The 128279-nt window shown below is 42.8% G+C and overlaps 1 long non-coding RNA gene and 1 pseudogene across 4 annotated transcripts; both read right to left on the bottom strand.

The window, feature by feature from the left end:
* Positions 1–6877: 6877 nt before the first annotated feature.
* LOC102146193 (protein phosphatase 1 regulatory subunit 14B pseudogene) lies at positions 6878–14358 on the bottom strand (annotated as a pseudogene).
* A 989-nt stretch (positions 14359–15347) lies between these two features.
* On the bottom strand, positions 15348–62600 carry LOC123568355 (uncharacterized). 4 transcript variants are annotated; one of them, XR_010580400.1, is made up of 5 exons: positions 62329–62600; positions 51679–51792; positions 43382–43490; positions 31907–31946; positions 31136–31292 (listed from the first exon to the last, which is right to left on the bottom strand). It is a non-coding gene; the product is annotated as an uncharacterized lncRNA (long non-coding RNA). The 4 variants fall into 4 exon arrangements; XR_012421757.1 differs by lacking the exons at positions 31136–31292; positions 31907–31946 and adding an exon at positions 15348–17855; XR_012421756.1 differs by lacking the exons at positions 31136–31292; positions 31907–31946 and adding an exon at positions 24724–24825.
* Positions 62601–128279: the final 65679 nt, after the last annotated feature.

Here is a 128279-nt window from a genome sequence, read left to right as displayed (position 1 = left end):
ATAGGAACGCTTTTACACTCTTAGTGGGAGTGTAAATTAGTTCAACCATGTGGAAGACAGTGTGGGGATTCCTCAAGGATCTAGAAATAGAAATACCATTTGACCCAGCTATCCCATTACTGGGTATATACCCAAAGAATTATAAATCATGCTACTATAAAGACACATGCACACATATGTTTATTACGGCACTATTCACAATAGCAAAGACTTGGAACCAACCCAAATGTCCATCAGTGATAGACTGGATTAAGAAAATGTGGCACATATGCACCATGGAATGCTATGCGGCCATAAAACGGATGAGTTCATATCCTTTGCAGGGACATGGATGAAGCTGGAAACCATCATTCTGAGCAAACTATCACAAGGACAGAAAACCAAACACCGCATGTTCTCACTTATAAGTAGGAGTTGAACCTCGTTATGAGAACACATGGACACAGGGCGGAGAACATCACATACCGGGGCCTGTCGGGGGGTGGGAGGCTAGGAGAGGAATAGCATTAGGAGAAATACCTAATGTAAATGATGAGTTGATGGGTGCAGCAAACCAGCATGGCACATGTATACCTATACTGCATAGGCGTACATGTGCACATGTATCCTAGAACTTAAAGTATAATTAAAAAAAAAAAAAAGAAAAGAAAACTAAATAAGACAGTGTTGTTCCTTCCAAATTAAAACCTTCCCATCACTTCCCGTTACAATTAGAATAAAATCCAAATCCTCCGTTGTGATTTACAGAGCCTTACATGTTAGGACCTCTGTTCATCTATCTAAACTATTTTTACTTTCCCCTCACTCAGGGGCAACAACCCCACCAACCTTCATTCAGCTTTCTAGATACACCAAGCTTGTTCCCAACTAGGGGGAACTAGTTGTTTCCCCTGATCTTTGCAAGTCCTTCTGGTCAGTCAGGCTTTATCTGAAATGTTGCCTCCATAAAGAGGCCCACTCTGATTACTTTGTATAAAATAGCTCCCAGTTACTTCCTATCACATCCTCCTATTTTAATTCTCAGCATAGCATATCATTAATTGGTATTTTCTTGTTTGCTTGTTTATTTAAATTATTTTCCTTCTTGTTAGATTGCAAACTCCATGAAAGCCTGGATTATGGCTGTTTTGTTCACTGTTGTATCCCCAGTGCTTAGAACAGTGAACAGTGCCTGACACGTAGTAGATGCTCAATATTTATTGAGTGAATGAATATGGCCATTGCTGAGCTGACACACCAGGTAATGGAAAGAACGCAGGTCCTGCTGAGAGGCCAACACCATCCACTGGTCAGTATTCCTATAGGAGACCACTTAGCTCCCAGCTCCTGTGGTTCTGCAGTACCAAGTGGCAGCCCCTGGGATCCTCTGCTCATAGGCTCATGGTTTTCAAGGGACAGCTTTAGGGTGTCCTCCTAGACCTCAAACGACCTCTCCCTTTCTATGTTCTGAACTCCATCCTGTACCCTTCTTTGCTTTGGGCCCTAATTTGTGTCTGGTTGTCCACAGGTAGGGCCTCTCTGCTCTTTCTTCCAGAGTGAAAGAGTAAAGGTATCCCTGGAAGGCACAACACCACTTTGCAAGCATAAATTCCTTAATCATAGTTGCCTTTAATAATAATAACAATAATGCCCTAAAATATAATAATGTGCTAGATATGGTGTGGGCATTGAGCTAAACATTTTATACATCAAGCTCAATCTCAGAAAGACTAGTGTTGTTAGCCACATTGTCGGCCAGTGAAACTGAGGCTCGAAGGAGAAATAACTTGCTCAGGGTCATACAGTTAGTTTGTAGTTGAGTTGTGACTAAAACCCAGGTCTCTCAGATTCCAAAGCTTGTGCTCAGAACCCCTGCAGTTACAAAGTACCCAAATAGTGCCCATTAGGGATCAACTTCCAAGAACTGGGTCTTGCCTTCCTAGAGTGGAGCGGTGTTTCCTCCTTTACTCATTGTTCATTTCATATATGTAAAACAGAACATGATCATATTTCAATACGTAACTTCTGCACAACCCAAAATTAAAACACCACAGTAAAATAAATGAGAAAAACATGGTATTTCATTTGCAATACTTGAAAAAATGTTAACCTTCTTAATCATAAATGAGCTCTTAGAAATCAGTAACAAAGAGACTAACATTAAAAGGGAAATGAAAATAAAAGAAATAGAGGAAAATGAAATAATGCAAATGATTAATAAGATGATATGAAGATGATGTAGCTTAACATTAATAGATGAAAAAGCAATTTCTTTGTAATATTACATTATCAATGATCACAAATACAGAAATCTAACATTTGTATAGAATATTAGGAAATAAGGAACTATTAAACACTGGGAAAATTTACTCCAGTTTTGGGAAATTTACTCAAAATTTAGATCTTGTATGTACTTTGTCCTGGCAGTTCTAATCTGTAGGAATTATTCCAACAGAGTAGTTGGACAAATTGAAATTTATGTATAAGTATGTTTCTTACATAGAAAATCTATAGCTAATTTATCACCCCCAACTACTTGTGTATCAATTGATTTTAAAAAAATAGATTGGGGTGTTCATTAAATATTAATTTAGGTCTATTTAGGTTAGGTTCTGGGCTAGATTCTGGAGACACAAAAGTGAATAAGACATAGTCCCTGTCCCCTTAAAGCTCATAATTCAGGGGTAGGCAGATGAGTAAGCAGACAGCAACACACTTTGAAAGGCGCTATTGTTAAGGTGTGTTCCAAATCTGAGGAACCCAAAGATACCTCATTCTACTGACCTCTCTTCTTAGCTAGCAGCTTGAGAAACAGGTTTGAGATGATTAAAGCATTTGTACCACCTAACCAGACTCCCCTGAAGCTACTGAGACAGTCTAATGTAGTGTAGTCTAGTGAGACATATACATGCCTCATTTTGTCTTTTGTGTATATCAAATTTTACATAATAAAACACTTTAAAATAAGATTTTTTTCCATCTATGGAACCAGAAAAGACAAGAAAAAAAGGTTGGTGACCTTGTGTGCTCCCCAAATAAGGATTTGTGGAGAGTGGGTGCTCTATACTATTGTTGGAAATGAAATTATTACACACTCTATGGAGGGCATTCTGGCAATATCTATTGAAAACTTTAAAGTGTATATATCATTTGATCCAGTAATTACACTTTTAGATATTTATTTTAAGGAAATAGCAGTATAAGTGTGCAAAGACATACTTCTAAAGATTTTTATTTTATATTAATTATAAGCCTGAAATGTTGGGAAAAAATCAATTATTCAACAATAGAAATTTGGTTAAATTAGCTTCAGTATTGACATGAAAAAATGTCCACATTGTTAAGCAAAAAAAAAAAAAAAGAGGAAACAATAAGAAAGAGAAAAGTGGTCCCTGACAGATGGGAGTTGGCCTGGCACTCATAGCCTCGGTGTTTTCCTATTGAACATAAAGGATTTCATAGAACACCAACATCAGACAAGGACACTCAGTGCCGATGATAGATGAAGAAAAAAATGAGATCACTCTGTAATCACGTCTGAATGCAGGCAAAACAGGAACATTGTCCAGACCACAAAATGACTGAGCAGCCTCCTGTCCCGGCTAAGAGGAATGACTGCTGCTTCTTTACCAGTTCTTCACTGGCTTTAGCTTTGCAGCAGTCTTCCCTCCTTCCGGATGAGAGTTATTAAGATACCCACCCACAGAATTACCCTGCTTCCTTAAACCCTTCTGCAAACCCCCTAGCACAAGCCTGAGTCCCATAATAAGTTCTTTCTAGCACCCTCTTACTGAAACACCCCACAGTTCCCCATGCCATGCATTCTCCCCCACAGCAAAGAGTAATAACCCCAACTTGCTTGACTACAGGTGTGTTCCGAGTGATCTTTGGCTGGAGAGCAATGACAACCAGTACTATCTTATAATAGTTTGTAATAGATATGTATTTCCACTGTCATAAAATTGTGTGGCATAGCACACAACCAACTGTTAGCAATGGTCACCCTGATGAGGGGTTTTACTTTTGATTTACTATCTTATTTTTTATTTTATTTTTAACAATGTGCATGAATTGAGATGGACGGAGGAGGATGATGAAGAGGTGGGGAAGGAGAATAAGTGAAGGAAAAAAATGGAAGAATGAAGAGAAATGAAGATGGCAGTGGCAGCAGCTCTAAGACATGTTTGATAATGATGTTATTAGAGGATCTTTGTGTTCTTCTTTAAATATCTATAATATGCATTACACTTGAATATGAAACAGTTATTTTTAAATGAAAGAAGATTGTCATTTTTCCAGAGAAATACGGTATGACTATTTCTAATTTTTTATTTTTGCAGTAGTGAAGTAGGGATCTCATGCCCGACTAACGTTGAACACAAGTTTGAAGACTTTTGGTTTTCTGTGTCCATTGCAGTATAGTTAGATGCAATAGGTGTCGCTTTTTCCCCAAGAATAGCCTGTTGCTAACACTGCTGGAAGTCCGCTCTGAGCTGTGCCCAATTCTGTCAATTATCTGTCTTCAAGATTTGCCTAATCTCTAACCTTTGAGTAATGTGTACTTGTAGTTTTCCTTCCTTCTGTAATTTAGATGCATGATCCAATCCAGATAAGGGAAATTACCACACATTCTTTATTCTTTTCTGTAGAACTTTCACATAGCTACCCTATTAGATTTTCATGGTGATCTGAAGCGCTTCAGGCAGGTATTATTGGCTTCATTTTAGAGATGAGGAAGGCTAAGTTCATCAGAAAACTGAGGTCATTAACAATTAATTGGTCAAGGTTTCTTTCCCCTTCATTAGCTAATTCAAGAAACAAGGATATAGGCAGCAAATAAAGCACTATTTGTGCTTTAAATATATGAATATATATTTACTGTTGTAAGTATATCAACCTTAAAAATGCATTCCCATCAGTTTCTGAGAACTGCAGTACAAACTATGAGAACTGATTGTGCTGCTCGCGTACTGTGATTATGCAAAAGCTTCGGGGGATGCATTACGTGGGGAAGCCTTCTCAACTTCGGACAGGGTATGCAGTCTTCAGAGGTCTGGGAGTTGTTTGGAAACACCTAGGCATCCTCGGGGAGCATGCTGAAGGTGACTCATGTTTGCACATGTGTGACTTGGGGTTGCGTTATAAACATGAGGTTGTGTGCTGAGTGGTAATATCAGATGCAAAGGACTGTTTGCTCCCTCTTTTGGAGGTCTCATACTTTTCCAAACCTTGCATGTTATCAATTATCAGGCAATCATTTCCTGAGGCCTGCCACATAGCTGCTGCTTTCCCTTTTTTCTAGTTTGCTTTTCCTAAAATGTTTTGGAGTTAGAAATCAAATAACCAAGCTAGGTGGAAATGAGTATAACGTAAAGATTTCCCAGGTTCAAAGCAACTCTATTTGAAGGCATTTGTATCTGTGCATTAATTCCTGGTTCATAACTAAATTATGGAAAGGAGACACTTGCCATAATGGTTCTGGATAGATGAGGGATGACTATGCCTATATTTTTCAGAGTCCCAAGATGATCAAGGCCAGCTTTGATCTCAGTCTACTGAGTCATGCTGGACATATATATGGCTTGGTCACTCCATTGCTGCAGCCATGGGAATGCTCCTGTCTGGGGTGATGGTGTCCAGCCTTACGGAGTGAGTCTGACCACCCTACAATGGTGTGGTGGGCAGTGGGCCAGGAGGGAAGCTGGTGGGGTGTGGGGCAAGTACCAGGCAAGAGAAGTACCAGGCTCTGGGGGCAGGCTGCTGGATTATGACTCAAGTTGACACAGGAAGATAGCAAATCCAGTCCTCTCCCCAGAGGAATTGAGACCTGATGGGGGCCTTCTCACAACTTCAGGGTGCAGGGTGGAGAATAAATAAGGATCAGATACACCACACATACCAGCAGCTTGTGCCCGGCAATGTTCCTAAGATGAGATGGGGAAAGGCAGGCACAGGGTTCATGAAATGTGGCCAACAGAAACGAGGTAACAGAATGCACCCAACCAGCCGTCTGAAATACAAGGCAGGGACCCAAGGAAAGAAATACATATATGGGACATTTAAGGTCCCCAGATGAGGGGGATGAGGTGACAGGAACTGGTATGCTCTGCCTATGACCTTCAGCCCCATTGTGGGGCTGAGAAGCCTGGCATTTGGAGGCTTCAGACTGCCACAGGGATCTCCAAATTCACCCACTGGGGAGGCAAAGGCTTCTGTTGGATGTGTCACAAGGAGGAGCCCTCTTCACTCAGGCAAGGTAGGCAGGCTTCAGAGGGCTGGGGGTTCTTTGCAAACAGCTAGGATAGGGCTAGGACTAGGTATAGGTACTGAGGACAGGGGCCATGGTTACCTGGGGAATTGAGCCCAGAGTAAACTTTTTTGGAGTCCACAGATCTGAGGCTTCTGTTCAGAGGTGCAGGGACCAGGCAGAGCAGACCAGCTTGGTTTTTCACAAAGGTGGGAGTTGGAAAGTGGCCTTAGGTCACAAACACTAACCACTTTAAGAGAAATGCAGCTCATCCCACTGACCTTGAAATGAGTTTTGCATGTGCACACATGAGTGCGTGTGTTTGTGGGTGAAAGAAATTTACCTAAAAAATTACATACATATGCTCATAATAAAGCATTTAGGACATGCTGAAAAGTATATAAAAATAAGAATCACTTCAAAACCCATAGGCCAGAGATACAATCTCTAAATATATTTTGGTGGATTTCCTTTCAGACTTTTCTCTACCTATATATTCAACATGGGGATATAAATAGATACTTTAACTAAACATAGTATGATACTATTTTGTAAACTGCTTCTTCCATTTGATACTATATCTTGGATACTTTTCCACCATAAAATGTTATTCTATATCATCATCCTGCAGTAGGATTCTATTGCTTGATATTTCTTTTTTTTTTTTTTGCACCAAAGGCATCTCCTAGCTTTATTAACGTGACCGCGCTGCAGAGTCAATATAAAAACACAAAAAGTCCCATCAGTTTAATAACAATAAAAAAACCCCAAAAGTGGAAAACTGAGGGGGCAGGGGAAGAGACTCCTAGGCCAGGGGCACGAGGAGCCCTGCTCATGGCACCAGGCCTCGCTGCAGGGTCCCCCGGTATTGCTGTTGCTACGAGTTCGGGGGGCAGCGATTGTCCTGTGGGAGCCACCGTTCGCCTGGGTCGGGGACCCTCACTTCTTCTGGGGTGGGCTCAGCTTCTGCATGCCCCGGATCTTGCCCAGCAGGCCAGAGGTGAAGGCCTCTGTGGGTTTGTAACAGTCAACCAGCAGCCCGGGCATCATCACTCTCATTGTCCAGGAGCTCATCCACATCAATCTCCAGTTCTGGGATCTCCTCTTCCTGGCAGTCGTAGAGGCGTGTAAGCTGCTCCTGGATCCACTCCTCTAGGTTGAGGCGCTTCCGTCGTTCCTTGAGGTCATACTGGACGGTGACCTTCCCTTGGCGCCTCACTGGGCCCTCATCGTCCGTGCCGCCCGGGCCCTCTCCTGCGGCCCTGGGGGGGCTCTGAAAGTAGACGCGTGGTCCTGGGCCGCCACTGCCCGGCCCGGGGACCGGGGCCACCGACGCCGCGCCCCCCGCCGTGCTGCGCCGCCGCCTCCGGGACGCCCGTCGGCTGGCTCGGGTTAGTTCGCCGGCTCCGCTCCGCGCTGCTCCGCGGCGAGGGCGCCGGCGGGGGCGCCCGGGGGCAGCTGCAGCTTGCGGAGCCCCGGGCCTGGCCTGCCGCGCCCCGCCCTCTCCCCACCCATCCGCCCGCCCTTTGTCCCCCGCGGCCGCCCTGCTTGATATTTCTTATTTTAACTAACGTTCCATTGATTAACATCACATCATTTGAAAATAATACATTTGTTTTTTTCTCCTTTTTCTTATTTCAGCATGTTGGCTGGAACTTCCAGAACTGGCCCTGACAGAACTCATTCTTGACTTGAACCTGATTTTATAGCGCGCATTTAGTATTTCAGCATCGTTTCTCACACTTCCTCTTGGTTTCTAATAGGTTTGTAATACAGAGGGAGTCTTTGCATTACCTCTAAAACACTAATAGGGTTTTATATTTTTCTTTTAAGAGAATAGGATGGATGCTGAATTATGTCAAATATCTTCCTAAGCAGCCAGTAAGATGATGGTATAGTTTTTCTTCTTTAGCCCGTGAATGTCCTAGTGCTGAAGCCGCGTTGGTTCCTAAGGTCAGCCCTGTGTTGGTGGTTTTGCAGATCGGGAAGGGGAAGTTGCTACTGTTGAAAATATTGCAGAAAAGGTAGCATGTTTTATAACCTGTGCTCCACCTGCTCTTTTTAACCGTAAATCAAGGAAATTGTCCTCTATCAGTTCATGGGGTGTTTCCTCATATTTTTTTTTTTATAGCTACAGAATGTTCCTTTGTGTGGTTGTGTCCATAGTTTATTTATTCAACCAGTTCCCTAGTGATAGATATTTGAGGTGTTTCCAGTCTTCTGCTGCAGTAAGTAACCCTATAAATCCATTATTTTGTAGGTGTGTGGATATACTTTAAAATAAATTCCCAGAAATGGGACTGCTGTGTTAGAATGAACTGGAAAGCTTTCAGCCTTTTAGAGATAGATTACTTACAGATAAACTCTGATGGACTCAGATAAACAAGAGTTTAGACAACTTCGCTGTAATATATTCCTATGTTTGATAAAACATATGCAGCCAAGACAGTTGAGCCTGGAATTGTTGCACGTGTGTGTGGGTGTGTGTGAATGTGTGTGTGCGTGCTTCTTTCATACCTTTTATGCTTCCTTCTTGATATTCATGCTTTCTCATAGGGATTCACATCCTTCAGTCTCTCATTTTTTTTTAATGCACTTAGATTTTCCAGCACATGATGGAAGCAAGGAAGGTGATAATCATTGTTAGACACTGAGCAGCTTGGGGCCAGACACCTTGGCAGGTGCTCTGAGTATATTATTTCGAACTCTCATTTCAACCACACCAAGAGCTCTTTTGAACTCTTTTTACAAAATGAGGAACCCAGAGCTCAGTTTGCTCAAGGTCCCCAGCTAGAAAGTAGTAAATGCAGAGTTTGAAGCCAAGTCTATCTGCTCCACAGCCATATCCTCTTTATTAGCCACACCCATCCAGGATTTACCCCCAACGTTCCCATTCCCAGTCATTTCCAGCTAACAATGAGCTGGGAAAGACTGATGCGTGGCGACATGTCCTAATAGTTAAAAACAATACCATTCAGTTTCTGGCTTATTCTTTTAAATAACAGCTCTGTGTTGCTCTTTTTGATGCCAATCAGGTAAAATTAACAAAGACTTGTGGAACATCTGTCAGGTGGAAAGCATGGGGCTACTTTCTGTAGGGAATATGGAAGTGTAAGTCAAGACTCATGCTGGACAAGCTGAAGCCTAGTCTTGCCAAGCAATATGTACATTGACTGGTTAACCTATAAAGAACTGCTCCCATGGGATAATGCGACCAAACTGACTTCCCAGGGTAGGGACTTATACGTTGTGAAATAAATACAATCAATCAGTCAAGATTAGTTTACTCTTTCTGGGGGCCACACACCACACACCAAATTAAACTCCCTATCTGTAAGCTTATTAAACCTCTAAATCAAGTTGTGGAAAAACTAGCAAAGATTATAGTATTCATTTATATTGTGGAGGAATAACTTTGTAAGAACGAAGGCTACAGAAAAAAATGATAAAGAAAAAAATTGATAGCAATGAAAAATTTCAGAAAAGAACTTAAAAATACAGTGGATTAAATGAATCAATGTGATAGCATTACTTTAAAAATAAAGATAATGGTTATGATAGCTTAAGTCAGAGGTGTAAAAAGCTTATTAAAATACATTAAAAAATGAAATCTTGATCCCAAATGATGGCCAAGAAACAAAAAGATGCTCTGCCTAAATGTCCTAGTAAACTTCATGGCTGAAGATAGGATAAATTCAAGAAAGATATAAAGTAAGAAAGTAATGAAAACATCTGCCATGTTCATATACTTTAACCTAGTTATGCTTCCCTGGAGAATTCTTTTTTTTTTTTTTCTATTTTTTGAGACAGTGTCTTGCTCTGTTGCCCAGGCTGCAGTGCAGTGGCACAATCTTGGCTCACTGCAGCTTCTACCTCTCAGGCTCAAGCGATCCTCCCACCTTAGCCTCCCGAGTAGCTGGTACGACAGGTGCACACCATCATGCCCGGCTAATTTCTGTATTTTTTATAGAGATGAGGTTTTGCCATGTTGCCCAGGCTGGTGCCAAATTCCTGTCCTCAGCCTCCCAAAGTGCTGGGATTATAGATGTGAGCCACCTCGCCTAGTGCTGAGAATTCATTTTAAAGAAATTTTTTTGAGGATAGGAAAGCTAAATATATAAGAAACTTTAACATAATAGGGAAATGGTTAACTAAATACAGTGTATCTATGCAATGGAACATTATTCAGTCATTAAAATAATCATTGTGAAGGCTTTCAGGCCACAGGTTTATAAAGTAATATTAAATGAAGATATCAGAAATCTACCTACAGAATTGTTCTATTTCTGGAACAATAAGTTTTTATGATCAGGGCCTGGAAGTAAACACAGAGAAAAAAAAAAGAATTGTATTTGGGTGAGAGTAATTGGAATTAAAAAACAGACTTTATTTTGTAGAGTAGTTTCAGGTTCACAGTAAAATTGAGAGGAAGGTACAGAGATTTTCCATTAACCCTCTGCCCTCATATAGGAGGCAGTTGCATGGCCTTCCCCATTATCAACGTCCTTCACCAAAGTTGTATATTTGTTAAAATTGATGAACTTACATTGACACATCATTATCACCCAAAGTCCATTATCACCCAGAGTCCATAGTTTACATGAGGATTCACTCTTGGTGGTGTACATTCTATGGGTTCGGACAAACGTATAATGATATGTATCCACCATTATAATATCATACTAAGTAGTTTCATTGCCCTAAAAATCATCCATACTACACTTATTCATCCCTCCCTCCCCGCTAGTCCCTGACAAGAACTAATCTTTTTACTGTCTTTGCCTTTTCCAGAAGAATGTTTTATAGTTGGAATGGCTGGATGCGATGGCTCATGCCTGTAATCCCAGCACTCTGAGGGGCCGAGGTGGGAGAATCACTTGAGGCCAGGAGTTTGAGACCAGCCTGGCCAACATGGCAAAACCCTGTCTCTACTAAGAATACAAAAATTAGTGGGGTATGGTGGCTGAGGCACGAGAATCACTTGAACCCAGGAGGCCGAGGTTGTAATGAGCTAAGATCGCACCATTGTACTCCAGCCTGGATGACAGAGGGAAACTCTGTCAAAAAAAAAAAAAAGAACATTATATAGTTGGAATCATAGAGTATGTAGCCTATTAAGATTGGCTTCTTCCACTTAATAATGCATTTAAGGTGACTTTATGCCTTTTCAAGGCTCGATAGCCTGTTTCTTTTGAGTGCTGAATAATATTCTATTGTCTGGATGTGCCACAGTTTATTTATCCACTCGCCTCCCAAAAGACATCTTGGTTGCTTCCAGGTTTTGGCAATTATGAATGAAGCTGTTATAAACATACATGTGCAGGTGTTTGTGTGGATATGTTTTCAACTCCTTTCGGTAGATACTGAGGAGTGTGATAGCTGGGTTGAGAATTAATTTTTTAATATGAAATTTTGTTTTTGAACAAAAATGGTTTTCAAGGAATGAAAAGAGGAAAATTGTTGTGCTGGGATCTCTGGGTGTCTCAGCAGGTTATACTAACACTGTCCACACCAGCATCAGACACCCAGCCAGATGTGAGAGTCGAGTTGCCTCCCGAGTAGCTGGGAGCAGACTCAATTGCAGAGTTGGTGTCTTATACTCGTAGAGCTCCTCTATCCTCCTTGAGCCTTCAGCCTCTGTCTCCATGCTTCTCACTCAATGATCTCCTTTGCACAACCTCAGAGCACAACAATGCTTCTGTTCTGCATAGAGCACTCCCCTGTCTGGTTTTTTGTCATCCTTAGCCTTGCCCTTTTTTCCCCAAACGCAGCAGAGCAGTTGGCTGACCTCATCTTCCATATCCTCTACCCATGGATTTCTGTTATCCCTACTCCCTCATCCCTACAACCCTCAATAGAAGTAATTCCAAATCAGTGAATAAAACAACTGGACTTTGTCATATAGAGGGTAATTCCCCAATAAACAGGATGCTGTATTAAACTCTTTCAAAAGAGTAAATGAGTTACCTTTTATATGACCAAATTGCTTTCTAAAAGGACTAATCCAAGTTAAAGTGCAAATTTAAAAGCCTCTGAATAAAGCCTAAGAGAAAAGTACACGGCATGGACAATTGACAAATATAATCCAAGAGCAGGAAGTAACCAGATATGAATTGTGAGATGCTGGGAATTCTCCCGTAGTTGGTGCCAAACATGCTCAGTCAATTTGATACTGTCTGTACAAACGAAAGGGCACAGAAGGGAGCAGTAATATAACACAGGGTGCGATCCAGGAAAATATCTTATTTATAGAAGAGCAGGGCTGTAAGGGACTGAGAGCATACAGGGCCACCGTAGTCTTACAGATGAGCAAATTCAGGGAAGCCAGGGCCCCACCCAAGATCGAATCTGAACCTCTGCCACCTAGTTCAGCACTCTTTGCCCATTTAGAAGGCATTCTGAAGTGATTTTGAAAAAATCTTTATTAATTTCTTTTTTGCAAAGTTAAAATATTTATGTTTAAAAAAATATATATATATATATGTTTGTATACTGAAAAACCTCTCTCCTGCCTCTTTTTTTTTTCTTTTCTTTTCTTTTTAAATTGAGACAGAGTCTCACTCTTTCACTCAGGCTGGAGTACAGTGGTGTGATCTTGGCTTACTGCAACCTCCACCACCCAGGTTCAAGCGATCCTCGTGCCTTAGTCTCCTAAGTAGCTGGGACTACACGTGCATGCCACCACTTCCAGCCAATTTTTTTGCACTTTTAGTAGAGATGGCCATGTTGGCCAGGCTGGTCTCAAACTCTTGACCTCAGGTGATCCACCCACCTCGGCCTCCCAAAGTGCTGAGATTACAGCCATGAGCCACTGTGCCCGGCCTGCCTCGCTTACTAATTTCTTCTGTACACTTCTAGTGTTTCTTTGTGAAAATACAATCAAATATAAAAATGTGGGAAGGGGGTGAAGGATTAAAAAAAAACTACAAATTGGGTTCAGTGTATACTGCTCAGGTGATGGGTACACCAAAATCTCACAAATCACCACTAAAGAACTTACTCATGTAACCAAACACCATCTGTTCCCCAAAAACCAATGGAAATAAAAAATATTTTTAGAAAAGAAAGAAAAAATTAAAATGTTAAAATGCATTCTTATTTCCATTATTTTTTACATAAACAATATATCAAGGAGATCCTTCCACATCAATGCATAAAAAGTGTCCTTGTTCTGTTTTAAGGTATTGTGTTGTAAGGCTGCATCACAGTATATTTAACTAATCTCTATTTATGGAGCCTGGGGCTATTTCTAATCTTTTGCTGTTACAACCTGTGGTGTCATAACTAACTTTGTACATACGTCATCTCATAAGAATGTATATCTGTGGATTCCCAGAAATGGATTTGCAAGGTCAAAGAGTAATTGCGTGTGTACTTTTGATGAATATTACCAAGATACTTTCCCAAAGGCCTGTACCATTTTGCATTTTCATGAACAGAGTAGAAGTGTGCCTGTCTCCCCACAGCTAGAGTAAGCCCTTGTTGGAGATCTGTCTTCCCAAGTTATAGTCTGCTTGGACTAAGATTAAATTCTTTCATCTGTTGAGTACATACTGGGGGGCATTAGTCCTGAGGCGTGCTGGGTGACATGGAAAACCAGCATTGACTCAAGAACTTGGCACGGCTAGAGCTCAATGTATAGTCCAGAGTGTCAGTGTCTGTAACCCCAGATTAGCTCTTTCTTGCACTAGTCTTTGAGAGGTGGTTGCTTAGAATAGCCTTGAATGTTGGGCAATCAGGTGATCAATTCTAATTTTATCCTCAAAATAATCCTGGGGAAGTGAGGGGGCAGTTATGACTTCCACTTGATAGATGAAGAAGCTGGGGCAGAGAGGGAAGAGATAGCACCGTCTTACTGCCCTCTTCCTCTTCTGAGATGAGCCCCAGTTGTAAGATTGGGGTCTTGATGAACTGGAGAGCATTTTGAGAGGGCAACACTTTGAGGTGGGGTTGCCTGCTGCTGGGGAGGTGCAGGTCATTCAGAGGGAGTAGAGAGCAGCACGTTGAAGGCTGCTCCAGGCTCCGGGCTTTAGACAGAAGAAAGAAACAATCTTTAGTTCAACTTTGATCCCTGGTTTACTTGTGTTCTTGATGTTCCTTTGGGCCAGCGACTGGACCTCATTCATCTTCATACCTGGAACCTCTAGGATTAGCTGGGCCAGGGCAGGAGTACAAACAGAGGATCCCAGCCCCCGGTATTCCCCCTTCTCTTCCTGGCCCTGGCTCCATCCTGCATCTCAAAAAGCCCTGTGCACTGCCCTCAGCCACGCCTCAGGCCTGGGAGTTCACTCACAGGCAGCAAGGTCCCCTCTTCAGACCCAGAGAAGCTGCTTGTCCAGGCCCTGGAATCAGGATAAGGACTGTTTGGACAGGAAATTTCAGGGTCCCAGTTACCTGCAATATGACCCAGAAGGAAGTTTGGACTCCCGATGGGCACATCCCTTAGGGACCATAGATTTCCCCAAAGAAGAACCCTCTAAAACATAGGTCCTAGGTCTAAGGGTGATTCTATGGGAAAGAATCCAGTTAAATCATCAATCCAAAGGGACTAGGCAGAGCTGGAAAATCAAGATACAAAAAAGCTAGAAGCAAGTCAGAGAAATCTGTTCATAAGAAGGTTTTATTTTTTTTATTTTATTTTATTTTTTTTTTTGAGACGGAGTCTGGCTCCGTCGCCCAGGCTGGAGTGCAGTGGCTGGATCTCAGCTCACTGCAAGCTCCGCCTCCCGGGTTTGCGCCATTCTCCTGCCTCAGCCTCCCGAGTAGCTGGGACTACAGGCGCCCGCCACCTCGCCCGGCTATTTTTTTGTATTTTTTAGTAGAAACGGGGTTTCACTGTGTTAGCCAGGATGGTCTCGATCTCCTGACCTCGTGATCCGCCCGTCTCGGCCTCCCAAAGTGCTGGGATTACAGGCTTGAGCCACCGCGCCCGGCCATAAGAAGGTTTTAAATGGAGAGAAAGGAAGCAGAGGTTGTAGGAGCCTCATAGAAAGAAAATATAAGTATGATACATATTATGGGATGGGATGGCCCAGAGATGGGCAGGGATGGAGCTGTCATAGAGTTGGGGTACATTGTCATATAGATGTGCATGGAGCTGGCTGTCAGTGGGAGCTATCCTTTTCCAGACAGCAATGCTTGTCTTCTGTTTTCTACTTAGAAGGCAGAGGTATCTGTAGACTCAGTCACAAAAAGTCCTTCCCAGCCTGGTTGTCAGGCCATTTTACTCCACCCAGATTCAGGGGCCCTGCCTCAAAGGATATCTGGTTAGGTTTGTTGAAACAGAACCTTAGCACAAAGGCCCTACTGTAATATGAGTCATGCCAAATCCATATCCACTGAGGGGTTCCTTACAAATGTAACTAAGTACAAATACCTCCAAGAAAGTCATGCCATGGTGAGTTTTCCTTTGACTATCAGTCCTTCCCACTTGAGAGTGTATTCAATTTCTTCTCTTCTCTCAGGTATCCTAAAACATCCCTGTTGTTATTTCCACTTCAGAGGGTCAGAGCCCCTACCAGCAAACCAATGCCCAATTAATAAGCAGTAGTAGTACCAGGTTTCACTGCATTTGGTCAAATTTGCATAAGCTCCATTTTGCTTTCTCACAGAATCACAGACTCCTGAAGTTTGAGGGATTATTATTATTATTTTTTTGTAGAGATAGTGTCTCACCATGTTGCCCAGCCTAGTCCCTAACTCCTGGCCTCATGTGATCCTGTTGCCTTGGCCTCCCAAAGTATTGAGACTACAGGTGTGAGCCACTGTGCCCTGTCTCACTGAGGGAGTTTAAAGCCTGGTGCTTTAATGCTGTCAATAACTGAGGTAACTTACAAGGTAGCCAAGTTTACCTTTGAGCCACTCTGACTTCCAAAGGGTCTTCTTTAGGTTCAGCTGAAATCTGTCTTTTCCAATTTTCCAATCATCTGTCCTCATGTCACCCTTTGGGGTACACACAGAATATCTCCAGCTCCTTTCCCAGTTGACCCAGACTGTGGTTCACTTTACTACCATAACCCATCTGAGTCACCTCAGTGGATCAGATACCTCCTAGGTTTTCAATCATCCTCCACATGATATGGTTTCAGGAACTATCCCCTACACCCACATGCTGAGTTTGCAATGCCTCAGGGGGACCTCCAAGTGAAGATGCCACATAGGCTGTTGGATAAATCTGACGTTCAGAGGGAGGACTAAGATAATGGCTATAGATTTGAGAATCCTTAGCTCATGTTGGAGGTGGTTGAAGGTAGTTGAGGTCATCTATGGAAACTGTAAGATGAAGAGAGGGTGGAACCTGGGGGAAGATGGATTGTTCAAGGGTAGGTGGAGGAAGATAGAGAAGCACACAAGAGACATAGAGAAGGAGCGGTCAGAGAGGCAGGGGAATGACCAAGAGAATGTTACCATAGAAACTCACGGAGGAGAGTGTTCAAAATAGGGATAGCGGTGATGTCTAATATAGCGGAGGCCCAGGCATTTGTCAGCTTCTCAGGAGAAGTGAGAATGAGAACTCGAGAACATAGGGCTGAGGAGAGAATGGGAGGGGAGAAGTGGAGGCAGGGAGTGAAGACAACTTTTTGAGATGCTAGCTGGGAAGGTGGAGTCAAAGGAGTGCCATTTGTGATCAGGGTGGGAGAGACCTGATCTTGTTTCAATGCTAATGGAAGGGGCCAGGAGGAGGATGAGGTGGAAGATATGCAGAGAGTGTGGAAGATATGCGGAGAGTGGGAAGAACACCACAGCTAAGGTGGTCTTGAGGAAGAACATTGCGGGCATGAAAGGACAGTGGAGGGAATTATTCTTAAATAATCTTAAATAATCTTCAGAGAGAACAGATGGTTCACAGAGCGGGAGGAAAAGCATGTGGATGGGCTTCAGAGCAGACATCTCTGAACGAATGTAGGGGTAGGGTGGAGGGCAAGATGCCCAGTTTTGCCTTGATGTAGTAGATGAGGTCATCTGTTGCCAGTAAAGGGAGCAATGGTAGAGTAAGGGTCTGAGAATAAATACCACATTTTGGAATAGATTCCCCTGCTCCTCACTAAATGATATGTCTCCTGCCTGACCCTGAGTAGCACCATGGCTCCTGCTGCCCCCTACCCCATCCATGGCATTGGATCCAACCCTTGGCCTGAATGGGACCTCAGTTTATTATCTTCAGTCTTGCAGGCTAGATTGCTGATTAGTACTCTTGTTGTCCAAACTCTTCTCTTAGATAAGACAGAGCCTGGGGATGTGGGAGGGATTCTTCCAAGTACTTTAGAAGTATTAAATCATTTATTCCTCAAGCAATCATACAAAGTAGGCACTAGTGTTATCTCCATAAAAAAAACTGAGGCACAGAGAGGGTAAGTAACTTGCTCAGGGTCCTTCAGTTGGAAGAGCAGAGCTAGGATTCAAATCTCAGGCACTGGTTCCAGAGACCATGTTTTTAACTTTCTTTAGTAAGAGAAAGTGAAGGTAACATGCAGAACAAAGGACAGAAGAAAGGTGAAGAGATAGTTCTAATGGTGTTTCAGTTCCTGGTTCTTGTACTTGAGGTCTCTGGAGATTTCCTGGTTCCTGCTTTCTTGAGGCTTAATTCTTCAGTTATTCCTTTGATGCTGTGAGACACCCCAGTGTCATTCTAGTAAAACATGAAATTGGAGAGATTCAGCTAGAGGTTCTGAATCATTCCTGGGACACTCAGCCTTCAGTAGCTCCTGATATTTGGAGATCTCTGATGGGTGGGGTATGGCTTAGCCAGAGGGGAATGTGTAGCACCCCAGCTGCCTTGCTTGTGGGACAGGATGAGGCTGTTGAGTTTACTGAGCTGGACCGGGCACGGGGGTGTCAGCTGCACTGGTCTCCATTGTTCTGGCCTTGCCTTTACTGGATTCCCCCAGACTCCATCCTATTGAGGTGATTGCTGGTTCACCAGCAGCCTGTCTGAGATGGGACACTGTTTATCAGTTCCTTCTGGGTTTCCCTTCCTTCTTTACCCAGGCTGGGACCCACTGGCTATTTCACCTACATTCTCATCAGTGACTCCCACCTTGCTCTCCCTGCACACCTGTCAGACCATCTCCCAATCCTGAATCAGCCCTACCATTTATTTTCTCCAGTTGAACTCAGCTAGAAAAAATTCCACAGCCAGGTTGACTGGTTCCAGAACAAATTTATGATTTCCAACCTCAGCTGTGTTTGCAATGCTGCTAAAAACATCTTTTCATTCAGTCAGTACTTTCCAGATGCCCCATGTCAGTTGCTCTGAGCTCTCGCCGTGCTCTGTGAGTCCCTCCCCCAACCTCAGCACCTCTCATTGTTTGTAACCTCTATCTTCACAGCTGGGGGCAGGGGTGAGATGCATATTGACTGAGTAGTTGGTGAAGTTGTACATGCTGTGCCCAAAGTACGAAAAGAAATGAAATTGGAGGATCCTCATATCACACTATGAAATCTGTGTCACTTGTTTCAGTTCAGAGATATGCAAAGTCACTGAAAAGAAGCAAGTTGGATCCCAGGCCTGGAGTATGGCTTTAACCTATCTAAAAAGAATGTGTCCATTTACAAGTGCCTTGGGCAGCCTGGAAGCCCAGGAAAAAGGTAATCCCAGAGGTCAACCATTCCAGCCACTGAACAATTGCAATTGATCACACATACACTCATGGAGTTCCAGTGGGATCCCATGAGAAGCGCATTGTGGTAAACTTGAGCCTCATAATGCTGCAGCTGCAGCAATTTGGGGAACACTGAAATCTCTCCATGGCTTTTCCGAGCCTCTCAAAAACATTTAACACAATCATTAGGATTAGGGACCTGACAGCCAGGAGGTAAGTTTGGCAGCTCTGAGGCATTTGCTTTTAACAAGCTCTCATGATGATGTCAACTCCCCAATTTGTATCTCTAGCCCTCTTGCTTGAACTTCGGACTATTGAGAGCTGTTTATGGAACATCTGCTCTTGAGTGTTGAAGTGACATCTCAAATTCAAGATAACCAAAACTTAACTCCTTCCTGTGCCCTGAAACCTGTTCTATCTGTAGTTATCTCCATTCAGTTCATGTTTATGGTACAGCTAAAATTGTTCATCAGCATCTAATGAAGCAATAAAGAAACTTTGTCAATCAGAAACTGTTGTTTTAGTTTCTTTTTCTTCCATAAACTTAGTCTATGCTAGTTCTTTGGTTAGTAGTGGACCTTGAACTCTTCCTGGGCATCTCCAGACCTGGTCTCTCATCAGAAGGCTGGTCTCATCTAATTAGTGCCTGAGGACTGCAGGGGAAGGAAGATTAAGGGGAATCCTAGAAACCTGGATTCCGTTCAGGCAGGAAAGCAGATTGATGATCAATGGCCTGGGTTCACACCCTAGCTCTGCCACTTACTGCTTGTGAGACTAGGGAAGTTACTTACTTTCCAGAAGATTCATAGATCAACCTAGGGGAGGGGGTGTTGACTAAATGAGAATATGTATAGTCACTGATGCATAGTAAAAGCTCAGTTAACTACTGGTAGTAATGCTTTATCTTAGGATATTCTGAGCTAGAAATAAAGTAAAAAATGAAATTGATTTGGGAGCCTAAATAAATGCATAAAGAGAAACATGTAAAATACTCATTGAAAAGTTGAAATGGAAAAGGGTCATTTTCCCATAGATATTGGTGGTTCATTTCATAATTCTTTCTGAATTAATCCTTTGATTCAGCATGTATTTATTGAGCATTTACTATATGTTAGGCGTTACTCTAAATGCTGAAGAAAAACTGGTGAGCAAAACAGGCGAAAATCCCTACATTTCTGAAGCTAACCTTCTATTGGGGGGTCATATATTGAACAAAATAAATAATATTACAGGTTGGAGGAAAGGAGATGATTCATTTGGAGTTTTTAAGTAGAGTGATCTGGGACCATGACATCATCTTCTGAGCTGGGAGAAGATACAAAAAAATCTTAAAATATAGTCCCAGCCCTCCAGAAATGCACATTTTGGTTAAGGAAACGAGACAGCATTCACATGCCAATTTTGGTGGTAGAACAAACAAGGCATTATTATGTACATGGAGACAAGCAATGTTCTAGAAGGTCAGAGAAGCTGGGGAGCAGGAAGGGATGCAGCTCAAGGACTTGTTGGCAGGAGTGGTCTGGAAAAGTCTCCTGAAGGGAGTGGAACTTAGCCGAGAAATAGTGAAGCAAGTTTTCTTCCATCCTTCCCTCCCATTAGCTGCTGGGAAGCAGCTTCTGTTGCAATGGGTCAAAATGAAACGCTAATCTTGGCCTTTTCCAGGAAGAGGCTGTCATGGGGAGATGCTGTAACAGGCACAGAAAAATAATCGCAATAGCTTCAGTGGACCCCCACACGACCTGGTCAAATTGGCTGGAGAGGAAACAAGTCTTTCAGGTCAAGCTCAGGCTTTGGACTCAGTAGGAACCAACTCCTGCAGACTCAGTAACACCTTCTACTTCCAAATCTTTGTAGCATGAAAATCCAAGGGGGCCACAGATTGCCCTGTTAACCACCAGGAGCTGCCAATAGGAGGGTCCTCCTGCATCTCTTTCTTAAGGCTTTGAGTTTGTACCTGTACTCTAGAGATGCAGCCAAGCCCCACTTGTGGTCTGTGTTAGAGAAGCCCCAAAGAACACAGACATGAACCTTGGGGATGGTAGCCAGGTGCAAAGTAGGGCTTGAGAAGATTGAGTTCCTAGTACCCATTTTAGATTAGACTGCACAGGGGAGAAGGCAGGCAGGATGTGTGAATCAGGAAATAGATTGGTTCTTTGGGCCTAAATGAGTGTCAAATCTCCAAAGAGTCAAGTACATTAAATTCATTAAATTCATGAGGTAGGTGCTAAGTTTTTCTAACAAGTAGATGTTTGAATAATCGAGGCCTTATATGAGTCACTAGAGTGGACTGGGTGTGGAGAGGGGCAGAATTATTGATCTCCTTTTCCTCATTCCCCATGTAGAATTGCTACTAGAGTCTTACCTTTATTTTCTCATGGCTATTTGGCCTTCAACTTGAAATAGCATCTAGTATGACTCATAGGTTGGATAAAGATGTCAGCCCTGGTAAAATATTGCAGTTACTTTGAAAAAAAGTTGGAGTTCTCATCTAGGATCCCTTCTTACCAGCTATGTGGCCTTGAACAAATTGATGCACGTCTCTCAGGCTGTTTTCTTATCTGCACAATTGGCTAGTGTAAACTTCATGAGGTTATTATAAGGATCAAATTAGATAATGCATATAGAGTATAGCACCTGGCTCAATAATTGTTTATTGTTATTACTTTTATTATCTAACCAATTGGAAATGAGGAAAAGTAATTATTAGGGGACAAATATTGTATAACGAGCCAACACAAGAGTAAGTGGAAACTGTAACTTGCCTACCAATGCGGGCGGGATTCACACTTAGCCAGACGTCTCCAATAATGTTCCCAACACTAGCAGAGCCCCAGTTGCCTTCTGAATGATCACTGGATTTGTCCCTTCCTATCTTCTCTCCTTCTCCAAGCCCAGCCCCATAATCCTGACCTTCATTTCTGCTAGCCCTGGAGTCCTACGATTTGCCCTGCTCTTCTTCTGTTCCTCCTAACACTGCAGATATCTTTGTTCTCCTATGCGTTTGGTCCTCCTCCTGCCCCTCAATCCAAGGGTCCATCAGTTTCATGCAAATTAGGATCATATTCTCTTCATGACCACTCACCCTAGAAGGGCAAAGCTTGCAAATGTGCAAATGGGTTTGGCGTGAGGTCAGGAAGGACAGAGAAGTGCATTTATTCAGTCCAACATTTTCTATATACAAATTACATTTTTTTAAAAAGGAAATTAAAATAACAATTAGATACCATTTCCCCATGGCAAAGGCAAGAAAAGAATGACCGTATACCCTGAGTAGGTGAGGAATATAATTTGATAACATCTTTCTGGAGAGCAATTAGGCAATGTATTTCAAAAGTGTTAACATTTTCACATTTTCTTTATCCTAGCAATTCCACTCTTAGGAATTTAATTGAGAATAAGAACAAAGATTTACAAGCTTGTTCATCACAGTAACTGCTTGGAAATAGTGAAAAAATTGCAAATGATCTAAGTATTCAAAAATAGGGGATTGGTTGAGTAAGTAGAGACATCCCTGTACAGGTTTACTCTGTAGCCATAATGGATAATATTGAGAAATCTATTTATGGTCAGTGAAAGATGTTGTCATATATTATCATATAAAAAACAGATTATAAAGCACTATGTACAGTATTTTACAATGAGTATTTTAAAAAATTTTATTTTTGTAGAAACAGGGTCTTGTTCTATCACTCAGGCTAGAGTGCAGTGGCACAATAATAGCTCGCTGATGCCTCTGACTCATGGGCTCAGGCGATCCTCCTGCCTCATACATCCTGAGTAGCTAGGACTACAGATGTGTGTCACCATGCCCAGCTAATTTTTAATTTTTTTGTAGAGATGGGATCTTGCTATTGTTGTCCAGGCTGGTCTTGAACTCCTGGCCTCAGGCAATCCTCCTGCCTCAGCCTCCCAAAAGCACTGGGATTATAGGTGTGAGCCACTGGGCCTGGCCATATTTGCACATTTATAAAGTTTCAAAAGACATGTATCAATTTATACACTAGTATCTTGGTGTTTGGGGGTTACAAATGATTCTCTCTTTTCTTTTTGCTTTTGTATATTTTCTGATTCCATTATGGTTAATGTGAATTAGTCATGTAATTACAAGCCATTTTAATTTGCATTAAATTACTAGTAACACATTTTAGGCTTTGGGAATTCAGAAAATGAATAAGAGAAGGAGAAATTACAGTTATTGAATTTTTTTAACATTTTAGGCAATGAACTGAATCCTTTGCATAATTTAATTCATTTAATTTTTACCATAATTGCATAGGATATTATGTTTCCAGTTTACAGATAAGGGAACTGAGGCTCATAGGTTAGAAACTAGCCTAAGATTGTACATTCAGTGGGATTTGAAACTAGATCTGACTCCAAAGAACTTATCGTTATTCATACAGGTTTAAAATTTTTCCATGACTCCACAGGAGCTTGCAGTATTAGAGGGGCTCAGAACCCACAAACCCAAAGACTTCAGGTCCAGGCAGATCCAGATCAGTGGCTCATGAGTGAGACAAACATAGGGTCATGGAGATGCATAAAGGGGAGATCTGGCTGCGTAATCAGGGAGGGAGATCTGATGTGAACTTGATATCAGATTTCAGGAATCAGCAATTGAAGCTAGGGCTTTTCCCGAAAGCCAAAGAGTGTGGGTGCAGTGGCAAGGAGGAAGAGTAGGGACAGATGGGTTGTCTGGAGTAGAGGTGGGGAAGTTTCTGACACAGGCAGTACTGGACTAGGTTGCCTGTACGAGGTTTGCTGACTCATATTTCATGGTTAATCTCTTTGCATTTATTTATTTTATAGCATTACCACTTTTGTGTCATTGATTTTCACTTCTGAGTTTGCCTATTTGTTTGAAATCTCTTCATTTCATTTCTATTAGTTTTTATACTCCACTGAGCACTTCTCAGTGAGTGAGCGTTTTCACTTCACACTCATCAAGGAGCCAAATGATGAGAGGAGACACCCTAACTGCAGGGATTAGGTAGCAGGCTTCACAGGCAGTGACCAAGCAGGATCCCTGGTAGGCCACTCGCTCTCCTCTGCTACCTGGAAGCAGAACAAGGCTGGATCTCACCCCTCTGCTACCTATATTTAACTAATTAGAAAGTCATATGGGTTATATTTTAAAATATATGTATCTGACAAATAAATGCATTTCATGATGCTAGATTGGATTCTGGGTTGGAAAAAAATTACTATAAAGTACATTAGCAAACTTTGAATGTAGACTATATATTATATAATAGTTTGTTATCAATGCTAAATTTTCCAAATTTGTTAATTATACTGTAGTTATGTAAAAGGATCCTTGTTCTTAAAAAACAGATGCTGAAGTATTTGGGGTTAAGGAGCATGATGTCAGCAACCTACTCTTTTTTTTTTTTTTTGAGATGGAGTCTTGCTCTGTCGCCCAGGCTGGAGTGCAGTGGCGCTATCCCGGCTCACTGCAAGCTCCCCCTCCTGGGTTCACGCCATGCTCCTGCCTCAGCCTCCCAAATAGCTGGGACTACAGGTGCCTGCCACCATGCCCAGCTAATTTTTTGTATTTTTAGTAGAGACAGGGTTTCACCGTGTTAGCCAGGATGGTCTCAATCTTCTGACCTCGTGATCCACCCGCCTCGGCCTCCCAAAGTGCTGGGATTATAGGCGTGAGCCACCACAGCTGGCCAGCAACCTACTCTTAAATGGTTAGGCAAAACCAACAATAATGTGTGCATGTGTGCAGATTATCTATCTATCTATCTATCTATCTATCTATCTATCTATCTATCTATCCATCCATCCATCCAACTATCTAGAGAGAAATAAAACAAATGAGACAAAATATTAACAATTTGTAAATCTAGGTTAAATGGATGTAAAAGTTCATTGTACTATTCTTGCAGCTTTTATGAAAGTTTTATTTAAAAAAAAAAAAGTTAACAATTTCTCTAGAAGACTTCTGCTTCTGGCCAAGATGGAGTAAAAGGTTCAGATTTGCCCTCTTGCCTGAAACAATAAAAACAACACCAAACACAATAAAGATATATGAAAGAGTGGTTTTCAAGACATGGACATCAGGTAACAAACGACAGTGATTCCTGGGAGGTGAGGAGAGTTTTACAACTGCTCCAGCTTACAGCCCTGAAGAAGTTCCTAGGCCACAGTTCAGGAAGGTGGAACCCAGGTGGAGCCTGGAAAATGCTCTGAGTTGAGGAAACAGAGATAAGAGTCTGGAGAGACCAAAGCAACTAGAGTTTGCAGGATAGATGATGGAGAGGAGAGAAGTGCACAGAAAGAGCCCAGGAGATCCTCAGGGGTCTCCTCAAGATTGGTTCAACTAAGTATCAATCAGCACATGTGTGTGAAGAAACCACCTGTGAGGATTAGAAGCAACGCTGTTCAGTGCTCACAGAGGGCTGAGAATAGTGCCAGTTCCCACCTGCCGGACTGGAAAGTCCCATGATTCCTGGAGCACTCAGTAGTTTGTACAGAAGGGCGTTGCCTCAGAAGTGGGCAATAATAGCCCTAGACTGAGCACTTCTCAGCACCCTTGAAAAAAAAATCGTAAAATCAAAACCTGAGGATCCAACTGTTTCCAAGTAGTTTAACTTATCCCAGAGCAAAGTTCAAAAATATGTATAGGAATCCAAAAATATTTAACACCCAACAAAGTACATTTACAATGTCTAGCATCTAAGCAAAAATTACCAGGTATGTGAAGAAGTAAAAAAATATGACCCATATAAAAAAGGAGTCTAGGCTTTTCCCCTCACCCAGCTGTAATGAGGTACCCCACCCTTCCTTGCTGACATGATGTGCCCTGTAATGACCTTCTCAATGATTATGTCAGTGAAGTCCATGTGGGAACCTGGAATTCTCACCCTCACCAGCAGTAATGAGACACCCTACCCCAGTGGAATGTCCACGGAGGCCAAGTGAGGACTGTGGACTTACACAACCACCTGGCAATTATGAAGCAGCAACCCCCTTTCCTGACTGGCACAGTGTCAGACAGGGCCTGCTAAAACAGGAAATTTAAATGAGATCTAAAGTCTTACATAATTCCCCCAAAGCCCACGAATTAATAGAAAATCACTCATCATGTCAAGAACCAGGAAAATCTCAACTTGAATGAGAAAAGACAACAGATGCCAATGTTGAGATGACACAGATGTTGACAAAAATTTAAAAGAAACCATTATAAAAATGCTTCGATGAGCAGTTATAAACATGCTTAAAACAAATTTAAAAATAGAATGTCTCAGCAGGGAAACACAAGATATAAAGAGGAGTCAAATAGGCTGGGTGTGGTTGTTCACCCCATTAATACTAGCACTTTGGGGTGCCGAGGTAGGAGGATCGCTTGAGCTCAGGAGTTTGAGACCAGCCTGGGAAACATGACAAATTCCCGTCTCTACAAAAAATACAAAAAGCTGGTGTGGTGGTGCGTGCCTGTAGTCCCAGCTAACTCAGGAGGATGAGGTGGGAGGTTGGCTTGAGCCGGGTGGCAGAGGTTGTGGTGAGCTGTGATTGCATCATTTAAGAAGCTAATGAACCCCAAACAGAATAAACTGAAAAGAAATCCATGCCAAGGCACATCATAATCAAACTTCTGCAAAACTAAGACAAGAGACAGAATGAGAGAAATGACACCTTGCACAGAGAGGGAAAATAATTTGAATGACAGAAATTTCTCATCAGAAACTGTGGAGGCCAGAAGGAAGCATCACACATTTTTCAAGTCCTGAATGAAAAGAACTGTCAGCCCAGAATCCTATATTCAGTGAAAATGTCATTCAGGAATAAAGGGGAGATTGCTTAGCTGTATTAAAACATTATAATTTAACCTAATGTAATTTTCTAGGCAGTTTTAGTCAGGTTTTTACTACTGTCTGATGTTCAAGATAGAAAAAGTTATTTTACAAGCAAGCTGAATACAAAATAATGGAAATAGTTTGTAAAACCAGTATATATTTTATGCCTACATTGCACATGTTAAAGCACTCCATTATAATATTCAATTACAGTATGTAATCTACTGTTTTTGAACAGTTTTGTTCAGCATTTGGCTATTTAAAAAAAAATTTATAAAGAGATTTATTTCTTCCAGTTCTGGAGGCAGGAAAGTCCAAGGCTGAGGAGTTCACATCTGGTGAGGGCCTTCTTGCTGTGTCATCCCATGGCAGAAGGTGGAAAAGTAAGAGAGCATGTGTGTATATGTGTGAGGGGGTGGAAAAGAGCGAGAAGGAGAAAAAGGGAGAAGTAAGAAGACGAAAATCATCCTTTTATCAGGAACGCTGTTTTATTTGGGAAACATAACAGCATTAATCCGTTCATGAAGGCAGAGGCCTCATGACCGAACCACCTCTTAAAGGTCCTACCTCTCAACACGGTTGCATTGTGAATTAAGTTTCCAACAATATTTGGATCTTAAGTAGATTTTTGTTGTTGTTTCCGTTTAGAATTTCTTTTCTAGAGCTTGCTTTAATTTTCTTCATTCAAAACTTTGAACTTTCTTTCTTTTCCTATATTTATTTCCTTTTTAGGTTATGAAGCTTTTTGAGGCAGAACCAAGCATAATTCTTGGATCCAAATAAACATTTGATTTAAATTATCTTTGAGCTTTTAATAACTTAGTGAACATTCTGGCTATTCTATGGGAAATGCTTGAGTTTTTCATTTGCTTATATTTTCTGTATCAATTTTGTGTCTTTGGGTAAGTAAAGGACACAAAGTGTGGAATACTTTAATAAGACAGTGAATTAAATCTATTCCTCTGATTTAACCATGAAAAAAGTCAATAATAAGAAAACAATCTCCCCTTCCCCAAATAGTACAACTATTTGAACACCTATTCAACCAAAGACAATATATGGATTGGCGATAAGAGGATGCTCAACGTCATTCATTAGGGAAATACAAACTAAAGCCACAATGAAATATTACTGATTACCTATTAGAATGATTAAAATAAAAAATACTGACCATATCGGCCAGGCATGGTGGCTCATGCCTGTAATCCCAGCACCTTGGGAGGCCGCGATGGGCAGATCATGAGGTCAGGAGATTGAGACCATCCTGGCTAACACAGTGAAACCCTGTCTCTACTAAAAATACAAAAAAATTAGCTAGGTCTGTTGGCGGGCGCCTGTAGTCCCTGCTACTAGGGGGCCTGAGGCAGAAGAATGGTGAGAACCCGGGAGGCGGAGCTGGCAGTGAGCCGAGATCGCTCCACTGCACTCCAGCCTGGGCGACAGAGTGAGACTCCATCTCAAAAAAAAAAAAAAAAAAAATACCGACCATATCAAGTGTTGGCAAGGATATGGAGCAACTAGAACTTTCATATATTGCCAGTGTAAAATGGCACAGTCATTTTAGAAAACAGTTTGGCAGTTTCTTAAAAACTTAAACATATACCTACCATGTGATCCAGTCATCCCATGCCTAGATATTTACCTAAGAGAAATGAAAGCACATATCCATACAAAGAGTTTATATGAATGCTCATAGACACTTTATTTGTAATAGTAAAAACTGTAAATGGGCCGGGCGCCATCGCTCACACCTGTAATCCCAGCACTTTAGGAGGCCGAGGCGGGTGGATCACCAGTTCAGGAGATTGAGACCATCCTGGCTAACATGGTGAAACCCCATTTCTACTAAAAATACAAAAAAATTAGCCAGGCGTGGTGGCGGGCACCTGTAGTCCCAGCTACTCGGGAGGCTGAGGCGGGAGAATGGCGTGAACCCAGGAGGCGGAGCTTGCAGTGAACCAAGATCACGCCACTGCACTCCAGCCTGGGCGACAGAGCGAGACTCCCGTCTCAAAAAAAAAGAAAAAAAAAAAAAAAAACTGGAGACGACCCAAATGTCCATCAAAGGATGAATGAGTAAGTATCTATGCGGTGGAATACTACTTAGCAATGAAAAAGAATGAACTATTGACACATGCAGCAACATGGATGAATCTCAAAATGATTAAGGTGAGTAAAGAAGCCAGACAAAAAACAGTACATATTGTAAGCTTCCATTTATATAAAATTCTATAAAATCTAACATAATTTATAGTGATAGAAATCAGATCAGTGGTTGCCTAGGTGTGATGGGGTGTGGGTTGCAGGGGGAGGGATAATAGAAGGCCACGAGAAAACTTTTGGGGTGATGGATATGTTTATTATCTTGATTGTGGGGCTAGTTTATCAGGCATATTCATATGTGAAAACTTATCAAATCACACACTTTAAATGGGTGTATTTTATTGTATATCAACTATACCTCAATGATGTTGTTTTAAAAACTTTATCTTTAGGAAGAAGATGAGCTATAAGTCAGTCACACATTAATTAACGTTAATTAATTTTCTTTCTCTTTCTTTCTTTCTTTCTTCCTTCCTTTCTTCCCTTCTTTCCTTCTTTCCTTCTTTCCTTCTTTCCTTCTTTCCTTCCTTCCTTCCTTCCTTCCTTCCTTCCTTCCTTCCTTCCTTCCTTCCTTCCTTCCTTCCTTCCTTCCTTCCTTCCTTCCTTCTTCTTCTTCTTTCTTTCTTTCTTTCTTTCTTTCTTTCTTTCTTTCTTTCTTTCTTTCTTTCTTTCTTTCTTTCTTTCTTTCTTTCTTTCTCTTTCTTTCTCTCTTTCTCTCCTCTCTTTCTCTCTTTCTTTCTTTTTTTATGGAGTCTTGCTCTGTCGTCCAGGCTAGAGTGCAGTGGCGCGTCTCGGCTCACTGCAACCTCCGCCTCTTGGGGTCAAGCGATTCTCCTGCCTCAGCCTACCAAGTAGCTGGGACTACAGGTGCACACTGCCGTGCCTGGCTAATTTTTTGTGTTGTAGTAGAGATGGGGTTTCAACATGTTGCCCAGGCTAGTGTTGAACTCCTGAGCTCAGGCAATCCGCTTGCCTTGGCCTCCCAAAGTGATAGGATTACAGGCATGAGCCACTGCACCCGGCCCCAGAATCTGCATTTCAACAAGCTCTTCTGATGGTTCCTCTGCATCTGGGAGTTGAGTTCTTTCTCTATGGCCTCTGAAGTTGCTTTGAATCCCACTTCAGAATCTCAACCCACTCCTCCGCCTTTTCTAGTCATAGTTACTTTTCCTTAAGTGCCACATTGGCATAAAGGCATTCTGTGTTCCACTCTCTCTCCTGCAGGTGTTCAGCACATGATTGGTGGTTTCTAGGGTCTGCCATGGGGCTTACTAATTATTTGGAACTAAATGTAACAGAAAACGAGTTTGGAATTCTTAAAAAAATCCCTAAAAGCCTTTTAAAAAAATCTTGGACGCAGCAGCTGTGATGGTCTGGGCCTGCCTGTGCAAGTATTGCTGAAATTACTGGGGCTGTTGAGTATTTGGAAATCAAATCCCAGAAGTGAATTGGCTGTGCCAGTCAGTTGTAAAAGGATCTGGCCCTGGGAGGTTTGATGGGTAGGGGCAAATGGGGACATGGGAAGAGGGCGGGAGGCTTCAGGACTGCATAAACTGAGTGGAAAGATCTGGCCTTTGGGGACAGGAGCATGCAACAGGCAGTTGTTCGCTGTGGCCTGGGCATCTGGGACTTCCTGAGGGAGAGACGTGATCTTGGCCTAGCTGACCACCATTGAAACCACTCATCGGAGGCGTGGATGCAGTTTGCTGGGAAGATGAGTGCCAATCTGTCTGGTGGTCACATGGAGGGTTTTGCTGATCTCTGACACTGGATATTTCCCCTTGCCCTGGTGTCAGGGACTAGGGGAGAGATCACTCTGGGCTTGGGTCAGGGACAGGGATGCCAGACATAGCGAAAGAAGATGGCTGTGGTACAAACCCAGTCGATGAAGTGGAAAATAAATAAAAGAGAAGGAATCAAGCTGGTTCATATAGGAAGCATGCACACACTCATCCCATCCATTGTTCCACATCGGGCACCTCCCCTGAGCTAGCTGCCACTCCTGCTGCATTCTGCCACTCATTGGCAGGCAGCACAGGGCAGTGGTTAGAGCCTTCTCTCTCAGTGTTAGACAGGCCTGGGTTCAAGTCCAGATCTGCTACATTACTTACTAGCTGGGGGATGCTGATGAGCCCAAGCTCTCTCTTAGCCTGCTTCTTGATCAGTAGAATGAGAACGACTAGTGTACCTAGTATATGGAGTTACTGCAGGACTCGAATGTGCCAATACATCTAACATGCTTAGCATAGGGCCTGATCATGGTTGGCATTTGATAAGTGCTAGTTGTTATTATTATTAATATTACTAATCATCAAAGAAGGATCTTCACTTGGATATTTGGGCAAAATTATGAAATTTATCCCTAATCTCTTGATCTACAGATTGGTGTGGATCTGTTATTAAGTGTTTTTTTTTTTTTTTTTGTAAGTCATCTTGTTTCCTGACTCCTGAAGTGAAGAGTGTTTCTTCTCTGCATTTCTTAAAGAAAGAAAATTGAAAGAACTTTTAGAGAACTGACATGTTAGACACAGTCTTGAGCTTCATAGAGATCACAGTCTGTCAGGGAAGAAAGAGGATGAAAATAAGCAATTTCACTACAGGGGAGGAACATTTCAAAAGGAGGAACATTCCCTGCTAGGAAGGAGGGAGATGCATGAACTTAACACACTTGTCACTTCTGAGCCACTGGTACTTCCAGCAGCCCCTCCTGCTGCCCCCTCCACCCTTCCTTCTGAAAGCAACACCTAATAAGCCATTAATAAGTTATGAAGAAAAGGTTTGCCATGAAGAAAAGGCTCTAAGTATATTTCTTTTAGTTTCTTGAAATTTTCAAGTCTTATTTTAGGAAGTTGCCATAACTTGAAAAATTTCAAACACTGCATGGGCATCTAGCAAAGGCTTGTAAAATAAAATGGGTGCTCATCACATTTAGAGGAAGTATAAAGGCAGCTGTGATACAGGAAAAAGAGCCCCAGTCCTGGACAGTATGTGCCCTGGTTCCACGTGCTGTATGATGATATTAGGCATGGCACTAAACTATGATGAGCCTCAGCTTCTTCATCTGTGAACTGGGGATGAGGACACCTACCTCCCAGGATGGTAGAAGGATTACATATGATTGTACTAAATACAAAAGTAAAACAGTGAACAAACAGATGAAGATTGTTTACCTGGGAGTTTAAAACGCAGAATCTTCCAAACAACAGAATGCTGGAAAATAGTAAAGACTAGCTAAGGTTTAGAAGACTAGCATTTATTGAATCCTTACTGTGTTTAAGCATGGAAGACATTTTATCTCATTTAATTCTCATAAAATAACCTGTGAGACAGATACTCTCATCATCTGCATATTACAGGTGAGAAAACTGAGGCACAGAAAAGTGAAGTAATTTGTCCCATATTCCCAAACTAGCTAGTGTCAAAGCCTGACTTTTTGACACTGGATGTTTAGAGCTTAGAGCACCTTTTTTTTTCTTGGACATTTTAAGCTTAGAGCATATCCTCTTTTATGTTATATTCCTGTGCTTGTGTGTATCATCTCATTTAAAATGCACAGTCCTATGTGGCCTGTATATTATTCCCATCAGTATGTGAGGAAACAAAGTCACAGAGAGAAAAAGTAACTTTCTTAAGGTCACCAAGGCGCTTTAACCATAATGCTAATGGAATTATTCTAAAATGATTTTAAAAACAATCATTCATTTTCAAAATCATAGCATTGGAATGCCTGAAAAAAGACTTCCTATGGCACAGAGAACACTGTAATGGGTAACCCGCCAGGCTAAGAATGACCCGTATATGACCACTGGTTATGGCACACGGCCCTTTCTGAGCAATACAGGCAGGGCAGAGCCTCCCATGATGGAAATCACAGTAACATCATGGAGGTGGCGCTGGTAAAAAACCAGCTCTGCCCGATGTGCATCGATTACAAGCCTCGGTGGCGAACATCTGTTTTACGGCCCTAAATTGCATTCGTGCAAATATTTATCATTCATCCCCTGCCAAATCCGCATAATGGAAAAACAAACCAAAGGAAAACTTCCAGAGGATGTGGAGGCTAGATCAAGTCTCTTGCCAATTGTTGTGCTCTTTGGGCTTAATATATCTAAATCTTAGTAATTCCAGGATTTCCAGTAATCTGGAATATCCGCTACCCTGTCCGGAAAGCCCTCCTCCAGGCGTGGGTCGCCCAACTTGAGTTCGCTCAATTTCCCCTTTCACCTGCAGGTGGCAGCACGAGTGCCGATCGCCGTCGGGCGAGGGAGCTCAGGGGTGAGCCGAAGAGAGTAATTTAGGGATAGAGGTGAGAACGGGGTTAGACACAGAAGTAAGATCACATGAACTCCGACTTCGGATGGAACACGTCATCCATTTAAACCCTCGAGCCGAGCTCAACTGGAAACTCCACCTGAGTAAGCGTCGTGGGCCCTGAGCCCCGCGGCGCAGGGCGGGCCGGGGCGGGGCGGACGCAGCGCGGTTTGCCCGCCTGTGCGGAAGCCTCCGCAGTCCGCGGCGGGCAGGGCTTGGGGCGGTCTCCCGCGTGGGTGTCCGTCCCCCCGCGGCCGTACTGCCGGCGCCAGGGCCGGCTCTGCACGTTTCGTAAGGCCTTACATGGCTGCATCCCCAGCCACCGAGGACCCGAGCCCGCCGGCCGCCCTCCCGCGCTCTCCCGCCTGGGAACTGCGAGGCCAGCGCTGCACCTCCAAGGGGGGCGCCTGCGGACTCCACCAAGCTGGCTTCCCCCGTACTGCAGGCCCCTGCAGGAGCAGAGGAATCGGACCCGGGTCTGCAGGCGAGGGACCGAAGGCGTCTTTAGACCTGACAGGGTGCGGGTTATTTTGTCCCTCACCTTTCCTGCTCAGGGACCTGTCCTCATCCCTCTCGTTCCTTGCCTTCTCTCCTCCTGTTAAAGGATGCTAATCACATTCAAGCCAAAAGATTAGAGACTTTTCTGTGGCCTTCTTCAGGAATGCTTGCATTTGTAAAGAAGGGAACTGGATACAACTTCAGGAGATATAAGGGTGTATTTTCAGACACGCGCATTTCTTTCTAGGATTCTTTAAATTATACCTCAACTTACAATCGGCTCATGCCTTACAACAATCTGTGACTGAGAGGCAAGTCGGACTTCCTGCTAAACCCTCTTCTCTTAGGTGAAGCATAGAGCTGTGATCTTATTAACCTGAACAGCAATTGGGAGCTTCAAAATAGAAAAAGCAAAACTCAGAAACGTTTGTTTATTGTTCAGACAGAGTCCCAGGCCGGGTGCGGTGGCTCACGCCTGTAATCCCAGCACTTTGGGAGGCCGAGGCGGGCGGATCGCGAGGTCAGGAGATCGAGACCATCCTGGCTAACACAATGAAACCCCGTCTCCACTAAAAATACAAAAAAATTAGCCGGGCGTGGTGGCGGCGCCTGTAGTCCCAGCTACTCGGGAGGCTGAGGCAGGAGAATGGCGGGAACCCGGGAGGGGGAGCTTGCAGTGAGCCGAGATCGCGCCACTGCACTCCAGCCTGGGCGACAGAGCGAGACTCCGCCTCAAAAAAAAAAAAAAAAAAAAAAGAAAAAGAAAAAGACAGAGTCTTATTCCATCACCCAGTCTGGAGTGCAGTGGCACGATCTCGGCTCACTGCAACCTCCGCCTCCTGGGTTCAAGTGATTCTCATGCCTCAGCCTCCCGAGTATCTGGGATTACAGGAGCCCACCATCAGGCTTGGCTAGTTTTTTTTTTGTTTTTGTTTTTGTTTTTGTTTTGTATTTTTAGTAGAGACAGGGTTTCGCCATTTGGCCAGGCTGATCTCGAACTCCTGGCCTCAGGTGATCTGCCCGCCTCGGCCTCCCAAAGTGCTGGGATTACAGGCGGGAGCCACCATGCCTGGCCAGAAACATCGTTAATCAACATTGATTCTCCAGGAATAGCAGTTGTATAATAGAGAAAGCAGCACCTGAGTGGGGACTCAGAGTGTAGAAGGTGCTTTCAGTTACAGGCTTGGGAGACACCCATTACTCATCTGGTTTTCGATAGGTAAATATTAATCCCTGGTGTTTGTAGTCATGATAATTACCACTTGTGAACAATGTAGCTGGTGTCCATTGTCCTCCACCAGTACTCCAAGACAAAGAGTCATTAACTAAGTAGATGACACGCTCCTCTTAGTTTACACTCCTTCCCTCTTTCCCCCCACCTCCATGAAAGCAGGTATGATTATTCTCCTGTAAAATTATTTTTCCTCCTACTTTCCTGAACTGAATTCAACTGTCTGCTCCACCTTCTGGTGAAGATTTCTGCCTCCGCCCCTCCCCATCTCACCTTCTAATTCCTACAGACTCCTCCCTAGCTTGACCACCCGGGAATAACTGTCTGTCTAGATTATACATTATGCAATTTGATTATAGTTGATTAAACACATTGTTAAATATTGCCCTGACTTGTTTTCATTCTAGTTTCTGAAAGCATAATCTGAACTAGCTGTAAGCTTTGAGAGAGCAGGAACCATACTGATTAATCCTAGGCTTAATAAGATGTATTAAAAAGAGAATAAATATTTAACAGATGAGTATGAAGATGAAACTTTATTGATGAGAAACAGGAAATGTCGTCCACTCAATCTTTCCATTAAAGTTTCCTGAGTTTTGACTTTGTGCCAGATCCTGTGCTGGACAGTGTTGAGGAAATTAAACATGAGGAAGACATGGTCCTGCCCTGATTTGCAGGAGATAAAGCATTCACACAGCTCACCAGAAGGCAGTATAAATGCCTCAGAGTGCTGGAAGCAGAGCCCTACCATTCAGAGGAGCAAGAAGAGAGCTCCTGTGGCTGGTGGTCAAAGAAAAGTTCACAGAGAAAGCAGCACCTGAGTAGGGCCTTAGGTCTAGGAGGTGCTTTCAGAAGGCAAAGATGTTGTGTCAAAGTTAGGCAGAGGGAAGGGTAGGAGCAAAATTAGGAGGAGGGGAAATAAGTTGTAAAATTTATATGGGAAAACCTAGCAATTCAGTTTGACTGTAGTGATGTAATAAAAGTAGTAAGTGATATTTATCAAGAACCTACTGTATGCTGGATATTATATACTTTATATATATATTTTTCATCTTATCCTCATAATCACACATGAGGTAGATGCTGCTAATACTACCATTTTATGGATGGGGAAGCAGAGGCTCAGATGACTTAAATAATTTACCCAAGGCTATAGCACTACTAGGTTGGGATTCGACTCGGGAGCCATGCTATTCCCCCTCCAAGATATGTATGGGAAGAGGAGAGAAGTGAGATTAGGGAAATTGTTTGGCAAGTCCTATTAAATTGTACCTTAAATGTCAGAATTCAATTTGGTTAAGTAATAGGGAGCCACTGAAGATTACTGAACAGGTAAGTCACCTAACTAAAGTCAGACTTCAGGAAGATTGATGGGTAGGATGGATTGGAAAGAACAGAGACAGAGGAGGAGGAGGAAAGACCAAGTAGGAGGTGAATGCAAATGGGAGATGAAAATTGTTGACCCCGGCCGGGCGCGGTGGCTCAAGCCTGTAATCCCAGCACTTTGGGAGGCTGAGACGGGCGGATCACAAGGTCAGCAGATCGAGACCATCCTGGTTAACAAGGTGAAACCCCGTCTCTACTAAAAAATACAAAAAACTAGCCGGGCGAGGTGGCGGCGCCTGTAGTCCCAGCTACTCGGGAGGCTGAGTCAGGAGAATGGTGTAAACCCGGGAGGCGGAGCTTGCAGTGAGCTGAGATCTGGCCACTGCACTCCAGCCTGGGCGACACAGCTAGACTCCGTCTCAAAAAAAAAAAAAAAAAAGAAAAGAAAATTGTTGACCCCATTCACAGTCTGAATGGAGCAGTGAGAATCCAAAGTAAGAAACTGTCATGGGAGACATGTCAGAAGTAGATTCTTTAGGGCTTGGTGACTTGGTGAAATGGAGGGTGAAGCAAAGGGTTGGTAGTGACTCTAAGGCATTGAGCTGAATCCTGAGGACATGCAGCATTGTGGTCAGGTGGGAGGAGGCAGGCTGAGCTGCTTCTGGATAGCTCCTTTTGGTTGCTGAGTCATGTTGGTGGGACTGGACTATATTTTGGCGAACATGTACAATGGACAGGGGAGATGCAGGTGTGGAACACCGGGAAGGGGTTAGGGATGAAGTTGTAAGATCTGGGAATCCTTCACGGTGAAGCCAAGGGAGAAAGAACCCACCTAGGGAATGAGAGTAAAGAGAGGAAAAGAAAGAATCTAATGGAACCTTGGAGAGGGATTTTATTCAGGGAGCAGGAGGAAGACAGGTCACAGAAGGCAAGAGAATGACCAGTCAGAGAGGAGCGAGATTGAGAGGATATCCGGAAAGCCAATGAGAGAATATTTTAAGGCAGAGGGTGGTCACTAGTGTCAAAGTACTTTAGAAAGTCAAGGAGGATGAGGGCTGAATTGCTTTGGCAACTAAGGGGTCACTGGATCTAACATTAGGGGATGAGATAAATACGTTATGGCTCATATATGTGACAGAATATTCCACAGACATTAAAAACCAGGTTTTCAAAGAAACAGGGATTTGGCATAGTGTTTATAATATAATGTTAAAGAAAGAAAGAATGAGGAAAGAAAGAAAAAGAAAAAAAATTAAAGCATGAGAGAGGATACAATTATGTCTATAAAATATCATTCCAAGTTTATTTTGTCTGCCTACCTTTTAAACATAGAGTATTGACATATACTAGGGAGTTTTCCTTTGTTCTCTGCCAGGCTTTTGTGCTTTTATTGAGTGAGGCAAGGTTATGAGCAGAGCCATGGAATTAGAAGGTTATGAGCAGAGCCATGGAACTGGAATTTGAAAGACTGGATTGCTTCAAATTAGAAAGGGCCTGGAGCTACTTGCATGAAGGATCCAGGGAAGATCAGGAAGAGGGTAGCAAAGGGTAAGAGTAAAAGGGTCGCAAAGAAGGCAAAGAAGGCAGAACAGCCTGGGTAGGGCAGAGTTTGGGAGTGAGTCAGACAAGGGAAACATTAGCTGGGTTAGTGAGACCTGGAGGACTCAGGTGGATATAAAAGGTCTTTTGTGCTGGTGTTTGCCAGACTTAAACGATGTGATTTCTTTGTGCTATGTATTTGAAAAACTAAGGCAAAAAAGTCTAAATTTATTTTTAATGAAACTAAGGCAAAAAAGTCTAAATTTACTTTTAATGACTTTGAATGTTGAATAGATGATTCATTTTTTAAAAAAGCATTCATAATGGATAATTTGAAAACATACACAAAAGTAGAGAAAATGTTTTAATGAACCTAATTCACTCATCCTTTGACTTTAACAATTATTAGTGCATGGCAATCTGTTTCACCTCTACTCCACCTATTTCCCCCACCCCATTACTTTGAAGCAGTCATTCCATCTACAAATATTTCAGTAGCTGTATTTAAAATAAATGTTCCTTATATAAACATAGTAGTATTATCATGCTTTAAAAATAACAATAATTTCTTAGTATTACTAAATAAATATTCAGGATTTTCAGATTCCTGATTGTCTTATAATTTTTGTACAGTTTATTTAAATTGGAATCCACACAAAGTTCACCTTTTGCAATTGGTTGATCTAGCTTATGAACATCTTTTTAAGTTACAGATCCCCCTCTCATCTCTTTTATTTTTCCTTGAATTTTTTTTTTTCTGAAGAAATTCACCATCTGGAGCCAGGCATGGTGGCTCACGCCTATAATCCCAGCACTTTGGAAGGCTGAGGTGGGCAGATCACCTGAGATCAGGAGTTGGAGACCAGCCTGACCAACATGGAGAAACCCTGTCTCTACTAAAAATACAAAAATTAGCCGGGCATGGTGGCACATGCCTGTAATCCCAGCTACTCGGGAAGGCTGAGGCAGGAGAATCGCTTGAACCCCAGGAGGCAGAGGTTGCGATGAGCCAAGATTGTGCCATTGCACTCCAGCCTGGGCAACAAGGGCAAAACTCCGTTTCAAAAAAAAAAATAAATAAATAAATAATAAATCCACATCTGAATTTTGTTGATATTTCCATGGTGGTATTTAACATGTTCTGTCCCTGGTATGCCCTGTAGATTAGTAGCTTTATCTCTGGCCAGATTGTGGGTGGTTTTTATTTTCTTCTTTATATCTTTTCATATTTTCTAAGTTTTCCACTCATTATTCCTTAATTTTATATTCAGAATTTATGAAGTAAAACAAAGTTTAAAATGACTTTAGTAGAAAGCTTTTTTTAAAAGAATGGCTTTAGAAATTAACAGTAGGACAATTGGTGAAATTCTAATAAAGCCTGTAGTTTAATTAATAGTATTGTCTGAATGTTAATTTTGTGCTTTTGATAAATGTCTTATGGTTATATAATTTGTTAAAATTTGGGGAAGCTGGACAAAGGATATATGGGAAATCTCTTCACAGTTTTTTGCAACCTTTTTTTAAAAACTGAAATTTCAAAATAACAAAGTTAGAAAAAAGAAAGAAGAATTTTAGTGGAGTGATAGAGATTGAAACTAGATTGTAGAAAGTTAAGAACCAAAGAGGAGAAAGAAAAGGTAACCTGTTGGAAACAGTGGCCATTTAAAAATATGGAAAGAGATCAGGAAGTAGCTCAAAGAAGTGGTATGATTAAGATTATTTTTTATTTATTTTTTGTTTTGTTTTTAAGGCTGGAAAAGACTTGAGCTTGCAAGAAAAATAAACCAGAGAATTTTGAAGGTACGAAAAGTTAATAAAATTATGTGTATGCATTTAAAATGCTCTGTAAGAAAATTTTTTTTAAAATGAGATTATTGGTATAATAAGAAATGGGACCCAGAATAGAGATGGGTTTGTCTGGACAAGGAAATTAAAACACCACCTCTTCCTCTGAAATAGGAGGAATACAGAAAAGGAATGATGTTAACACAGAGAAACTCCAAAGTGGAGAGAAACAGAGTTGAGGTAGTAGATCCCTGAAGACTTTTCACTTCACCAGAAAATTGAAGTGACATCCTTCACCAGAAAATTGGCTGATGGTAAGAGGTATTGGGATGGAGCTGAAGACTCATGGAGCCTAGAGAATTCTTTGCAAGGGCTGGGAGGAAAGCAACAGGAAGCTAACTCCAGATGGATAACCATGGAAGCAGGAAGGGCCCGGATTGGGTTGTGGAGTGGGATACTTAGGGGGTCCTGTGGTACAGTAGTGACACTTTTTCTAGCAAAACTTGGCAATCCTGGAGTGAGCAGGTGGTGGGTGATCTAGAGTGAGAGTTGCCACTGAGGACACTGGCAGGTAAAAGGGCCAAGTGTCCCCAGGATGTTAGCAAGCACAGTGCAGAGTAGCTGGTGTGGGTCCAGACTGAGCAGGACAATGAGGGAGGCCGGGAATATGCTTGTGCTTGGTCCCATGTGGTTATATCAGCCACCATGACATTGACCTTCATATATTGGATTCTTGGAAATTCTTTGTTTAGCCAAGGAAGATAGTTATTTCAGCATAGGCCAAGCCACAAAATGATAGAATGAGGGTTTACGTTTTTTGTAGATTGTTCCTTGTCTTGCAGCTCTAACTTATCTGGATGAGCCACCAGTGGGACGGTAATGGCTCCAAAGAAATGAGTCTCCCTTCTCCTCTGGGGGTTTACCCACTGTCTGACATTCTTGGCACCAATTCCTTTCTCAGGTGGGGAGAATGTGAATTACTTCTCCTAGAGCTAACATCTTTTCTATTCAGCAAAGTCCAATCACAAGTCAGTTCTTTGATATCTCAGGTGGGTTCTGGGAGCAAACTGGCCAAGGACTCCAAAAAGCTACCCTACACTCACTCTTCCAGTACAAAGACATCCTATAATGTTAGAAACACATGCTTCACTCTGTAACCACTGCTTCTAGCCCTCTCAGGAGGGTGGCTTTGAGAAATCATTCCTCAAGAGAAAGTGAGGAAGAGGTAATTGAAGGCAGGAATGTGTTTCCAAAAAGATAGTGTATTAGTTTCCTATGGCTGCCATAACAAAGTACCACAAACTGAGTGATTAGAAGTTTATTGACTTACAGTTTTGGAGGCCAGAAGACAGAGATCAAGGTGTCAACAGGACCAGCTCCTCCTGTTAGCTTTGAGGGAAGGATCTGTTCCAGGCATCTCTGCTTGGCTTGTAGATAGATAACCATTTCTCCCTACTTTCCTTTTCATCATCTTCCCTCTATGCCTGTCCATGCTGGTGTGTCCAAAGCTCCCCCTTCTATTAGATTAGAGTCCATCCTATGACCTCATCCTAACCTAACCCTAATTACATCTGCAATGACTCTATTTCCCAATAAGGTTATATTCTGAGGTACTAAGGGTTAGGAATTCAACCTATGAATTTGGGGGATACATAATTCAATCCATGACAGATGGATTGGCATAGTGTCTTCTTTCTTTTCCCTGACCACTTACCTGCTATAGACTCTCATGACCATCTTTGTGAAGTATTGAAATTTCCTCCCTTGAATCCCTGTCTCATATCCTTCAACCTCCAGTCCACCTTGCATATGCCTGTCAAATTCATCTTTCTAGAATTTCCACTTCTATCATGCATCCTGATTACAAACCATCCACGGTTCTCCATTGCCTGAGGAAGTGGTTCCAAACTTGCCAGTTTACTGGACTCACATGGAAAGTTTAAAGGCATATAGGTTCCTGGGCTCTTCTCTGATATTCTGATTTAAAGTCTGGGGTAGGGTCTCTGGCATTGAAAACAAATCTCTAGATGACTTTGATCATGGAATCCACTGATATAAAAAAGAAATTCAAACTCTCCACACTCTGGTTGAAGTTTACACTTCCACTTCATTATTCTAGAACCCTTTGCCTACCTACCAGCGCCCAACATGCTGTGGTGATCCTGCCCCAGTGTCATCTTCGTACTGGACACCTGAGGAGGTGCTCCCTCCCCTATTCCTCCAACTGGCTCTTGTCCTGCTCTCATCCCACCTTTTCTTTCAAGTTTCCTGCCACTCTATCCCACTGTCACCTCACCCTTCTTCACCTCCTGTATCTTCCTGTCTATGTTACTGCCTAGGCAGAGCTCTCCACCTTCTGAAGGTTCATAGAGCATAGAATCCCAGGGCCAGGAGGGCCCTGGACATCCTACGTGCCTCAAAGATCTTCCAAGTTCAGAGGAGGAAATTGAGTTCCCTATGTAATACTTTAGGGCCGTAAGTGGTAGAGCTGGGAAATGGTTCAGGGTGTGACTATAAGCAACAGAATTGCATGAGATGCTTAGGCTTCTACATCTCCTTCCTCACTCTACACAGCCAGGTGATTGTCCGCTCTGCCAGGGCACTGGGGCGAATGTCTTCTCTGCAGAGGCTGACTGAAGAGGCCAGGGAATTGGGGACTCAGTATGGCAGAGGGCAGAGCAGAAGCACTGTATTTAAAGAGTGGTATTAAGTAAAAGTTCACAAGCCGAGCAGGCTCCCCTCCTTACAGTGCACCATCATCAGGAATACCTAAGACAAGAAACAGAGTCACTTCTAGCTGGAGAAACTGACAAGGCTAAAAGAAAATACTGACAGAAAGGACTGATCAACAAAATTGCTGGGTCCCCACCTAATCATCCTATAGCAAGGCAAGACCTGACAATCAACAAGCCCTGCCCACATGCACTGAACTGTCAGTCAGCCTTTTGGTTTCTCACTTTTGCATATGAGTGAATAGTCATGGATCACCAGAGACCACAACAAACAAAAACCACAGGAAAAAAAGGAAAGTCCTAAAGTCCCAGAGAAGCACAAAAAAGAAAAATAGGATACATAGAAAGGAGTGAGAGGCCGAATAACATACGACTTTTCAATAACAACTTGAGGAATTAAAAGACCATGGAACAATACCTTCGATATACCGAGGAGAGTAGTTTCAACTTAGATTTTTCTTACACAGACAAACCATCCATACAGTCTGAAAGTAGACAAATTCAGATACGCAAAATGCTTATCTCCTGTGCATTCATTCTCAGAAAAATATTGGAGAATGTGAGCCTCAAAAATGATTAAACCAGGAAAGAGGAAGATTGGGATCTAGGAAATATGGGATTCAACACAGGAGAGGACATTCAGAGTAATGTTGGGGAAGGGAAGTTCCAGAACAGCTGTGTAGGCCTCAAGAAGAAACAATCCAGTCTGCAGCAGGAGAGGTAGAGGGCTCCATGGGGAAGGAAAACAAAATAACAGATGGATCATCAGATACATTTGAATATGTGGAAAATTGTATCAAGAGGCTGTTAGAGAATACGGGAAGAAGTAATCTTAGAAACAAAGAAGCTAAACATGAAAATACAAGAGACAGAGGACTGCACTGAAGCATGTAGTCATGAAAAAAAAAAAAAGAGCTGATACTTTCCTGATATGATTGACTGTATTGAGAAGAGTTTTATGTGAGAATTTGGGGAATGAAATTGAGATGAAGAAAGATAGGCAATTATTAAATCCTGGAAAAACAGAAAGTTGTACAAGAAAGGAAATGTGATCATTGTACACCACATGACTCAGCTGCAAATAATACTCTATATTAAAAATAATGTAAAGAATAATATAAATTTAAACAAAAATGAAAATATAACTATGTTGGGAAGATTAGTGCAGGAAAATTGAGTGTGTGTGTTTCAGTTATTACACTGTTTCTCAGCCATCAGCTCACCTTTTTACACTCTGCTCTGTGATACTGGGGCTGGAACTCTGCAAACCACATTTCTTCCTTGCTGGCTGCATCCATGTTAGGCTCTGTCAGTATGGAAATTAGAGGGATGCTGCAGAGGTGGAGGAGAAAAGAACTTACATCTGCCTGTCTGCTTGCTTCTCTCTCAATGTTCATTCATTCATTTATTCAACAAATATTTATTTAAAGACTATTGTCTGGCCCGGCACTATTCTAGGTGTTTACCTTCCAGTAGGGAAAGATAAGTAATAAACAATATACATCATAAGTAAATAAATAAAATATATGGCGTTATGTGGGAAAAAAAGAACAAAGAGTTAGAGTAAGGGACATTGGGAGTGCATGGGTGAGGTATATTATAATTTTATCTTATTTTATTTTAATTTTTTGAGACGTAGTCTCACTCTGTTGCCCAGGCTGGAGTGCAGTGGCGAGATCTCGGCTCACTGTAACCTCTGCCTCCTGGGCTCAAATGATCCTCCCACCTCAACCTCCTGAGTAGTTGGGACCACAGGTGCCTGCCACCATGCCTGGCTAATTTTTATATTTTTAGCAGAGACAGAGTTTCACTATGTTGGCCAGGCTGGTCTCGAACTCCTGACCTCAGGTGATCTGCCCACCTGGGCCTCCCAAAGTGCTGGGATTATAGGCATGAGCCATTGCAACTGGTCTATAATTTTATTTTTATTTTTATCTTGCGATGGAGTCTTACTCTATCACCCAGGCTGGAGAGCAGTGGTATGATCTTGGCTCACTGCAAACTCTGCCTCCTGGGTTCAAGCGATTCTCCTGCCTCAGCCTACTGAGTAGCTAGGACTACAGGCACCTGCCACCACGCCCAACTAATTTTTGTATTTTTTAGTGGAGCTGGGGTTTCACCATATTCACCAGGTTGGTCTTGAACTCCTGACCTCGGACAATCCGGCCACCTCGGCCTCCCATAGTATTGGGATTACAGGTGTGAACCATTGTGCCTGGGCTATTTTTAATTTTAATTAATTATTATTATTATATTGAGACAAAGTCTTGCTCTGTCACCCAGGCTGGAGTGCAGTGGAGCGATCATAGCTTACTGAAGCCTCAACCTCCTGGACTCAAGTGATCTTCCTGCATCAGCCCCCCAAGTAGCTAGGACTACAGTAGGTGTGCACCCCCATGCCTGGCTGTTTATTTTTTTGTAGCAGTGCAGTCTTACTATGTTGCCTAAGCTGATCTTGAACCCCTGGCCTCAAGCAATCCTCTCACCTTAGCCTCCTAAAGTGTTGGAATTACAGATGTGAGCCACTGTGCTGAGCCTTATTATTTTTATTGACACAAAATATATCTACATATTTTCTGTGTACATGCAATAGTTTATCAAATTCATATAACTTGTAAAGACCAAATCAGTGTAATTGGGATATCCATCACCTTAAATATCTGTTCTTTATGCTTTTCTTTCTGATCACTTTGGTTAGTATGAACATTTTAACAATGTTTATGCTAGAAACAGTATTATCTTATCGCTATTTTGAAATAGACCATAGATTATTGTACACTATAGCCACTCTACTAATTTATCAAACACTGGGTCTTATTTCTTCTATCAAACTGCATATTTTTACCGATTAATCAACCTCTTTTTATCCCTCTCACCCCCTAGCCTTCCTGGCCTCTGGTAACAACCAATCTATTCTGTCTTCATTAGATCCACTTTTTCAGTTCCCACATATGAGTGAGAACATATGATGTTTGTCTTTCAGTGCCTGGCTTATTTCATTCAACATAATGACCTCCAATTCCATTCATTGGTACAAATGACAATATTTCATCTATTTTATGGCAGAATAATATACTCCATTGTGAATGTATACCACATTTCCTTTACCTGTTTATCCATTGATGGGCACTTAGGTTGATTTCATATTTTGGCAATTGTGAATAGTGCTGCAGTAAATGGGAGTGCAGCTATGTCTTCAATATATTGATTTCCTTTCTTTTGGATATATACCCAGTGGTATTTGTGGATCATATGTTAGTTCATTTTTAGTTTTTGGAGGAACCTCCATACAGTTCTTTATAGTGGTTGTACTAATTTACTTTCCTTGGATATATACCCAGTGGTATTGGTGGATCATATGGTAGTTCATTTTTAGTTTTTGGAGGAACCTCCATACAGTTCTCTATAGTGGTTGTACTAATTTACTTTCCCACCAATAGTGTACCAGGGCTCTCCTTTCTCCACAACCTCACTAGCATCCATTATTCCCTGTCTTTCTGATAAGAGCCATTTTAATTGGGGTGAGATAATCTCATTGTAGTTTTGATTTGCATTTCTCTGTTTATAGTGATATTGAACTTCTTTTGATATTCCTGTTGTCTATTTGTATGTATTTTTTTGAGAAATGTCTGTTCATATATTTTGCCCATTTAAAAATTGGCTTTTTTTTCCTATTGAGTTGTTTGAGCTCCTTATATATTCTGAATATTAATCCCATATCAGATGGATAGTTTGCAAATATTTTCTCCCATCAGGTAGGTTTTCTCCTCACTTTATTGATGGTTTCCTTTTCTGTGCAGAAGCTTTTTAGCTTGATGTAACAAATTTGTCTATTTTTGCTTTGCTTGCCTGTGCTTTTGGGGTCTTTGCTCAGAAAGCAAAAAAAATCTTTGCTCAGAAAAATGTCCTTGAGGATTTCCTCAATGTTTTCTTCTAGTAGTTTCATAGTTTCAGGTATTAGATTTAAATTTTTAATCTATTTTGAATTTATTTTTGTATGTGGTAAGAAATAAAGGTCTAGTTTCATTCTTCTGCATTTGGTTATCCTAGTTTACCAAGCACCATTTACTGATGGCACTTTCCTCTCCCCATTGTATGTTCTTGGCACCTTTGTTGAAAATGAGTTGGTTGCAAATGTGGGGATTTATATTTGGGTTCTCTATTCTGTTCTATTAGTCTATGCATCTGTTTTATGCCAGTACCATTGCTTTGCAGTATATTTTAAAGTCAGGTAGTGTGATGGCTTCAGGTTTGTTCTTTTTGTTCAGGATTGTTTTAGCTATTTGAAGTATTTTGTGGTTTCATACAAATTTTAGTATATATATTTTTAAATTTCTCTGAAGAATGTCATTGGTCTTTGGTAGAACTTGCACTAAATCTGTGGATTCCTTTGGGTAGCATGGACATTTTAACAATATTAATTCTCCCAATTCATGAACATGAGATATCTTCCCATTTATTAGTGTCCCCCTCGATTTTTTCATTAATGTTTTATAATTTTAGAGATCTTTCATATTCTTGGTTAAACTTATTGCTAGGTTTTTCTTGTAGCTATTGTAAATGGGATGGCTTTTTTGATTTCTTTTTCAGATAGCTCACAGTGGCACATGGAAACTCTGCTGATTTTTGTATGTTGATTTTATGTCCTGTAACTTTACTGAATCTGTTTTTAGTTCTAACGGTTTTTCTAAGATCATGTGGTCTGTGAATAAGGCTAGTTTGACTTTTCCCTTTCCATTTGGAATGTCCTTTTTTTCTTTCTTTTGCCTAATTACTCTAAATTCTCTGGCCAGGACTTCTAGTATTATGTCAAAAAAAAATGTTGAAAGTGGGAGTTCTTCTCTTATTCCAGACCTTAGAGGAAGGGTTTTCGATGTTTCCCTGTTCAGTTTGCTGTTAGTTGTGGGTTTGTCATATGTGGCCTTTGTTGTTTTGCAGTATGTTTCCTCTATATCCAATTTGTTGAGGGTTTTTATCATAAAAGTATGTTGAATTTTGTTGAATACTTTTTCAACATCTATTGAAATGATCATACAGTTTTTGTTCTTGGTTCTGTTAATGTGATGTATCACATTACTGATTTGCATATGTTGAACTATTCTTGCATCCTGGGAAGAATCACACTTGATCATGGTGAATCTTTTTAAATATGTTGTTGAATTTGGTTTGCTAGTATTTTGTTAAGGATTTTTGCATCTGTGTTCATCAGGGATATTGGCCTGCAATTTTCTTTTTTTGTGTGTGTCCTTTATTTCTCCTTCATATTGGAAGGATAGCTTTGAAGGTTACAAGTATTCTTGGTAAGCAGTTTTTGTTGTTGTTGTTTCTTTCAGCACTTTGAAAATATCATCTCACTCCCTGATGGCCGTATGGTTTCTGTTGAGAAGTCTGTTGCCAGAAGAATTGGAGCTCCTGTATATGTTATTTGATTCTTTCCTCTTGCTGCTTTTAGGGATCTCTCTTTGTCCTTGACCTTTGAGAGTTTGATTATTATGTCTTGAGGTCGTTTATTTGGGTCAAATCTGTTTGGTGTTCTCTGATCTTCCTGTATCTGGATATTTATCTTTTTCTCAAGTTTTGGAAAGTTTTCTATTATTATTTGTTTGAGTAAGTTTTCTAGTCCTTGCTCTTGCTCAATTCCCTCTTGAACACCAATACTCCTTAGATTTGGTTTTTTGAGGTAATTTTCTGTATTTTATAGGTGACCTGTATTCCTTTTCATTCTTTTTTTCCTCCTTGTTTCTCCTTTGTGTGTTTTCAAATAACCTGTCTTTGAGCTCACTGATTCTTACTTTTGCTTAATCCGTTCTGCTGTTGAGAGCCTCTAATGCATTTTTCAATTCAGTAAATGTATTTCTCAGTTTCAAGATTTGTGGTTTTTTTTTTTTTTTTTTTTTTTTTTTTTTTTTGAGACGGAGTCTGGCTCTGTCACCCAGGCTGGAGTGCAGTGGCCGGATCTCAGCTCACTGCAAGCTCCGCCTCCCGGGTTTACGCCATTCTCCTGCCTCAGCCTCCCAAGTAGCTGGGACTACAGGCGCCGCCACCTCGCCCAGCTAGTTTTTTGTATTTTTAGTAGAGACAGGGTTTCACCGTGTTAGCCAGGATGGTCTCGATCTCCTGACCTCGTGATCCGCCCATCTCGGCCTCCCAAAGTGCTGGGATTACAGGCTTGAGCCACCGCGCCAGGCCAAGATTTGTGGTTTTTTATACTTTATTTTATTATATTTTTAAATTTTGAGACAGGCTTTCACTCTGTTCATAGGCTGTAGTGCAGTGGTGCAATCTTGGCTCACTGCAGTCTCCACCTCCTGAGTTCAAGCGATTCTCATGTCTCAGCCTACTAAATAACTGGGATTACAGGTGTGTGTCACCATGCCCAGCTAATTTTCGTATTTTTAGTAGAGATGGGGTTTCACCATGTTGACCAGGTTGGTTTCAAACTCCTGGCCTCAAGTGATCCTTCTGCCTCAGCTTCCCAAAGCGCTGGGATTCCAGGTGTGAGCCACTGCACCCAGCCTCAAGATTTGTGTTTTAAAAAACTACTTCAATATCTTTGTTAAATTTCTCTGATAAATTTTGGAATTGCTTTTCTGTGTTATCTTGGAGATTACTGAGTTTCCTTAAAACTGCCATTTTGAATTCTTGATCAGAGAGTTTATATATCACCATCTTGTTAGGGTCAGTTACTCGTTCCTTGCTTTGTCCATTTGGGGCAGTCATAGCACTCTACTGGCTGCCGTTTCTTGTGGATGTATGTCTATGTTTTTGCATTGAAGGATTAGTTATTTATTCCAGTCTTCTTTGGCTTGTTTTGCTTTTTATTGGATATGTTTGCTTAGAGATTCTTTGTAATTTATCAGTTGATTTTCTCTCTTCTGTTTCCACTGCTAGGTTGCTGCCTCCTTTTTGGCACTAAATGGTGTCTTAAGCCTGGATTTGCCTTGGTTCTAGTAAACAACCAGAGTGCCACCAGTACTGAATGGGGCAGGTCTCAAGGGGGATATCCTGGTAGTATGGAAAGGCTGGTTAAGAGTTTTTTTTTTTGTTGTTTTGTTTTAATTTTTTTTTTAAATTTATTTATTATTATTATACTTTAAGTTGTAGGGTACATGTGCATAACGTGCAGGTTTGTTACATATGTATACCTGTGCCATGTTGCTGTGCTGCACCCATCAACTCATCATTTACATCAGGTATAACTCCCAATGCAATCCCTCCCCCCTCCCCCCTCCCCATCATAGGCCCCGGTGTGTGATGTTCCCCTACCTGAGTCCGAGTGATCTCATTGTTCAGTTCCCACCTATGAGTGAGAACATGTGGTGTTTGGTTTTCTGTTCTTGTGATAGTTTGCTAAGAATGATGGATTCCAGCTGCATCCAAGTCCCTACAAAGGACTCAAACTCATCCTTTTTTATGGCTGCATAGTATTCCATGGTGTATATGTGCCACATTTTCTTAATCCAATCTGTCACTGATGGACATTTGGGTTGATTCCAAGTCTTTGCTATTGTGAATAGTGCTGCAATAAACATACGTGTGCATGTGTCTTTATAGCAGCATAATTTATAATCCTTTGGGTATATACCCAGTAATGGGATGGCTGGGTCATATGGTACATCTAGTTCTAGATCCTTGAGGAATCGCCATACTGTTTTCCATAATGGTTGAACTAGTTTACAATCCCACCAACAGTGTATCAGTGTTCCTATTTCTCCACATCCTCTCCAGCACCTGTTGTTTCCTGACTTTTGAATGATCGCCATTCTAACTGGTGTGAGATGGTATCTCATTGTGGTTTTGATTTGCATTTCTCTGATGGCCAGTGATGATGAGCATTTTTTCATGTGTCTGTTGGCTGTATGAATGTCTTGTTTTGAGAAATGTCTGTTCATATCCTTTGCCCACTTTTTGATGGGGTTGTTTGTTTTTTTCTTGTAAATTTGTTTGAGTTCTTTGTAGGTTCTGGATATTAGCCCTTTGTCAGATGAGTAGATTGCAAAAATTTTCTCCCATTCTGTAGGTTGCCTGTTAATTCAAGATGGATTAGAGACTTAAATGTTAGACCTAATACCATAAAAATCCTAGAGGAAAACCTAGGTAGTACCATTCAGGACATAGGCATGGGCAAAGATTTCATGTCTAAAATACCAAAAGCAACGGCAGCAAAAGCCAAAATTGACAAATGGGATCTCATTAAACTAAAGAGCTTCTGCACAGCAAAAGACACTACCATCAGAGTGGTTAAGAGTTTATGCCCAAGAACATGTGGAACAAACCTACAGTGTGGTGCTGCTGAACAGCCACTCTAATTTGGTGTCTTCTTTGGCTGAGAGCAGTTTTCACAGCTGGAGATGGCAGTCCTGCCTCCTCAGTTTCCTTAGGGCGATTTCTCCTTTCAAGCACTCCCCATGCATCCTGTGGTTTGAGGCAGGGACAGGTCTCCTGACAGGGAACCAAGAGGGTAGGCAAGCTGGTTGTCCACCCCAACTCACTTTTTCCAGTACAGAAACCATGCGTCAGGGGAAATTTTCCATGCATTTTGTGCTAGGCAGATTGGGGAAAGGGGTGTCACAGATATGGAAGTCCAAGTCTCTTACCATCTGCTTGGAGTTTTTTTTAACTTCTCTGAGGCCAGGAGAACTTTCTCATCTTCATATTTGAGTCGTAATATATTGCTAGTGATAGTCTCAGCACTTGGTCTTGGTTTTCTCTGGGGGTGAGTGAAGCCAGCTTGTTTCTACACCAGCTTGTTTCTACACTTGTTTCTGGTTCTGCCATTTTAGAACCAGAAGTCTCCACAATTTTAAATAGAGTGGTCTGTCTGGGTAGACTTTATCGGGAAGAAGACATGACAAAGAGGAAAATCTGAGCAAAGATTTGGCCTTAAATGTAAATAGACTTGGCACATTTGAGGAATGTTTCAGAGACCAGTGTGGCTGGACTGAGGGAGAGAGGGTGAAGAAGCGAGAAAGCTGAAATTGTTTGCTGTTGGAAGGAGAAAATTAGAAGTAAGGAGGGTTTGGGCAGAAGACTGCTGTTCATAAGTCATGTATAATCATTTCCTTTTTCAATTGTGGACATGCTAACTTTTGTAAAAATAGAGCTTAAACTTAAAAATTATAAATCACAAAATGCAATGTGATATCCTGAATTGGAACAGAAAAGAATGTTAGTGGAAAAACTGGTGAAATCTGAATAAAGGCTAATCATAATGTAGCTTTTTTTTGGTTTGTTTTTTGTTTTTTTTTTTTTTAGCAAATGTACCATGTAACATAACATGTTAACATTAGGGGAAACTAGGTGAGGGGTATATGATAATTCTCTGTATTATCTTTGCAACTTTTCTGTAACTTATGTAAAATTATTCCAAAATAAGTTTATTTTAAAAAAGCGTTTAAAACAACCAAAAAATTGAATCAGCTGATAAAATGCTGCCTTTTCCCTTTCCCCAATTCCAAGCCTTGTACTCTTTCCTGGGTTTTAGCAGTTGGTCATTATCAGGTAGAAGGATGTGATTTACCTGTGGACCTAGGCTGATCTCCAGGTGGAAGGAAAAGGGCCAGCAGGGAAGGCTCTGTACATCGTATCTGTGGAGCATCCAGCTCGCAGCTTCTTGGTGGGTGACATTCAGAAGCTGAGAAGCAGAAACCAAAACAGAGGCATTTATGCAGGGGAAAACCAAAACCAAAACCAAAAACATTAATGTGTAATTCCCATAAGTTCTTTTGTTTGTTTGTCTGTTTGTTTTTTGAGACAGAGTCTCGCTCTATTGCTCTGGCTGGAGTGCAGTGGCCCAGTCTCGGCTCACTGCAGCTCCACCTCCCGGATTCAAGCAATTCTCCTGCCTCAGCCTCCCGAGTAGTTGGGATTACAGGCGCCCGCCACCAGACCCGGCTAATTTTTGTATTTTTAGTAGAGATGGGGTTTCGCCATGTTGATCAGGCTGGTCTCAAACTCATAACCTCGTGATCCACCCGCCTCGGCCTCCCAAAGTGCTGGGATTACAGGTGTGAGCCACCGCGCCCGGCTCCCATAAATTCTTAAGAAAGCAGAGTAGGGCCGGGCGCGGTGGCTCAAGCCTGTAATCCCAGCACTTTGGGAGGCCGAGACGGGCGGATCACGAGGTCAGGAGATCGAGACCATCCTGGCTAACACGGTGAAACCCCGTCTCTACTAAAAAAAATACAAAAAACTAGCCGGGCGAAGTGGCGGGCGCCTGTAGTCCCAGCTACTTGGGAGGCTGAGGCAGGAGAATGGCGTGAACCCGGTAGGCGGAGCTTGCAGTGAGCTGAGATCCGGCCACTGCACTCCAGCCTGGGCGACAGAGCATGACTCCGTCTCAAAAAAAAAAAAAAAAAAAAAAAAATTAGTAATTTCAAAGTAGAAATAACCCCAGATCCTTGATTGAATAGCTTTTTTCCTCTCTGCAGAGCTTCCTAAATCTTTTTGGTGGCTGTGCCTGTTCAGGTGCTTCTGCAGTTGATGCTAAAATATTTCCTTACGTTAATGCTTTCCATGTATAATTTTACATTCTTCAATGTATGAATTACTAGAAATGTGCTTTAAAAAGTTTTACATAATTATTTAGTGTGGAGCTAGCAAAAAAAAAAAAAAAAAAGGTGGTGAGAAGAAGAAAAAAGTAAAGAAAAATAATAAAGATAAAGCTTAATTTTTGGTGACTACTGCCTCCTACTCCTCTCTCTGGCAAGTCTTTTTTTGAGTTTTGAGGAAATCCTTTTCTGTTCATGCCTTTTCCACATATTCTACCTTCATCCTCAATTATTCTCTATTGTTTAGGCTCTTGGGATTAAAATCCAGGAGGGAAAGTATTTTGCATACTATTTTTATATTCTACCCCATGACATACCTCCTCTGAGATGGAGCAGACTACTTCTTAAAGTGGGGTGAAAGAAAAAGGGAAAAAGAAAATGAGAGAGAGAAAAAAAGATGGACATTTCAGCATATCATCCAGCCACATTTAGTCCACTTTTCTTGCATCTAGGAGTCTACCCAACGTATTTTCTGGGATTGTTAGCAGTTAAGTGATGAACAATGAGCACTCTGAGTTTGTTTTGATTTTATTTGTGTTCTTCATGCCTTTTAAAAAAATCACATAAGAAATATATTTATCATACATCCTGGCTAACATGGTGAAACCCTGTCTCTACCAAAAAAAAAAAAAAAAAAAAAAATGAGCCAGGCATGGTGGCGGGTGCCTGTAGTTCCCTGGAGGCTGAGGCAGGAGAATGGCGTGATCCCGGGAGGCAGAGGTTGCAGTGAGCCGAGATCATGCCACTGCACTCCAGCCTGGGTGACAGAGTGAGACTCCGTCTCAAAAAAATCAATCAATCAATCAATAAAAATAAATATATTTATTGTAGGAAACAAAAAAAAGTGATAGCAAAATTATTAAAATAAATTAAAAATCACCTGTAGTCTCAGAAATACAGAAACATTCATCTTCGTCCAACATACCACCAACCACTCAGTGCCAGAAACCAACACATGCAGAGAAATAGAAACAAGGGATGAAGCCCTGAGCGTGTGACCCTGAAGCTACGGAAGCTTCTGAGACCCAGCTGGCTATTCTTCTTTTGGCTTTGTGGTTTCACGTTTTCCCATCACATTAATTTTCTGTATTGAATGACACTCTTTTGGTTGTGACAAAAACCCAACTCGAATTTATTTACTAAAAAACAAATAGAAGGCTGGCGCGGTGGCTCATGCCTGTAATCCCAGCACTTTGGGAGGCCGAGGCGGGCGGATCACGAGGTCAGGAGATCGAGACCATCCTGGCTAACACGGTGAAACCCCGTCTCTACTAAAAATACAAAAAATTAGCCGGGCGTGGTGGCGGGCACCTGTACTCCCAGCTACTTGGGAGTACGGGAGAGTGGCATGAACCCAGGAGGCAGAGCTTGCAGTGAGCCGAGATTGTGCCACGGCACTCCAGCCTGGGTGATAGAGTGAGATTCTGTCTCAATAAATAAATAAATAAATAAATAAATAAATAAGTAAATAAATCGAAACAGGATGCCTGCTCAGATTGCATAAGTTTGAATACCACCTCCACGTGGTCTTTGGCATATTAACCTCTAAAACCCTCTGTTTCCTCATCTGGAAAATGGTACCTATGTTCTCTGGAGATTGTTATGGGAATTGAATAAGATCAGAAACGGGCCTAGCACATGTTAATCACTTAATACAAGGTGCTAGTCTCAGCAGTAATTGAGTAGTATCTGGTCCCCCAAGTGGAGGAAGTTGTGTTGTTAGCATGTTATTCCTAGAGGAAGTTGGAAGGCAGATAACAGAGGGAGTGAGGCAGGCCTTTTCTTTCTCACATGTGCACACCTGTGAACTCCACCATGACCTGCTGTAAGAATTGCTAGTGTAGACAGCCATGCTGCTAAAAACTTCCTCCACCATGATTCCCCCCAGGGAGCACAAGAGGCCCTGACTATTTCTTGACTAATGGTCAGGCCACTGTAGCCAGAGTCCAGGAGAACCTCAAACTTCATCAGTAATGAGGGGAGATTTTTCACCACAGGTTATCTGGGGGAGCCAAGAGCTCTGCAGTTTGAGATAGTGGTTTCAGATCTATGGAGACACAAAAAGTCATGTAAGATAAGTCTGAGAGTTCAGGTCTGTTCATTCTACTGAGGGTACAATTGCACATTGTATTTATGTCCTGTGCCCATCTTTTTGTCTTTTTTTTTTCCCAAATCAAATTCATTTTGAGGGGGGATATTTAGCATCTGGTTAAAAAAGGTTACGAAAAACCAGCCAAAGTCCGGTAAAAAAAAAACCTCTTTGGAAATGACAACCTTAATCTCTGGTTTGTAGATCTTCATTGCTCTTACTAAATGTTCAAAGGGTTTTCCGTTTTTGTTTGTTTGTTTGTTTAGAGATTAGTATGCACACATGAATTAGGGAGTATTCCTCAAATCAGGAAACAGGAGGAAAGCAGGATTGGGCAGAGGGAGAACTTGGCTCTGATGTTGTTACAAAGCCCTCAATGAATCCTGTAGAGAGTGATGAAGCTAGACGTGACTTTCAGAGTTGTGCAGAGCTGGGGTAAGAAGGCCAGGCCTCAACCCCTTCACATCCCAACCCCCACACTACCTAACTGGATGGACATTAGGTGTGATGTTCAAAGGATCTTAATGGAATAGTTGTTGAAACAGATCTGAGATGCAGTAAATTTTGGTGTGCAGAATCAAGTCAACATTGCCTCAATCAGAATTTGTTATGAACAAATAGATCTGGCTTGAGACAGCCTAGTTTGAAAATATACACAGGCTCAGAAGGGACTCGCTGTTTCTCACCAAGTCCTAGGTTAGGCAATGCCACTGTAAGGTGATTGCTCCTCCCAGGCACCAGGCCTGTAGCCCAGGTAAAGCTGCCACTTGTGTGAATAGCAAAGGCTGGCTTTTGGACTTATGATCCAAACAGACAGGTTTTTCCCAAGTATGGTTAATTGAGTAATAAACTATCACATCCTGTATAACCCACTGTGTTTTTTCTGACCAAAATAAAACTCTCCGTTAAAACTGAACAGCAATGAAAATATTTCTAATCTCTACCTTACACACAAGGCAGCCTGCAATTTAGAATAAGATTTAAAGAGATAGAAACATCTCCTAGTTTTTATTTATTTATTTATTTAATTTTATTTTCCCTCCCCCTGCCGCCATCGATCTGCTTCAGTAGTTGGAAATCTTTGTTTAATCTGACTCCAGGTCTTTCTTTATGTTTGAGAAAACATTCAGACTGCATCTTCTGTGGCTTCTGTATGTCCCAGTTGCAACTTCAAGAACCCTGATCAGTGCCGTCAAAGTTGTAATTTAAAGCTCTTGGGAGGCCCAGGCTTTCTCTGTATTAGACAGTTACCAGTCCTCATTATCAAACCACTCATCCCCTTTGTTGCTCTGTATAATAGAAAAAGCAGCTTCCTGCTCCTGGTGACTTGGCAAAACACTGAATAAGAGAGAGAGATTCTGGCCGTAGCAGGTGTGCACAGCAGGGTCCTTCCCAAACCTCCTCTCCTCTGAGCCTTCTCTAATCAGGAGTCATTGGTTTCCCTTTTCAAAGGAGCCGGTCTAGTTGGCCTCATCCCAGGCTCTACTTGGCCTCATCCCAGGGTCAAGAGTAGCTCAATTATTAAATTCAGTGACAGAATGTAGCAGCTCTTCCTGCTGGAACGTTTCCAGACTACTTCCACCACAGCCATTAATTTCTTGAAATTAATTTTTCCTTTTATCTAAGCAGTACACACATAGCTTTAAAAGTTAATGACAGAAATCTCCTATGAAAAAACAGCAGTCTCCTGCCTCATCCACTCCTTAACTCAATTTAAGTTTTTTTCTCTGCTGTTTATCTCTATTTTTATTCTATATGATATGTGCATACCATTGGTTTGAGGCATCAATTTTAAACTTTATCTTTTGGCTTTCTCATGAACTACAAGAGATATAACTTTCTTTCTGTTCCTCACCCCCATTTCCTGCCCCGCTTTCTGCCAATATAGCTATACTATATTGTTGCTTTGATTAAATCTGATTTCAGATTTGTATTTTGTATATATTATTTTATTTCATTATATTATTTTATATTATATTATTAAATGTTATGTTATTATGACTATGTAAATATTGTTTATTGCAGAGCAAAGGAGTATATTATAATGTTTTATTTTTATAAATTTTTGGATATTCCTAGGGTTAATCATTGCCTTTCCACCCATTTGCTTAAATTATTTGGTTCCTTTGGGTAGTATCTGAACATGATTATTCCCATTGTTAAATAACTTACCAGATAACATTCCTGACTCCATCCTCTCGCTTCAGGCTGACTTGTTGCTCTTGGGAACAGCTGTGCAGCATGGCTCTGGGCCTTCCCTTCATCAACCTGGAAATCCCTTTTGACTCTTACTTGTGTTTGAACTAATTTCCTGAATCCTAAGTCTTTCTCTTTTTTGATTCATTGACCCTCTCATTTTCATGGAACATGTTCTTAAATAACTATTCCTGAGAGAAAGTGCATGGAAGAAAAGTTTTCTGAGATCTTTCAAACCTATATTTTTCTTTGTCCTCATGCCTGATCGATAATTTGGCTGGGTATAGAATTTTAGACTGAAAATAAATTTTTCCTCTTAGAACCTGGAAAGCAGTGCCTTATGTTTTCTAGCTTTTTCTATTACAGTTAAGAAGTGGCCATTCTTATTCTTAGTTATTTGGATATAATATTTTCTTCCTTTAGAAACTTCTATTCCTCCCTGGTGTTCTGAAATATGATCATGACATAAGTTATATTCTTTTTCTGGTACCTGATAGGCCCTTTTAATCTTTTTGTTTGAAGCATTTTTTTACTATTATTTGTTTGATAAGTTTCTTCTCTCTCAAGTTTTTGTTTGCTCTTTCTAGAATTCTTGTTAATTGAATATTGGACTCCTTGAATTGATCCTCTAATTTTCTGGCTCATTTTCTTTCCCTATTGTTTACCACCTAGTTATTTTGTTTTGTTTTTGGGGAGACTCCCTTGAATTTACCTTCCACCCTTCCTATTGACTTTTTTTTTTGACGGTGGCTATCATATTTAATTTCCAACTTCTCTTATAGGTTTCCTGTTTCTCCTCCTCCTCCTTCTATAGCATCCTCTTCCTGCTATTATCTCTCCAAAGGATACGTACAGTTTTTCCCCTAAAGTTGTTTTTCTTCTTGTTCTTTTCTTCAAGTCCCTTTTCTCTGTTCTGGCCTTTGTTTTTCACCTTGGAGGTCTTTTTCAAATGTCTGTGGATCCTTAACCATTCATTAATATCTGAGTCAATCACTAAGAAGCTGATAGGGGCTCTATGGGCAGGGGTAGGGCCTGCTTCTGGTGGTCTCCTTTGTAGGACCGTGGTTCTCAGTAGGGGCAGCTCCTGGGCAGTTTGGAAAGTTGTGAGCATTTTTAGTTATCGCAGTTATTGGGGGGCCTACTAACATTTAATATGTGGGGGCCGAGAATGCTACTTGGATTGCAGGACAGTTCCACGCAACACAGATTGTCCTGTATCTAGGGCTACCACCTAAAATAAAGGACACTGTTAAAATTGAATTTTGGATAAACAACAAATAAATTTTTTTGTATTAGTATGTCTCAAATATTTTATGTTTATGGGCCAAATCTGGCAACCCTGTCTCTGTCCTATTCTGTGTCCTATTGCACAGTTATGTAGGTGAAAAGCTCTTTATAATGATTTGATTCTTGATATCGGCTCTGCTTTATATATAAATACGAATACGTTTTTCTTTTTTTTTTTTTTTTTTTTTTTTGAGACGGAGTCTCGCTCTGTCGCCCAAGCTGGAGTGCAGTGGCCGGATCTCAGCTCACTGCAAGCTCCGCCGCCCAAGTTTACACCATTCTCCTGCCTCAGCCTCCCGAGTAGCTGGGACTACAGGCGCCTGCCACCTCGCCCGGCTAGTTTTTTTTTTGTATTTTTTAGTAGAGACGGGGTTTCACCGTGTTAGCCAGGATGGTCTTGATCTCCTGACCTCGTGATCCGCCCGTCTCGGCCTCCCAAAGTGCTGGGATTACAGGCTTGAGCCACCGCGCCCGGCCACGAATACGTTTTTCACATGGATTTAACATACCCTGTGATTTTTTTAAATGCAGCTGCTATGTAAATTGAGAGGAGATTGGACTTTGTTTTGTTTAGAACTTAACCAAGGGTTGTCACCATTTAGAAAAACATGTCAATGGCAACAGCACTGCTCATGATCAAATATGCAGATAATTTTTGCAATTGCAAAAATGAGGTGTTCAATTGTCCCTCTTACCCAGAGGGGTTCCAATGCACTGACTTAGACCTTATTTCAAGATGGCAAATATAAGAAACATGACAAAATAAAATGAAAATGGTATCAACAATATTCAGTTGAATATGGTCTAACTTCTTTTAAGGTTGGACGTATTCATTGTAAAAGATGAAAGCATCTAACTGTTTCATTATGTCTCCCAGGTATGCTGCCCATGTGCCTACTTAGTAAACCATCTTGGGCCATGAACTACTTCCCTTTTTTTTTCTCCTTCATAAGGACATTATAATTTAAAGAAAATAATGTGTAGGTTGACTATTTTAACTATGAATTTAATTTCACATAGTAAAAGAGATATTTCAATATTTTTTGCTTTAAAAAGAAAGTTGAAGGTACCTGCAACATGGTCAGATCTCAAAATATAATTATGCTGAGTGAAAGAAACCAGACAAAAAGAGGACATATTGGCTGGGTGTGGTGGCTCATGCCTGTAATACCGGCACTTTGGGAGGCTGAGGCAGGTGGATTGCTTGAGGTCAGGAGTTCGAGACCAGCCTAGCCAACAGGGCAAAACTCCGTCTCTTCTAAAAAAATTAGCCAGGTGTGGTGGTGGGTGCCTGTAATCCCAGTTACTTGGAAGGCTGAGCCAGCAGAATTGCTTGAATGTGGGAGGCAAGGGCTGCAGTGGAGCAGAGATTATGCCACTGTACTGCAGCCTGGGTGACAGGGGGAGGCTCCACCTCAAAACAAACAAACAAACAAACAAACAAAAAGACATGTCGTATAATTCAATTTTTATAAAATTCTTGAAAATGTAAGCTAACCCTACAGTGACCAAAAGAAGATCAGCGATTGCCTGGGAATGGAGACTGGGACAGAAAATGGCAATGAATGGCACAAGGCAACTTCTGGGGAAAGGTTGTGTTTTTTAATCTTGATTTTGGTGATCATTTCATGAGTGCATGCATATGTCAAAAATTTCCAAATTGCACATCTTGATCATGAGTACTTTACTAAATATCAACTATACCTCAATAAAGCTGTTAAAAAACAACAACAAAAAAGAAGGTGTTGAGTCTGATAGGGTTGAGGCCAACTGCTACAGTACAATTGTGCAATGATAGGATTTTTGCACTGAGACGCTTCCAAATGTCAGTATCTGTAGGATCTGTAGGACTTTCTTCCAGTGTGATTCATTTTTCTCCTCTAGTCTCTTTCCTGGAGGATATGAACCTGATTGCCAGCATTCTTGGAAATAAGCGGGGGAAGGGTGAGGGGGTCTCGCCATTCAGTGTGCAGGCTTTTGCTTTCTTCTCTATTTTCAAGCCATCTCCTCACCCTCCCTTCCCCTCTTCCTGCTGTCCCCAGTCCAGTGCTTATCTCACTACTGTTAATATTTATAGGTTCCCTTCCCCTAGAATACAGGCTTTAGACGTGTTTGAATAGGACAATTATAAAAATAAAATATTTGTTTGCAATCATTTATCTAGATGAACTCTTGGATGACAGAATCATTTGGTTATTAAGTGAAACCAGGACAGACGCTTTTGGGGAAGGGGATGGCATTTTAACCTTTTGTGGAGCCGTTCCCCATCAGATAATCCTTTGCTGCCACTACCAGAGATAACACCAGGTAGGATGTGGCAATCCAGATCTTTCCATCTGGATGTCAGCAACCGCAGGGCAGGGGCCTGGACAGGATTCAAATCGCACAGTGTCTAGCTGGCTGATGGAGCTTTGAGGTCTTTATAGAGAAGCTCTTGCACTGAGATTATCATGAGGCCTGTGAGTGTTGGGGGTCAACCTGAAGGCAGCATTCTCTGAGTGCTTCCAGCAGGAACTGCCTGTCCTTCGTGAAGGCAGCCGTGCTTCTAACACTGGAGTAGCAGTTACTACTTGTGAGCACTTACTGCATGCCAGGCACTGTGACAGGCACTTCTCACAAATTATTTCAATGATTTCACAGCAACACTACTGTTTTTATCCCCGTTTCACAGATGAAGTGACTGAGACTCAAATAGATGCCCCAAGTCACTGAGCTAGGAAGTGTCAGACACGACCACATCCCTGTGGACAGACTCCAGAGCTGGAGATTCGGTCTGAATCCAAATACTGTTCTCCCCAGAACTCCAGCTGTGAGACTTTTAAGTAGAGCTTGGAGATTAAGGAACAACTCTTTTGGGGTCATTCTTGCTAGGGCTGTATGAAGACAGCAGGTGCACGCAGGCTACGGTGAAGTGCGGAACCACTTGGCTTGCAACCTGGAATATAGAGGGGCAATCTTCTCAACTGGTCATCAGGGCTACCACATTTTGGACTTGCTGCCAGGAGACCCAGGTTCAAGTCCCCACTCTGCTGCAATCTCACAGTGTGACCTTGAGTGGTCGCTAATCTCTCACTGGATACTGGGCCTCGGTAACCTCATCTGTTAAAGGGGATGACTCAACTTGGGTAAGTCTAAAGTTTTCTCAGCTTTAAAATGCAGGGATTCCATGTGTCACCTCTCCCAGGAGTATCTGTGTCTGTGGAATGAAAGACCTTTTGCTGCTGTCTCAGAGAATATTTATGCAGGTCAGGGGTCCTTTCCCAATGCGTTGGACTCATCCATCTGGAGGAGCTGTCTACCCAAGGGCACTACCTTCTCTACCAGGCTGTGGCAGCAGAGGGGTTAAACAGCATGCCTTGCCCTGCTCCAGGCAGAAGGGTTGTAGGACTTAATCACGTTTCAGCTTGGCTGCTGGGCCGTGAGTCACGGTTGCACTGCGATTATGTAAGCACTCAGGAATAGGCGGCATGACATATATGCTGCCAGCAGCCACAGGCCTCGCCCTTCCGAGTCACCACTACTTTTTAAGCCTTTTTTTGGATACAAGTTTCTTTGAGTTCATCTTTGGAATGGAAATGGAAGCATGATTGCAGAATAGGCAGAACAGGAATTATCCATCAATCAGAGAGAACCCAGCCCTTTAAGAGAAGCTGGAATTAGAATATGGAATCCCTGAACCTTGAGCTGGCATAGCCAAGCCCTGGCTTATGCTCTCCCTGCCTCCCTCCTTTTTTCCTTCCCACCTGTGTGCTCCACTTTCTCTCCTGAGACTCCCCCAAGGTAGCATCACTCCCACCAGGAGCCTCAGGCAGGAAAAATAAGGCCCAGAGAAGGGACTGTCCCTAGGGACGTGCACTGAGTGTGTGTGAGGGTGGGGGGCAGGAATAGGAGTGCCAGGAGTCTGCCTCTGGAGCAATGCCTCCCACAGTATTTCTGTAGGGAAAAGGATAGAAACTCGCTTCTCAAGTTCCTCCCATCACCACGCACGTGTCAGTCCCTCAGCTATCAATGCAGGGGAAACCCAGAACTTAGATTTGAGCTTTCTCACCATCTCCATGGTCGGATATCTCCACTGCCAAAGGGTTCATTCCACCTCGGGGTTTATCTCTTTCTTCATGCTTCTTCCTGATGGCATCCTGTTGAAGCTTACCTTCCCATCTGTGTTTGCATCCACTCCCTAAAAACTACAAGACAAAACAAGAAAAGAAACGCCTCCTCCCCTCAGTTAATCCACGGTTCTTTTTTCTTCCTGCTTACAAATTTCTTGAACTTGTGTGCTTGTCCTTCCTGGCTCTACTTCTTCATCTCCCATTTGTGTCTGATGCAATAGGGCAATGAAGTTTCCTTGTGGTCCCTGGTGACCTTCTCATCGCTCAATCCCAAGGCCTTTTTTTAGTCTTCATCCAATTTAACCTCTTGGCAACATGTGACATGCTGCCAGCCAGCTGCTCCCTCTTTCTAATGCTCTCTCCTCTTGGCTTCTGTGACCCATCTCTTTACTACTCTGTCTTTTTCTCCAATGCCCTCTTCTTGGTCTCTCTTGACATCTTCTCTTCCCTGATCTGCTTGACCCACACCGTATACATCCTCATGTATTTATAAGTAAGTAGGTATTTATTTCTCGTCTCCTTCCCAAGAGGATTTAAATAGGTGGCACAAATATACACTACACTAGGATGATAAAATAGGGAATCAGATGCAAGTGGTGGAGAATTAAGAGTAAACTGGCTGGGCGCGGTGGCTCACACCTTTAATCCCAGCACTTTGGGAGGCTGAGGTGGGAGGATCACTTGAGGTCAGGTTTGGCCAACATGGTGAAACCCCGTCTCTACTAAAAATACAAAAATTATCCGGGTGTAGTGGAGCATGCCTGTAGTTCTAGCTTCTCAGGAGGCTGAGGCAGGAGAATCACTTGAACCTGGGAGGCGGAGGTTGCAGTGAGCCAAGGTCGCGCTATTGTACTCCAGCCTGGAAGACACAGTGAGACCCCATCTCGAAAAAAAAAAAAAAAAAAAAAAGAGTAAATTGTAGCCATAATAAATGAAGAAGACAAAACATTATTCCAAAAGACACTATAAAATCATTAGTCCACCCAACAAATCTGATCCTGTGACTCTCCTACCAAAAAGATTCCAATGATGCATGATTGTCCAACTCCCTATATAGTCTTTCACAGTCTAATCCCAGTGGGCTTTTCCAGGTCATTTCCTGTTTTGGAGCCTTGCTACAAGCTGATCCCTCTTCTTAAAGTGCCCCCTGTCCACTTTCTTCTTCCTGGTGCTGACTACTTGACAAACAGCTACTTGGTTTTTAAGATGTCTTCAACATCACCACTTCTGTGAAGATTTTCCTTGTAAAATGTATCACTCCTTTGTGGTAGCAAATAACTAAACTTCTGTAAACCTCAGTTTCTGCATCTGGGCAATGGGAATAATAATAGAACCCTAATTCATTGGGAGGATTAAATTAGACACACATGCAAAGTGCTTAACATAGCACCTGGGATGTTGCAAGCATTTACTAGATGTCAACTAGTATTTTACCCCCTTATAAATGGAGTCCATAAGACTAAGATATGTTCCCAAGTTAATTAGGATCCAATGATACAGCTAGCCTAGGCCACAGGCTATTCTGTTCCTGCCATATATTCTCTCAAAAGTTCTTCTTCCTCAGTTTCTGGCTGTCCCCTTCTGGGAAGTCCTTTCAATTCCAACGTTGATGCCCTCAAGTTTAGACACTACTAGCTTGTGTAACTTTGTCAGCACACGTGAGCACAGGCGTGGTTCCTGACTGGCTTCAGCTCTAATCCTGTTGCCTCGGTCTTGCTGAGATCATTGTCTCTATAACTCACTACTAAAAGTCTGGTCTCAGCCTGCACCAAGATTGCCAAATAGATTCAGAAGTCAAGGAGAAGGCGTTCCATGCCAGTAGCCAGCTGGGTAGAGGGGCTGCCAGCCCCAGGCAAGGCATTTGCTGGCCCTTAGTGCCAGGAAGGCCTGGGTGACCTTAAATCTGGCACACAGGGGCAATGAACTGTGGTAGCTGCCAGGGGTGGGTTCCTGAGGGCCACCTACTCAGCAGCCTTCTGCCTGCCCCACCTGGCAGGGCATGGATGTGCGTGCAGGCTGTGTGTGTCTCTCCGTGTGCAACTCTCCTCTTTGGTGGATTCAGGGTGCTTGTGTCATTTTTCAAGGTGTCAGTCAAGAAGCATCCTTGGACTGGAGTCAGAGCCTCACATCACAGTTACTCAGCAACATATCTTCAATCAGTGGCTGGGGAAAGCTCATAGTAATTATATCAGTACTAAGGCATGGCTGGTATTATCTGAAGTGAGAAAAGAAGAGAGGAGGCTGAAGAGGCCAAATAGCTCCCACAAAGTCACACAGCTTGTCAATGGCGCAGACGACAGCCCAGCTCTCCTGACCCTGGGCACAGGTTCTTGCTTTCATGTCTCATGCTCCTGTCAGGAAAGAAAAATACATGAGGGTCCTTGGATGATCGTATATGGCATCCTACAAATGTAAGCTACTGTGTTATTATCTCGCGTTTGCAGGAAGTGCCTCATAAGAACATGCTTGGGATGACACATATGTGGATTTGCCTCAAGGAGGGAAATCTCAGACCCTGGAAAGCAGGCATTGCACGTGAAAATGAAGAATGGGCTGAGTGAGCACATGGCAACCCTGTGTTGGGTTCTAGCTCTGGGATCTCATGCAGGACTCTCTCAGCTTCTCCAGCTGTAACACAAGAGGTTGGCAGAGATCACATTGAAGTTCTTCCCCTTAATAAGGGGTTTTCATGTGGTATCAAATCATTCCTCTGAGAGAAGTATTTAAAAAAATTATAGTGAGCACATGGCATCTTGCCTGTGTATGGAGCTGACAAAACACTTCCCATTGTATGTTCACATGCCAAAGCATGTTTCATTTTATCTTATTTTATGTAGCACACTCTTTTTCATCCCCCATGGCAACTGAGCAATTGATTGTCTGTGGCATCTTCCCTCTGAAGTACTCCAGGTAGAACACCCATCACGTTCATGGCTGACATTTTACCACCTATGGACCTTGAGGAGAGGACCAAGTGGAGTGGTGTCCATCATGGGACAGATAAGGACAAACCTGGAGAGAAGCGTGTGAGGCCGCAGGCACTAAAAGCTCCCAGGGGTGGCCGTCAGAGAGGGCAGCTGGGAGACATGACACAAACTGGCTGCATGCAGCTGGGTCTGGTCTGGCCCACACAGTGTTTAGAAGAAATTTGAATTGCTAAAGTTGGAAATCAGGATATTTCACATTAAAATCAGGGTTTTAGGCTTCTGCTGAAAAATGGCCCCCTTTGGCCAGTTGCCTCTGTGCAGAGGGTACATACTGGCCAGTCCAGCCAGAGCCCATTCCACCTGCTCTCCTCAACCCAGTCAACTGCATTTGTGGCACCTCCTCTGAGTACCCAGTCTCGTGGGGGCTAAGTCGTGCTCAAGAAACTTATCAGGAATTAAATTTCCCAAATGTGATGCTGCAATCTGATCCAGTGTTATTTGTGCTACAAATGGACTGCCAAAAGATGTGAGGTTTTTCACACTTAGGTGGATCTTGTTTTCCAGATGAGGCTATGCAAGCAGAGCGTCTATGCTGGGATCACTTGTTTCATGCTAGGCACTGACTGTTCTAAGTGTTTTAACTGCCACAATCACCTCGTGCATGAGGTAGCTACTAATATCCCCATTTCATGCATAGAGAAACTGAAGTACAGAAAGGTAAAGCAACTTGCACCATGTCACACAGCCAAGAAATGGTCATACTGGGATGGGAACCCAGGCAGTCAGGCTCCAGGGAATTCCCATACATCCTGCTATACCAACCATCTGGCCACATAAGACCTAGTCTGTGTTCTCGTTTGTGAAGGGACTGCCAGGAATCCCTGCCTCACAGGGAGCAAGCGAGAGAATGCACGTGAAAACACTTGGTAAGTTGCAATGTGCGCCCTAAATGTTCACTGTTACTGATAATTATTATAACTTGTAGGTTAGGATTCTAGCTGGGGGCCTGTGGCGAAGGCTACCCAGCTTGTCATTCTCTCTCCAGCTATGGCTCTGGAGCTGCAAGAAGGGGAAAGGGTGTTATTAGCACCGATTCTTGAAATTCCAACGTTGTATGAACAAGGAATCAATTACAGGCTATACTGCAGGGTGGCCGCTGAGGTGTGGGGGCTGGTTTTCAACAGCACAAAGACAAGTTTATTCCAATACCACTTCCTCTACCACAGGGTTGAGCCCACCCACGGTCCCTGCTCCGTGCTGGGAGGTCTAGGCTTGCCCACTGCCGGGAAGAACAGGTGGGTTCACACGCCCTCTCCCTGAGCCGTTCCCAGGGCATCCACGGACAGGTGTGCATTTTATGGATGGCACACAGATGCTGACCAATTAAGCAAGTGGGCGCTGGAATCTAGTGCGGGCTCCGTTCTCCAGTTGTGTGCCCTGGTGTGGGCTGCTCCTGCAGGAGGAAGTGGTGCCTTTCTCTTTGAACAAAGGTGCGCCTATGTGCCTCTGGTGTGTGTGCTCAACTGGTCTGCCCAAAGGAGGCACCATTTTTAGTTCATGCAAAGGCTCCACCTGGGCTAGTGGAGGCCATGATTGTGCACCTGAACAAGGCAGACAACAGATTTCTTGCTGCTCAGGAACCCACTCTTATGCCCAGCTCCTGCTTCCTCATCGAGGCCTATGCTCTCCTCCTCTGCAGGCTCACAGTTCTGTCCAGTCCATATTCTGCCATCACTTTGTGTCATTCATGTCCCCCACCCCCCTACAACCTCCTCTGATCCATGACATCGTGGCCCAGGGTCAACTCCAAGATCCAAGGCTTGAACCCCATTTGCTGTCCCTTTGGCCTCTGTCCTGGGTTCCTTTCCTGGTAATCTCCTAATACTCCCACCTCACTGCCTGTATCTACTAGTTCCCCAGCCGCAGACCGGAGAATTCTCCTAAATCCTGGAGCAAAGCTGCAGATTCCTGGCTATAGATAACCTGCCTGACCAGACTTCCAAGTGCCACTATGATAATGGTGCCTGCCTGGTGCTGCACTCCACCCACCTGTGAGTCTAACCAGCCTGGCCCCCCACTGTTCACTATTTGCTTCCACCAGAGCTAGGGATTGCCTGTGACTGTGACATCAGCCTGTCCCGCCTGGCTGAGTGTCTGGGATCAGGTTGGGCCAGCAGGTCACTTTCCTCAGGACCATCATACCCTAAGGGTGAAATTGGGCTTGCTTCAGACCTTCCTGTCTTGTGACTTGCCTGTCTTGTGATTGAATAAACTGTCGTGCTCAGACAAGTCCAGAGGGATGACACAGTGGAATGTGGTTCGTTACCTGGGTCTTCCCAGTACTCCTAGAACACAGAAGGTGCTCAATACATAGATTCTGAACCTTGTTGGCTGTCACTACTACAGCCATTTTTACCTGAAAGGTGATTTAGAATTTCTGCAGGTGAGTGTGGTGGTTGCAGGGAGTTAAAAAATTCTCGCTCTTCCTACTGAGATGCACATATGCCCCCTTAGAGGCATACCCTCTTGGAATCACTGCAGAGTTTCTTTGTTGACATTCACTCAGAAGTGACAAGCACACATCTAGAGGAAGGGACAGGCTCCTCCATTTCTAACTTGCTTTCTGCACACTCTCTCATGATGTGCTTTTTCACTCCCATCAGCTTGGCTGCCGGCCTTTGCTCAGCAGATGGTTTTGGGGATGGAGGTAGTTGCACCCCAAGCTTGCTATAAGCCTAAATTGGCTCTGCAGTCCGTAAGATTGAGCTGACCGGGGCTGGACACCCAGCATCCCTTATCTCCCTCCCCTAAACCCAAGCTGGCTCGTGATTCGGAGGCCAATGCTACTCTGGAAACGGCCCCATTCCTCCCTGACAGAGGCCCAGGGAAGCCACCAGATCAGATTGGACCAGCAGCCCCCTGAGAGGCACTGATGCCACTCTCCAGCCCAGGAGAGGCAGATGCCAGTCCTGGAACATAAAGTCAAGCTTGGAGATGTCAGGGGCATTGGCTTGAACACCTCCTTGGCCCTCCCCTTAGCCACAGGGGCTGACAGGGACGGGACTCATTATTCCTGTTAATACATGATCTGGGAAGTGACAGGGCACATATGAGGACCACGCCAGAGGGGAAGCCAGAAATCCTACTGCCTGGCACCCCCCTCTCCAAGTCTTTGGAGGAGCCACTCTAGGGCTTCGTGGGCAGCTGGGCTTCTCTGGTGATCTCAGCGGTCCAGGCTTATGCAAGTCCCCCAGGCTCCCACCCACACCCATGCTCCCCCAGCCTGGTGGGGCCCTGACTCATTCCCTCCTGATTGGGCAACCAGTTTTTGGAGACTGACCTTGGAAATAGCAGCAGTGAGGCTAGCTGGAAGCTAACTGGGAACAGCATCCATAGGATTTGTGCTGGCCTCAGCGGGGCAGTGTTTGGTGAAGTAGGAGGCATTGGACTATACTGTCTTTCTTCCTCTCGGTCTCCTACCCTGCCCCTCCTCCCATCCTCTGGAATCCTCTGGCCCACACGCTGCTGCCTTTCACTCCCTAGTGGTGAGATCTTCCACTTGGGGGTCCCCATCCAGGGCAATGCTCGCTGCTGAAGACCATCTGTCCAGCTCTCCTCTCCTTGGCTTCCCCACTAGACCCCATTCCTCCGAGTGTCCCTACTCCCCACTGTGCACCCCTGGCCACATCTCCTAATGCCCCTACCCCTCCTTGGGCCCCCACCCTTTCACCACCTTTCTGTGTACATCCTCTTTTCTTCACCCCCATCCCTCTAGACACACACACCTTTTGTTGGCATCCTGATTTACCCTAACTGTAGGAAGAACTAAAAGAGGTCTACCATGGTAGGATTGCAGACATTAGGTGAATGGGAGAAATTTGCAGTTAGAAGAGTCTTCCTGTTAACTATCGAATCACGCTATGTACTGAAGGAATTACCCAAATTGCTCAAGAGTGGCTCTTTCTTCTCTTCCTTTGGTCTCCATCTCTCCAGGCTTCTAAAACCCTGAGCTGTGGCAATGCATGTTTTAAAATGAAATATAGGCCAATGTGTTTGAGATCTGGTAAAATTTTCAGAGTGTTTATAAAGACTCTGGTGTATCTTGGACTGTGCCTTTTTAATCCAGACGTTCTCTGTCTGATTTTTAAACAGATTGTGGGTAAAAAAGAAAAGAAGGGGGAAAGTAACAACTTTCTGTAAGCATAATAATGATATTTTAACTTGAAATTGATCAAGAAAGGGCTAGAAAACACTTTCTATGAATGCTTGTACAAATGTCCCAAAGAATCTGGATGAATTCTTATAAATGAATTTCATGATTACTCTGTGGTGAGCTGTGAAAGGAACACAGCTGCAGACAGAAAAACTCGGAATGTTGCTACGGACAGGGTGATATATGCTAATGATCTGGACACCTGTACCCAGCCACTTTGCCACAGAAAAGCTAAAGGATTACTGATATGTAATTTTTACAACTGTTCTGCTTCTATATTATTTGTGGGGAAAATGGGATTTTGCCAAAGGCTGACTTATACTGTGATATTCCTGAATGTGATGTGAATGTGTAATTACAACCGGAATGTCCTGCCTGAAGGCAGTAGGGGGCCTATCGCCTGTATGCAACAGTGCCCTGGAATCCCAGCCAGGATTTCAGCTCAGTCTGTGCAGCAGGCTGTCAGTTTAGGTTTTTGTCCACATCTGTGATCTGATGCTCAGAAAGTCAGAGAATACCATGAAAGACACACAGGGGCCTGGAAATTGCCCTGTTTAACTGTTGGGACTACAGTTGTCTCATTGCAGTGCCTGGTGTGTTTTCTGGGCCAGTTTTGATGTTTGGGTTGAGATGTTAGAGGTAGTTAGCATGGTAGCTATATAGCAAAAACACTCTTTACCCCCATATATTCTCAATACTTCATTTATGACACCAGATATGTGAGCTGTTCCGACACCAACCAATTCTCCAACACTCCAGGATACCAACTGGGTGTCCTACAATTTAACTCAATTCTAACACTGTTTATAATTAATGCAGACCCCACAGGTTAAGGGCTCAGTCCTACCAGACTGCTCCCCACTTCAGATGCCAATCGAAAGTAGTACATCCCCAGGTTACCCACTGTTCTGTCTGACTTGGCTACAAATCGGGAGTTCCCACAACCTCCTCCCCAGGTTTGATAATTTGCTCTGACAGCTCACAGAACTTGGAGAAAGACTTATGTTTATTGGCTTATTATAAAGAATCTGATAAGGCGTATAGATGAGCAGCCAGATGAAGAGGTACACAGGGTGAGGTCTGGAAGGGTCTGGTTGCAGGAGCTCCTGTCTTCAGTGAGTTGGGGCACACCACCTTCGTGGCACATAGATGTGTTCACCACCCCAGGTCTCTGAACCCTGTACTTCAGCGATTTTTATTAGGCTTAATCAAGAAGGCATGAACGGTTATTAATTCAACCTCTAGTCCCTCTTCTTTCCTGGAGGACAGGGGTGGGCTGGGGCTGAAAGTTCCAAGCTTCTAATCACGGCTTGGGCTTTTTGGTGACCAGCTTCCACCCTGAAGCTATCCAGGAGCCCATCAAGGGTTGCTTCACTAGAACAAAAGATGCTCCTATCATCCATGAAATTCCAAGAAATTAAAAAAAAAAAAAAAGACAAAAAGAAATTCCAATTCCAAGAGATTTAGTCCATGGCTTCCATCTCTAGGTTGCTCTTGGTCTACATAGCTGTTGAAATCTAGGAATAATAACATTTGTGTTCCAAGCAGGAAGTAGAAGGAGGTGAGGAAGAGCAAAAAGGAAGGTGCAATCTCCAGCTGCCTATGTCTCTTTAAAGAGTCTTTTTCTAGGCCAGATGTGGTGGCTCACACCTGTAATCCCAGCACTTTGGGAGGCCGAGGCAGGTGCATCATGAAGTCAGGGGTTCGAGACCAGCCTGGCCAACATAGTGAAACCACTTCTCTACTAAAAATACAAAAATTAGCCAGGCATGGTGGCGGGCGCCTGTAGTCCCAGCTACTCAGGAGACTGAGGCAGGAGAATCACTTGAACCAGGGAGGCAGAGGTTGCAGTGAGCCAAGCCACTGCATTCCAGCCTCAGCGACAGAGCGAGACTTGGTCTCAAAAAAAAAAAAAGTCTTTTTCTGTGCACTGTGCTCCCCCCAACAGCTTCTACTCATGTTTCCTTAGCTAAAATAATGTCACATGGCCACACAGTTTTAAAAGAGGCTGAAAAATGTGGTCACTCCTGATAAAGTTGGGGTTGTGTTACTCAGGAAGAACAGGAGCGTAGTGCTGGGTAGGCAAACAGTCAGTAATTGTTGTCTAATTCTATCTGACTCAAGAAGGTTGAGCTTTTGGGCAGCCTTGAATGGTTATTTTTCTATGCTGAGGATTTGGGAGATGCTAAGTGAGGTGAAAAGTATCTGTAGATACACAAAGCCCATCCACGGATGAAACTGTAATCAGGTTTAAAAATTTATATGGCCCTTCAATCCCTGGAAGAGTCCCTTGATCACTGATCCAATCTGTTTGGTCAGCTTTGAAAACAACGGCTGAGGGTACTTCTGGTTTAAAATGGCACCTGATTAACAATCTTTAATACAGCACCTCTCAACTTTTCCATAAAGTATCTAGGAAGCCATGGCAGGGAGTGGTGAGGGGAAAGCTCATAACCAGCCTCAAAATTAAATCTAATGGACAGTGCTGACCCAGAATTTCAGAGGAATCTTTAATGGAGATGAATGATGGTTAACTTCAATTCATATGGCTCACGAAACAGAGTTTACCTGAAAACTCAAGACCATTCAGACATCACCACTGTCTACTTCTTCACTCAAAGACCCAGCTGTCCTTCTGCTGTGGATCCTGTGAACCAATCCATATTGATTCTCCTCCTCCTTCTTTGTTATCTGTTTGCATCTATTTAAAGACAGCAGCAATTCCCCAGAAGTTAACTAGAGAGTAAATAGTGGAGTTGGGGAGGTGCATGTATGTGTACAGACATTAGGGTAAGGAACCACAGTAGTACCCTTATCCTGGGTCATATAATCCTTACAAGTAAAGAGCTGCTAGCATGGGTATGGAGAGAAAAAGCTCTGTTGGAACCCGTCAGAACTATAGCTTTTCAAGCATCACGTTGGCTGAAAATATGAGGTGCAGAATTTAAATGGATGAATACCCAGCAGAAGTCAGTACTGGACTGGATGTTATGTACTCCAACCTGCTCTTCAGCTGTGGGGCTGAGAATGGAGTTTGACCTTCACACAAATAGAAATGGAGCTAGGGAAAAATCCACACACATAATTTGTTGTTCAATACTGAGTTAAATAGCATTCGCCTTTTAAAAATGTCTTAAATATGACATTTTAGAGGCAGTCTAGCATTGATACTCTGGAGCCAGACTGTCTAGGTTCAAATCCTGACTCCACCACTTACAGCTCTGTGACCATGGGCAAGTTACCTAATGTTGATGTCCCAGCATTCGTATTTGTAAAATGAGGTTAATAATGCTTCTTACTTCATAGAGTTGTTGTGAGATTGCATGAGTCAATATATAGAAATACTTGGAACAGCATACAGTAAGCACTCAATAAATGCAAGCTATATTATCATGATGAAGATTATGATTTTTAAAATCATAAGATCATAATAGAATGAATCAATATAATATGAAGCATACAAATAAATTACAGAAACAAAGGAAAGGAAATAGCAGATTGAAGATTCAGAGACCAAATGTATTTTCAAAAATGATGTAAAATAATATAAATAATAATGTAAATGCAGGCGCCGAAAGAAAATTTCAGGAGGCTGCTTGATATCCTCCGTGAGGTAAAAGAAGATGGGGTCTTTATGAAACAGGACATAAACCCACAAAGAGATAGAAGAATAAGATGGCAAAATATTAAAATGTACCTTGAACCAATAAAGAACAGAATTGATAACATAGGAGAGGAAAGCAGAAATATGTGAAGAACAAGCTTGAAAAGTCCTCCAAGAATGCAGAAAGGGAAAAAAATCATGTGAGAGAATAAACACAAAAAACAGAAAATTGAGACATGACTCAGAACAGAAAAAATGGGATAGAAATAATTACTTAACTATGGTATAATATAAAAGAATATTTTCAGACTGCCAAAAAGAGCCTTATATGTTGATTAAAAGTGATTTCCTCCTTTCATAGCAAATCAATGGAAAGAGACTCACAGTTAGGCACATTCAGGCAAAATGAGTGAAGCATTCAGGCTGAGGAGGCAAGTTTAAAAATTAGACAGGCTGGCTGGGCGCAGTGGCTCGAGCCTGTAATCCCAGGACTTTGGGAGGCCGAGACGGGCGGATCACGAGGTCAGGAGATCGAGACCATCCTGGCTAACACGGTGAAACCCCGTCTCTACTAAAAAATACAAAAAACTAGCCGGGCGAGGTGGCGGGCGCCTGCAGTCCCAGCTACTCGGGAGGCTGAAGCAGGAGAATGGCGTGAACCCGGGAGGCGGAGCTTGCAGTGAGCTGAGATCTGGCCACTGCACTCCAGCCTGGGCCACAGAGTGAGAATCCATCTCAAAAAAAAAAAAAAAAAAAAAAAATTAGACAGGCTGGCCGGGTGTGGTGGCTCATGCCTGTAATCCCAGCACTTTCGGAGGCTGAGGAAGGTGGATCACAAGGTCAGGAGTTCAAGACCAGCCTGACCAACATGGTAAAACCCCGTCTTTGCTAAAAATACAAAAATTAGTCGGGTGTGGTGGTGTGCGCCTGTAATCCCAGCTACTCAGGAGGCTGAGGCAGGAGAATCGCTTGAACCCAAAAGGTGGAGGTTGAGCCAAGATTGCGCCACTGCACTCCAGCCTAGGCGACATCTCAAAAAAAAAAAAAAAAAAAAAAAGACTGGCTGTATACATCTCCTTTATAAAATTAAATACTAACAAGAGATAAAAGCAAAATTGTTTGCCAGTGATATTATTATTCACCTGCAATATGTAACAGAAGCAGCAGAAAAAATTTCCAGAATTAATAAGCAAGTTCATTATCATGATCAGTTTAAAACTAATATTTGAAAGCAGTAATTTTCTTATTTCCTAGCAGTAAAAGTATACTGGGGTGCTGGGAGACTGAATGACACCTTTGATAGACTCATGGAGCATGGACACAAGACGAAGGAAGCCTGATAAGCCCTCCTCTCTTTAGACTGAGACCCCAAAGGGATGTCTTCACCCTAGGAGTAACGTTGAACCGGAAGTAAACAGACCTTCAGAGGGGGTGCAACTCAGCTTTACTTATCCAGTCTCTGAAGCTGGATTAAAGTGATCCCAGGGTATGAGTGTTTCCAGGCACATGGCAGAAGTAACATAAATTTGCCATGGGAAAAAAATATAATAGAGGTTTAATTCACCAGGAAGATATAACAACACTAAATATGTATGTATCTAATAATATTATTGTTTGAGCTAAGTAATAGCAAAAATACTGTATATCAAAACTTGTGGGATACAGATAAAACTGTTCCTAGAGGAAAATATGTATAGAAATATTAATATATGTATAACATAACACATATATTGAGTAATATGTAAACATATATAAATTAACTTAATATATAAAAATACATAAATATATAAAATGTGTATATATAAACAAGTTTAGGATGGGAGAAATTAGCTAGTAGTATCAAGATTTATTACAAAACTATAGCAATTAAGATTTTGTCATATTGGTTCAAGGATGGGCAAATTTATCAATGAATTAAAATAGTAAAACAGATATGTGAACCCTTAATTATGCCAAAGGTGACACTATAGAGCACAGGTAAAAGGAATGTCTTATCAGTGAATGTGTGGGGATATTTAGATACCCATTTGGAAAAAAATAAAACTTGGCTTTTGCTTCACACATACACAAAAACAAAATGTAAATAACTGATTCTTTTAAAGAAAAGGCAAAACAATAAAAGTCTTAGATGATAATGTAAAAGAATATCATGATGATCTCAGCATAAGGCAAGACTCCTCAAATAGAACACGAAAAGCACTAACCATAAAGAAAAAGACGGACAGATACAACTGTCTTAGTCCATTTTGTGCTGCTATAACAGAATACCACAGACCAGGTCATTTATGAAAAACAGAAATTTATTCTCTCACAGTTTTGGAGGTTGGGAAGTCCAAGATCAAGTCACCAGCAGCTTGTGTGTTATTGCCTTCCTACTGTATCCTTACATGGCAGAAGGCAGAAAAGGCAAGAGGCAAGAGAGAGTGAGTCTGCTCCCACCAGCACTTTTTTTTTTTTCTTTTTGACACAGGGTCTCACTCTATCACCCAGGCCGGAGTGCAGTGGTGTGATCATGGTTCACTGCAACCTCTGACTCTCAAGTTCAAGCGATCCTCCTACCTCAGCTTCCTGAATAGCTGGGACTGCCAGTGCATGCCACCATGCCCAGCTTATTATTTTTGTATTTTTTATTTTTTTGTTGAGACAGGGTTTCACCATGTTGCCCAGGCTGGTCTCGAACTCCTGAGCTCAAGTGATCTGTCTGCCTTGGCCTCCCAAAGTGCTGGGATTACAGGCATCAGCCATTGCCCCGGGCCCCACAAGCATTTTTTAAAGTGGCATTAATCTATTCATGAGGACAGAGTCTTCATGACCTAAACACTTACCCAAAGATCCTACCTCCCAACACTGTTACATTGGGGATTAAGTTTCCAACATATGAACTTTGGTGAGGAGGAACAAAAACATTCAAACCATAGCAATGACTACGTTAAAATAAAAACTTCTGTTCATCAAAAATAACATTAAGAAGTAAAAGAGAAGTCTGGGCTCGGTGGCTCACGCCTGTAATCCCAGCACTTTGGGAAGCCAAGGCGGGCAGATCACTTGAGGGCAGGAGTTTGAGACCAGCCTGGCCAACATGGTGAAATCCCGTCTCTACTAAAAATACAAAAATTAGCCAGGCATGATGGTGTGCGCCTGTAATCCCAGCTACTTGAGAGGCTGAAACAGAATTGCTTGAACCCAGGAGGCAGAGGTTGCAGTGAGCTGAGATCACACCATTGCACTCCAGCCTGGGTGACAAGAGAGAAACTCCATCTCAAAAAAAAAAAAAAAAAAAAAAAAAGAAGTAAAAAGGAGAGCCATAGAGGAAGAAGGCACGCAAAACATTTGGCAAACAAATGGCTTGTGTCTACAATATGTAAAGGTCCAGAGCTCACAGGATCTTAAGGTATGTTTATATCTTACTTTGGTAGATAATGACAGTTTTCTGAAATGGTTGTGCCAACTTGTAACCTAAAATGCAATGGCTGGAGCCAAAGTTTCAGTGAATGCAGATACATCACAAAAGCTGAACTAAGTTAGCAATCTTGAGACAAGAGAAGAGCAGCTAGAGAAAACCTGGAAAACACTGAGGAGGAAATGGTAGTGGCAAAGCATAAGACAGAAATGAGGAAACTTACACAATAAAATGAAAATAAAGGTTAAAAAAGATTAAACAGAAAATGGTAGATGTAGAAAACAGTCAAACGAGATCCAGCATAGGCATAATTGGCTTCCCTGGAAAAAAAGAGAAAATCAAAACAATGCAAAATAAAAAATATTTAAAATATAATAGAAGACAGGTGATTTCTCATAAAGTTAGATGTGCACTTACCAAATGACCTAGTAATTCTACCCACTCCTAGGTATTCACCAAGATAAAACATATGTCCACACAAAGACTTATATATGGGCTGGGCGCAGTGGCTCATGCCTGTAATTCCAACACTTTGGGAGGCCAAGGTGGGCAGATCACAAGGTCAGGAGTTCGAGACCAGCCTGGTTAACATGGTGAAACCCCGTCTCTACTAAAAATACAAAAATTAGCTGGGAGTGGTGGCACATGCCTGTAATCCCAGCTACTTAGGAGGCTGAGACGGGAGAATTGCTTGAACCCAGAAGGCAGAGGTTGCAGTGCACTGAGATTGTGCCACTGCACCCCAGCCTAGGCGACAGAGCAAGACTCCAACTCACCAAAAAAAAAAAAAAAAAAAGACATATATGAACACTCATAAAAGTTTTAGGAATTTGACAAAAATGGTTCTATATCTCATTCAAAGGAATAGATTTTAAAATAATCAATAAGATTTAAAAAGTGATAATGAAAGAACTTTCACTACCAACATTTAGATAATATTTTACAATTAAAGTTTTAAAAAATAAAATGTTATACTATTATAGAAATAGGCAAGCGGATCAGTAGAACAGAATAGATAGGCTGTATATGTGTGTTTGTAGCTAATAAATGTGATGCTTAAATCAGTGGAAAAAAGTATTAACTACTTAATATAGAGAGCTAGTATAATTATTAGCGCTACGTGTCAGGAGCCAACAAAACTTCTGCAAAGGACCAGCTAGTAAATATTTCAGGCTTTGTGGGCCACACCGTCTCTGTTACAACCACTTAACTCTGCCACTGTAGCATGAAAGCATGTACAAATAACTATATTACATTCTAAGTAATTTTTAAACTTTCAAACCTCTGTTTTTAAACACTTGAAATTAATACACTGACAAATATGGTGGCTTGCTTTTATGTAACTGGCACCTGATAGAATTCAAACTGACCCAAAGAGGTCGCCAAAAATATATTTCCCCTGACTAATTAACATGGGTTAGGGTCAGGACGCAAGGCAAAGAAACAGAAGAGTGCTTTGGACAGTGAGAATTAAATCACCGATCTCTCATTCTATACAGCAATTCTCCTGTCTTACAAACGTGTCCTAGTGTCTCTCTCATCTTAAAAGCAAACAATAAAATCCTCTTTAGTCACTCTTTATCCCATTGGTATGTCCATTTCTACAAAGCATCATTGCTTGAAATGTTCTTATGTATTAATATACATTTGTTTATTTATTATTTGCCTTTCTACTCTAGGAACTGTGATCCATGGGGGAAGGATCTTTCTTTCTTTCTTTCTCTTTCTTTCTTTCTTTCTTTCTTTCTTTCTTTCTTTCTTTCTTTCTTTCTTTCTTTCTTTCTTTTTTCTTTCTTTTTTTTATACTTTAAGTTCTAAGGTACATGTGCACAACGTGCAGGTTTGTTACATATATATACATGTGCCATGTTGGTGTTCTGCACCTGTTAACTGGTCATTTACATTAGGTATATCTCCTAATGCTATCCCTCCCCACTTCCCCCATCTCACAACAGGCCCCAGTGTGTGATGTTCCCCACCCTGTGTCCAAGTGTTCTCATTGTTCAGTTTACACCTATGAGTGAGAACATGCGGTGTTTGGTTTTCTGTCCTTGCAATAATTTGCTCAGAATGATGGTTTCCAGTTTCATCCATGTCCCTACAAAGGACATGAACTCATCCCTTTTTATGGCTGCATAGTATTCCATGGTGTATATGTGGCACATTTTCTTAATCCAGTCTATCACTGATGGACATTTGGGTTGGTTCCAAGTCTTTGCTATTGTGAATAGTGCCACAATAAACATACATGTGCATGTGTCTTTATAGCAGCATGATTTATAAAGGATTTTTCTTTCTTCCTCACTGAATAAGGAGACATTTTCTTTTTTTTTTTTTTTTTTTTTTTTTTTTTTTTTTTTTTTGAGACAGAGTCTCGCTCTGTCGCCCAGGCTGGAGTGCAGTGGCCGGATCTCAGCTCACTGCAAGCTCCGCCTCCCGGGTTCACGCCATTCTCCTGCCTCAGCCTCCCGAGTAGCTGGGACTACAGGCGCCCGCCACCTCGCCCGGCTAGTTTTTTGTATTTTTTTAGTAGAGACGGGGTTTCACCGTGTTAGCCAGGATGGTCTCGATCTCCCGACCTCGTGATCCGCCCGTCTCGGCCTCCCAAAGTGCTGGGATTACAGGCTTGAGCCACCGCGCCCGGCCGAGACATTTTCAATTAATATTCTGACCCATAGAAAAATAGGAGGTTTCTAAATGAGCCTATTTTGTACCTGGATGCCTAAAGACCTCTTCCTACCTATTTCTCCATTGAAGAATCACAAACAAGGGCCTTGTGAGGAGGCACAGGTCTCAGGGATCCAGACCATAATCTCAGAGCTAGAATGTAAGGGTAAGAAAATATGAATGGGCCGGGCGCGGTGGCTCAAGCCTGTAATCCCAGCACTTTGGGAGGCCGAGACGGGCGGATCACAAGGTCAGGAGATCGAGACCATCCTGGCTAACACGGTGAAACCCCGTCTCTACTAAAAAATACAAAAAACTAGCCGGGCGAGGTGGCGGGCGCCTATAGTCCCAGCTACTCGGGAGGCTGAGGCAGGAGAATGGCGTGAACCCGGGAGGCAGAGCTTGCAGTGAGCTGAGATCCGGCCACTGCCCTCCAGTTTGGGCGACAGAGCAAGACTCCGTCTCAAAAAAAAAAAAAAAAAAGAAAAGAAAATATGAATGACCCCTTTGGGAGGGATTGCTCAAGAAGTAATAACATTCAATAGTTGGACATTTGATTGTTCTATCAATTGCAGTCTGTCAGCTTTATGTTGAAGGCATACTCACATCTCTAGAAGAGCCAGTGAATCTGCCTGTCAGACCTTGCCACACACACTTTGGAAGAGGAGAGAGAAGAGCAAAAAGAAAGAGAAGAGGATGAGAAAAAGAGGAGCTTTGAGAGAGTTCAAAGTCAGGGAGACAAGTGGGCTACAGTGGTAGAATCAGTAAAGGATTAAAATCCTTCCTGCGTTAGTTCCTTTTTCCTGTAGGTATTTCTTGACATTCTTTCTTTTGAGCCTTCCTGGCACTTGGTCCTCTTCCTCTAGGGCAGTTCGCTTAAAGGCTCCCTGGGACGGGTGCGGTGGCTCATGCTTGTAATCCCAGCACTTTGGGAGGCCAAGGCGGGCAGATCACGAGGTCAGGAGATCAAGACCACGGTAAAACCCCGTCTCTACTGAAAATACAAAAACTTAGCCAGGCGTGGTGGCGGCGCCTGTAGTCCCAGCTACTCCCAGAGGCTGAGGCAGGAGAATGGCGTGAACCCAGGAGGCGGAGCTTGCAGTCAGCCGAGATCGCACCACTGCACTCTAACCTGGGCGACAGAGCGAGACTCCGTCTCAAAAAAAAAAAAAAAAAAGGGCTCTCTGGCCTGGGGTAGGCCCTGACTGGCTGTGCTCTAGAATGTAGAAAAATACACACTATTAATTGAGCCAAGATTAAGTTTATCCCAGGATTAAGTTTTAGGCCTGGATTTATTCCAGGCTTTGGGCTAGGAGATCCAAAAGCTTCATTATGGTTCATATTTAGCCAACTGAGCTCACAGTGTTTAGCAAATCCATGTGAGGATTTGGGCCCAAATCCTGTAGTGACAAACACTTTACATTTGCTTATTTTTAAAAGAGCTTGTGGAAGAGATGAGTAGCCGACCATAACTTTGGGGGTTTGGTGTTATAGGAATTTCTCCCTCACTTGCTATGGGGAAAGATGAATACTATATGACCATAAGAGTTTGCTGAAAATTGTCTCTGCTATTCCTGCCAAAAACAGATGGAGAAGATTATTTGAGAGAAAAGAGTAAGAAAATGGATCCCCTTGAAGAAATATGAGAAAAGGGAGCTAATCCTTGGTGACAGCATAAGAGACACTCAGACTGACATTAAGAACACCCAAGTAGTCCAGAGAGTGGAAAAATAGCTAAACTTATATGAAGGTGCTTGATACAAGGGTGTCTCGTGTTCTGAGGCCTGACTTTTCCTGAGAAGTTGACAGGCGTGGCATTTATGATGGAAAAACAACCCTGGAGGCACAGAAAAACTGATGGCCACAGACTGCAAAGGGATCAATTAGAGAGAAGAAAACTGCTCTCTGGTACAGAAAGAGTGTTTAGAAGAGAAACGAGCCTCTTGGTGTTGCTGTAATTATCCTCTCTCTTTTCTGAATCACCAATTTCTCATTCTATGCAGCAATTCTGTTGTCTTACAAACATGTCATAGTGTCTCATCTTAAAAACAAACAAAATCCTTTTTAGTCACTCTTTATCCCATTGGTATGTCCATTTCTTCAAAACACTATTACCTCTTATGTATGTATTTGTTTGTTTATTGTTTGCCTTCCTGCTGTAGGAACTCTGATCCATGAAGGCAGGATCTTTTTTTTCTTCTTCACTGCTATTTTGTCCTAGAATAGTATTTGGCATATAGCTGGGGCTCAATAAATATTTCTCGATTGATTGCAAGAAGTTGAATAGCATGAAGATATGGGATATAGTCATCCAGGTAGAAACAGATTTCTTTCAAAGGTAATTGTAGATTCCAAGGACAGATACACTGGGCTGACCTCTGACCCCAGGAGTAATAGAAATAGCAATTCCATAATCCAGTTGGTTATAGACCAGGAATGACAAACACATGGCATGCATGTTGCCGCTTCCGCATTCTGCTTTCAGGACAGACATCATTAATCTATCACAGCACTTGCTCCTGAAGAGAGTGGTTACTGCCTCCCTTATTACTGAATCCATAGCACAAACGCAAAGATAAAATTTTGCGTGGAAAGATAGGTTTTGGAGACCTTATCAATATGAAAGGCCTAGGTTCTTCTATAAATAATGTTGCTTGACCATTAATTCCAGAGTGTGACTATGGAAAAGGAGGAATAGTTGCAAGGCTTTAGTTTTGTCTTTTCTAAACCAAATGACACCACAGTTCAGTCACCCCACATGTACCGATCAAGGGGACCAATTGGAGAGTTCAGCATTTAGCCAGGGACAGATGCCAAAATTCAGCCAAGAAAATCTGCCAAAAAAAAAAAAAAAATTAACATCCAAAAGCACAGGACAGAGACGTGCTCTATTGGCCATGACTGGCAGCTGTAACTCACCTTCTCAGAGAGCTGCTGTCTCCGGGAAAGTGCCTGGACAGGACACTGAGAATGATAGAAAAGCATGGGTGAGACCAAAACAGGGGCAACTCTTACCCTATTTCTGAATATTTTTTATGGGGAAGGAGGCAAAGAGAATGAGGGTAACAGGGCGATGTTGCCTTTTATTAAAGTGCGGGTGGAATGAATACTTGACTTGTAAAGTTGGGACTTACTACAACTAGCATAAAATCAATAAAAAAGGAGAGTCAACAAGTATTTACCAAGCCTTCAATGGCCTGCATGGGGATCAGTGCCAAGAAACAGTCTTTCCCATGGCTCTGCCTCCTCCTTGACCCAAAGTACCGCTCTTTATTATGCAACTGGCACACTAATCACCTCCAGAACATAAGAACACTACTCATGGCCAGTGTGGGGAACTCAGGCCAAAACACAGCCTTCTGCCCAAGGAAGTGGTCTGAAGTAACTTTGCAGAATTCTTGTCAAGATAGTTAACATTGTCAAGCAAACACACAAATAAAACCACTGAGTAGAAGCCAATTCTCTATGTGCTTAGACTCCCTGTTCTTGTCTCGTCCCTGCTCCTGACCTCACAATATGAGCAGAGGGCCCTGAGATGACCTCCAAGAGAGGCTAGGGAAAGGCCTTGGCTAGACGTTGGTGAGACTCTGCCCTCTCCCTCAAGGAGAGGAAGAATCATCTGAGACAGGCCCACATGAGACCAAAAGAATGGGTTTCTGTGTCTCCTCTGGGACTGGCACTGGATTCACAAAGGAGATGAAGGATAGAAGTAGGGGGAGGTATGAAGAGAGATGTTTCCTCAAGAGAATCTGTGTGGGAGCTGAGTCAGTCCTCAGATTGCAATAGGATAGGAATAACGCATTCCAGATCTTCTCATCCAGATCACTTCCCCATCATCCTCCATCTCACCTGTTGTCCTTCTTGCCTTCTCCCCTTCTCAATCTTCTCTGCCCTTCAGTGTCTCAGGTGTCTGTATTCTTCAAGAAGCCATGCCATGTCCCTAATTTCCCCTCCACCCATTACATCATCATTTCCCACACCCAAACTGCTTGGGCCACATTGTCTACAATGGCCACCTCCTCGTAACATACAGATTTCCAGACACTGTGCAAGGCAACTTATAGGTATTGCTGCCTTTAGTCCTCCTGACAATACACACAATATCTCAGTGAGTCAGCCATTATCTACCTTGTGTTAGGAAGCTCAGAGATGTTGAGTCCCTTTCTAGAGGTTAAAAATTTTAAGCGCTAGAGTTGAGATTCAAACCTAGCAGTGTCTGCTCTTAATCTCTATTCTAGAGGTATTCTAAAGTGTGAAACTTAGAAGACAAGAGTTCTGTGAGATTTAAAAATGAATAGTATAGAAGAATTTGAAAAAATTATACTTTACAGATAAACATTATGTACTTGGTCTTGTTATTCTAAAAAACCCTGACTCTAAAAATGGCGAGTCATATCTTGCACTACAAGTATTTCCTGACGGGGCTGCTGCTGGCCTTTTAGTTCAAGCCTGCACACTGTAGAGTGTTTAGTATCTGTGATCCTCTCAGCCAAAGGCCAGTGGGGTCCTCAATGTGCACCTAAAAGTGCCCCACATGTGTAAATGTCCCCTGAGATGTGAATGTTACTACCTTCAGTTGAAGGTAACTAATTCTAGACTGTAATGACCATAATGTCAGGGACTGTGTCTTTCTTACTCAGCATTGCAACCCCAACATATGGCTCATAGTAGGCCTTTAGTAGATATTAGAAAGTCACCTAATGCATGTGTAATGTGTAATTATTGATAATAGGAAGTATTTAACCATTACCTAGGATGTTATCGACTATGATCTCAATGACCATCTTGCCTATACAGTCTCAACATGTCTGCAATATTATTCAATGTTCATTATGTATTATATACATGAATCAAATTTTGGTCATTTCTTGCAGCAATTCAATTATCAGGTTACTTTAATTCAAGCATGAAGCTTTCTATCTCCTGAGCTCCTTGATGAAAACTTGACTTATAAAGCTGAAACTTCCTACAACTAGCACAAAATCAATAAGCAAGGAGAGTTAACAAGTATTTACAAAGCCTTCAGTGGCCTGCATGATCCCCATGTCTGTTGCTTTCCTGTCTGTATACCCTAAATTATAATAGTGCTTCATTTTTAAATGTTTGGGCTAAGATGCATTGTCCAATACTGCCTATGGACAGTTACCAGTCAACACAAAGCATCCGGCTCTCTCACCCTTTATTGCTTTTGATTCTCTCTCATGAACGGTTCTGAGACCTCCAATGTCCTCTTGTTATTTGTATTCCTAATGGTGGTATTTCTCCCACTTGCTTCCTCCAACTGTCCATCTTGTCATGTTTACTCCTTCCTTCAGGAATGTTCTTCTCAAATCTGAAGATACAATCTGAATAGAAAAGTAGATGTGGACCACTGGTGGCCACTCATGTGCCTACATTTCTGTAATCAATCATTTTCAATCCTAAGTGAAGACACAAAGTTTTATGTCAGCCAGCCCCTAGCTGGAGTTTCCTTTGTCTAGTTCTGCATCTGCCTCCCAAGAATCTATTCTTTTTGCTTTTTCACTCCCTCACTCTCTCCCTGGTATCAGTGTCTCTGATATAGACACAGGAATAGGCATTTATGGAAGATCAGGTGGGGAGAGTTCAGTTCTGGCCCCGGAGCAGGGAGGAACAGGCCTTGCGGGGGCTGACCTGACTTAGCCAGAGAGGCTATAACAGGACATCAGGCTGCCAGGAAAATGAGGGTTGCAGTCATCTGGGGACAAAGTTAAGGCAAGCTGAAAGTTAAGGGCTGAAAGGGAGCCCAGTGGGAGATGAGGCATAGTGAGGAGGGAGCTGGGATGAAGGGACTTGGAAATACAGGCACAAAGCCAGCCACAGAGGCTGTACGGGGTAGCAAGCCCTGTCTACACAACCAGAGTCATTGGAGAAGTCTTTCAGAAGAAGCTGGGACTGGATTTGCAGCTCGAAGAAAGGGTAGGATTTGTAGAGTTGAAGAGGAGTATAACGAGCCACTTCCTGTGAGGTGAAGCTACATATCACTCAGTGATTTACATCTAAACTGGGCATTTCTGTGTTATGATTGGCTGAAATCCCCTGTGGGCTAATTGGCCCAGCCATCAGGCTGAGATGCTGGCTCACAAAGTCAGCTGAGGGACTTTCCCCTGCAGGAAGTGACCCTGTGCCTGATTTACACTTTGCAAGGTACACAATTGTTTTCACTTATTCTAAACAAATTGACCAAATCCAATTCAGCAAGTGAGATGACTTCAAGCACAAGGTTTCTCTTTAAAAATGATTGAAAACATGTATGCATATAGTGTTTACAAAGTTGAAGCAAACTGTGCTTTGAATGAAGAGAGAATATGTCTCCATTTCTTTGCTGAGTGTGAAATGAGAAGAGGGGTTGTTAGCCCGACTCCAGCAGAGCTCTTGACCATAGGAAGCCTGAGATCAAGGGTCACAAACTCAAGTGTTTACTGTGAAAATAAGATAAATAATGAAACGAGACAACTGTGATGCAACAGGAAATTGTGGAAGCTCTGGCTAAGTCGAGAGGATACATCCTATTCGAAGACGGCTGTTATTCTCTCCCCTACTTTGCATCCATGCAAGAATGAGAGTCCACTATGACCAGGTTTTCTAATTTTTCAAGAGAAGCCAGAAATGCCAATTTTTTTGGTATGAAACTTTCTAAGCTAAGGAGAATTGTATGGGTGCCTTCTGCTGTGGGCCATCTGTTTCCAGTCTCTGTTCTAGAGGCTACCTCATTATGGAAGTCACCTGTAACTGTCCCTATTTGTTCTGGAAGGAAGAGTGGACGCTTGTAGGAAAAAACCCAGACTCCCTAGCCTGACATGGAAGACTTTTGCCTACTTCTCTAGACTTTCTTTTGTGCTCTGCTCACACCTTGTGCCCCAGCCCTGCTGAGCTAACTGTAGTTTGCCTAATGCGCATGGAACAGAGATTCCATCCCAATCTTCACCTAAACACTTACCTAAAGAAAATGGAAAAAGGAGTTTCAGTGTAAGGCTGAGCTGAGATTGTGTGGAAGTTTAAAAATATGTCCACATCTTTTTTACATTTTTTCCATTAGGAGGTGGGCTTGAAAGTGGATTGGGGCTGGGAGGGGAGATGGGGATGGTTAATGGGCACAAAAAATAACTAAAAAGAATGAATAAGACCTACTATTTGATAGCACAAGAGAGTGACTATCATCAGTAATAACTGGCTGGGAGTGGTGACTCACGCTTGTAATCCCTACACTTTGGGAAGCCAAGGCAGGTGGATTACCTGAGGTTAGGAGTTCGAGACCAGCCTGGCCAATATGATGAAACCCCATCTCTGCTAAAAATACAAAAAAATTTAACTGGGCATGATGGCAGGCACCTGTAATCCCAGCTACTTGGGAGGCCTGAGGCAGGTGAATTGCTTGAACCCAGGAGACGAGAGTGAGCCAAGATCCCGCACTGCACTCCAGCCTGAGCGACAAGAGCAAAACTCAGTCTAAAAAAAAAAACTATACATTTTTAAATAAAGAGTATAATTGGACTGTTTGTAACTCAAAGGATAAATGCTTGAGGGGATGGATACCCCATTCTCCATGATGTGCTTATTTCATATTGCATGCCTGTATCAAAACATCTCATGTACTCTATAAATATACATACCTACTATGTACCCACAAAAATTAAAAATAATAAAAAAAGGAAATAGATTGGGCTTTGTGACCAGGTCAACCAAGACAGTATGTGGAAATGATGCCAAATGACTTTTGAGGCTAGGTCAAAAAAGGCAATGCAACTTCTTTTTTTTTTTTTTTTTGAGACGGAGTCTCGCTCTGTCGCCCAGGCTGGAGTGCAGTGGCCAGATCTCAGCTCACTGCAAGCTCCGCCTCCCGGGTTCCCACCATTCTCCTGGCTCAGCCTCCCGAGTAGCTGGGACCACAGGCGCCGCCACCTCGCCTGGCTAATTTTTTTGTGTTTTTAGTAGAGACGGGGTTTCGCCGTGTTAGCCAGGATGGTCTCGATCTCCTGACCTTGTGATCCGCCCGTCTCGGCCTCCCAAAGTGCTGGGATTACAGGCTTGAGCCACCGTGCCCGGCCGGCAATGCAACTTCTGCCTTGCTTGCTACAGCTCTCAGCTGGAAGCCCTCAGCTGCCATGCAAGCAGGCTACCCTGAAGGCTCCATGCTGTGAGGAAGCCCAAACTAGCCCATCAGGAGAGACACCATGGAGAAGTTCTGAGGGGATGTAAAGAGAGGCAGAGATGCCCTACCAGTCCTCAGATGCTCCAGCTCCCTGCTCTTCTAGCTCCAGCCACCCATCTGACTGTAACTGCCTGAGAAACCCTGAGCCAGAACCACCCCGCTGAGCCCTTCCCAAATTCCTGACTCATGAAAATTGTGAGAGATAAAATTATTATTATTATAATAGGCCACTAGGTTTTGTGGTGATTTGTTATGCACAACAGCTTCAAAGGAGAACTCAAAGTTTAGGTAGGGGCAGAGGCAGATTTAGTGTTTAGTGCCTAGTCTAGTCTGCTGTCCTTAATTCTGTGCACTTGACTCTTCACATACCAGCCAGATTCCTGATATTCTTCCTGCAGAATTGCCAGAGGGAGCCAGGTTGGTTGGCTGATTTAGTTACTGTCGCTGATATTGAAAACCTCATTGGGTACCTCAGCCAGCCTGAGTCTTTGGGTTAGGTGCCCACTCATCCAATCAGTAGCCACTCTTGTAGAAGACCAACCTGTCCCAGTTCACCTGGTTAGGGGCCTGTGGCCATGGCCCTTTCTGTGTGAAGGGGAAGTTGGGGTGGCAGGTGTCTGGTGGGCCCATCTGGCACCTGTGCTTTGTTGTCGTGTCTTTCTATGCTTGTGCTCTATGCTTTAGAATCATCCCTACTCCCAACACCTACTCGTCTTTTGAGTCTCAATTATGCATTACCTTCTTCATGCAGCTGGGCCATTCCCCTTGGAGACCCCCTGTCTCTTTGCACACCCGCCCTACTAAAGAGAGCTCACTGGCTTCCCCATCTATCTTTCCCACAAAGCTGACCATCCTCGGCTTATTCATCTCAGTATTCCTAACGCTGGGCTTTGTGGCTGGCTCATAGCAGGAGCTGGATAAATCATTGATAAAACATGAATAGATGTGTTTAGTTAAAAGAGGATAAAAGGAATCATAACATCGGCTACTCTGGAGTGCGGAATGCTTTTGATGTCTGAGCTGGGAGGCTAGGTTCTGTTTCACTGCCTCTTGCAGTAGTTGATACCAGTTCATTGATTATGTCGTTCTGTTACCTGCAGTAGGAACAGATCGTGTCTTAAAAGTGTGTGGTCTGGAACTTGAAGCACATTTTCCCTCACAGAAACAGGTTAGTGGTTTTCAAATTAAAAATGAAACAAACCCAAAATATCATGAAAAAAAAATTATACAAGAAACTCAACTTGGAAAGTCAGCTTTGAAGTGGTTTGAAATTAACATTGGACTGGTGTCTAAGCTTTGGAGGGCTAGGGGAAGACAAAAGTGTTGGGACCCCAGAGCGGCCAAGCAGTTAAAGGGCACTCAGATGCTATTGTCCCAAATATATTAGCTGTAATATGGGGGATGGGGGATCCAGGAATATATTTAAGTTTTAAAAACTTCACTACTTTATGTTTAAATGGGTAATATACAATAATGATAGTACCGCTTTTATAATATTTTTATATTTTAGTAACAATGTTTTTACTTCACTTTTACCGTCTATGGGAAATGTTGGGAAAGAAAAGGCCACATAGTTTTCTCTATCCAGATTTCATGCACAGTAAGCTTTGCTTATCATTCCACACATTATTTTGAGTCTAGCTATTTCCTCCCCTCTCCACTCCCTTGACCTATTTTTAGGTCTAGAAGCTAAAAAAAAAAAAAGGTTGTCCAGTGAGGACCTAGTAACTGGCAGCCCTGAGGGTGGGTGTACCCTGGGGCCTCAGCTCTGGCCTTAACAGGCCTTGGGTGTCAAGGGATTGGGGATTCCAATCCACATTCTGTGAAAGGGACCCTCCCCTCCCTCTTTCTGGGTGAGGCCAAAGGCTGCCCAGTCAGCTGGCCTGGACTGAGAAGGCTAAGATAGTGCAGGCGCTGTTTCCCCATCTCCTCTGCTTCCCTCTCCCACACACTTACAGTTTGGTCCTATTCTTCCCACCCCAAGCTGCTCTGGGGCTGCCACCCTCATACCCTGACCCCAGATCCCAGCCCCAGGCAGATCATTAGGCTGCAGACCATCTTTGCCTTCCTCCCTACCAACTTCTGACCATGCTACAGAAAGCAGATAACTGAAAGCCACTCAATATACCTAGAAGGCAGGGCCATAGGATGAGCTTGGCCTTTGGAGTAGCAGACCATGGTTCAAATTGTAGTTGAAACCCCGGCTCTGGGACCTGTTTGCTATCTGACCAGGGGCAAATGACTTACCCTGTCTGAGCTAGAGTTTCTTACCTGTGAAATGGAGAAGAGGATAATGATCTACTTTGGAGGGCATTGGGAATTAGAGAAAATGTATGTAAAGTGTCTGGCACAATGTGGCCTACAACTGCCCCCAATAAATGTTTATTGAGGCCTTATGCTCAGCTTTCCAGGAAAGCTGGGGAGCGTTTCCCTCTGGATCTCCTTGTGCTCATGGGATTGGGACTCTAGGCTGGAGGAGCACAGATTTCCACAATCCTGTGGGTACTCATATGTCCTGTAGAGCATCGCCTTCATATTTAGAGCCTTCTTCTCCTTTCTTGCTTTAGGATCTTCATGGATTGCAACATTGCACCCTTTACCTAAATGAAACATCAGTGCATATAACTCTCCTCCCATTTTCATCAGGTTAAAACAAAAATTAGGATGGGCAGATGCCAGCCCTTGCTGGAGACCCAGGCTTCTGTGTGAATGACTATCCATAAAGCATTTAGATGAGAGAATGTGAGGGAAAGCTGCTGTTCAAGATCTGCTCTGCTGGAGGATGGCACAATGGTCTCACATGCTCAGGAAGGTTTGAAATGTGGGGTTAAGCACACTAACATGGAAGTTGAAACTCTTGGGTCCAAATCCTGGCTTTTCTAGTTACCAGCCAGGTGCATCAGTTTACTCATCTGTTAAAAGCAGAGGATGATGATGATAATGAAGATGATGATGAAAATGAAGATGATGGTACCCATCTCCTCAGGTTGACGAAAGGTGAACTGAATTGACACAGTGAGAACAGAGTACACTGGACTCACTCATGAAGTATGTTAGCTGCTATGGTCATGCTTTCCCTCTTTGTTTTCTGTGTAGCTAGTGATGGAAATATCAAGCCTTCCAACAAGACTGTCCCTTACCATATTTTCTTTCTTTTGTTAGCCTTTAGATTTTTTTCTGATTATAAAGGTTATACATGTTCAAGGCAAACCACTTATAAAATGTAGAAAGACAAGGCGGGGCGCGGTGGCTTACACCTGTAATCCCAGCACTTTGGGAGGCTGAGGTGGGCGGATCACCAGGTCAGGAGATCAAGACCATCCTGGCTAACACGGTGAAACCCCGTCTGTACTAAAAATACAAAACAAAAAGTAGCCGGGCTGGTGGCCGGCGCCTGTAGTCCCAGCTACTCGGGAGGCTGAGGCAGGAGAATGGTGTGAACCCGGGAGGCAGAGATGGCACCACCACACTCCAGCCTGGGTGACAGAGCAAGACTCCATCTCAAAAAAAAAAAAAAAAAAAGTAGAAAGACAAAAAGAAAACAATGAAAACACACATCATATTACCGCCCCCAGTGATACTGTGAATATTTTTATGTATTTCCTTCCAGGAAATAGATATTTATAGTCATTAGTATAGTATGTAAAAATGAGAGCCTATTAAAATGTGCAGCAGTCACTTGTAGAAACCAAAGGAAAAAAAAATCTGTGTTTGAAATCTGTTTGTTGCCTGTCCAAGTGCTCACTGCAGCTCACCGGTGTGTTATGGAGCACAGCTTCTTAAAACTAGTGCCGGGAGGGCCGGGCGCGGTGGCTCAAGCCTGTAATCCCAGCACTTTGGGAGGCCGAGACGGGCGGATCACGAGGTCAGGAGATCGAGACCATCCTGGCTAACACGGTGAAACCCCGTCTCTACTAAAAAATACAAAAAACTAGCCGGGGGCGGTGGCGGGCGCCTGTAGTCCCAGCTACTCGGGAGGCTGAGGCAGGAGAATGGCGTAAACCCGGGAGGCGGAGCTTGCAGTGAGCTGAGATCTGGCCACTGCACTCCAGCCTGGGCGACAAAGCAAGACTCTGTCTCAACAACAACAACAAAAAAAAACAAAAAAAAAAACAACAAAAAAAACTAGTGCCGGGCTTACAGCATCACTTGGGAGCTTGTGAGAAGTTCAAACTCCCTGGCTGCACCTGCTGAGTCAGAGAGCCTGGGGTGGGCCCAGCAATCTGTATTTTAACAAGCTCTCCAGAGGATTTTGAAGTCTGTTCAAATTTGAGAACCATTCTTAGAAATCAAAGTTCTAGCCCAGGTGTGGTGGCTCATGCCTATAATCCCAGCACTTTGGGAGGCCCAGGCAGGTGGATCACATAAGCCCAGGAGTTTGAGACCAGCCTGGGCAACATAGTGAGACTCCATCCCTACAAAAAATATGTGTAAAAAAAATTAGCTGGACATGGTGGCACATACCCGTAGTCCTAGCTACCTGGAAGGCTGAGATGGGAGAATCACCTGAGCCTGGGAAGTCAAGGCTGTAGTGAGCTGTGATCACACCACTGCACTCCAGCATGAATGACAGATTAAGATCCTGTCTCGAAAGAAAGAAAAGGAATAAAAGGGGTCAGGCATGGTGGCTCATGCCTGTAATCCCAGCACTTTGGGAGGCCGAGGGGGGTGGATCACGAGGTCAGGAGTTTGAGACCAGCCTGACCTACATGGTGAAACCCCATCTCTACTAAAAATACAAAAATTAGCCGGGCGTGGAGGCACGCACCTATAATCCCATCTACTTGGGAGGCTGGGGCAGGAGAATGGCTTGAACCTGGGTGGTGGAGGTTGTAGTGAGCTGAGATCATGCCACTGCACTCCAGCCTGGGTGACAGGGTGAGACTCCATCTCAAAAAATATAAAATAAACTAAAATAAAAGGAAGGAAGGAAGGGAGGAAGGGAGGAAGGAAGGAAGGAAGGAAGGAATGAAGGAAGGAAGGAAAGAAAGAAAGAAGGAAAGAAAAGAAAGAAAAAGAAAGTCAAAGTTCTGGAATTATTCTCACAAGTTAAACAATAGTTTAAGAAACTCTTGCTCTCTAAGGTCTCACAAGTTTTAAGCCATGCATTTAAAATAGATGCTGCCAAAAAAGAATGAACCCTGGGGAAAACATTCTACTTGCTACACTGAGACACCATGTTAAAGACAGCATTATTTTAAATGTCTCTGGACTGCTTTTAAAAAGAACTTTGGGTCATGCATCTAATTCCTTTCTAACTTCTAAAATGGAAAGTAGTTTCCTATAGTTGGCATCTATCATATGTAGTTATAGACAGACCTACTCTGTGACACCATAGAGTACTCACTCATTTATTCATTTGTCATTCATTCAAATAATCACCATTCAGTTCTTTGAAGTATTTATTCTCTACCAGTTTCTGGCAGTCCTTTATGCATTAGGAAAGAACTGATCTGTTTTTATTTTCAGATTTTATTTTAAAAATATGTACTTTCAATAGTATTTGGAAGTTTATACTTGCAAAGGATTTGAGTGAAGTAGGAGATATTTTCTCTAGAACATTGAAAGTGTCTGAAGACCCCTTGACCTTCTCCCACACTAGTGCCAAGACAAGAAAACAGGATTTTTCTGCTCTCTTTGAGTTCTAGTCTCTAGGTACAAAGGAATTAGATCTCAGTTACTGGAAAGTTTGCAGAACAGAGGAATAGCCCAATGTCTTTGAGACATTTTAGGGCAATGCCAGAAGTCCTGGAAGAAGCAAGCTAAATAAAAGTTATCTGGATGCCCAAAGAGAGCAGAAGATGGCTTGCTCAAAATACCACTACTGAGTTTGGCTTCAGTCCCAGACAAGATTCTAGACTAGATTATTAAAAATAATAACAATAAAGTTTGGGAGACTTTTGGAAAAGCAGCAATTACTGGCATTCAGCCTGAGATTTTAAAAACAAAGTATGTCTGCTTGACCTTTTTCTTTCCTTGACATTGTTTCTAGACTCGTTTATGAAGAAAACATGATAAGTACAAGGCCTGGGGCATAATAGAGACTCAATCAATATTTGTTGACTGAATGAATAGGGCATTTTGACAGGCTTTTGATAAGATCTTTCATAAACTGATTGATAAAGCCACAGCATAATGCAGGCTGGAAGCAAGGGCAAAAGCTGGGTTAGAATTTCCCAGAAAATATCACTAATACCGTCTGGGAGGCAGAGTCCTAATGTTGGGCCATCGCACCCGAGAAAGCTGTCCATGGCATGGATGCAGTATAGAGAACAGGCTCATCAAACTGAACATAAAATCGTGCTGGGCAGGGCAGCATAAACGCTGAGGGATGAAATCCAGATCAACAGACTACTGAGCAATTTTTAAGCCCTTCCTTATTCTCCCTAAATATAAATAATACATATTCATTGTATGCAATCTAAGAAATATAGGAGAGACTAAAGAAGAAATTAAAAAAGAATTCATGATCTCCCATTACGTGAATGTAACCACTGCTAATATCTTAGCATATTTCTTTACTTAGTCTTTGTTTAATTTATACGTTTTATCTAGATGTGTTAATTTCATATCATCCTTTCACTGAAACTAAACTCTTTTAAAGCGTAATTTGTAATGATTATATGATAGTTCATTATATCTATGTGTTGACTTATACATCTTCATTTGTAGTGACCAAAATAAATTGTAGCAAATATCAATATAGCATTTTACTGAGTCCCAGATACTATTTAAAGTTCTTTAAATGTATTAGCTTTTTAGTCCTCACAATAACTCTAAGAGGTATTATCGCTATCCTTATTTTACAGATGAAGAAACTGAGGCATAAAGAGTTTAAGTAATTTCCCCCAAATCACCCAGATACTAAGTGGTGGGAGCAGAGAGTTCTCTCTCTTTTGAAGTCAGTGTTGCTATTGGAATGATTGACATTTATTAAATGGTATTGGAATGATTGACATTTATTAAATGGTATTGGAATGATTGAAAAGCCATTTGGAAATATATGGAGTTGATTTTCATATCGCATTTTACCTTAGTATAAATTTCAGATAAATCAAAGACTTATGAAAGATGAAATCTTAAATATACAAAAACAGTGATTCTCAATGCTGGCTGAGCTTTAGAATCACTGGGGAGTCTATTTAGGAATTACCAGTGTTTAGGCCGGGCGTGGTGGCTGACGCCTGTAATCCCAGCACTTTGGGAGGCCGAGGTGGGCAGATCACCAGGTCAGGAGATTGAGACCATCCTGGCTAACATGGTGAAACCCCATCTCTACTAAAAATACAAAAAGAAATTAGCCAGGTGTGGTGGCGGGTGCCTGTAGTCCTGGCTACCCAGGAGGCTGAGGCAGGAGAATGGCATGAGTGAACCTGGGAGGTAGAGCTTGCAGTGAGCCGAGATCGTGCCACTGCACTCCAGTCTGGGCAACAGAGCCAGACTCCACCTCAAAAAAAAAGAATTACCAGTGTTTAAGGCTGGGCCCGGTGGCTCACGCCTGTAATCCCAGCACTTTGGGAGGCCAACATGGTGAAACCTCGTCTCTACTAAAAATACAAAACTTAACTGGGCATGGTGGGGCACACCTGTAGTCCCAGCTACTTAGGAAGCTGAGGCAGGAGATTAGCTTGAACCTGGGAAGCGGAGGTTGCAGTGAGCCGAGATCGCACCACTGTACTCTAACCTGGTGACAGAGTGAGACTCCATCTCAAAAAAAAAAAAAAAAAAAAGAATTACCAGTGTTGACCACTGGCCCCTATTTCCCCCCACAGCTATTTAAATCATAATCTCTGGAGGTAAAGCTAGGAATTTGTATTTTTTAAGTATGCATTATGATTTATTTATTTTTTTTAACTTTAAGTTCTGGGATACCTGTGCAGAACGTGCAGGTTTGTTACATAGGTATACATGTGCCATCGTGGTTTGCTGCACCCATCAACCTGTCATCTAGGTTTTAAGCCCTGCAAACATTAGGTATTTGTCCTAATGCTCTCCTTCCCCTGGCCCCCGACCTGCCGACAGGTCCTGGTGTATGGTGTTCCCCTCCCTGTGTCCATGTGTTCTCATTGTTCAACTCCTATCTTGTAAGTGAGAACGTGAGGTGTTTGATTTTCTTTTCCTGTGTTAGTTTGCTGAGGATGATGGCTTCCAACTTCATCCATGTCCCTGCAAAGGACATGATCTCATCATTTTTTATGGCTGCATAGTAGAAATTGGTATTTTTTTTAAGTTTCTGTTGATTGGAATGCAGCCAGGGCTAAGACACAATGACAAAAGGGATAGATTTTTTAAAACCTGAGAAAGGAGAAAGCTTTTTTATGTATGATATAAGCCCCAAAAGTTCTAAAGAAAAAAACTGATACATTCAGTAGTGGAGAATTATTGTTTAATGGGTACAAAGTTTCTGTTTGGGAAGATGAAAAGTCCTGGAGATGCATGGTGGTGATGGCTGCACAGCAACGTGAATGTACTCAATGCCATCAAACTGTACACTCAAAAGTGGTTAAATGGTGTGTTTCATGTAATGTACAGTTTACCACAATAAAAAATGGCATTACAAAAAACATCATAGAGCCGGGCGTGGTGGCTCACGCCTGTAATCCCAGCACTTTGGGAGGCTGAGGTGGACGGATCACAGGGTCAGGAGATCGAGACCATCCTGGCTAACACAGTGAAACCCCGTCTCTACTAAAAATACAAAACAATTAGCCGGGCATGGTGGCGGGCGCCTGTAGTCCCAGCTACTCAGGAGGCTGAGGCAGGAGAACGGTGTGAACCCAGGAGGCGGAGCTTGCAGTGAGACTGCACTCCAGCCTAGGTGACAGAGCAAGACTCCATCTCAAAAAAAAAAAAAAAATCATCGGCACAGTCCAAATATAAATAACAGATTGGAAAAAACAGGTAACTCACTATAAAAAGAGGCTTATATATAAAGAGCTTGCATGAATCAATAAAAGAGCAACCCAATGTAAAGATGGGTAACAGATACAAACCATTTACAGAAAAGAAAATATAAATGTTTCTTAAACATATGAAAAAAGCCCATTCTCACTAAATGCAGGAGAAAATAAAAATACACTAAAATATCATTGTCGGCCGGGCGCGGTGGCTCAAGCCTGTAATCCCAGCACTTTGGGAGGCCGAGACGGGCGGATCACAAGGTCAGGAGATCGAGACCATCCTGGCTAACACGGCGAAACCCCGTCTCTACTAAAAACACAAAAAATTAGCCGGGCGAGGTGGCGGCGCCTGTGGTCCCAGCTACTCGGGAGGCTGAGGCAGGAGAATGGCGTAAACCCGGGAGGCGGAGCTTGCAGTGAGCTGAGATCCGGCCACTGCACTCCAGCCTGGGCGACAGAGCGAGACTCCGTCTCAAAAAAAAAAAAAAAAAAAAAAAATCATTGTCACTTAGATTGAGAAGTATAAAAACAGAGTTGGGACCGGGCGCAGGGGCTCATGCCTATAATCCCAACACTTTGGGAGGCTGAGGCAAGTGGATCACTAGAGGTCAGGAGCTGGAGACCAACCTGGCCAACGTGATAAAACCTGTTCTCTACTAAAAATGTAAAAATTAGCTGGGCATGGTGGTGCTCGCCTGTAACCCCAACTACTCGGGAGGCTGAGGCAGGAGAATTGCTTGAATCCGGGAGGGAAGTGGAGGTTGCAGTGAGCAGAGATGACTCCATCTCAAAAAAAAAAAAAAAGGTTGGATAACTTAATTGTTGATAAGGGCCTGAGGAAACAGCCATTCTTATTATTTGCTGATAGGAGTATAAATTGGTGCATTTTCTGTGGTGGGCATATTTGGGAATATCAGTAGAAACTTCAAATGCACACACAACTTGGTCTCATAATTCCACATCTAGGAATTTATCATATGAAAATATTCGCATACAAAATGACACATGTACAGGGCGATTAATTGCAATTATTTGAAATAGCAGGCCGGGCGAGGTGGCTCACCCCTGTAATCCCTGCACTTTGGGAGGCCAAGGTGGGTGGATCACCTGAGGTCAGAGTATCGAGACCAGCCTGACCAACATGGTGAAACCCCACCTCTACTAAAAATATAAAAAGTTAGCTGGGCATGGTGGCGGGTGCCTGTAATCCCAGCTACTCAGGAGGCTGAGGCAGGAGAATCACTTGAACCTGGGAGGCGGAGATTGCAGTGAGTCGAGACCACACCTATGCACTCCAGCCTGGGCGACAGAGTGAGACTCCGCCTCAAAAAAATAAATAAATAAATAAATAAAAATAAGTACAATTTGCTGTTTCTGCTGCTGTTTGCTAAATGCCTGGGGGAAAACTTGAGTATGTTCAAGTGATGGAGGGATAACAGCAGTAGAAAGGAAAAGGCTGATGGAGCCAGTTATCTGAGGAGGAGGAGAAGAGGGAAGGCAGGATCAGGAGGAGGCAGGCATTAGCTCTCGGTGGGAGCAGACACACCTCCTTCCCTGAGATGGACGAGATAAGAAGAGGATTCGTTCCTAAAGAGATAAAACCAGGGCCCTGGGTGGGGTTGATGGAGCTCCTGCCTCAAGGCCTCTATTATCTATGGAAAATATTAGATAGGTTATCTGCTACTAGTGAGGCAGGAGATGGTGGCCAAGGGGGCATGAGGACCGTGGTGAAAATGGTAAAGCAGCTATTGTTGAAGGCCCCATAAACCTGGGTGCTGGCAGTCTGTGTGACTGAGAAGCTTTGTCTAGCGTTTTTCACTAACTGGGAGCCTCAGCAGAGGGCCGGAAGGAAGTGAAGAAGGAAGGGGCCAGTGGGTTGAGGATGTTAGACAGTGAGCAAGGTCTGAAACTATGTGGGAAGAGGGTAAGCAGTTCTATCCTATGGTTGCCTGTTTGTCTCCCCAGTGAACTGGAACCCCCTCCTCTTCCTAGGGCGCTTTTCATAGTCCCCAGGGCCTGAGTGGATGCTTGGTCATGGGACACAGTTCAAGGAATGTTTCTCAAATTACTTAATTGACCCTGCAGATACAAAAACAGATGAATAAACGAACCCTAAGTCTTACCACTTCATCAATGCTGTGAGAAGGTCTTTATCCCATCTGGCATTATCCAGCTTATTTACCTACCTTGTTCTCAAGATTTGTTTGCTCTTTCCAAAGATGATAGCTACCCTCAAGGGAAGGAGACACTGGGGTTATGTGTTTAAAGATACCGCAGGCTGCGAGGGCAAATACTTTGGAGGACTCCACTGTATCTCCTCCTCTTTCCTAACATCACTTTCATCACTCGTGTTTGAAATCCCACTCTCAGTGGTCCATGGCTGCATGCCTCTCAAAGTGGGTGTGGGGGGTGGGGCAGGGGGATGTGGAAGGAGGGTTCTGCAGAGGGAGGGGAGCACAGCACCCTGGGAGAGGTGACACTTGGTTACCGATGTCCTAGTATTGGTGGTTTGCAGTTGAAAGGGAGCAGCGGACACTTGATGTGGGAGGAGTTAAGAGGGGAGGCTCTTAAAAGCAATCTGATGATCAATGTGTGCCCTCTATAATTTGGGGGAAGGCCTACCCTTCCTCTACTCCCGGCTCTGCTTTTCTCTCACCTCTATCAGCAGAGGAGCTTACTGTAGTGTGGGAGGGTCTCTCCTTCACTCATTCTTCCCACTGTAGTTGAGCACTTGCTGCAGGCCCGACCTATGGAAGGCAGAGGAATGCAGGGGCCCCTCCTTCGACGGCCCACAGACAGGAGCCTTCAGCTCCAGCTGGTTCAGTGTCCCCTGATTGCCTTTGGACATTATTATCTGAATCCGGGATTAACAGCTCCTGAACCCTGAGCAAGTGAGAGACAGCAGTGCCCTCCAGGGACCTGGCAGAGTGCACATGCCAGGCAGCACGTAGCTGCTACTGCAGGCATGGAGGCGTTGCCGTGGAAACTGCCCAGGCAGCCTTTCCACTCACAACCTTTAGGTTCCTTTGTTTGTGTCATCCGTTTCTAGGAGACACGTGTAAGGCGGTCTTTCCTCCTTTTTCTCATCCCTGGAAAGAGTTGAGAGGAGAAGTTGCTGGTGAATGGGGTGGGAGAAGTCAAGTGCAGCCCGGGTGGGAAAACAGCTGGTGGATGCCAGGGTTTCCAGCGACCTGTAGGGCAGTGGCTCACAGCTCTCAGCTCTGCTGCTGTGGTGGGAGAAGCCCCTCATCGGTAATTACATTCCACCAGAGCCGCTGCCCTCTCCTCTCCCTGCACCCACAGGCTGCGAAGTGCTTAGGGTCACGGTCAGGCAGAGCTGGATTTGCTGTATCAGGCTTGGGTACTCCAAGGCCGTGAGGTACAGTTAACAGAGCACTGGAATTGGAGTCAGGAGGCCTGAATTTTGGCTCTAATCATGGCACAGCATAACCTTAGGCAAGTCTTTTCCATCCTCCTGGCTCAGTTTGCTCACCTGGAAAGTGAGGGCTGGAATAGAACAATAATTCCAAAGTGCTGCATCCGAATCATCTGAGAAGCAGATGAAAGCTACATTACACAATGCAGATTTCTAGGCCCAACCCCAGAGATTCCTATTAATTATGTCTGGGTGGGGCCTGGCAATATGTATTAAGGGGAATGTAAATTCATTTCATTATGAGACTCTGTTGACACGCTTGAGATAATAAGAGACACTTGAAAGCAGTCACACCAGAACTGTGAATCACTGAATTAGAAGTAAATGTCAAGTACACTTGAAAAATCGAACAGAATATACTAAGAATATGTTATCTGATTAATTCCAAGGCTTTATGGCAACGATGCCACTTATCTCATTATGAAATGTCTTTTAGTACAAAAAAAATGACCATCATTGAAAACTACTCAAGCACACATGACCTCACAGTGTCCTTTAGCATCAGGAATAAATGGGCACTCATCCGCCCTCTCCCAGGTGACCGTCACCTACCAAATGCCACACCTATGCTGCAAGAGGTGGGGCAAAGAACAGGACACCCAGCTTTCTTGAAACTTTCCTTCCTTCACTTTAGTAAATCCATTTCCTCTAGGTCTTTCTTGACTCTTCAACTTTTCATTTATTTATTCAGTAACTACTGGTTGTATGAGTACAGTCAGACTCTGTGCTGGGCACTGGGGATACAGTGGAGGGCAGGGTTTGTGGGCCAACTACAAGCTGATGTCATGAGTGCTGTGAAGGTGCCATGGAGTGCCTAGGAGGGGGTCTCAACCCAGGTGGACCCCAAATATCTTCTTGCCCTTCTCCTGCCTCTAAGTATTGTCACTTTCTAAAACTCATTGATATGGTTTGGCTCTCTGTCCCCACCTAGATCTCATCTTGAATTGTACCCCCATAATTCCCATGTGTTGTGGGAGGCATTCAGTGGGAGATAATTGAATCATGGGGGCGGTTTCCCCCTTACTGTTCGCGTGGTAGTGAATAAGTCTCACAAGATATGATGGTTTTATAAGGGGAAACCTTTTCACCTGGTTCTCATTCTCTCTCTTGCTGCCTCCATAAAAGAAGTGACTTTCGCCTTCTGCCGTGATTATGAGACCTCTCTAGCCATGTGGAACCGTAAGTCCATTAAACCTCTTTCTTTTGTAGATTGCCCAGTCTCAGGTATGTCTTTATCAGCAGCATGAAAATGGACTAATACACTTATTTTTGTGGAAACCTAAAATGGCATTTATTGGCAGATTATTGGTGCAGGACAGGGATGGCCATGACCAGCAGACTGGCTGGATTGCAGGTGGCCCCAGCAGGGAGACTCTTAGAGTTGGTGATGAGAAGTTCACACTGTAGGTCTGTCAGTATCAAGAAGGTTCTAGCAGCTGGGAAGAGATGAAAACCCTGGTGGGCAGGTGACAGCTTGATAGGCAGGTGTTCCACGAATCCAGCAGTGGTCACGTGGATTCAGCCTCAGCATTCTGGGCCAGGACTAGGATGGGGCTTTATCCAGAGAGACTGGGAGACTAAGCAGGGGATACAGGCACGGACACAGACATGGGCATGATGGGGAGGGGTGGTGGTCAGTGAAGGATTCCCTGAAGAAAGGACGTCTGAGCTGAAACCTGAAGGCTGACTCAGAAGTAACTAGACAAATAGAGGAGGAAATGATTCCAGGAAGAGGGAGCAGAATGTGAACCTCTAGAGAAGAAGCTACCAATGCCTGCCATCTGAACAGAATCAAGGAGTTCCCTTTCTACGGAGATTGACAGCTCAGAAACCTTACACACCTGGAGAGTTTGGCCAGGCCCTGAAAGACATCAAGAAGTCTGCAAAGGGGACAGAATCCGGGAGTGACGCTCCTTTCTACCCAAAGAGAATATTAATGACCTTTGCATGGTTGACTGGAAGGTTGTGAGGTGGCCAATTTTCAGGCTCTTCTCTCTCTTAGGGATAGCTAAGGTGATAGGAAAGAAAACAAGAGGCTCTTATATATTTTACTTCCACAAAGTAAAAGTGGAATCCCCATGATGGAGTGTTTTTCCTTTAAACAGTCTTTTAGGGGTCTGGCCGGTGGCTCACGCCTGTAATCCCAGCACTTTGGGAGGCAGAGGCGGGAGGATCACAAGGTCAGGAGATCACCATCCTGGCTAACCCGGTGAAACCCCGTCTCTACTAAAAATGCAAAAAATTGGCCGGGCGCGGTGGCTCAAGCCTGTAATCCCAGCACTTTGGGAGGCCGAGATGGGCGGATCACGAGGTCAGGAGATCGAGACCATCCTGGCTAACACGGTGAAACCCCGTCTCTACTAAGAAATACAAAAAATAGCCGGGCGAGGTGGCAGCGCCTGTAGTCCCAGCTACTCGGGTGGCTGAGGCCGGAGAATGGCGTGAACCCGGGAGGCGGAGCTTGCAGTGAGCTGAGATCCGGCCACTGCACTCCAGCCTGGGCTACAGAGCGAGACTCCGTCTCAAAAAAAAAAAAAAAAAAAAAAAAAAAAAATGCAAAAAATTAGCCGGGCGTGGCGGCAGGCGCCTGTAGTCCCAGCTATTCTGGAGGCTGAGGCAGGAGAATGGCGTGAACCCAGAAGGCGGAGCTTGCTGTGAGCCGAGATCACGCAACTGCACTACAGCCTGGGCAGAGCAAGACTCCGTCTCAAAAAAAAAAATAGGCCGGGCGCAGTGGCTGGCGCCTGTAATCGCAGCACTCTGGGAGGCCGAGGCGGGCGGATCACGAAGTCAGGAGATCGAGACCATCCTGGCTAACACGGTGAAACCCCGTCTCTACTAAAAAATACAAAAAATTAGCCGGGTGTGGCGGCGGGCGCCTGTAGTCCCAGCTACAGGCTGGGACTGCCCGGAAGCTGAGGCAGGAGAATGGCATGAACCTGGGAGGCGGAGCTTGCTGTGAGCCGAGGTCGCGCCCCTGCTCTCCAGCCTGGGCGACAAAGCAAGACTCCATCTCAAAAAAATAAAATAAAATAAAAAATAAACAGTATTTTAAAAATTTAAGAAAAGAAAGACAGATACTAAAAGTATTTCCCAGCTCTTTACTATTTTTGATGCTCTTCATTCCTTCCCGTAGATATGAATTTTCATATGGTATCATTTCCTCTCGGCCTGAAGAACTTCCTTTAACATTTCTCTTAGGTGGATTTATTGATGACAATAAATCCAGTTTGTATTTGCCTAAAATATTTTTTACGTTCAATTTTAAAGGAATTTTTACTAGATATAGAATTCTAGTTTGACAGTTATTCTTTCAACACTTTACAGGTGTGGTTCTGTTGTCTCCGGTCTCTCTTGTTTCTGGTGAGAAATGAGTTGTCATTCTTATCACTAGTTCTCTGTATGTAGTGTTTTTCTTCCTTTTGTACTTTTTAAGATTTTGTCTTTCTCTTTTGTTTTCAGAAATTTAACTGATAATATGATTTCCTTTGTATTTATCCCACTTAAGGTTTGATGGACTTCTTAGGTCTGTAAGTTTATGTTTTAAATAAAATTTGGAAAACTTTTTGTCCGTGTTTCTCTAAGCATTCTTTCTGTATAATTTTCTCTCTCATCTGTTTCTGGGATTCCAATTGCTTGTATGTTAGACTTCATCTTGCAAATTGTTGAGAGTCTATTCATTCCTTTAAATTTTTTTCCTTTGTGATTCAATTTGGATAATTTTTATTGACCTGTTGTTAACTTCACCAATTCTTGCTTTTATAATACATTGTTTAATCTTTATTTCATCCAATGAGTTTTTAAAGATTTCACATATTAGAATTTTCAGTTTTGTAAGCCCCATTTGGTTCTTTATTAGCATTTCATTTCTCTCCAGAGGCATCTCATTCTTTCATCTATCACACCCATCCATAGGTGCTTTAATACATTTATTATAGTTATTTTTAAATCCTGTCTGCTGATTCCTGTATATAGGTTGCCAAGATGTCTGTTTCTATTGACTGTTTTCACTTGATTATGGGTGCCAGTTTCCTGCTTCTTCACAAGTTTAGTAAATACTTTTTATCGTATATTCATTATTGTGCATGTTACATTGTAGAGATTCTGAGTTGACCTGTCTTACTCTGAGGAGAAAAGAGTTTTGTTCCAGTTGGCAGTTACTGAAGGATCACCTTGTTTATATGAATATTTCATTTAGACTCTGTATGGCAAGTCTATTTTACTCTGAATCCTAGGTTTAGGCCTTAGTCTTGAGATGTGGCTCTTATCCTAAGTTATGGCCCTTCTGGAGTTTCACTGTAAAACTAAGGCCCTCTGAATTAGTGAGATTTCTTCAAACTCAGTCTCCCCAGCACTAGACAGCAATGGAAATACCTGCACAGACTTTCAGTCTCCCATTTGTTGCTTTCTACTGGAGTTCTTGGACCTTTCCCTGAACATGTACAGTTCAGAGTCTTCCAAGGATTTGAGGAGAATTTGCACATAGATTTTGGGCTTCCTCCTTTGAGACTCCTTCCTTTCCAGGATTTCTCTCTCAATATCCAGCTGTTTTGCCAGTCCCAAACTCTGACCTCTGACTCCTTAGCCCAGTAAGACTGGTGGTTTCTGCCTGAGCTCTATTTCCATACACTACACCACACAATCCTTAGGGGAAAATGGGATAAATATGGATCTCATCCGCTGTGTTTTTCTTCTTTTATTTTTATTTTTTTGGAGACAGAGTCTTGCTCTGTCACCCAGGCTGTAGCGCAGTGGCGCAATCTCGGCTCACAGCAAGTTCCACCTCCCGTGTTCACACCATGCTCCTGCCTCAGCCTCCCGAGTAGCTAGGACTACAGGCACTCGCCACCATGCCCGGCTAATTTTTTGTATTTTTAGTAGAGACAGGGTTTCACCATGTTGGCCAGGATGGTCTTGATCTCCTGACCTGGTGATCTGCCCACCTTGGCCTCCCAAAGTGCTGGGATTATAGGTATGAGCCACTGCACCCAGCTTGTTTTTCTTCTTTTAAAGGTCAAATCCTCTTAAATTTCTGTATGTTCTTCACTTCTCTCCAATGCTTTCAAATAATTGTTTTTTTTATTTTTTTAAATTTTGTCTGGAGTTTAAATTATCAACAGGAGAATTAATTCAATATAGAATTACTGGGACAGGGATAGCATGGAAGTTGATTTTATTCTGTGTATCTGACTTAAAAGGCTGTGATTCCAAAGCAAAAGTGGCAAGAATGCTCAAACAACCTTTTTTTTTTTTTTTTTTTTTTTTTGTTGAGACGAGTCTGGCTCTGTCTCCGAGGCTGGAGTGCAGTGGCGGGATCTCAGCTCATTGCAAGCTCCACCTCCCGGGTTTACTCCATTCTCCTGCCTCAACCTCTCCAGTAGCTGGGACTATAGGCGCCCGCCACCTCGCCCGGCTAGTTTTTTGTATTTTTTTTTAGTAGAGATGGGGTTTCACCGTGTTAGCCAGGATGGTCTCAATTTCCTGACCTCGTGATCCGCCTCCCCAAGTGCAGGGATTACAGGCTTGAGTCACCGCGCCCCGCTCAAACAACTTATTTTCGTAGTAGGGGAGTTTAAGAGCCAAACCCGGCCTTTTCATAGAGTCTGAAATTGGCATTCAGGACAGTGAGCATGGAGAGCAGTTAGGAGGCTGGGGTCTTTGTGTAGGCGTGTGTTGCAGGCTTATTTTAGAGGGGTGGTGATGGTAACAGGGATGGTACAGGAAGGTTCAGCTAGACAAGAAAGACCTGGGTCTCACTGAACAAGGAGGAAAAAGGAGAAGGAAGAGACAGAAATGACTCTTCAGTTTTGATCTTGAAAGACAGAAGGGCACAACTCTTGAGAAAGGCATGGAAATTGGGAAGGGTTTTTACAGGTGAAGGTGATGAATACTTCATGGGGAGGAGGCGGTGTTGAAGGTCAGTTAGGGTGGAGGTAGTGATCTCTTTTTGGGAGAGTGTAGAGAGAGCCATGTGGAGACCTGGGGACTGATCCTGGGCAAATACTGCCATTTAGAGGATGGAAGAAGAAAGTAGAACTTTGAGAGAACCTTCCCTGGAACTAAGCTAGAAGAGGCATCGGAAAGGTAGAAGGGGATCTATAGGAGAATCTGTTAAGAATAAGGAGACCCGGAGAGTGGGGAAAGCTCAGAGGCCTAAAGTGGAGGAGTAGGGACAAGAAAAGACCATTAGAGGCAAGCAGGTGGTTAGCAGTGACAGTGGCGAGAACAGAAGTCACCATAGGTTAAATAGGAAGTGAGATTAATTACTTTAAAAAAATTGTCTGCCTTTAATGCAGCCCTATCCCTCATCCCCCAGCTCTGCCAATCTCAGGTCAGGCTCTTTGTTGCCTCTGGGAGACTGGCAGTTGCAGTGGTTGCCAAGTGGCATTTACAGGCTCAGCTTCCTGAGGATTAACCACCCAGAAGAGGATTCGGCTCTGAGGACAGAGAGATGAGCACACCAGTTGAGCAGCCTAACCTCCCCATGTTTGGAAGATAAATACTTCCCATCCCGGAATTTTAATTTGAGCTTTCCAACCTTTCCTGCTTTCCAAACATTTGGCTAAGATGATGGATAACGTTTAATTGTATACCTGTCTTCCTCAAAGCATTTTAAACAACCTTCTCCCAGGATCCAAATTGGCTGGAGATAAGGCAGAAGGGAGACTTTGTTCCTTAAGCACCATTTTCCCTTTTACAATCTCATCATCAGCTTTTTGGAGCTGGTCTCAGGTGACATTAACGTAGAGCTGGCTGTGGACACAGCAGGTTCTGGGCCCTGATTAGGGTGCCTCTCCCAAGCTAAAAGACTAAGGCATGAGTTAACTGAGAATAAGGAGGAGAAAAGAGGAGCTGGAGATGCTTTCTGGCATCCAGTTTGATGAATGGAGAGGTCATTAAGCAAGATGGAGAATATAGGAGGAATGATGTGTTTGGAGAAGATCATGACCTCAGTTCTGAACTGTTTGGTTGGAGGAGCCTGTGAGATCCAGATGCTACCCAGTAGTCAATGTTATCTATGAGTTAGGGTTCAGAAGAGAGCTCAAGGGTGGGGATAAAGAGTAACTGGGACATAGACTGTTGGGCGTGGTGTCTCTGATGCTTGATTGAGTTGCTCCAGTCTTTCCCATGGATTAAAGAATGCTGTCCTAAACAGCCTGGATGGAGAACCACTCTAAGCAGAATTTTCAGAATTGAAAAAGCCCCCAGTAGAGAGTCAGGATAGATGGGTTCTAATTTCAGCTCCGTTTTAACTTACAGTGTGACCCAAAGCAAATAGCTTCTTGTCTCTGGGACTTGATTTTCTCATTTGTAAAATGAGGGGATCAGCTTTCGTCATCTTCCTCCGCTAGCGCCTAGGCGTCCATAGCAGTATCTTAAAGGGGTCTGCAAATGAGGTAGGTTAGAAGGAATGAGACACCTTGACAGAATACAATCAGGCCTTAGAGCCCTAGAAAGAAACTTGGAGTGGTATCCTTGAGAGCAATGGAAGGAAATAGTACTTTTTACCAACTTGCTGAGTACTTACAATGCACCAGTCACAGACGAGGGCCCTCTGCTTCCATCATGTTTCGTCCTCACAATGCTGAGCTTCTGTGGCTTAGAGAGTAAAGGAGTTAGAATTCAAATCCAGGGCTTCCTAATTCCACACCAGTGCTGGTCAATACCAGGCATGAAAGAAAGAAAAAGCTGAGAAGAGGGGTGGGAGCCAGAGGATCATTTGGCATAAAACCTGTCTTTTCCTTTGATCCTGTTTATTTTATTTTTTACTTATTTATTTTATTTTATTATTTATTATATTTTATTTTTGGGACGGAGTCTCGCTCTGTTGCCCAGGGCTGGAGTGCAGTGGCACGATCTTGGCTTACTGCAAGCTCCGCCTCCCGGGTTCACGCCATTCTCCTGCCTCAGCCTCCAGAGTAGCTGGACTACAGGTGCCCACCACCATGCCCGGCTAATTTCTTTTTGTGTTTTTAGTAGAGACGGGGTTTCACTGTGTTAGCCAGTGAACTGTGTTAGCCAGATGGTCTCGATCTCCTGACCTCGTGATCCGCCCTCCTTGGCCTCCCAAAGTGCTGGGATTACAGGCATGAGCCACTGTACCCGGCCAATCCTGTAAACATTTTTTGATGTTGTATAGGTAACCAGTAATATAATTTAAAGAATTATAATTTCAATTTTATTTTAGATTCAGGGGCTACATGAGTAGGTTTGTTCCATGGGTATATTGCATGATACAGAGGTTTGGGGGTATGACTGATCCCGTTACCCAGGTGGTGAGCATAGTAGTCAAAAGTTAGTTTTTCAACCCTTTCCTCTCCGACTCTTTCCCCCTCTAGTAGTCCCCAGTGCCTATTGTTGTCATTATGTCCATGTGTACCCAATATTTAGTTCCTTGTTATAAGTGAGAACATATGCTATTTTGTTTTCTGTTCCTGCATTAATTCACTTAGGATAATGACCTCCAGGTGCATCTATGTTGCTGGAAGAGCATAATTTTGTTCTTTTTTTGATGGCTGTGTAGTAGTCTATGGTGCATATGTACCACATTATCTTTATCCAGTCCACCATTGATGGACACTCAGGTTGATTCCATGTCTTTACTATTGTGAATAGGGCTGCATGTGTCTTTTGGTAGAGTGGTTTATTTTCCTTTGGATATATACCCACTCTATATATACCTTTGGATATATAGTCATGAGATTTCTGAGTTGAATGGTGGTTATAAGATTTTTGAGAAATCTCCAAACTGCTTTCCACCGTGGCTGAGCTAATTTACATTCCCACCAACAGTGGATACATGGTCCCTTTCTCCATAACCTTGTCAGCATCTGTTTTTTGACTTTTTAATAACAGTCTTCTGCCTGTTGTGAGATGGTATCTCAACTTGATTTTGATTTGCATTTCTCTAATGATTAGTGATACTGAGCATTTTTTTCATATGTTTGTTGGCCACTTACATGTCTTCTTTTGAAAAGTATCTGTTCATGTCTTTTGCCCACTTTTTAAATGGGGTTCTTTTTTACTGGTTGAATTGTCTAAGTTCCTTATAGATTCTGGATGTTAGACCATTGTTGGATGCATAGTTTTGCAAATATTTTCTCCCATTCTGTAGGTTGTCTGTTTACTTTGTTGATAGTTTCTTTTGCTGTGCAGAAGCTCTTTTATTTAATTAGGTCCCGCCTTTCAATTTTTGTTTTTGTTGCAATTGCTTTTGAGGAGTTAGTCATAAATTCTTTCTTAAGACTGATGTCCATAATGGTGTCACCTAGGTTTTTTTCTAGGATTCTTATATTGAAATATTTACATTTAAATCTTTAGTTTTTTACATTTAAATCTTTAATCCATCTTGTGTTAATTTTTGTGTATGGTAAAAGGGGTCTAGTTTCATTCTTCTGCATGACTAGCCAGTTATCCCAGCACCATTTATTGAATGGGGGAGTGCTTTCTCCATTGCTTATTTTCGTTAACTTTGTTGAAGAACAGATGGCTGTAGGTGTGTGGCTTTATTTTTGGGTTCTGTATTTTGTTCCATTGGTTTATGTGTCCTCCTTTCGTACCAGTACCATGTTGTTTTGGTTACTATAGCCTTATAGTATAGTTTGAAGTGGAATAATTAGATGCCTCTGGCTTTGTTCTTTTTGCTTAGGATTGCTTTGGCTATTTGGGCTCCTTTTTAGTTCCACATGAATTTTAGAATAGTTTTTTTTCTAATTCTGTAAAAAATGACGTTGGTAGTTTGATAGGAATAGCATTGAATCTGTAGATTGCTTTGGGCACTATGGGCATTTTAACAATATTGATTCTTCTAATCCATGAGAATGGAATGTTTTTCCATTTGTATCATCTCTGATTTCTTTCAGCAGTGTTTTGTAGTACTCTTTGTAGAACTATAGATTATTTCAATTCCTTGTTTAAATGTATTCCTAGGTATTTCTTTTTGTTGATTTGGCTCTCAGCTTGAACGTTAATTGGCGTATGGAAATGCTACTAAGTTTTATACATTGATTTTGTATCCTGAAACTTTACTGAAGTCATTTATCAGTTCTAGGAGCCTTTTGGCAGAGTCTTCAGAGTTTTCTAGGTATAGAATCATGTCATCTATGAAGAGAAATAGTTTGACTTCTTTTCCTTTTACTTTTTTCTCTTGCCTAATTGCTCTGGCTAAAACTTCCAGTACTATGTTGAATACAAGTGGTGAGAGTGGGCATCTTTGTCTTGTTCTAATTCTCAAAAGAAATGCTTCCAGCTTTTGCCCATTCAGTATGATGTTAGATATGAGTTTGTCATAGATGGCTCTTACTATTTTGAGACATGTTCCCTTCAATGCCTAATTTGCTGAGGGTTTTTGTCATGAAGTGTTGTTGGATTTTATCAAAAAGATTTTCTGTGTCTATTGAGATGGTCATATAGTTTTTGTTTTTAATCCTACTTATGTGGTGAATCATATTGATTGATTTGCACATGTTGAACTAACTTTGCATTCCAGGAATGAAGCCTATTTGATTGTGGTGACTTAACTATATGATAGCTGCTGGATTCAGTTGGCTAGTATTTTGTTCAGGATTTGTGTCTATGTTCCTCAGGAATATTGGCCTGTAGTTTTCTTTTTTTGTTGTATATCTGCCAGGTTTTGGTATCAGGGTAATGCTGGCTTCCTAGAATCAATGAGTAATTCCTCCTCATCAAGTTTTTGAAATAGTTTTAGTATAATTGGTACCAGCTGTACTTTGTACCTCTGGTAGAATTTGGCTGTGAATCCATCTGGTCTGGGGATTTTTGTGTGTGGGTAGGTGTTTTCATTACTGATTCAATTTTGGAATTTGATATATTGGTTTATTAAGAACTTCAATTTCTTTCTCATTCAATCTTGGGAAGTTGTATATTTCCAGAAATTTATCCATTTCCTCTAGATTTTCTAGTTTGTGTGCATAGAGGTGGTCATAATAGTTTCTGAGGATATTATGTATTCCTGTAGGATTGTTTGTAATGTCACCTTTGTTGTTTCTGATTGTGCTTATTTGGATCTTCTCTCTTTTTTTCTTTGTTAATCTAGCTAACGGTCTATCAATATTGCTTAACCTTTCAGAGAATCAACTTTTGGTTGTATTGTTTCTTTGTATAAATTTTGGGGTCTCACTTTCACTCAGTTTTGTTATGATTTTAGATATTTCTTTTCTTCTGCTAGCTTTGGGGTTAGTTTGTTCTTGTTTTTCTAGTTCCTCTAGGTGTGATGTTAGAGCATTAATTAGAGAGCTTTCTAAGCTGTTGAGGTAGGCATTTCGTGTTATAAACTTTCCTCTTAACACTGCTTTTATTGCATCCCAGAGATTTTGGTATATTGTGTCTCTGTTTTCATTTATTTCAAATATTTTTAAATCTCTGCCTTAATTTCATTGTTTACCCAAAAGCCATTCAAGAGCAAGGTGTTTAATTTCCATATAATTGTGTGGCTTTGAGAGATCTTCTTGGTATTGATTTCTATTTTCATTCCACTGTGGTCCAAGAGTATGGTTAGCATGATTTCAATTTTTTTGAATTTATTGAGACTTGCTGGCCAAACATGTGGTCAGTCTTGGAGTATGTTCCATCTGCTGATAAGAACAATGCATATTCTGTGATTGATGAATAGAATTGATACTACAGGCCAGGCGCGGTGGCTCATGCCTGTAATCCCAGCACTTTGGGAGGCCAAGGTGGGTCGATCACTTGTGGTCAGGAGTTCGAGACCAGTCTGGCCAACATGGTGAAACCCCATTTCTACTAAAAATACAAAAAAAAAAAAAAAAAAATTAGCCGGGCGTGGTGGCGGGTGCCTGTAATCCCAGCTACACAGGAGGCTGAGGCAGGAGGAGAATCACTTGAGCATGGAGGCAGAGGTTGCAGTGAGCCGAGATCACACCATTGTACTCCAACCCAGGCAACAAGGGTGAAACTCCGTCTAAATAAATAAATAAATAAATAATAATGACAAAGATAATACACTTTCTAAAAGGAAGGTCTCTTCGTAGAGATACTCAGGAAATACTTAGAAAACATCCCTCTAAAAAAAACTCTAGTCCTTTTTCAGATAAGGAAAAGATCACCTAACCCAATTCTAGTATAATGACAACTTCTAACTTCTAGGACCATTAGAGGTCCTGCCCCAATGCCTCTCCCACCTCTAATCCAACAAGACTGAGTACAGAAATTATGGTGGTTCTGAGCTGATCCTGGGCAGGAAGATGGTTAAAGGGCTCCATTAGTGGGCTATGAAAGGCTGGGTGAGATATAAGGTAGTGGAATAAGTTGGTGTTACTGTGTAGGAAACAGGCAGGACATTATAGAAAAAAGCACATTGTGTGGCACATATTTTGCACTTAATAAACGTTAGGGACCATATCCATGAAGGCAGGGTCAATGGGGGTACAGTCACCACCATATTCCTGGGGGCTAGCAAGATACCTAGCACATAATAGTTGCTTAATAAATATTTACTGACTAAATAAATGAATACATAAAGTCAGGCCAAAGCTGTTCATCTCTTCAGAGATACAGCCCAATGAACTGGTTAAAAACACAGACTGTGGAGCTGAACTGCTTGTGTTTATAGCCTGGTATTGACCAGCTGGGAAACCTTGGGAAAACTACTTAACCACTCTGGGCCCCAGTTTCTTCATCTGAAAAACAGAGGTGATAATACAAGTAACTCCCTCAAAAAGTTGTGGTGTGGCTTAGATGAGTTAATATCTGTGATAAGCCTAGAATAGTCCCTGGCATATAAGAGCCATACAATGGTTTGCTATTATTACTATCTCTTTGAGGAACATGTGCATTTTAAATGAGATGCAAGGCCAGGCGCTGTGGCTCATGCCTGTAATCCTAGCACTTTGGGAGGCCGAGGCAAATGGCTCACAAGGTCAAGAGATCGAGACCATCCTGGCCAACATGGTGAAACCCTGTCTCTACTAAAAATACAAAAATTAGCTGGACATGGTGGCATGTGCCTGTAGTCCCAACTACTCAGGAGGCTCAGGCAGGAGAATCACTTGAATCCAGGATGTGGAGGTTGCATTGAGCCGAGATTATACCACTGTACTCCAGCCTGGAGACAGAGCGAGACTCTGTCTTAAAAAAAAAAAAAAAAGACTCAAAATGAGACGACTGAGTTCAGCCCAAAGAAGAAATCATTAATGACTGAATTCCAATCTTTCAAAAATATACCAAAAAAGCAATGTCAACCCAAATCCCACTTCAGGTTCTATGTTTCTGGGACTGAGAGAGGATTTAGAAAAATTGGATGAGCAGAGTGGCTCTTGGTCCCAAGCAGCTAGCAAAATGATTGTCTTCTGTTTTCTAGAGAGGAGAAGCTTGAGGGATGACCACACCAAGTCTCGTGTGGAGGGTGGGAGAGAGAAGGTAGCTCAAAGTGATGATTATCCAACTGCCTTGAACACAGTCTGTACCTTCCTGTTGGCCCAAGACTTGAGAGAAATTTTCACAGCAATGGAGCTTTGCATAATTAGATACTCTTCCTCTGCAGATTTTCATTAAATGAGAGGATCATACATGGCTAAGAATAGAAGTTAGGAGTTAGGATAGAGACGTGTTTTTCACCATTAATCCTGTCTATAATAAAGTGTGTTGCACTACTTGTCTCAATCTGGGTTCAATGAGGGAAGCCAAACCACTGTGAGTATTGTGGATTAAGGAATTTGTTAGAGGAACTAGACCTTATGCAATTGTGAGAGAATCTGGGGAAACACAGGTTTGTGAAGGAAGTTGAAGAATCAGAGGAAGAGTCACTGACTGGCCCCTGTGCTGGCAAATGAACTGAAACTTGCAGGGAAATCTGGAAGCCAGGCACGTTCTACCGTTGATGTAGAAGTCAATGGAAGGTGGACTCAGAGTGGCCTCTGTAGATTTGAAGTAAACTGTCTGATAATGGGGCCTGGGCTTACTACTGGTCAGCAAGGTTGGCAATCAGGAAAGAGCTAGAAGGAGAGCTAGCCACAGAGTGGGGTGCCTGCCTGCACCTCTGTGGTGTCTCTCACCTCCTTTGACATATGACAAATGCAGAGCTTGATGACTGTAGCTTCTGTCCCCCACCTCTCATTCAGCTTTTCCTCTGACCCAGGACCATACAGGTTGAGGGGTTTTGTGAGAGAGTTCTCAACGTAGCCAAGTTGATGATAGAACCATTAAGCACATTATTATAGTGATGTAATATAATTGATGGCTGCTTTGGTTTGTTTTTATATTTACTAATTCATATTTTGCCTCATTTCAAAGTAGGATTTTTGAAGCAGCTTAGAGAAACATTAGAAATTGAGCGAAATTGTAAAAGGAAGTGATGGAGGCAGAGAAAAATGTATAGGGCAATAAAATAATTCAAACATGGTGTCAGTATTCAAGAAATCCATTCAAGAGCCTGTTTCGTTGCAGATGGGGCGATGGATTGGGCTCAGAGCATCCTCAGAGCCAAAGCAAATATTTTGTGACAAGGATCATCACAAGGGGAGTGGCAAAGATTTTCCTGGTCCTGTGAACTAAGGGAAATATCTCCTACGGGTCCTTAAAAATATCCCTTTATAAGGTGTCTTGGAACCATTCAATGAAATCTGTGCTCTGAGGAATTAAAACAAAGAAGACCTGGCATGTGCTCCAGGCTTTCCTGGCCTCATCCAGACCCTATCCTGCCATAAAGCGGCCAGGAGACAATTTCTAAACATTACAGCTACATGAATGGATGGTTTGTATATTCTTCAAGCTAGGAGTTGATGAGCTTTTTTTTTTTCTTTTCTTTTCTTTTTTTTTTTTGGAGATGGAGTCTCACTCTGTTGCTCAGGCTGGAGTGCAATGGCACGATCTTGGCTCACTGCAACCTCTGCCTCCCAGATTCAAGCAATTCTCCTGCCCGAGTAGCTGAGATTACAGGTGTCCACCACCATGCCTGGCTAATTTTTGTATTTTTAGTAGGGACGGGGTTTCATCATGTTGGCCAGGCTGGTCATGAACTCCTGACCTCAGGAAATCCACCCGCCTTGGCCTCCCAAAGTGCTGGGATTACAGGCCTGAGCCACCGCGTGCAGCTGATGAGCTTCTTCTGTAAAGGGCCAGATAGTAAATATTTTAGGCTTTGCAGGTCACTAGGTCTCTGTTATAGCTACTTAGCACTGTCATTATAGCATAAATGCAGCCATAGAGAGTCTGTAAACAAATGAGTGTGGCTGGATTCCAATAAAACTTTGTTAAGGAACACTAAAACTTAATTCTAATTTCCAGTGTCGCAAAATATTAATTCTTCTTTTCAGTTATTTCCAGCCATTTAAAATTGTAAAAACCATTCTTAGCTGCAGACGGTAGCCATACAAAAACAGGCAGCAGGGTGGATTTGGCCCATATGCCATGGTTTGCTCACCCCTGTTTCAGGTGGTTCTCCATAACTGATTAACCCATTTCCCGTTTAGAAAAAAAAGTGCAGCTTGCAACCAGCGCTCATTTAATTTGACGTAAACATGCTCTTTGATGCTGAAGCAAAGCTGACTGATTTTCATTGTGAAAATAAAATATGAAAACTTGGAGTTATTTCTAAGCAGAACTTGTCTCTAATCCTAATGTAACGGAAATGTATATGATGTTACACTAGGATTAGAGATGAGCATTCTCGGGGCAGATGGAAATGAGTTAAGAAAGTGGGAAGTGGGCCGGGCGTGGTGGCTCACGCCTGTAATCCCAGCACTTTGGGAGGCCGAGGCGGGCGGATCACAAGGTCAGGAGATCGAGACCACGGTGAAACCCCGTCTCTACTAAAAATACAAAAAATTAGCCGGGCGCGGTTGTGGGCACCTGTAGTCCCAGCTACTCGGGAGGCTGAGGCAGGAGAATGGCGTGAACCCGGGAGGCGGAGCTTGCAGTGAGCCGAGATTGCGCCACTGCACTCCAGCCTGGGCGACAGAGCGAGACTCCATCTCAAAAAAAAAAAAAAAAAAAAAAAGAAAGTGGGAAGTAAGAGTGTCTTAGTCCATCTGGGCTGCTATAACAAAACACTATAAACTGGGTACCTTATAAACAACAGAAATTTACAACTCAGTTTTACAGGCTGGGAAGTCAAGATCAAGGAGCATTCAGGGTCTGGCAAGGGCCCACACTCTGCTTCATAGATGGCTGCTTCTCACTGCATCTTCATGTAGCAGAAGGGGCAAACAAGCTCCCTTGAGCCTCTTTTATAAGGAGCTCTGCCCTCATAACCTAATCACCTGTCAAAGGCCCTACCTCTTAATATCATAACCTTGGGGGTTAGAATTTCTACATATGAATTTGAGGATGGGGCAGAACATAAACATTCTGACCATGGCAGGAAGTTTGAGGTTAGTTTGAGTAACACTAACCACTATATCAGACAAAACTCAAAATTTCAATGACTTCCTGTGAGTCTATTTCTGCTCATGTAAAGTCTGATCAGGTATTTCTGATGAGTGGGCAGCATTCCTCTGAAAGGTGACTTGGGACCTGGGCTCCAATCACCTGTGGCTCCACACCCAGTCAGCAGATGGGGGAAGACAAGGTCATGGTGGGTCTGCTTCTCAACCACATTAGCCCAGAGGTGACACATACAACTGGGCTATATTTAAATGCAAGGAGTGAGAAAGACATTACCTGTCTGGCAAGCCACTTTCTGGTACTGATGCTCCCCTGTGGAAGGGAGCTCATGTCCATGGTGTTGTTATCTGTCCTTGTCATGGGAGTGTTCTTTAGAAATAACCTGAGTGTAGATAAGGATGCTGATTAAGTGCGGTTCTGTGAGCCAAGCTAAGTGGAGAGAGGACATTCTTTTATGAAAACTAAAGCTACGAACCAGGCTATACACCTGGGATACGTAGAAGGCCAAGATTTCCATTTGAAAATGCTCTTGTTTTGGGTGTGCCCCAGTACAAGTGCCAGCAAGTAGACGGTAGAAGCCTCAGCATTCTCCACTCAAAAGCATGACTGTAACATATTTTGTCTGGAAAAGTTTCAAAGAGTTTGACCAATTGACCAATAGGGCTATAGAAAATCATCAACAAAGAATCCAGGGAACTGATAATATTAAGCAACGTGGCTGGGCGTGGTGGCTCACGCCTATAAATCCCATCACTTTGGGAGGTCGAGGCTAGTGGATCACTTGAGGTCAGGAGTTGGACCAAAAATGTCTCTATGTCTCTAGACGTGGCCAAATGTTTCCTGGGGGAGAAAATTGCCCCAGGTTGAGAATTACTGTGTAATGGAATTATAGAAGCTGTCGAATAAAATTGTTGAATATGAATGCACTAAATATCACAAGACCAAAGCCATAAATGACAATGTTGATTTTACAGGGGTTGGTCCTGGCCTATTCTTTCTGACAATGAGTTGGGCTGGTCTGTTGCGAACCTCTGGATAAAAGGTGCTAACACCCATTCAGCTGCACAGACATGCTAACTGCCTTTAATGCATTCCTTTCAACTTTCAATTGCAGGTCATTCGGCTACACATGCCAAAGTGGTTTCATGTAAATAAATTTAAAGTAACTAAAACAAAGAGATCACTTGACCTCACCCAGCTCAAGGGATCTTCCCATCTCAGCCTCCTATAGCTGGGACTACAGGCAAATGCCACCATGCCCAGCTAATTTTTAAATATTTTGTAGAGCCGGGCGCGGTGGCTCAAGCCTGTAATCCCAGCACTTTGGGAGGCCGAGACGGGCGAATCACGAGTTCAGGAGATCGAGACCATCCTGGCTAACACGGTGAAACCCCGTCTCTACTAAAACACAAAAAAAAATTAGCCGGGCGAGGTGGCGGGCACCTGTACTCCCAGCTACTCGGGAGGCTGAGGCAGGAGAATGGCGTGAACCCGGGAGGCGGGGCTTGCAGTGAGCTGAGATCCGGCCACTGCACTCCAGCCTGGGCAACAGAGCCAGACTCCGTCTCAAAAATAAATAAATAAATAAATAAATAAATAAATAAATAAATAAATATTTTGTAGAGAAGAGGTTTTGTCAGACGGGGTTTTCTCAGGCTGCACACTGTTAAAAGGGCAAATTATTGTGCTATATTAATTAGATGTGGAAAGTTGGGGAGAGGAGGGAGGGAGGGACAGAGAGACAGAGGCAGAGAGAGAGAGAGAGAGAGACCATGAGGAAATGGATATGGTGCTTTATTTGCTTCCCTTTCTAGTTACTGTCTCATGCGTCCATATCAAGAGACCACCAAACAGGCTTTGTGTGAGCAACAAGGCTGTTTATTTCATGGGTGCAGGTGGGCTGAGTTCGAAAAGAGAGTCAGAATTATCATTAGTTCTTACAGGTTTTAGGATAGGCGGTAGAGTTAGGAGCAATGGTTTGCGGGCAGGGGGTGGATCTCACAAAGTACATTCTCAAGGGTGGGGAGAATTACAAAGAACCTTCTTAAGGGTGGGGGAGATTACAAAGTACATTGATAAGTTAGAGTGGGGCAGAAACAAATCACATTGGTGGAGTGTCATCAGTTAAGGCTATTTTCACTTGATATGTGGATCTTTTTTTTTTCTGGAGACGGAATCTCGCTCTGTCACCCAGGCTGGAGTGCTGTGTCGGGATCTCCTCTCACGGCAAGCTCCGCCTCCCGGGTTCACGGCATTCTCCTTCCTCAGCCTCCCGAGTAGCTGGGACTACAGGGGCCCGCCGCCACGCCCGGCTAATATTTTGTATTTTTAGTAGAGACGGTGTTTCACCGTATTAGCCAGGATGGTCTCCATCTCCCGACCTCGTGATCTACCCGCCTCGGCCTCCCAAAGTGCTGGGATTACAGGCTTGAGCCACCAAGCCCGGCCACTATGTGGATCTTCAGTTGCTTCAGGCCATCTGGAGGTATACGTGCAGGTCACAGGAGATATGATGGCTTAGCTTGGGCTCAGAGGCCTGACAGTCACTGGAAGATCACTGAAGATCCCTCCACTGGTTTTGATGGACCCATAGGTTTGGGGCTGCGACCTGTGCTTTGCTGAAAACTTGCCTGGCTCCAAAGTCAGAGAGATGCCAAGTGAAGTCAAAAGCAGGTGCTGTATAAACCAGGACTTCCTCTCCATGGATGGCGAGGCTGGCATTGCAATAGCAATGTAGGCTGATGCCCTGACTTTCCGAGAGTAGGGGGCAGAGGTAGAAGCCCCAGGAAGGCAGGGCCTAGTAGGCAAAGTGAATAATGAGGTTTCTACTTCAGGAGTACACTCTCCTAAGCAAGAGGGATGGAGGACAAGCTCAAGGCCTGGCTCAGAGCCAGATGCTTGGGAGAGGACTAGAGTCTCATGGGAGTGGTGATGATGGTGTCAGCACTTAAAGTATGATTTTTCTATTGTCAAAATTGCCTTCAGAGGCCCTGAATTTTCCCACAAAGTCTAATGTTTAGGATAACCATATCCCACCCTATTTAGAAATTCTCTTTTGCTCACTAACATTTAAGAGCTACTAATATGGTGGCACAACACTGCAAATGTAAGGTATGCCGCTAAATTTTACTTTTAAAAATAAGTAAAATTTTAAATTACTCATTTTGTAATTTTTATGTTATGTGTATTTTATTACAAGAAAAATGATAAATTGAGGTAAAATATAAAAGTGCATACTTATGTTACATTTATTTTACCACCACCAAAAAAAAAAAAAAAAAAAAAAAAACAATCACTGAACTGGACTACAGGATGGGAACTCTCTGTGGATGTGGGCATTTAAAGAATTACCCTTTTAGTCTCTAACAGTAGGGTGGGTGGACAATTCCAAAGAGCTTTTTCTTGCTGCAGGAGTTATTCTATCCTGCTTTTTTTTTTTTTTTTTTTTTTTGATGGAGTCTGCAACCTCTGCCTCCCAGTTTAAGTGATTCTCGTGATTCAGCCTCCTGAGTAGCTTGGACTACAGACACACACCACCATGCCTGGCTAATTTTTGTATTTTTAGTAGAGACAGGGTTTCACCATGTTGGCCAGGCTGGTCTTGAACTCTTGACCTCAAGTGGTCCACCCGCCTCAGCCTCCCAAAGTGCTGGGATTACAGGTGTGAACCACTGCGCCCGGCCCTCATTCTGGCTTTTTTCTCTTTGAACTTTTTACTATGGAAATTAAGAACAAAAACGAAACACTCAAATAGTGAAGAGAATCCAACAATGAACCGTTTTTGAGTCTGGGACCCAGCTTCAACAACCATTAAGGTGTTTTGTTTTTTTATTTTTTTTGGAGATGGAGTTTCACTCTGCTGCAAAGGCTGGAGTGATCTCGGCTCACTGCAGCCTCTGCCTCCTGGGTTCAAGCGATTCTTCTGCCTCAGCCTCCCTAGTAGCTGGGACTACAGACATATGCCACCACACCCGGATTATTTTTTGTGTTTTTAATAGAGACGGGTTTTCACCATGTTGACCAGGCTGGTCTTGAACTCCCGACCTTAAGTGATCCACCTGCCTTAGCCTCCCAAAGTGCTGGGATTACAGGCATGAGCCACTGCACCTGGCATGTTGTTATTTTTTTTTTTTTTTTTGGAAGGGAGTCTCGCTCTGTCGCCCAGGCTGGAGTGCAGTGGCCAGATCTCAGCTCACTGCAAGCTCCGCCTCCCGGGTTTATGCCATTCTCCTGCCTCAGCCTCCCGAGTAGCTGGGACTACAGGCGCCCGCTACCTCGCCCGGCTAGGTTTTTTTTTGTATTTTTTAGTAGAGATGGGGTTTCACCGTGTTAGCCAGGATGGTCTCGATCTCCTGACCTCGTGATCCGCCCGTCTCGGCCTCCCAAAGTGCTGGGATTACAGGCTTGAGCCACCGCGGCCGGCTGTTATTGTTAATATACCCCTCCAATGTTTTTCAAAATTATCTCCGTCCGTCCAGAGCATGGCAGGAAAAGCTCAAGCAGGGGTCTAAGGCGTGAGCGGGTGAAACCTACTGTGCAGAGAAGTAGATGAAAAATGATCTGAGCTGGGAATAGAGTGAATGCAGGTAGTCACTGGGCAATGGGATGTAGAACCCCAGCTCTCTGTATTACCCAGCTCCTGAATCTAGACACTTTCAACTTAAAGTGTGGTCTTGGGATTGGCAGCATCCATACAACCTGGAAGGTTGCCAGCCTTGCAGAACCTCAACCCCTGCCCAGACCTGCTGAATCGAAAACTCTGCGGGTGGAGCTCAGAAACCTGTTTTCACACACCCTTCTGAGATTCTGTTGCCTGCTCAAATTAGAGAGCATCTTAAACAGCAAGTGAGGTGTATGGGAATGTAGGATGATATCCCCAACTACATGATTCATAACAAGTTGCTGATAGATGAATAAAGGAAAAGGCAGTTGGAATAAATGAGCAGTTGGAGTAAAATTACTGTATTATTGGGAGAATAAATGAGCAGTTGAAGTAAAATTACTGTATTATTTATTCATTTATTTAACACACATTTGTTCGGCCAGGTGTTATTCTGGCACTGTGGATATAACTATAAAGAAAATGGACAAAAACTCTTGGCCTTGTTCTCGTGGGGAAACTTAATAATTGAAATAAAAAAATAAAAGATATGGGCCAGGCACGGTGGCTCATGCCTGTAATCCCAGCACTTTGGGAGGCCGAGGTGGGGGGATCACGAGGTCAAGAGATCAAGACCATCCTGGCCAACATGGTGAAACCCCGTCTCTACTGAAAATACAAAAATAATAATAAAAACAAGTACAAAAATTAGCTGGGCTTGGTGGTGTGCACCTGTAGTCCCAGCTACTCAGGAGGCTGAGGCAGAAGAATCACTTGAACCTGGGAGACGGAGCTTGCAGTGAGCCGAGATCGCACCACTGCACTCCAGCCTGGTCACAGAGCAAGACTCCATCTCAAAAAAATAAATAAATAAATAAATAAAAATAAAAGATGTGGTATGTAAAAGGTGGAAAGTGATAGAGACAAACAAAGCAGGGAAGGGAAATGGGCAGCATGTGGGTGGGGACAGAGAAAGGGTTTGCTGTGTACCAAAAAGTGGCTAAAGAAGGCCTATGGTGGCTGGGCACAGTGGCTCACGCCTGTAATCCCAGCACTTTGGGAGGCTGAGGCGGGCGGATCACCAGGTCAGGAGATTGAGACCATCCTGGCTATCACGGTGAAACCCCATCTCTACTAAAAATACAAAAAATTAGCTGGCTGTGGTAGCGGGTGCCTGTAGTCCCAGCTACTGGGGAGGCTGAGGCAGGAGAATGGCGTGAACCCGGGAGGCAGAGGTTGTAATCCCAGCACTTTGGGAGGCCGAGGCGGGTAGATCACGAGGTCAGGAGTTCAAGACCAGCCTGGCTAACATGGTGAAACCCCAACTCTATTAAATATACAAAAATTAGCAGAGCATGGTGGCATGCGCCTGTAATCCCAGCTGCTGGGGAGGCTAAGGCAGGAGAATTGCTTGAACCCGGTTGGCAGAGGTTGCAGTGAGCTGAGATTGCACCACTGCACTCCAGCCTGGGTGACACAGTGAGACTCTGTCTCAAAAAAAAAAAAAGTTCTGAGTGAGAAAATGGCAATTCAATAAAATCCTGAAGGAAGTGAGGGAGGAGCTATATGTGTACCTGGGGAAGCTCATTTCGGGAAGCAAGGGGACAGCCGGTGCTAGAGTCCTGAGACACAGCACTAAGGAGGGAAGTGTGGCTGGAGCACAGTGAGTAAGTGGGGGAGAACTGCAAGAGGTGTGGCCAGGTTGCTAAGAGCGGACAGGCCATAAAGGGTCTCACAGACGTTAGGAGGACTTTGGCTTTTACACGGTGTGAGATGGGAAGTGTATTCATTTTCTTGTTGCTGCTGTAACAAATTACCACAAATTTCATAGCTTAAAGGAATGTAGATTTATTCTCTTTCATTTCTGGAGGTCAGAAGTCCAAAAATGAGTTTTCTAGGGCTAAAAGCAAGGTGTCTTCAGGGCCAGTTCCCTCTGGAGACTTCAGGAAATGATCCAGTCCTTGCACTTTCCAGCTTTGAGAGCCCACTGGCACTCCTTGACTAGTAGCTGCATCACTCCAAACTCGGCTTCTAATGTATCTCCTTCTCTGACTTGGACTCTCCTGTCTTCCTCTTATAAAGACACTCATGATGACATAGGGTTCACCTGGATAACCCAGAATAATCTTTCCATCTCAAGATCCTTAATCACATCTGCAACATCTCTTTTACTGTGTAAAGTGACATCATCTCAGGTTCTGTGAATTAGGATGTGAAAATATTTGGGGGGAGCATTATTCAGCCTACCAGGAGAAGCCATCAGAGCCGTGACACAGTGTGATGTGTGTTCTAAGAGTCATTACAGATACTGTGTTGAAAATTGTTTTGGGCAGGCAAGAGTGGAAACAGGAAAATTAGTCATTATATCAAAGTCTATCTACTCTTTAACTCCTAAGGACCTTGTAGGCTGTTCCCACACAAATGAGCATGTTATGGGCTAAATTAAATTCTCTACTCCAATCCATATGTTGCAGCCCAATCCCTCAGTACCTCAGAATGACTGTATTTGGAGACTGGGTTTGGAGAGGTAATTGAGTTAAAATGAGGCCATTAGCGAGGGGTTCCTAAAACACTCTGACTAATATCCTTATTAGAAGAGGAAATCCGGATACACAAAGAGACAGCAGGGATATGAGTGCACAGAGAGAAGGCCAAGTGAGGACACGGCGAGAAGGCGGCTATCTGCAAGCCAAGGAGAGAGGCCTCAGAAGAAACCAAACCTGTCAGCCTACACCTTGATCTCGACTTCCAGCCTCCAGAACTGTGAGAAACAACTTTCTGCTGTTTAAGCCACCCAGTCTGGGTATTTGCTTATGGCAGCCCTAGCAAACTAATACCAATTTTAAATGCTTTCCTGAAACCCAGATACAGACCATCCTTTTAATCCCCTAGTTCAGGATTCCTGTCAGGAAAGGAAGTCACCTAGCTGGCCAGATATTTCTGAAGCAATCCTACCTACATCCCAGGAATGAGCACTTGAAAAGAAAAATCTTTTGCTCTTCAAAAGACACTGTTCAGAAAATGAAGACAAATCACAGACTGGGAGAAAATATTTGCAAAACTCGTATCTGATAAAGGACTTGTATCCAAAATACATAAGCCACCTAAATAAAACACCTAGTTAACCAAGTAGGTAAAAGATCTCTACAAGGAGAACTACAAGACAATTCTGAAAGACATCAGAAATGACACAAACAGATGGAAATACATCCCATGCTCATGGATTAGAAGAATCAATATCATGAAAATGACTGTATAGACCAAAGCATTCTATAGATTCAAAGCAAATTCTATCAAAATGCCAACATTTTTCATAGAATTAGAAAGCAATCATAAAATTCATATGAAATAAAAAAAGAAGAGGTTGACTAGCCAAAGTAATCCTAAGCAAACAGAACAAAGCTAGAGGCATCATATTACCTGACTTCAAATTATGTTACAAGGCTATAGTAACCAAAACAATACCATGGTACTGGTATGAAAGTGCATACATAGACCACTGGAACAGAATAGAGAACCCAGAATAAAGCCAAATGCTTACAACCAACCAATCTTTGACAAAACATACAAAAACATAAACTGGGGAAAGGATACCCTATTCAATAAATGTGCTGGGAAAACAGGATAGCCACATGTAGAAGAATGAAACTGGATTCATATCTCTCACCATATACAAAAATCAATTCAAGATGGATTAAAGACTTAAATCTAAGACTTGAAACCATAAAAATTCTAAAAGAAAATCCAGGAAAAACTCTTCTAGACATTGACCTAGTCAAAGAATCTGTGACAAAGGCCCCAAAAGCAAATGCAACAAAAACAAAAATAAATAAATGAGATCTAATTAAACTAAAATGCGGCCGGGCGCGGTGGCTCAAGCCTGTAATCCCAGCACTTTGGGAGGCCGAGGCGGGTGGATCACGAGGTCAGGAGATCGAGACTATCCTGGCTAACATGGTGAAACCCCGTCTCTACTAAAAATACAAAAAACTAGCCGGGCGTGGTGGTGGGCGCCTGTAGTCTCAGCTACTTGGGAGGCTGAGGCGGGAGAATGGCGTGAACCCGGGAGGCGGAGCTTGCAGTGAGCCGAGATCACGCCACTGCACTCCAGCCTGGGAGACACAGCGAGACTCCGTCTCAAAAAAAAAAAAAATAAATAAAAATAAATAAATAAATAAAAATAATTAAACTAAAATGCTTCTGCACAGCAAAAGAAATAATCTTCAGAGTAAACAGACAACCCACAGAATGAGAGAAAATATTTGCAAACTATGCATCTAGCCAAGGACTAATATCCTGAATCTACAAGAAACTCAAACAAATCAGCAAGCAAAAATAAATAATCTCATCAAAAAGTGGGCAAATGACATGAATAGACACTTTTCAAAAGAAGATACACAAATGGCCAACAATATATGAAAGAATGCTCAGCATCACTAATCATGAGGGAAATGCAAATTAAAACCACAATGAGATACCACAGCCAAAATGGCCATTATTAGAAAGTCAAAAAACAGTAGATGTTGGCATGGACATGGTGAAAAGGGAATGTTTATACACTGATGGAATGTAAATTAATACAACCTCTATGCAAAAGAGTATGAAGATTTCTCAAATAACTAAAAGTAGATCTATCATTCCATCCAACAATACCACCACGGTGTATCTACGCAAAGGAAATAAGTCATTATATCAAAAACACGTCTGCACTCATATGTTTATCACAGCACAATTCACAATTGCAAAAATAGGGAACCAACCTAAGTGCTCATCAATCGACGAGTGGATAAAGAAAACATAGTATATATATACACCATGGAATACTACTCAGCCATAAAAAAGAATGAAATCATATCTCTTGCAGCAACTTGGATGAAGCAGGAGGCCATTATTCTAAGTGAAGTAACTCGGGAATGGAAAGCCAAGTATGGATGTTCTCACTTATGAGTGGTAGCTAAGCTATGGGTACACAAAGGCAATGAGAGTGGTATAATGGACTTTGAAGACTTAGGAGGAGGGAGGGTGGGAAGGGGATAAGGGATTAAAAACTACGTATTGGGTATAGTGTATACTACTCAGGTGATGAGTGTGCTAAAATCTCAGATTTCACCACTACACAATTTATCTATGTAATAAAAAAACCACTTATAGTCCAAAAGCTATTGAAATAAAAAATGCATATTTAAAAATGTGGGCGAAAGATTTGAACAGACACTTCACATTAGAAGAGATATGGATGGCAAATAAGTGCAGAAAAAGATGCTCAGCATCGTTAGTAATTAGCAAAATAAAATCGTAATGAGATATCATTACATACCTACTAGAGGACATAAAAAATTCTGATGATATCAAGTGCTGACAGAATGCAGAGGTGCTGGAGTTCTCATGCATTGCTTATGGGAATGCAAAATGGTATAGCCATTTTGGAAAAGCAGTCTGGCAATTTCTTATAAAGTTAAAGATATTCTTTACACATAACCCAGAAATCTCAGTCTTAAATATTAAAGCAAGAGAAATAAAAATATATTTTACTGTATGGGAGTAGCAGCTTTACTCATAATGTCTCAAAACTGGAAACAACCCAGTGTCCCTCAACTGGTTAATAAACAAACCATGGTACATCCACATGATGGAATCCTACTCAGTAATATGAAGGACTGAACTGTCAATAAGTGAACTACTTGATCTCGAAAGCAATATGCTAAATGGAAGAAAGCAGACGTAACTGGCAGCATACTGCAGGTCCCATTTATAAGATTTTTTTTAAAAAACAAAACTGTAGGGGCATAGCTCAGGTTATTGGTTGCCAGGGACTGGAACTGGGTAATTACCCTAATTAAGACAAGATAGGTAGCCGGGCGCGGTGGCTCAAGCCTGTAATCCCAGCACTTTGGGAGGCTGAGGTGGGCGGATCACCTGAGGTCAAGAGTTCAAGACCAGCCTAGGCAACATGGAGCAACCCTGTCTCTACTGAAAATACAAAAATTAGCTGGGCGTGGTGGCACATGCCCGAGGCTGAGGCCGGAGAATCGCTTGAACCTGGGAGGTAGAGGTTGCAGTGAGCCGAGATCGTGCCATTGCATTCCAGCCTGGGCAACAAAGTGAAACTCTGTCAAAAAAAAAAAAAAAAAAAAAGACAACATACGCAAAAGTGTAAAATGCTACATGAGAAGATATTATAGTATTGTGAAACATCGGCAAACCTTCCTCAGGAAGGCAATCCGTGGGAGAGAACGTCTTTTACCATCTTTCTTGAGGCGATGGTGCCTGCTATCTCACACTTTGGCATTTAAAAGGAGGCTCTTGAGAGATTTATTTGCAACCTTTGTTCCAAAGTGACTTGCTAGCAACTTACAAGGTAGCTTCTTTCACTAAGTTCTTTCTTTCCAGGCACTTAAACGTCAGTGGCAGTTATCCTCCATTTCTGCTCCTCTGACGAGCGGAATTAGAATTCACTCTTATTTTATTTTCTTTTTTCTCCCTGTACTTCAATGGATGCAAATCTTATTTTATTTTTTATATGGCTCTGAATTTAAAAAAACAAAAACATAGAAGTGCATATAGTTGGGGAGAGTTTTGGAAACCTTAAGAAGTCAAGTGTGGCTAGTAGTTGGATAGATGGGGAAGTGGCAGGAGATAGGGCAGGAGCTCCATGATGGCCATGAAGGAGATGGTGTCTGTGGGGTCCTTTTTGCAAAGGTCCTTACAGCCTTTCTGCTCCGGGCTTAAATCAGTGGATCTCAATGTGTTACACCCAGACCAGCAGCACTGACCTTGCCTGAGAGCTTGTTAGAAATGCAAATTCTCAGGCCCCACCTCAAACATTTTGCATCAAAACTCTGAATCGGGCTCAGCTCTGTGTTTTAATTAGCCTGCCAGGTGATTTTTATCCATGTTGAAACCTGAAAACCATTGGTGTAAAGTATTTCCAATTTGAAATTGGAAATCTCCCAATTTGGCTAGCTCCCCAGTGAGCTAGCCAAAAAGCCAGCTGCCTTCCTGATCTCTTAGCCCATCCCCTTGTATGAGGTCCCCTGTCTTGGTTCTCTAAACCCCAGAGAAGCCCTGTTCTCTGAAATAATGGCAAGGAGGTAAGGACTTGCCTCTGAATGAATAGATGAGATTTTATTTACTGGCAAAGAAGCGCCTGGGAGGGCTGCACTTCACAGTGCTTGCCTAAATCCAGATACCACTCTCTTTGGATTAAAAAGACCTGGAAGTAACCCAGAATAGGTGCTCAGGAGGCGCTGGGTCATCTAGTGCTAGGATGTTACAATGTGTTCTCTGCTGTTTCTCCAGATCCTGTGGCTCTTTTCTGTCTGTTCCCATCATCCAAGGACAGAGCATCCCACCCTGACCTCCCTGCAGAACAAGGAGGCCGTGACTGTTTGAAATTGCCGTGAACCCTCAGGGGCAGCTCCAATGCCTTTGACTTTCAGACCCCTCACCTGGAAGCCATCTCTGCTTCACCAGAACTTACTCTACTCCCAAAATCTACCTGGGATTACCGCCTGTATGTCTTGTTTTCCTTACAGTGCTTAGTGCTTAGCATATAGGAAAGAACCCAATAAATGATAATTACTATTTTTGGTGTTTTTCTTTAATTTTTTT

The sequence above is a fragment of the Macaca fascicularis genome, chromosome 13 (genome assembly GCF_037993035.2).
Source record: "Macaca fascicularis isolate 582-1 chromosome 13, T2T-MFA8v1.1".
NCBI lineage: Eukaryota > Metazoa > Chordata > Mammalia > Primates > Cercopithecidae > Macaca > Macaca fascicularis.
The sequence above is the reverse complement of the archived record's forward strand: the minus strand, read 5'-3'. Positions and strand labels throughout refer to the sequence as shown.